We start from the raw sequence: 121,896 nt of genomic DNA on the forward strand, positions 1-121,896 counted from the left end.
AAAGCAGGTTCCTAAGCAAAGTGAGATTCTATAACTGGCTTTCCATCAAAGCAGTGAAGGCAAAAGCTAATTATTCTTAGTATAGAGTTTGGCCAATTAAAGAAAGGACTTTTATGATATGCTTCCAGCAATAGCCAGGAAGTGGACTCTGTAAGAAGCTACTTCCAGACATGTTTCTATTTAAGCTACTCAAAGCTGCTGAAATCTCACGAACTAGGAGCACAGACCAGGCTATAGTTTTCCACTCTTCCGTGGAACAGTGCCCTCCATACGTGTTATCACCAGAAGCAATATGACAGCTCACAGAGAAAGGCAGCGTTCAATGTAAGTCCACACTCGGGACCACAGAGCATACTTGACAGAACTGTCTTTGGAGCCTAAGTTTCCTTTTTCAAAAATTATTTTGAACTTCAGTTTATCCATTGACTTGCAAAAGCAAGTATTAAAGCTCTAAGTCACACTAGAACATCAATGCTACAGCAAAATATCACTGAAAATTAAAGCAAGGTAAGGTTTGAAGTTAAATTTTTTACACTAAATGTAGAGGTGAAAAAAATTAGAGCAGGTTTCAGTTACATAGACCTTTGTAAGCCTAACTTCAGGCACTTCGAAGTATTTTACCCCTATTAAGTTTCCTCATGTTATGTATTCCCATTTCTTTTGACTGGATACCAACTTCTGACCCAAATGAAAATGGACTTTTATTTAGAAAAATAAGCTTTCCTCAAGGAACATAATACTACTGTGCTCAATTTCCTAACAGCAACAAAACCCAATTAATGATTGAATCTATGCCAAAATAAAAAGCTGGGGTTTTTTTGTAGAAAAACCTGTGAAGTACTTCATGCAACTGCAGAGAGTTTTGCCTAAAACTAAAAACAAAAGTTAGCAGCTACATTTTACCCTCAACAAAATTTTCAGAGAGTCAGATTCTAAACTCCCTTCAGAATCTAACAGAAAAGACCAGAAGAAAAATAACCAGTATTACTCTTTAGCAACAAAGCAACTGTTCATTCTTCTGGCTACTGCAACACACAAGTAACTGGTCTACTCTTCATATGATATAATATACTTATACTGTCAGTGATGCTCCTCCCACCTCAGGGGGATTATTTTTATTTTATTTATTTATTTATTTATAAGGCCTTTTCAAACACAAATGTTTGCTCCCATTTTGCAAATCTGGAGTGCCACTTCCAAACTCTTTTGCTAGGAAAGCATGTTCTAGTTCATGTTCTTTTGTACGAATAATTTCTACATTAATCTACTTTCCCCACATGACTGGATTAAAGTTTTATGGGGCCCAGGGTTAAACCAAACAATACGAATAATCTCACTGTCATCGTCACCGAGTTCCACAGAGATTCTACTCTGATGTTTTCCTCATTCCATCCTTTTCCCCCCCCCTCCCTTTCTTTAGACAATTAATTTCTCTACTTGCTGTCCCTCAGCCTGAGGTCTTCCCTGCTGCTCACATGAAAGAGTGTAAGTTACTGACTGTTGAAAACTTCAGCTGAAATGCAGCCAGGTCAACATGAGGTTATATAAAAGTCTAAAGGCAACTTTTTTAGGTCACTTTCTCAGCCGCACAGATACCAAGTCTTTCAGTGAGCAGACTGCACTTAACACTCTAGGTGACAGTATTTATTAAATTAATACTGTGTTGGTAGATAGTTTTTACATTCATTTCTACCATGTGCACCTAGAAGCACATACGGTACATATATTATTCTTAAACTACCTACACAGCCACGCACTTACTTGTACTGGCATACGGACAGGAAGAAATTTCAAAGCAGCTTTTTTTTTCCCCTAAAAATAATTTTATAACAAAACTATAAATCTTCTCTTATTATTGCTTTATGGAGACGAGCTAATCTTTGAAGTGACAGACAAAATGAAAGGCCTAGTCATTCTAAACATCATATATTCACATTGTACATGCTTGTTTTCCTCTCCTAAGACCATTTCATGCACCAACTCTCATCATTGTAAAGAATCTCCAGTATACAAGAAGTGTTAACTTTGGTTTTTTGCCCATTAGTAAAATGACCTTTACAATATTTTTGCTTAAGCTTTCTTACAACTGGAGATTTATCTGAACATTTTAGACTTGAAACCCTTTGAGAACTCTAGGGAATGCATTCAGCTTTGTTGCAAATGCTGAGAAAACATGTGTCTTTGCTCATAGCTGCAATAAATTAAGCAGAGCCTATGACTACAGGCATGAATGAACCAGAGGAGAACCTCTAACAGTCACTGCAAAGTTGATTCTTCTGAGCACATTACTACATTGCCCTGGAGCATTCCTTTACATAGTAAACATACATAATCCCATACTATACAGCTACAGATAGACATGTTTTTCGAATGATCAATTTGTTCATGAGATTATTACAGCAATTTATCACTTTCAGGGTGTACAGCGTCCCAATACAAATTCTGTTGTACATCACTCCCTGGTTTGTGCTAGGCTTTTCAGGTAACTCTCATCTCATCAACAATGCAATACAAAATTACTAAAGTTTTGCATCATGTATCTAGCCATAGTCTCTACTAAAGTTTTAGTAATGAGTTCTATCACAAGATAGAAACTAAGCTCTGAGAAACAAATGCTTTGATCACTTAGAACTTGAAAAGAGAGCATAACCCAAAGCAGAATATAAGCTACATGAAAAAGAGCATTCTGCCACTTGACCATCAAGCCAAAAAAAGAAAACAAGTAAACAAAAATATCCACACCCATGAGCTTTCTGGTCCTATTAGATTAACACTGCAGTATCATTTCCTGTGGTTTTCTTAGCACCATATCCTACATGGACACTCAGAAAGGAAGGGACAATAACAAACAGTCCCAGCAACAGTGACTCAGATTGTCATTAGGGATCAGAGTCAGGGGTGTTGATAACAACTTGCTATTCCTGTCCTCTTTGGTAGCTCTATAAATACCTAAGGCTCTTCCCACAGCAGGGGCACAGTCACTAACCTAGCAGGTAGAGCTAGGCTGTCCTGTTTAAATGGACCCAGGTAAGATGCCAATCACAGAATGCAGAATCAGATACCCACAGAAGACTCAGTTCCATTCTAGACCTAGAATGGCCATTAATTTCTGCTTTAAAGAAAAAAATAAAGTGTGCAAAAAGCAACTAGCTTAGCATTATTTTGAAAACCTTAACTAAAAGTATGCCCTTATTCAAGACTTTAGGTGTACGGTTTAAGGGATTTCAAAGCATTAAAAAAACTTATATGCAAGTGCAAAATAAAGAAAAAGTCCCAGCCCTCTTCTGCCTGGTACTGCCCTCTGCAAATCAATCGGACTACTCCCATCTTCCAACAACCTCACGGAGCCTTTAGTTCTGGTCCGTGTTTCCTTGCCTCACTCCAGACACCTGGGTAAGTTTTGAGGTTTGCCTAATACAGTTCAGCTGACACTTCTTCATGTCTTCCAATGCCAAAAGCAGGAGTTTAAACTGTTTTAAAGCAGTTTCTTAAGGAAATGCAACAATTAAGTATATTCTTTTCTCTGCTGACTTTTGACTGAAATTAGTAAATATAATCTCTCTAGTGGAATCTGTAAAAGTGATATATTTACTGCCAGTGACTTTTTCAAACACTTTGAATTCACAATAGTATCTTATATTTGATAATATATAGAGGAGGAGTGGCTGGGAGGAGTGGCTGATACACCTGAGGGCTGTGCTGTCATTCAGAGAGACCTGGACAGGCTGGAGAGCTGGGCAGAGAAGAACTTCATGAGGTTCAGCAAGCGCAAGTGCAGAGTCCTGCACCTAGGGAGAATAACCCCAGGCACCAGTACAAGCTGGGAGCTGACCTGCTGGAGAGCAGCTCTGCAGAGAAGGACCTGGGAGTGCTGGTGGGTGACAAGTTGACCATGAGCCAGCAATGGTCCTCATTGAAGAGATGGGCAAATTAAGGTATGGATAACTCACTTGGCTTGCCTCGTATCAAGCAGTAAGTGAACAGCAAGGTCCAGAAATGTAGACTTTCCATCCTCTGTACCATCACCAAACGATCCCATCAATGTTCTTTTCTCTGCCTTTTTCCTATTCAGTTTCAAATTTTTCTCTTCCTACTTGACTCTGCAGCTATTCATCTCTACGTAGCAATGCCTGTAGTCTTTTTACTGCTAGACAAGCTTACATTTTAATAATTGCCTATAAAGAATTACACAAGCTGGGAAGGCAAAGAATTAAGTACAAAACCAACATTCCAAAACAGGGTAAGCTTCCCACTGTAGAAATAACAATGGTAATTAAAGAGGAGTTTTCAATTTAAAAAGTGTTTTAACTCCAGGAAGAAAATAAATTAAAATACTCTTGGTGTTGCTAACGTTCTTGCATCATGAAACAAATACAAGCTGAAGGTCTTAAAGCATCATTTATAGGGAGAAAACAGCAAGCCAATAGGTTTTAAAAGCAGAGGAATTACCATAAATGACTTAGCATTCCCCCTATAAATATATCAATGCCTGCATTATAAATACTGTCAAAATTTCCCTTCTGTGGTTACCAGTGGTATGCAAATTAAAAACCCCATAACCTTCATGCACATACTTTCTGCCTTTCAGTTGTATGCATGTAGTTATACGCTCCCTTTTAACCTATTAATATACTCAATATCTTGTTTATGTATGAAGAAGTTCAGGACACAACATGTTTTTTTTTTTAATAAAGAAAACTTCTAATGTTGCCTTTCCGTCAAAATAAGACGTGGCTGGCAGTCTGTGCCCCTTCCAGTGAGGATGTTATTAAGAAGGAAAAGACTGTTTTGATTGACAATGCACTTGACATAAAACTGTGTATGAGAAACATGCAGATAGTGATACAGTCAATACCAGCTAGCCTGCTCAGAATCAGGACCTAAAATCAGTCATATCTGACACAGCAATATCTGATTAATGACACATTCTAATTTGTTAAAATTAATCTTCTTTCACAACCTTATGGTCATATATGTTTGGATGCAAAAAGATATGCAGAATTCTCTGCATTTAGGTTCAGGATGAACAGTGTTCATACAGCTTCATATATTTGAAGCTTCTAAAATACAGAGACACAAGCTGCTCAGAAAACTTCTCCACAAATATGCCTTTCCTTAACATATCATAGGCAGCAGGGTTTGGATTTATGGTTTTTTTCCCTCCAGCGTACATGGGTTACCTGACCTCAAATAACATCTTCCAACAGAGAAAAATGAAGAAGCAAAGGAAAATGCCTACTTTTTCATGCCAATCACACATTCCATTGCCTTTTTGGGTTCTGTCTTCTGAAAGCTCTGACTAAACATGATTTCCTATTTGTTCATAGATGGGTTATTTTGTATGGAGTATTGCTGGCTTAGAAATAAACATCTTGTCAAACACAAAGCAACACAGACTGATTTATTCAGCAATATAGGGGTTGTTTCTAGCATGTGATGAACTGAAAAGCTACACGTTGATTTATTAACCTCAGAAACTAAATGTCTTCCTGGTTTTCATCTTTCGTGTCTATTTTTAACTAAAAGCAGAAATACTCTGTTTATCTCTCTCTGAGGATATATACTTTATTAAATGCAATATATACATGCTTGATCTGCTTGATCTGGTGAATTGCAGTCTGTATGTTAGCTCTAGTTTGCAGTTACTGTTCATATTCAGGAATACATTTTAGCAGCTCTGGTTTTGTGGCAGCTGTACGTTAAATGATGCTCCCTTCTCAGCATGGCAAAAAAAAGTTGTTCATATCACCAAGACAGTATTTTTTTTGTTAGGACTCTTAGCACATGGAATATTTTTGTGGGAAGAGGAAAATATATGTACTGCAATCCAAACAGTGCCTGAGTTGTTTCTCAGTAAGTAATTCAGTGATGAGAGACAAAAGCAGGAAGATACAATTAAGATTGTCCAAAAAGGATAAGCACTTTGCATCAAGAGCAACATTTTTTAAATCTGTACAGGCTTAAGAACGTGAGCAAATATACTGTATGCAACAGTTGTTGCATGCACACATGCATGCAACAGTTAGCAATCTACAGGAGTATCTATCTAGTATAAACAGTGATGAATAAGCTCTTTAATAAGCGCATTTAGCACCACTCTGCACAGGGAATTATAGGTAGGTAAAAGCTCCTAAGAGAAAATTGCAGTTGATATCCTCAATTATTGACATTTATCGCTTGTGAAAAATAGTAAGCTGCTATCATGGACTGGTACAATGCTTTACCTAGCCACTGATGGTAAGACTGGGAAAAAAAGACTGGCTTGTGTTTGGCTAAGCCAAAAGTCACGAGATTCAGCATTTGCTTAAATGGACAATGCAAATAGTCTTGCACTAATGCCACTGAGCCAGCTAGACAGGCACCAGCTGTGGTCTAGAGACAGTGCTGGTTAGTGCTATGCCTGAGTTAAGAAGCATGGCTGCAATGCTGTGTATTTTACCTCAGACACTGTGCCAAGACATAGGATAGCATGTCTTTGTAGATATAGATGTTCAAATTATATCATGATGTTTCCAGATAGATTTCTTTGGTCAAAGTTTTCCAAAGAGCCTTAAAGTTTGGATGTCTTCACCACTGCAGAAAATCAGGTTCATTCTTAGGAGGCAATTCACTTAGATTTGGCTGCTACATCTAAGGTTGCTTTGTGGGAGCACAAAACTTAAAGTGGCTGCTTTTGAGAATGCTGCTGTCAAAACCTTCTCTAATTTCAACCCCATAACTAAATAATAGAACTCATTACATGCATTTAAAGAATATTACTGGATATTTCTGTAATAAATGCTGCTAATCATTTCCAAAAAGAAGACAAGCTTTCCTGGTTTGCCCTGCCCAGTGTAACAGACCTGACATAGGTTGCATTTTCAGCCTTCACTTACCTTGGTAACATTGGCTAAAATCATGTTCAGATACAAAGAGATACAAAACCTTACAAACAGTCTCCTATGGAAAATAACTAAGGTGAAATTCATTACAGTGAAGGCTTGTACATGACATGAAATCAAACATTAAGTGATTATAACTGGCCAGACAACAAAAACTATTGACAGGACCTGAGGGCATTGAACCACAGATGATATGACACTATTGCAAAACTAAAGGTAAAAGAAAAAAATAAGACCATTGTCATCCCAGAATATGCTAACAAAATATCCTATATAAAAGACAGCAATCATTTCTCTTCACTATGCCTTATTAAGGCTTCAGTTGGAACACTGCCCCAGTTTGGGCTACCACACTTTTTTAAAAAGCTAAAGGCAAGCTGGATAAAGTCCAAAGAGAAGAAGTAGTTTAGAAAATATGATTTATGAAGAGAAGTTGAAGAAATTGGGTTTGTTTAGTCTAGAAAACTGAAGGGAGAAAAGATAATAGGCTTTCATTATGTACAAGATTTCCAGTAAAAGGACAGTAACCAATATCTCTGTAGTCACTGAAGGAAGAACAAGAAATCAGACCAACTTGCAATAAAGAAAACAGCATTATGAATAGTACTTCTTCAGGTAGAGAGGGATGAGCAAACTGCTTGGAGAGTTTGTGGACTCTTATTGATTAAAAATTTTACAAGAAAAGGTTGGGCAATTGTCCTTTTGGGATGTTCTGCTATACTTGACCCTGGTTTATTGCAGAAGACCGGATTAGACAATTATCTGAGATCTCAGTCTGACTTTTCTACTCTTTTCTCACACATTCATGGTTTCATTCAAGAATACAATATAGAATTTTTACAATTTTGTACAAAACCAGCTAGTAGCTTGGGTTCCTTTGGACTTGTATGCCATGTTCCATATCTCCCCATCCACTCCTGCCCAGCTCTCTGTGACTCTGCAATGATGTCAGTCAAAAATCTCAATTCCTCCAGATCAGTAACCTCATCTACCCCCTCTACCTCCCTCCCTACTTTATTAACATGTTGTCTGGGTAAAAGAAATCAAATATTGAGACTGATTAAGAGTGTATATTTGAAAATAATAAGCATGGATGGAGCATTTTACTGGCTCTATGGCAGCTGACTGGTTCACAAATAAGCTGACTGACACCTTTACCTGTGTAATTTGGGTTTTCTTTCTTTATCCAGCTGCCATTTTTCATGTCACTTGTAAGAATTTTTTCTTCTCTAAGATTTCTGCTCCTTTGTCAAATTTGATTGTGACTGAACAATAGATTCAAAGCAGGGAAGGAGACAGCAATCTGTTACACAGATACAGACAGACATAGCATGATCATGTATGCCTCATTTCCTTAAGAAATTAGGCAAAAAATTATACCCCTAATAAGTCCCCTGCATTCAAATGCAGGATAAAATCATTTGGATGTCCACCTTCCCAAGTGTTAGCAACTATTTCCACAGATGCATTCATGAGATTCAGGTGCTTGTTAAAAAAAGGGAAACTACAAAACAATGCGGTAGGATGTGACTTTAAAGCTCAAATGTTCCATAGCAATTTCCTAGTGGATTTTCTTTACATAGAATGAAAGTGTCCCAAAGCAGAATTGTTGCAGAGCAGTGCTTGTGCTTTATTTCTTCTTTGCAGACCAAACCTCTAGCCTTTAAAAGGACCACAAGAATTTTCCCTCACTAAAGATCAAATGATTTGGCTTCTCTGATGTCACTGAGAGTTGTCAGATGGTTGTATTTCAGATATTCTAAGCAGCTTTGCATAAGTGAATGTAGAGGTGACTGGACAGTGAGAGAGACGAATTTGATTTTTCAAGGGGACAGAGGAAAGTATGTTATACAACCTACTTGTTTATTATTTGGATGACTCTTTCGACTCTCTCTCCAGAACCACTTGCTTATTCTACTTGCTGTGTAACTAGACAACACTACAGCATCAAAAACACTGCAGTCTTCTCAAAATTTCCTTCCATTCCCAATAGTAATTATGAGCATAGTTTGGGATTTCCCCTTTCATTAATGTATATGTGATTTGAATTCACAAGGCATGAATCACAGCAGGCTGCATTCTAGATAGAGCAGTATAAGAATCTGATCCTAAAGAATTTTATTCATGACAGTAGTCCTTACTTATATGAGCAAATTGACAGTGCTAACGATGTATACAAAAAAATACCGGAGTAAGTAAGGGTTTGCACTTACTTCTTGTTGAAGCACTACCTCAACACTGCTTCTAAGACCTCCGGGATAAAGAAAAAGTTAAACGTAATCTGAAACTGGAAGAAACGTCCAAATATTTTATAGGTACTTTCTATCTTGTATATGTTCATTAGACAGGAGCATGCATGTGATTTTCAGCTGAAGTGTCTCAAGGAGTCTGATACATAAACTTCATGGATTACTTTATGCTCAAAATAATCTCTTGGCAACACTTAGAATCATAGAATCATAGAATCAGGAAGGTTGGAAGGGACCTCTGGAGATCATCTAGTCCAACCTCCCCGCTCAGCAGGGTCACCTACAGCATGTTAGACAGGGTTGCATCCAGGTGGGCCTTGAAGATCTCCAGAGGAGATTCCACAACCTCTCTGGGCAGCCTGTTCCAGTGCTCTTCTTACTTCCCTGACTCCAAGGCACTGTTTGTAATAAAAGCCTGCAAATAACTACATCAGGTAATTTTGTTATTCAGTCTCCTCTCTCAACACAAAACTATCTCGTCCAGTCTGTGTTCCTCCTGAAGCAGTCCACAGCTACTCTAAATGTGCACACTAACAGTGGCTGCCTCAAAACACTGTAGCTACTTGCACAAAATATGGGGATGACTTAAAGCCTATACCTTTTATTTCACAGCTCCAAGAGGTTCAGTGTCTGCCTCAGCTTGTTAATCATCTGCACCAAATTCATAAGACAGTTGAATTGTGACAGAAGATGCTCTATCAGTTCTTGTGAAAGCAGAAAAAGCAGACAGATTAAGTGACAACATGGAGGGGACTTAGGAAATTACAACATAAGAATTTTATTTCTATATTCCAATCCCTTCTAGACACTGCATTTTAAGTAACTGGCATTTAAGTAACTCCCAGACACATCACTTCCTAACACACAGTTAATCTTCCTTCTCAGGAGCACATTAACATTACTGTTTATTCATTGCTTCTGTTAGTTATTTCAAATACATATCTTTCAAGCTGCGCAATGACAGCAGTCATTTTTTAATATACATTATTCCCTTTCTCTATCTCATGACTACCAGCAACAGCCAAACTATGTATTGTACAGATCTTTCAATGCCCTTTTCCCTGGTGTTTAAAAGAAATTATGCAATGTAAGAAACAACATTATTAAGAATGCTGTATCGGATCCATGATTAATTGATTGCTTCTGCCTAACTAAAAGAATAATAGAACAGGGTAAAGGTTTGCATATGATTATAGCATTTTGTAAGAATGTGGTGTTATTTTGTGGTAAAATGTATATGTCCTGTCTTGTGTATAATCCAATCTTGCCTGACTGCATAATATAAAGTTAATGTTGCAGACAAGAGATGCTGTCCGACAGGTGAACATAAACTTAGTAAGACTCTTCATCTGTGATTATCCAGAAAGCAATATAAGCTCTGCAGTTGCTTGTTTATAACACACAAAAACACACTGGGACTGCTCACAGATGCAAATTAGCAGCTTCCATTCACTTCATGGGATCAAAGGTCCCTATATGTAAATGTACAAACACACATACTTACGCTCTCCTCTGCTGAGCAAAACATTTGAAAATGCCTGTCTGCAAGAATGTTCTGAATTCTAATGAAAACTGAGGAAATTCTGCTACGCACTTGAGTTTGAATGCATGCTCTAACAATTCACTGACTAGAAATACTGTGCTGAGGCAGAGACTCAGGTGCCTATATCTAAGGTTACCTTTGATCCATTGCTGACAAAGGAAGTACATGAAAAAGTCTTTTGACAGGGAATACTGTTTTTTTTCTCTCTTTATTCCTTCATAGACAAAGCAAACTGATCTGAACTTTGAAGTTCAGCAACTGTTTTCAGTTTCAAGAATAGAGTGCGGGGGGGCATTTTTTGCTTTATGATAAATTCTATTTCTTGAAAAGAAGGGATTTTTCCTACTAGGGAAAAAGGCTCAAAAATGATTGACTGGCTTTACTTTTTCTCTGGATAACAATAGTACAATCTCATATGCAACTCTTCTAAGAAAATCTTGTCACCACAGTTAATTCCTTTAGATTACATTCTTCTCATCAAACTGGACTACCTTTTGCCAACACTAAAATCTGACTAGTGGTGAACAAATTTGTTGTGCCAACAAGATAAATAAGAAGAAATTCAACTGCAAATATCTCTGCTTATTAAGTAGTTAGGACTTCAATAAGCTAGCCATTAATGTAACATTTGCAATTTTCCACACATTTTTTGGACAGGCAAATGGGCCTGCATTTCATGCAGGAATTTCAAAGACAAAAATATCCAACTTGATTATTGTATGCAGGCAGCCTGCAGATATAGTTTGCATAGTGAGCCTGCAAACAGATAAGCAGGATATCCTTGTCAAGGATACCAACATATTTTGAAAAAAGAAACATTTTTTTGCACTGTAATTTACATGAAGTGCCCCTTTCACAGAGATGACAGATGTGCTGAACAATCGTCTGCTGGATTCCATGCCATAGGGGAAGGGTTATGCCCTGCATACGAATCTCCATCCCTCCCACTGGTGTACCTATTTTCTTTGGGAGCTAATGATTATTGATAGCACTGTAAACACTAACAGAAAATATACCACAAGAAGTGATAAATGTGTGATCCTTCTCATCCAACTTCAGTTACTGAAACCAAACTAGTCATCTGCTTCTTCCTAGAGGTAGAGAGCACCTCTACGAGTGGATTCACCTATCCCAAAATAAATGGGATCAGTTAACATCTGAAAAGGCCTCTTTCTCTTTATTTTGTAGAGGCAGGACCTAACCAACAAACTTAAAAGGCAGGGAAAATGAATCCCATCCAAAATAAACCAAAAGAATTCTGTGCATCATAAAAACTTTTCAGGGTTAAGTTGTAAAATTATTACTATTATTATTATTAATAAAAACTGCATCTTCAATACTGGTCCCTGAAGTTCATGTTTTATATATTTATATCTGTATATTCATATTCTTTCTACTTTTAGCAAAAGAAACACTGTATCTTTTTAAAGATTTCCTTCAACGCGACTAAAATGTATCAGATAATCTGGTGTAAACTGCTTTAGTGCATCTCAGTAGCACTATTCTGATGTACATTGTCTGTTCTACTATCTCTAAATTACAGCTTCAGCACAGATTATTGAGATTCTGCTTTCTATGTATGTAACTTTAAATGCAAAATAATTCTTATTCTGTGTGCTAGGGGATAATATTATGAAGATATTCTAGGCAGAAGGTTTTATCAAGAGAGAAATTCACTGCTTTTTTAATGTCAATTTTACATTTTTTGTGGTTTGCCTTAGACTTACTTTCTGTATTGATTACTACTTTAAAAAAAAATTTCAGACTCAAATACAGCTATACTAACAAGCTTCAGAGTTGTAAACATATTCTGTAGTAAATATTCAATTGAAGTGAAAATGATCCCAAAATCAAGTGGAGGAAGGATGTGGTTCCAAGATTCACAGTAAGAGAGACCAACAGATTCGTCATATAAAACATCCAAGCATTCCTGGGATCTGGATACTAGCTTTAGCACAGCTCACATTCTTGAACATGCCCAAATGATAACAGGTAAAATCCACTAAAACTATTTCAACAAGTCAGTCTTCTGTTACACACTAGCATAAAGCTAATTAATTGTCTAATGCTGACATTAGCTATATGGGTGTAAATCAGTATTAGCTCCACAGAGATCAACAGAGATAGGTGTATACTCTGTGATGAGAAGCTGGATCTAGAAGTAAAGAGTATGCTAAAGTTACAAGCCAAATTTGGCCCCCATCATTTGTGGTGTATTTCTGAGGTAATAAGATGCTTGCTAGAGATTTTTTAAGATTTAGAGGTGGGTCCTTCTTTTTTTTTTTTTTTTTTTTTTTTTTTTTTTTTTTTAATCCTGAGGAAGTTTGAGGTTTTCTATTTGGGCTCCAATGCCTTTTATGGTAACACTAAATATTTTCAGAATGACCCTTCACTGAGGTTACAGGGCTTTCTCAATTAGAAGGTCCTCCTTTCACAACAATCAAGAGGGAATATTTTGACGTAAGATTACAGATTCATCCACACACCTTCGGATGAAATAAGAGATAAAGGTTGGACATTATTTTTCATTTTGGAGTGGACAGTTCCTAGCTGCCTGCCCCAAACTTCTTCATTTAATGTAAGAACGCTTCTGAAATTCTCTTATGGCTTTTCTAATCTAACCTCAGCTTGACCTATTTCCACACGAAGAAAAACTTGATAGTAACATTCTGGGCTTAAAGATAGGAGCTCACATATAAACAGCTGCCCCTTTGACGTCTGTCAAATTTGTCTGTCTGACAATTTTTTAGGGACAGTAATGAGTATATAAAGGGTTTAGTGGACTGAACACGACAAATGTACAACTACCTGTCAATTAACTCTGTCCAGGTAGGATCAATCAGTCTCTCTTTCTTGCTGTCTCTATTTTTTTTCCTGGCAGGGCTCTCCTCATCTCTCTCTCTGTTTTTAAAGGGATTGGACGTTCTTCCTGCATGAATATAACAAAAAGGCCGCCTTCAGATGGTATATTCCCGCTCCTAAATTAAAAAGGCTGACAATCGTTTTGGTTTTACCTAATATATACAATTCTGAGGCTATCTCATTCACCGAGCCAGGAATTTCCTAAGGCATTTCCTGGGATAGTCGGCAGCGCGCTAACGCCCCGTGCATCAGCCAGGCCGGCTGCGCCGTTCGGCCCAGCTGAACCCGCTGCCAAACTCGCTCCGATCCCCCTGCCGCACACGCAATCCGCTGACGAGATCCTCGCCGCTCACTGACACTCGGCTTTCCGCGGGAGCAAATGCCAAACATAAAAAGCCTGGGGAATGCAGAGGAATTAACCATTTTTGGAATTCAACGAATTCCAAGCAATTTCGAGCGCTCGAGTCACTTTTGGTCCCACAGAGCGTGACAGGACGCAGCGAACGTGCCCGTTTAGCCACTGGCAGCCCTCGCCTCACCTCAGGTTTAGATTACGGGCGAGACGCTCAGCCGCAGCACGGCGCTGGCCGCGTTACTCGAGGTCACCGCCCGACGGCCCCCAGCCCCTCTCCGTGACGGGAGGAGGCCGCGCGCACGGGGCGCCCCGCGCCGCCGCCGCCCGCGGAGCGACGCGACGCGACGGGACGGGCACAGCGCGGCGGCCTCGCCGTGACTCCCGCCCGCGGCGGCCGTCGGGGCCGGGCTGGCCGCGGCCGCCTGCAAAGGCAGAGCTGTCCCCGGCGGCGGGGCGGCCGCCGCCACAGCAGCTCGCGGGGCGCCCCCCAGCGGCGGCCGGGGGGAGCCCGCCGGGGGAGCCCGCCCTCCCCCCCCCCGGCCCCCGCGCCGTGCCGGCCGCCCCTCGCGGCCAGCGCCTCTGCCGCCCCGCGCCGCGCCGCGCCGCCCCGCGCCGCGCCGCCGAGGGGCTCGGCCGCCGCCTCCCGCTTCCTGCCCGGGCGCCGCTGATTGGCCCGCCGCGCTCTGAGGAATGCGAGCGACCCTTTAAAGGCGCGCGCGGCGCCCGGCGCCCGCAGAGCAGCGGGCAGGGCCGGCGGGACAGCGCGGACAGCCGCCGCCGCAACCGCCACCCCAACCGCCGCAACCGCCGCAACCGCCACCCCGACCCGCCTCGGGGCTGCGCGCCGCTCTCCCCCGCCGGGACGGCTCGGGCTGCCGCAGGATACTAGCCGCTGGGTGCCCTGCGGATCGCGCCTGCCCGCTCTCCCCGGAGGTAAGTGCTGAAGCAGCCGCTGCCCCGCAGGGTGGCGGCGGGCACCTGTCCCGTCCGTGCTGCTTCGCACCTCGCAGCCTCCCTGCCCCCGGGGTGCTCGGGCAGCGCCGGGCGCCTGGATGCAGCTGGGTGACCTTCTTCCTTCGTGGTTGTCTCTAGGTTGGTTCGGAGGCAGATCGTAGCCATGGGGCCAGCAGCTATTCTCGTCGTCCTCCTCGTGCTCGGTGCCTCTGAGGCCAAGCGGGCGGCAGGTAAGAGCAGCCTCCGAGCGCCGCATCTGCGGTTTTGTTACTCTGAGCGGTCACAGAGGTGCAGAAGGAAAAGGTCTTGGTATCTGGGAAGGCAGATGAAATTGTGCTGAAGAGCTCCAAAACTTTCAGAGAACAAAAATGTTTTAAATGTGTCAATGTTTTAAATGCTTTAGTACTATCTAATTATGGGTTATGAACAGCAAAATTTCTTCTGGCATGGAATTCATGGAACCTCTGAAAAAAAGCATGGGGACACCAGGACTTCAGGGAATAGCTTATCCACCTCTCTGTGGTAGGCAGAGGAGTCTAATGTGGGAACTGACTGGGAAAGGAATAGGGCAATAGGTTGCTGTATTGGGGGCTACAGAGAAATTTCCCTCCTTGCTTTTACTCTGTCTGACTAAGCAAGTGCTCTTTGCAATAACCTCACACTAGGATACAGCACCCTGGGCTGCTGAGGTGCCAAAACTGCTGCTACCAGTGTGCAGCAGGCACTCCTGTGCCCACTGGCTCCTTTACAAGAATGCACATGTAGCAACTCCTGGTGGGACTGCAGTACTATCACAGCTTCTGTCTGTGCTCTAACATGAGACTCTGTTCCTTGCATTAGATGAAGCTTGAGCCAATGTGTACTTAACTTGGTCTCTTCTTGTCCATTGCTCATGGTCTGATCTCTCTGATTGCTTGCTCTGATCTCTCTGCAGAATCAAGGGCAGATGATAACAGCGTGTTTGATCTCTTTGAGCTCATCGGCTTTATTCGCAAGGGAGCTGGGCGTCGGGCACCCGGGGTGCACCTGGTGAAGGGACCAGAGTCCTCCAGCCCTGCTTACCGTATTGAAGATGCCAGTCGCATCCCTCCTGTCCCTGATGACAAGTTCCAAGACTTACTAGATGCCATCCATGCTGAGAAGGGGTTCATCCTTCTGGCCACTCTCCGACAAGCCAAGAAGAGTAGAGGCACACTGCTGGCTGTGGAACGGAAAGATGGCTCTGGTCATGTCTTCAGTCTAGTATCCAATGGCAAGGCAGGCACCTTGGACCTAAGCCTTTCTGGTGATGGAAAGCAACAATTAGTGTCAGTAGAGGATGCCTTACTAGCTACAGGACACTGGAAGAATATCACCCTGTTTGTGCAGGAGGACCGGGCTCAGCTCTATGTGGGATGTGAAAAGATGGAGAATGCTGAACTTGACATCCCCATCCAGAATATCTTCACTAGGGATCTGGCCAACAGTGCCAGGCTCCGTATTGCCAAAGGGGGAGTCAACGACAACTTTCAGGTAAGACTTTCACTTCCATTTTGGCTACTGCTTTCAGTCATCTGCCTTGAAGATGTATCGGCTACTCAACCAGCCCAAACATCTACAGAGATATAGCCAATATGGTGAAAGGGGTGCTACCACAAATGGGCTTTTGTACATCTGATATGAACCATCTCTAAAGTCACTACATTTTAATAATGCTGTTTGAAGTGAAGCACAAACTTGCAGTTAGAACTTCTTACAGCAATAACTAGGCCATAAAGCTTCTGATTAGGCAGTTGTAGCTTCATTACTCAGCTTATTACACAAGTTTCTGAAATACATGTGTGTTTTTTTTCCTTCCTGTCTGGACAGTTGCCAGGTCCCTGTGGTCAAGGATGAGAATGTTAGGAAGCAGGGTTTGTCTTCTTTGAGGAAAATGTTTCACCTTGCTGTCTACCTAATGTGAAATTACTCTTAATGATCTTGTGACGTTATGTGTCTACAAACACTTTCCATTCAAGTTACACTTCTTCCCCTTGCTGTTGCTGCAAGTAGCTGTAATTCTTTCTCCCTCCACAGGGACTGCTGCAGAATGTGCGGTTTGTGTTTGGAACAACTCTGGAAACCATCCTGAGGAACAAGGGCTGCTCCAGCTGTAAGTCTGCAGTCTCTTTCTGACTCCAGTGACCTATTAAAAATTCCTCAGTATGTTAGCAAGACAAGTCGAAACAGAACTCAGAAGTATGCTGACATACAAATCCACATTGCATGAGAAATAAGATTATTTTTCTTCAGGCTCCCTAATGAATCTGGTAACAGCTGTTTAGCAGGTGTTACCTGGAATGATAAGGCACATGGTGAAAATTTACTTTGGACTTTTTACCTTGGCATTTACCTTATGTGTATTGTTGTCTCTTAGCCACTAGTGCGATCATTACATTGGACAACCCCATCAATGGTTCCAGCCCAGCTATCCGCACTAATTACATCGGCCACAAAACAAAGGACATTCAAGCAGTCTGTGGCTTTTCCTGTGATGAACTAACGAACATGTTTGTGGAACTGCAAGGGCTACGATCCATGGTTACAACACTTCAAGATAGAGTGCGCAAAGTGGTGAGTGCTGATTAAATTCACATTACCTTTCATCAACTGGCACTTAGTGAATTCAAACTTGCCTTTGTGTGCCTGGATGAACAGTTATAACTTTACTGTTGTCTGGTCTATTAATTTTGTGGAAAAGGTTGTTTTCTGTATTGAGTTCTAAATATCTTCTCTCTGCTCCCCTCCCTGCCTTAAGACTGAGGAAAATGAACTGATTGCTAAAGTAGTCCAGATCACTCCTGGAGTATGCATTCATAATGGAATCTTCCACAAAAATAAAGAAGAGTGGACTATTGACAGCTGTACTGAATGTACTTGCCAGGTAAGATTTCTCACATTCATAAATGCTCTGTATATAAATTCATGAGCTGAGATTAAGAGATTTCCTTAATTACATTCTTTGTCTGAAAGAGTGACTCCTACACAGGAATAAGCATACTGTTTGTATCTTATCCTTCAGGACTCTCTGGTATGAATGCAGCTTTCATGGTGTTACGACAGCAGTGTTTTAGAAAGATTATACAAAATATCACTCTGATACAACAGTTAACACATGTCTAATTCCATGATTTGGGGAATTCCTGTGCTCTTTACATAAATCCAAAGTAAACTAAGAGGTAGCAGCAGAACAAAGTTATAGAAGCTATCAGCTTTCCTCCCTGAGATAGCTGGGCTCCACCTTCTGTCCCAACTGAACCTCTTCCTGGCTTAAAAGGAAAAGACTTTCTAGTACTCTGTAAAGGCTCTTAAACTTGCAACTTTTTTCTTTATATAACAAATCCTTCTAGCTGTGTCCCATTAGCTGTTACAGATTATATACAACAGTAATCCCTTCCAAATTTCAGTTTAACTATTTGAATCTCAGCATCACCTTGTAAGATATTTATGCTTTACTCTGCTTCTGTGGAACGTTGTAAATTACACTAAAATACAGTTTCTGTTTCTTTAAACTCATTGCCTGCTCCATTTAATTTTGAGTATAACTTAGAAAAAAAGTGTTTTGGATGAGCAGGCTAACTTACCCGCCTCTGTTCAGCGACTAAAAGCTGAATGCTTGTAAACGTGCCATCAAAAGTATCTCACTAAGCTCTGAGTCTGCTTGTATAGGTCTTGACATCTTTTGTCTTGTATTCAACAAGTGATACTGTGATTTCAGCCTCTGCTTTCCCAACCCTCTTATTCAATGTTCGCTGTAATCACCTTAATATAGTCACTTCCTTGGAGAAGAGAGGAGATTAACATGGTAATCATGAGAGCATTTTCCTGACCAAGCTGCTACCTTCAAGAAACAAAACTACAGGCTGCACTTAGCTCTTAGTTGGTTTGGAGGTGGTGTTCTTACCCTGCTTGCTTGGCTTAAAGATCAAAGACCTCTAAGTATAAGTCATAGATTTTATGGCTTTTGAGCCAAGTCTACTGAAATCTCTTTATTTTTAACGATATAACCAGCATAAATCCATATTAACAGACAAGAAAACTGGCTTCAGATTCTTGGTTTGTTCCCTTGATGTCTGAGGGAATTATACTTAGTATATTTTATAAAAGTTTTTGACTCTAGCATCTGGTAGCTACCTTTGTTCAGCTTGTACTAAACCAAAATACTTCAGCTCTTAACAGAAGAATAATTGAGGAATATGGGAGAGATGGCAAAAATAGAGAGGGGACAAAGTTTGACTAAGAACACCTGGAACTATCTACTCTTGCATTGTGTCAGCTCTAAATACAAGAGTTGTTTGTATTTTAGACACTATTCAGTCTTTTCTAAGTGCTAGAGAAACTTTTTTATTGTTTGATCTTTTTAACTTCCAAGTTCAGGCTCCACAGATTGTATTTGTGTTCCACTTGTTCATCGTGATTCTCACAATTCTTTGTAGAACTCCGCCACTATATGCCAGAAAGTGTCGTGCCCTCTAATGCCTTGTTCCAATGCCACTGTTCCCGATGGAGAGTGCTGCCCTCGATGCTGGCGTAAGTGCTTAAAAATACCTTGTGCTTCTGCAGCAACTGGGTCTAGCTCCACACACTGCTCTGAAGTGCACCACGATTAGTATAGCCTTACACCACTGGTAGAGTTAGGTTAGCCTGATGCCTCTTTGAGGTTAACTGCATGCAATTTGAAACTTAAAATGACTAACCTTCACTAAATAGCCTATGGCATACAAACCTGCTATATTTACTTCTAACTGTCACTTCTCTAAAGAATGACCACTGAAAACTAGAACACTTCAGACAGGTTTTAGATCATACTGCATTTCTGTAGAGAAAGTAATGGTTTGGGGATTCCTTGGATCAGAGTAATTCAGATAGAATTCAAAAGGTGTTCCAAAACGCAAAGAATATAGCGCACAAAGTATGTAGGCAGGTCATATCTTTTAAGTATATGAGACAGCTCTAATCTTCACTAATATGCTACTCCAAATTTCAGCAAGTTAAAATATTTCAGAGAATAATACTGTCTAGCTCTCCTTATCTGCAAAGTAGCTATGAATCAAGCATATTTATATACAAGTTCAAATGGCTTTCTGGAGGATTTCTAGATAGAAGCTTTATAATAAGGAACTGTAATTCACAGATTTTTTTAAAATCAATACTGTGAGTCTTTCAGATTCTAATTCCTTCTATGGGTAGATTTGTTTTTTCCCCAGCAAACATAACTACTGCAAATTGTGCATGCTAATTAATCTTGATCATGCTGAGAAAAGAGAAACCTTGCAAAAAAGACCTCAGTATTGGTGACTGATGAACCTGATGTAATAATGATGAATTCAGAAAGGCTAGAAAGAGTGAAGTGGAATAGGAAGTTACAAGAACACTTCTTGTTTTGAAATAACTTAAAACAATTCCTTTTAAAACAGAATGCAGGAAAAGTTCTTGTATACTAATTAGGTATATTTGTGTCTTAAAGTAAGCTGGAAGTTGACAGAGGAAACTACTCAATTCCTATCTGAGCTTTTAGATGCATGAAACAGGTGATGCATGTGGGCACTGAAACATTCTAGTTCACGGCATTTATCTTGTAAGAAAAAGGAAGATGCGTGTAGTTTTTCAGAAGTGTTGTCTCCACTTTGTGAAGCAAGTGTGAGAAAAGACTATGAAAAACACATGCCCACAATCTTTCCCGGGCTATAACAGAACTGTGCCCCTTTGCAGCTAGCGACTACGCTGATGATGGATGGTCTCCTTGGTCTGAATGGACGTCATGTTCCGTCACCTGCGGGAACGGGATTCAACAGAGAGGGCGCTCCTGTGATAGTCTCAATAATCGCTGTGAAGGGTCTTCTGTACAAACTCGAACTTGCCACCTTCAGGAGTGTGATAAGAGGTGTAAGTACTTATTCTGCTCACACTGGTAATAAAACACAGGGCACTTTTATTGGCTTGATACATAAAAGCAAAGATCATCTGCTCCGTCACAGGAACGGAGCATTGGCTTCTAGCTCTACAGACTAATATTAATCAGGTAAAAGAGACCACATAGTTCACGCAGTGCATAAGCATGTTTAGACACTACTCCAAAATCAAAGCTTCGGGCAAATTTAGGTGTAGGGTTTCTTTAGTGAAAAACAACTTGGTTTGTGATGATTCTCTAGCTATCCAACCTACAGAGTCTTTGGTACAATTCTAGTACTGACCACTACTGTGCAACTGAAGTCTGTTCAAAATATCTCTTTCTCTCTCTCTCTCTCTCTCTCTCTCTCCTTCAGTTAAACAGGATGGTGGCTGGAGCCACTGGTCACCATGGTCATCATGTTCTGTCACCTGTGGCACGGGCATGATCACAAGAATTCGTCTCTGCAACTCTCCGGTACCACAGCTGAATGGCAAACCTTGTGAGGGTGAAGCAAGAGAAACCAAATCCTGCCAGAAAGATCCGTGCCCAAGTAAGTATATTCAGGTGATAACTTCTTTTTATCAGCTTAAATAGTGAAATTCTTGAACAGGAGGTTACTATCTGATCTGTTTCTAGCAATCTTCTCCCTTTAAACTAAGAGGCTGACTAGGTAAAACCTCAAATTAGCTTCAAACTTTTCTACTGCTGTTGTGGTCTAGCCCTTGCATGGAGTCGTTAACAAGGCTCCCATCCTGTCATTCATGTCTGAACAATTTCTGAACTGTTCTCACTACAAAAGCAATAGTCCTTGGTCAGTGAGCTTACAAACCAGTAGTACAACTGAATTTAAAAATGAATTTGTCTCTTAATTTCTACTTCTCTTCAGTTAATGGCAACTGGGGACCATGGTCTCCATGGGATGCTTGCACAGTCACATGTGGTGGAGGACTTCAAAAACGTAGTCGTCTCTGCAATAATCCTGAGCCTCAGTATGGTGGGAAGACATGCGTAGGTGAAGCTAAAGGGACACAGGTCTGCAACAAACAGGATTGTCCGGTTGGTGAGTATCCCTTCTTAGGATGTTGTTAATCTTGAAAGCACTAATTAAAAACCATGGCAAAAGTCCCTAAAACACAAGTTATAAAATTTTCAATTGACATATTGCAAAACACAGTACTGTAGCAGCCTGCCAAGTGTCTCACCTTAACAGTGTCTGATTTGTCTTTCAGATGGTTGTCTGTCTAATCCTTGCTTTGCGGGAACAACATGTACCAGCTCCCCTGATGGCTCCTGGAAGTGTGGTGCCTGTCCTGCTGGCTACCATGGTGATGGTGTCCATTGCCAAGATATTGATGAGGTAAGAAGGATAGTCTGATGCTTGAAGGAGAGCAGAAGAAAATAGGAAGGAAAAATAAAATCCTAGTGCTTTAAAGCACTAATGTTCTTTCTCATACTTTTGCATTTCAGTGCAAAGAGGTTCCTGATGCCTGCTTTGTCTTCAATGGAGTGCACAGGTGTGAGAATACTGAACCTGGGTACAACTGTCTGCCTTGTCCACCACGTTTCACTGGGACGCAGCCATTTGGCCGCAGTGTTGAGGATGCCATGACTAACAAACAGGTATTGTCAACTTGAGCTTTTCTGGGTTACAAATCCTCATGAAGTTTCTAGATAGCAGAAAGCAGCTAAGCATTTTGAGGAACAGGGGAACAGGACCAATTAGATTTGATAAAACACTATCCTCCATGATGATTCAGAACAGGAGCATTAAATAATTTCAGCTGGAGTTCAAAATGAGTTTTAACTTCTGTTCTCAGCTACAGGAAATTTCAGGTGTTATATTTAACTTTAGACTAATTTCCTAAGTATTCACTTATGAACCAACAATATGTGACTTGAAGGTCTTTAAATGCTTGGTCCCATTTGAAAATAAGAGGTTTGAGTAAGAGAAATAACAATTGGTTATTACTAAATTGGGGTTAAGACTGCTGCTGGAGTTGGAGTGGGGAGAGAGGAATGTATGAGTTTTTTTTTTTTTTCCTGATTGAAGGATCACTGATCAGAATAGCACATATTTTTCATGCCTTATTGGTATCTCTGGGGAAGAATGAGGGACTATGGATGCTTCCAGTGGATTTACTCTCTGTGTGGCTTCTAGGTTTGCAAGCCACGTAATCCATGCACAGATGGAACACATGATTGCAACAAGAATGCCAAATGCAATTACCTTGGCCACTTCAGTGACCCTATGTATCGCTGTGAATGTAAACCAGGCTATGCTGGCAATGGCATAATCTGTGGAGAAGATACTGACTTGGATGGATGGCCAAATGAGAACCTTGTCTGTGTTGCCAATGCCACCTACCACTGTAAAAAAGTAAGTTTATGCTGTTTTCCTGTCTACTGTTTTAACAGCTTGCCTGTATGTGGAACATAAAGTGTTTTCTGCTTGAACTGTAAAGCAATCTACTCGCTACTTAGAGCTATTAAATTACCCTCTGTGCAGATAAAACAAGTAAAATATTCCTCTGTGTAGGAGTTCCACTGTCAAGGTATGGGTAGGAGTATTTTGGTGTTGCCTTAGACATTCCTGCAATCTCGAAAAAGCCTAAAATTATAAATACTTAGAATAAATGTAGTTTCTATATCAACTCTTCTCTGACAGATATCCATCTCCAAGGGAAGAAAAAGAGGGTACAATCATGGTTTTAAGTGATTTAGACTATGGCTTCTAGACCTACCCTCACAATAGTATGACTAGTTAAAACCAGTAGAGTTACAGTAAAATAATACTTGTATGATTGGCATATGATTATACCTTATTTGCTAAAAACCCTATTGTAGTTCATGGCAGCAGTAAACACATCTGTGCATTTTCTTCTTTCTAGGACAACTGCCCCAATCTGCCGAACTCTGGGCAGGAAGACTACGATAAGGATGGGATTGGTGATGCCTGTGACAACGATGATGATAACGATAGTATTCCTGATGACCGGGTAAGCCAACACAGAAAACAGCCCTTGTGAATGGAGCTCTCCCATTCCCCTTCCCAGAGCCAGTCTAGCTTCTGACCTATAATCTTAACAGAAGACCGTAGGAAATTGCTGGCACTGACAGCTATCCTTGAAACCTTTATATATGCATAGGTATGCAGACAAAAAACCTTTGGCAGCTGGCTGAACTTTGGAAATGAATCTTCATTTTTATTCAGCCATTCTTGCCCTTGTGCAAGCAATAGGGTGTTTTAAGATAAATGCATTTCAGTTTTAAAAGGCAGGAAAACAGTTGTTTTTGTATAGCAGCCTAAGCAGAATAGGGTCTCCGTAAAGGTTTAACTTGAATCTTTTTAAAACTTTACTACTTTCTCCCTCTTTCAGGACAACTGTCCATTCATCTACAACCCACAGCAGTATGACTATGACAAGGATGATGTTGGTGACCGCTGTGATAACTGCCCCTACAATCACAACCCTGATCAGATTGACACAGACAACAATGGAGAAGGAGATGCCTGTGCAGTGGATATTGATGGAGATGGTATGTGTCCTCTATTCACACCTTTAAACTGTTTTCTAATCAGATTGATGAAATGCTGCCTTATATGGTACCATTAACCTTTCACCAAAATCTTATACCCAAACGCACAAAAACTTGCCTCTGGTGCTTTCCAGACGTAATGGCTATCAAAGTAACACAGCTAATGGAAAGTCACCTTGTACTATACACATTTGGGAACAGTTATATTTTAGCTCTATTTTCACAGGCAGTGAGAACAGAAATGGTGTGTGTGGGGGCAGCTAGTGATATGTTAGGGCTGTAAGAGGGTCCTCATGCTTTCAAGTATCTATCGCTAAGTGTGTAGTGGCTTTCAACAGCCCTTGTTTGTGGCATCTAGATCTTCGGGCTTGCATTCATGTTTCCTTAATTTTGCAGGTGTCCTTAATGAAATGGATAACTGCCAGTATGTCTACAATGTAGACCAGAGGGATACAGACTTGGATGGTGTTGGAGATCAGTGCGACAACTGTCCACTAGAACACAATCCTGACCAGGTAGGGGATTTGCATTATACAGATGGAGGATTTGAATTATAGAAATACTGTATCTTGTGTTGCAGATCATATTTAAACGACAAGCTACAGCTTAAACTTGACTTGTACATCCTTTTCCTTGACTTGCCAAGTGGTGCCTTTATCAGATGATATCATATGCTCATAGTTTAAACTGCTGCTAGGTATTTTCAGAAAAGAATTCTAGTGAAGGTCTCTGAGACTATTGCATGCAATCTCCTAAACATTTCTTAGGTTTGTCAGCTACAGTGATTCTCATATTAAGGATCTGAAATTCCTGGAGCATTGTATGAAATTCAGATGAGTAGGGACTATCCTCTTCAGTATCCCATAGTGTAGCCAGGACATATTTTTATCAGGCTGCAGATATACAGAAATACAAATCTATGAATTAGAGATGGATTGCAGAGGCTGGCCACCTTAAAGTCCAGTTCAAATCTTTCTAGAAAAGAAGCAATAGCCAAATACCTCTTAAACATACTTCCTGGACTTGCAGGATGTACTATGTATTATAAAATATGCTAGGAGAAGAATTACTACTTAAACATGATTAGGTCAAAGTATTAAATATGGCTTTGCATTTTGTTTCTTTAAAGAAAAGTTATAAACCTTGTGTTTATACCTTTGGCCTTATGTCCAAAACAGCTGCATATCAAAAAATCAGTTGTCTACCAGTATAGTGAAGCACAGCTTGCTTTACTTAAGGGCAAAGGCACATTCTCAAGGGCAAAGGCACATTCTGAGAATTGCAAAACCTTTTTTCCAAGTCTAAGGGGAATCCAGCCTCTCACACATCTTCAAAAATATTTGAAGATGGAAGTGCATAAAGCCTGTGGTGTCCTGTCAAGTACAAAGCTGTAAGGTTAACAGCTTCAGGGGCATAACTGGAATGTTTAAAGGGTTAGAAAGCTGCTGCAAATCAGTGGAATCTAGTATAGTACTGTCTTCTAGCCTATAACCAGAGATACTTGAGGATTTAAACTTACTATAAAATTACTTAATCTTTGTCACTCACCTGACTACTTCCCCTGCCCTGAGAGTAGCAAGTGGCTGAAGATCCTTTCTACTTCTCTATTATTTACAAGCAGTGCTTCTCTTAACACTTTGGAATCTTAAAAGTCTTTAGTGGCTTTCAAACACTTTCCTCATCAAGCTGTGGAGGCAGGGAGATAAGATTCCAAACTGCAGAACCAGTAGCTATTGGAATTATGTGGTATGCCTTCTATCAGTGCCAGCTCCTGGTCATCAGCACTGGCAAGGTTACTTGCCTTAAGGTAGCCTCAGAGGTAACTGGATTGTTTTCCTTATTTCAGAAACAGAGTAAGCAAATGACTGACTAAAATGTGATCAGCACCTGCAGAAGTTCATTCAGCCTTTGCAGACTGCTAAGGCAATAATAGTCCTAACTTACTGAGAAGTCAGAGGGCATGAAGAACATTATAGGCTTCTTATCATTAAGAAAATAATTCTATAGGGTAGAAGCTGTTAAATGAACACCTTTGCTTCAATGCAAATCTCAATGACTACGTACAGAATAGTTCTGTCCTTATCTGGTCCTTGGAACCAGGAAGCCCCAAGAGCAGGTGGGAAGTGAAGTATCCTGTGTTAAACATGTTAGAGAGTCACATGGCAGAAGGAAAAGAGGAAGAGAAGCTGACACCACACTGTATTCTGCTGCTGTGGAATCAAATTAAGATCAGGGCACTACTAAAGCAGCCTCAAGACAGTGAGTACAGGCAGCTTAAGGAAGCATGCATTCTTATATCCATCTTAGCTCTTAGTCAAGCAAGCAGAACTTCCAATTAATTCTAACTATTAAGGTACCTATTTCTGTTATTTCTTTAAAGTGTCTTTAAAATGTTCTTTATTTTTTCCCTTTCATAGGAAGATGCTGATTCTGACCGCATAGGTGATGAATGTGACAACAACCAGGACATAGATGAAGATGGTCATCAAAATAACCTTGATAACTGCCCCTATGTGCCCAATGCTAATCAAGCTGACCATGACAAGGATGGAAAAGGTGATGCCTGTGACCATGATGACGACAATGATGGTATCCCTGATGACAAAGATAACTGCAGACTGGTTGCCAACCCAGATCAAGCTGATTCTGATGGTAAGATGGCTGGTAACATAGTGACTTAATTTTAAAAGTCTATTCCAACAGTTAGATACTGTGCTCTGTGCTGGACAAAACCTTCAAGTAACAAAAAGCTAGATTGTCTCTACTGATGTTACAGTATTCAATAAAAGCAAGGAATAATTTAAAAATGACCACATACCCAGCTTATTAGTAGTGTATGAAACACCAGGATGGAGGGAAAGGACACTTGTACAGTAGCTGAACTGGCAGCTGTAATGTGTCTGCCAGAACTACCTGGGTAGTCAAGAGCTTTGTAGTAAATACTTCAACTCCATGACGTAAGATTTGGAAGCAGCTATGGTAACAAACAACTGTTAATGTCTGACTTCTTGGAATTTGTCATGGTAAAATTTCTTACACTCTGCAGGTGATGGACGTGGAGATGCTTGCAAAGATGACTTTGACCAAGACAGTGTGCCAGACATTGATGACATCTGCCCTGAAAATGTGGACATTAGTGAGACTGACTTCCGACGATTTCAGATGATTCCCCTGGATCCCAAGGGAACATCCCAAAACGATCCCAACTGGGTTGTTCGTCACCAGGGTAAAGAACTGGTTCAGACAGTCAACTGTGATCCTGGACTTGCAGTGGGTAAGAACAACATCTTAACTCTTACAGGCATTGCACCATTGACCAGGGCAGGGTGGAAGTAACTTAGTAGTTTGTCAGTCCTTCAGCGTCACAAAAAAATCAAGGTCTCAAACTTCCTTCTTTAATGCCCATGCAGGTTTTGATGAATTCAATGCTGTGGACTTCAGTGGCACATTCTTCATCAACACAGAAAGGGATGATGATTATGCTGGCTTCGTATTTGGCTACCAATCTAGCAGTCGTTTCTATGTTGTCATGTGGAAGCAGATCACCCAGTCTTACTGGGACTCCACACCAACCAAAGCTCAAGGCTACTCGGGTCTCTCCATCAAAGTTGTGAATTCAACCACAGGTCCAGGAGAACATCTTCGTAATGCTCTGTGGCACACAGGGAACACTCCCGGCCAGGTAAGAATGGCGCTTTGATAAACCACTTTTCTGCGCTGTACGGCAGGCTATGCTATCAACAAGTTAGACACTCAGGTCTGCATATCCTGGTCAGGATAGGATAGGCTTCTTGGCAAAGACAAGAATTAGCTTTTATATAACTTGGTAATTATCCTCAATTATGCAAAATATTAACAGAAGTACATGCTGCAGAGAGTCTCTAGCATAAACAAATGCCTTCTTTCTGGAATACTGAAATATGTTCCACTTACATATTTAAAAATAAATGTAAATATAGCTAGTTTCAAATGACCCCATTTCAGAGCCTACTGACTAACTCTTTACATTTACTCCTCAAACAAAGAATCATCAAGACCTTTTCATGCCAAAATAATGCCTACATTATCTCAGGACTGTGATTAATTATTTTCTTGTAGGTGAGAACTTTGTGGCATGACCCTCGTCACATAGGCTGGAAAGACTTCACAGCATACAGATGGCGTCTGAGCCATAGACCAAAGACTGGCTACATCAGGTGAGCATGTCACTTTTATCTGAAGTAATTTTCAAAAAAGAAAAACGATTTGTCTTAAACTAGAAATCTGTAAAGCCCAACAGAGGCTTGTCAAAGATGACTTAACTTGATGTCTTTTTGTAGAGTTGTAATGTATGAAGGGAAGAAAATCATGGCAGACTCGGGACCAATCTATGATAAAACCTATGCTGGTGGTCGGCTAGGATTATTTGTCTTCTCTCAAGAAATGGTGTTCTTCTCAGATCTTAAATATGAATGCAGAGGTAAGGAGGACATTTTATTGATGTGACTTAGCTTAGCTGATTCTTTAGCCTACATTTAAAAAAAAAAAAAAAAAAAAAAAAAAAAAAAAAAGCTTTGAGAAAGCCGCTGTAAAGACAGAATGAGACAGATCAAAAGTAAAGAGCTAAATGTTACTAAATGTTATTTTGTGGAATAGTTTTGTTCATAATCTTTCATGGCTTGATTTTAAGCAAGTTCTGCCAGCATAAACAGGACACCTTTTTGATAAATTCTGCACTGTTAGCTTGTATAAAATATTAAGTTTATTTCTATCGTGCTATTTCAAAGGAATAAGAATCTGTGTTAAGATATTTCTCTTCTGGAACTTAATTACTCTTTTTTTTTAAAAAAAAATGAATCAACACAGATGACAGTCTAAGATGAAAATGCAGAATTTTGACTTTAGCAAGACAGTCCTATCTGCTATGCAAATAAACTAACTTGTTTACAACAAAGCAAATCAGAAGGCTGTACATGCATTGCAATCTTGCAGTTCAGAGGTGATAAGTGCATACCAGTAGATCCAGGTGCCCTAGTTTTCCTTAAATTGTGACTTCATTATGAAATGGTTACAGAAAGTTTACATAAGCACTTTCAGTATCCTTTACCAAAATGTTATTTCTAAATGCCTTTGAGATTAATTTCTAGACATAATCATGGTTAATAATACAGAAATACTTAGATATCTAACTTCCTCTTTCTTTCCACAGACCCATAATCACAAGGTTATTGGATCCAGAGACTATTTAAAAATGCTGGTATTGCACCTTCTGAAACGTTTAGCCTTTACAAATCCTGGGACCATTATATTACTCCTTCCTTTCTTCTTTCTGCATAAATGTGGACTCAAAACACATGACCTGCCTCAAGAGAATGCTTTTGAGAGAATGAAAGCGAGAACATACTTGGTATCTGACCTCTGCTGGAATGGAAGGAAACAAATGTCTCTTGCAAACGAGAATTGTCTTCACTGAACAAGCACTTCTTTCAGTAGGAAAGACATTTGTTTTGCTGTTTATCACAGTGCGGTGTCATTGCCTCTCTAACTGGAGGTCCCATGGAGTAGCATTTTTGTAAAAAGAACATCTTTGGATGTGCTGTGGACTACTTAAACTAAAGACCTTTCATTGTGTGGGGAGAAGAGTTTTTTTTGGGTGGGAGGGTGAGTTGTAACCCTTTTTTCTTTAAGGAAGAGGGGGAACAATTTTTTTAATGGGGTTTGTGCTATCTTGGTTTACATCTATTTAACTTGGAGAAGTGATTATCCTCTTATTTTTCACATCTTTCAGATGAAAATGCAGGCCTTGACTTTTAGGGGGCAGGGGTGATGAGCTAGATCAGCTGCTCTATTATACAAGACAAAACAGACATCCTGAAGCTGATTTCCATGGTGGGAGGGGGGGAAGAGGATAAAAATTGGCACACTGGATCACACTAGCTTTGGGAGAACTGGGATTTACAATTAGATTCTTTCTTTGCCTGGTTGGATGCAGATCTATCTTACCATGTCTGAAAAAAACATTTAAAGGTGCCAGAGTGCACCACCATCTCAACTAGCACTGTGCTGTCCTTCAGGGAACCAGCATGTGCTTCATATTTTATGGTTAAAAAGGCACAAAAATAGCAATGAAAAACATTCCTTTTCTACATGCCATAGATGCTTTAAACCCCTCCCTTCTTAGGGAGGGGAAGGGGCCTGTAGATAAAATAATTAAATTGTAAAATATTTATTTTTACCTATCCTTGATGTTATAATGATTGAGGAATTATTGATTAAAACAAAGAAATGCGTCAAGACTATCCACCTAATCATTGTTACAAGTCTTCATGACTGTAAGATTGTAAATACAGATTATTTATTAACTCTGTTCTATACTGAAACTAGAGTGGTTTTTTGTTTGGTTGTTTTAGTTGAAAAATCTTGTTTGGACCAGATAGTGGCGACGTCTTTGTTACAGAGAGTAATTTTCCCATAAAGGATTTGAGGCACAGGGAAAAGTGGCAGGGTGGGGATCGGAATGTTTGTTTTTCTCAGTCTGAGCTCGGTGTTGGCTTTTCCTTCCTTTGTGCAAGGCAGTTGGTAGCCTGGCAGGCGACTGTTCTGCAGGGTTAAAACTCAAGTCCTCTCAGAGCGTAGCAGTTCCTGTCTCTCAACCCCAGTACTAGCGGTGAGGGAATAGCTTTTATGTTCTTAGCAGTTAGTGCTGTGAACTGTCTGCAGTGCTTTACTGCTCGTCACTGTGCCTGCTTGTTAGAGACAGAGCATCTGCCCGGAGGAGGCTGCAGAAAAAGGCATAATGACCACAGTCAATATCCATCCAGTCTTGCTGTTTGTGCCACTGCACGCTACACATTGTAACTAACAACGTGCAGCTACAAGAGAAGGAATTCTTCACAGCCTAGACAGGATTTCAGGAGCTCCTTGGGGAAGGAGGAGAGGGCTTGATGTACATTAACAGACGACTTTCCCCAATGGAAGGGGCAGCATCCTTAGACCTACAATATTTTCTCCAAAAAGGAAGAGAGATGAACACAGTGAAAGTTTTACGTACAAATATTACCTCATTGTTGTGTGACTGAGAAAAACTTTAGGATCAAGCAGAGTTCAAATGTCTAACAAACTTTAAAGCTACTGTAGTACTAAAGTTAATGCTGTACATAGTCAGAAATTCTTTGCAGAAAAGTGTATTCCCAGTAAGGAAAGGGCATTGAAAAAATGCCAAATACGATTTCTAATGTTGTGTTATATTTTTTTCTGTTATCTTGTATACCATTGCTTGTATTTTTATAAATTATTTTTCTTGTTGCCATTGTTAGTTAATCACGTAATGGTGTAGATACGCTATTTAAATAATTTATCATGAAATGCTACCTGTAGAGTTAGTATTTCTATTTTTATAAAATGTTTGCACACTGAACTGAAGATTTTTTTTTTGCTTCCCTCTTCCCCATGTTTTTGCTAGCATAATTTTCTAAGAATGCTTTTTTTGTAAACATTTTTAACCATTTTCCATTTTAAAGCTGTGTAAGTAAGTTGTACAATAAAGCTTCTTACATACAAGGAACAATAAACCACCACAGACATTTATATCTTTCTGATCTAGTTTTATTTATTCTTTGTAGTATTTCCATGGATCACTGATACACTAATACAGAGCTCTGTTATTCATATTAAATCAGCTTTCAGAAGACATCTCTAAAATAGCTACAAGGAAACGATGATTGTCCTGGAACTCTAACAAGGCTGGGTCTACCTGAGCTTTCACCCTGGGTGTAGCTGCGCATCCATTTGAAAGCACTTCTGCAGTTAGGTAGCACTGCCCCTCAGCCAATTTGATCCTGAAGTCATCACTGAGGACTCACGTAAGTGTAGACACAGCCATATGGCAAAGCAGCTCTTCAGGAATTTTAATCATTCCCAGCCAAGCCTGTCTCCTATTTCTTTTCCATTCATATGCAAGATACTCACCTATCACTATCTATTCTAGAATGAGAACACTAGCGTACCAATATTTGATGATATGGCACTAAATCAACTGCTGGAACACACTGCTTAAAATAAGAGCAGTTACACTAGTTTTAGTCTTTACTGATGGCATTTGTTTGTGGCCTCTTCAGCAAAGCCAGGTGCTGCCAGAGGAGTGCCATATATCTTCTGCCAAGAAGTGTACTTAAGGGGTTTTGCAGAGATACAAATTTAATCTTTGTATCTTTCTCCCATAGCAAATTCTGCACTGGCATAGATTTAACTTAGCTTTACACAGTCACAGCTTTTGTTTTCCTCTTTCATCCTTTCCCTCACACAGCTGCTGAGGAACTGAAATGACAAAATTTTATTTTTCCTTTTCTGCAGTGAATATTTGGTGCTCTACAGTATGTTACAACTGCATCTCCATGTTCAAAATCATGTAGATAGATGTATTATGCATATATATTTATATGTATACTCTCTCTATATATTAAAGCTTCTTATAGCTTCGCAGTGATGTAGCACAGGGAGGGTGTTGAAGGAACTCCAGCTCCTTAGATGAGCTAAGTGAGAAGACAAATCGTACATTATGCAGCCCTGATAATTTCTCTGGTAGCAGCCCAAGCTCCTGAACATCTGGCCCGCGAGCATGGTTAGGTCAACTCAGCTTCAGAGATCGCAGAAAATGGTGCTCCTGGCTAGAGACTTAGTGTAGAACCGTTCTCCCTTCCCCTGGCGTGGTCACGAGAAATGCACAACTCCACGCTCGCAGCAGTGCTAGCTGGATTATTTTGCTAGGACACACGTGAACAGAAAGCGGCAGTTCAGTCGGATCCCTACCTGCAGAGCCTTGCTGTTTCAGTTACGCAAACTACAACCAGGCTGCCTTGCTCCTCTCATTACAGAAAAGCGCTGTATTTAAATCAAGCTGGGGAGAACTGGCCCATACTAACGTAAAGGAAAGGGAACCCCTGCAAATACAAACAGCAATTCATCGGGTGCTGCCAGCCTTCTCTTTCCCAGGCGTTGTGGAGCAGACGGGGCAGGGGTAACAGGAAACAAAGGCTGTTAGGGCAATAGGGGGTAGCTGGCTCGGACAGGCTGGCAGCCCCGCGTAGCCTATTGACTCACTAAAGAAAAAGCAGATTGGAGCAACGGGGGAGGAGGAGGGGGAACAGCTAAATAGGATTTAGGGTTCCTGCAGCAGGATGGGGGAGAGGAGACTTTTGTTTTGCTCTGTTTTGTCGTTTTAATTACAGACTCACAGAATAGCTGAGGTTGGTAGGGACCTCTGGAGACTGTCTAGTCCAACCCCTGATTAAAGGCTCACTTCTCAGAACCCATGAGAATCAGAGCTGCTTTAAGAGCAGGGAAGGCTGAGAGGCAATGAGTACACAGGGTTTCAAGAGATCAACCACAACAAAGACTGGTTATGCCTGGCCTTTCAATCACAGGGGCAAAAATACCTTGTTTACTGTGATGGTGACTACAAAGAGAAGGCAGAGTCCTGTTCCGTGAGGGGCTTTTTTCCTATTTTTCTGTCACTAATCTTTTGAAGACAGTCTTCTACACCTTACTTTATCCCAGTGAGAACAAGGAGAAAAATTACAAAACACAACTCCTGACCTGTTCCTTCCAGAATATGAGCAGCTGCTGAATTTCTGTTCTCATCAGTCAGAGTTTTCAGTGCTTGACTTCACTGCTGCACCAGCTTGTTCTGCAGCTCTGGTCCCAAACACTCTGCCTGCGAGGGGCACTAAGCGACGCAACGCTAAAAGACAGAGAAAGTTCCTGCCTGGAGAAATATCTTTACCGTATTAGCAGCAAGTATGAAATAGTCTAGATTCAGAAAGCCAATCAGTTCTGTAATAGTTATGTGTACATCTATATATGTGTGCACCTCTCTCTCTCTGTCTATATATATATATATATATATATATATATATATGCGCACACACACACGTAAAATTGTAAGTTGAAAAAAGAAAAGCCTCAATACATGAAAAAGAGTAACACAGGTGCAATCCATCAAAGAGCAGCATCTGCCCAAGAGAAGGGATAATGTTACCCATGATTTGGCAGCAATATATGCAGTTCCTAATTGCCACTGATGTGAGGGAAGATACCCCTGGCAGCCCATTCCAATGATCCTGTTTGAGCCCAAGCCAAACTTTCACACTGATTTATTATATCCATTTACATAGCATATATCAGTGCAGCATCTGAACTGGAGATGATACGTGGCTCAGAATAATAAAGGCAAGCCATCTGTCTTGTGTTAACCCACAGGTTAACTCATGTGCCGTTCCTTGGAGACTGCAATTACAGTGGGACACAAGAAGGGGCTGCAGACGAGGAAACGAAGGCCCATACTTACCCAAGTGAAAAAACAACAAACAAAAACTGAGCAGGAAGAACACGCAAAGTGGCTGCACTCTACAACAGCAACTAACTCCACAAGTGAAGCGCGGGGGAAGTACCCCACTCCCAGCACCCTGGAGTCTCATCAGTGGGACACTTCAGTGCACCAACACACACGTGCTGCGTCCAGTGTCAGTGGGTTCCAGGCCAACTTTTTTGGATAATTAAGCTTTTGAGTTTAATGGTATTGCAGAGAGAGAATCAGAAGTGCAATGCTTGCTTACCACAGCTTTATTGCATTAAACCTACGTTCAGCATGTGTAGTTTGACCTATAGAGACAGGTAACCTACTGAGATAAAGACTGAAATAGCCTTAGCAAGATAAACATTTTAATGACAACAATGCACATGACTATTGATATCACTAGGATTTTATAACAAAGTCTTTAAACTGGTAATTAGCTGATTTTCAACATAAATTCAACTTAGAAAGGATTGCTCAGATTGTGCAAGAGAACACGCTTAACATAGCTGCAAGGTCATTTCTAGTCTTTATTTCAGATCTTCTCCAAGAGAGAGAAAACAGGTGCACAAAGTCAAATGAATGTTTAAGTAAAGTTATGGAGACAAGAAGAGAATTCAAGAGAGAAGTGTTTGGCAAGCAGAAGCTTTAAAGATGAAATATTCTATAGGAAATTCAGAAAATTAGACAAGTACCACAGAGAGACTTGCATTTTCAGATTTATACACATCCCAGGAGTTCTAGCCACAATTAGTCTTTAATTTTCAACTGGACTGAAGAATTGTTAGTCTAGGCAACATACACAAGAGCTAAACTGAGTGCTACCCAGATACTGCGTCAAAATCTCCCTTGATGGCTTCACTCACAAAACGCATTTGGAGAGGGCATTTTAGTGCTATCACAGAATTAGCGTAAAATGCCTCTGGCAATACCTTTCTCACCGAAACTATGCATACCAAATACACAAAGCTCACAACAGAGAAAAGAATGGTACAGAATGCCATAGAAGAGTATTTCAATAACAAGATGAAATTAAAAAAAAAAAAAAGTGAGGGGAAACAAGTTCTAAATCCAGAGTACCTGCCAGTAAATCAAAATTACGTTCAAGTACTTTGTCACTTTAGATATTAGTAGATATTCCTGAGAACATTCCAGTGTGCTTAAAAAATAAATTCAGCATAATAGATAAGGCTCTGCAGATTCAACTGCAAGCAGTAAACTATTTCACATAGACTTAAATAATGACAGGGAGCCTTTTATTCCAACTAGTGCACCTGGATTCCAGCCAATCTCTCAATGAAACATATAATTGGATAACTGTAGGTTATGGCTTTTGTCGTATTCAAGTGCTCCCATCCTATTTAAAAAGGAAGCACTTTTTCTGACCTTTAAATCTAGCTTCAAATAAAAGAGCAATTACTTCTCAACAAATAAATCTGCTGAGGATATAAAAATTCACAGTTACTATTTTTCCTAGATTTTAAAAACCTTCTTAATTTAACAACTTCCTGAGTATCTGCCAAACTATACTGTTTTCTGCATCTACTCTTTAAACTGTAAGATTCTCCGAGGTGGCGCTCTTCTTGGTAATCGCAGCAGGAAATGTAAACAATTTAACAGATTTTGCACCTAAAAAGCAAAAGACAGATTTTATTTAAAGTTGTGGTTAGAAAGCCATTCAAAGAAGGGAAAGAATGAGAATAAGCACATTCTCATATTATTTCCTGAAATTTTATCTGGGAAAGATTTTTTTTTTAATAAAACATAAAAATTCTGATCATTACTGAGATGACAGAAATTCAGCTGCAAACAACAGCCTCTCCCCTACTCCTCCCTGATTAGAAGGCAATTGTGCCCTTCCTAGCTCACGAATTACTGACATTCTCTGTCATACTTCTCGATCAGTCCTTGCTCCTCTGACGACCTGTTTCAGTGATGCTTGTAAGAAAGAAACTACTTCCTCTCTGATCTCTGCAATAGATAATTTTGGCATAGCCTGTTTTTAATCTGTGCTCAGAGAGTGCGGCGACTCCACAGGAGCCCTGCTCAGGCAATGAGAGGGAACGCATGCTTTAGAGCCCCACAAATCAGGTAACAACCATAGTCTGGCCTTGAAAATAGAATTCTGACTGTGGATTTGTGTGCGTCTTTTTCCTCTTTCTTTAATCATAAAGCCTTTTTTCATCCCTTGTTACAACAACTTCTAGAAGAAAATATTGTATTAACCATAACTTCACTTCTTTTATCATTGCTATCTACAGTCAACATTTTTTTTTAAAAGGAAAATCTTTGAAAATGGCAAAGAGTCTCAATTGCTATAAATCTGCATCATTACTGTAAATCTGCACGGAACTTTTTGTGCCATTATAGTATACTTAACTCAATACTATATAGATCTTTAAATCATCATACTCAAATACACATGTAGACATATGAGATATACATATGTATATATTATGTGTGGGTGTATGTATATATACATAGCTCTCTGTTAAGTCTATTTACCATAAAATACTAAGCAATTTAGCAGCAGACCATGAAAATGATTCAGGTAATCATCCTTATTTCAGAGGAAAACACTACGAGCTTTGTTAGTTAAAAAGGCCAATCGCGCAGAATTGAAACATGCCCACTACAGTAAATCACCATGAACAGCTGAGCACTGGCCCCAACACACACTAGCAGGACATTTATGTTACTAAAGAGCCTCAGTGATGATGGCAGAATGGTTTGGTCCTATCCCGTTCAGAAAACAGATACACCAAAGCCTTACGTTCATGAATATCTTGCTTTCACATATACTACATTTTTAGTACAAAATTATTCACTCTGTGCTGCAAAATCATACTGGGAAATAAGACAAGGAGCCCAAGACAGTATAAAACTATACACACACAAAATCTTTGTCTTCCTGTGATATAAAACAGATCTCAAAGCCCAGGAGGCTGGGGGACAACTTTAAAAACAGTCTCATTTGCTCTGCTATATTTTGGGATGACTAGAGCTAGAAAAGCTTGTAAAGAAACCAGTTGTCAGAAACTATTACAAAATAGCACTTATGCTGAACAAAGAAAGATCTTTATTCTGGAAAACCTGTTTCCAAATTCTGAGTTTAGGCTGCACATGAAAATTCCTTTAACATCCTACTCATCACTGGGGCACCACTACCCAAGGAGAACAGCCGGGACTCCAGCCCGACCCAGACCGAGCCGTAAGAAGGGGTTATTGTAGGTCACAACAGGAAGACACTGGAAAAACAAACAAACAAAACACCCATGAATTCCCTTGGCTCCACTTTCTTTTTCCCTGGGTACTGGAAATGTTTCAGCAGATAGCCTTGTCACTATCTTTTGTCTCCATTACTATGTACCTTATATCAAAAAACATGTTTTTCTAAATAATTTTATTTCCTCTAGTTTTACTTAAAACTTTTAAAAAGTACTTGAATTGGTAGGTCATCTGAACTGATATGTCAGGCAAGAAATAAGATCCTTCTGAAGAATGGCTGATTCAATATAGTGCAATTGAAACCAAGCACCAAAGATAAATGTTAAGTCAGTAACGTCCAACACAATCCCTGACTTCAGATATCCATCTTAAGAGTCTTTGGACCAGCGTTTTGTAAGTGTTAAGCAGCAGCAATTTGCAGCGCCGACAACTCAGCGATTCCCAAGCTTTGAAGGGTAATAACAGACTTCTTAAGACTAGACTCCAGATCAACAGTCACACAAAGCTACATGCTTATGCTAGAAATGCCAGTGATAATAAAAAGATGTATTTATGATTTCAGGATTGTTTTGAGGCCTAGCCAGTGTCAAGGCTCTTCCTCGAGGATGCTAGGAAAAGCTTTTTTGTAACAGTGATAGTTTTAGGACAACAAAATAAAAAAGGAAAAATTAATTATTATTTCTCTTTATACTGTAAATATTCTAACTGTAAATTTGAAACAGAAGAGGTTTCCTTCAACAACCATCCTAGCTCTTTAACACTATTTTTAAGAAGGAGTCCCTAAAACTACATCCTGGACTGTGGAAACACTGCAGTCAATGAACAGCCCTGCATGATTATCACGCAGAGGCAGCAAATACTACAGAAAAAATTTGTCAGTAGTGCTTTGATTATATTTATGGTGTAGGAAAGAAATTATGACACAGGCTTATAATTTTGAGGGAACGTAAGAATTACATTTAGTTGAGTTGATTTACAAAGCTCTGTGAGATCTGCTTACAATAGTCCTTTCACACAGGGCAGTGGGACGACGCAGAACGCCCCGTATTCGCTCCCTTTTCTTGTTGCTGCTGCAAAAGAACAATGTCTAAAAACAAAGCAATGGTTTCAAAAAAAACAACCAACAATAAAAATTTCTAAAATACTAGAAAAAATAAATAAAAATAATAACTATCACGTGAATGTGACAAAATTAATGTCCCATCTATATTTTTTAAATGAAAACAAGTATCGGTTAGACTTGATCTCTATTATAGCCACATGATTACCACTTCCTCCGGAGTGTAAATCCACTCGGATGGCAACTCTGTAAATGAGATTAAAACCTGGCCCATTAGTTTTAAAATTCAGAGTAGCTCAAGTACATGCAAAGCCACGATCCAGCCATTGTACAGTTCACGTTGTATCCATACATCTCTTCTTTTTGATTGTTAAATAGCTGCCATAGCATCTGAGAAAGAATTTGTCTTGTAGCTTGTGTCAGCTGAGAGCTTGTCAATGGGAAAATCTGTCAAGTTGTCTTTGCTGGAATATCTTTCTCCCCAAAATTTTCAGAGCATCTTGTTTCTTACTAATGTCTTCTTATTCTCACATTATGGTGAGTAAATGAAAAACTAAACACTAATTCAGTAAATACGCAGAATAGCCAAGGGAAGTGATACAGTCAAAGGGTAGACAGACAAAAACCTGCTGGGAATTTTTACGGTCACCTCAAGCGCAAGCAGCCGTCCCCCTGCGACTCTCCGTCACTGTAAGGTTTCACATTCCCACATTACCGCTCCAACGGCGTTGCGACGAACTTCCGATCTCTCGCTTCAGCCACGCGAAGCCTCCACAAGGGCCTGCGGATCCGACCGGCCTCCTGTTAGCGACGTTTCCTCGCGAGGGGAAGCAGCAGGGGGACGAGCGGCCCGGCGGCGCCGTCCGACGGCGGCGGCACGCGCCTCGCCGGCCTTCCCAGACGCGCGACGCTCCTCGGCTAGAGGACCGGAGCGTGCGGTGCGCGGTGCGGTTTTACACTCCTCGTGGGATCACAGAGCAGACTGCGTTTTATTTTGTAATCCAACTGCACCAATATAGGATAATAATAAATTATTCTGAAGGATAAATTATTTCATGGAATATTTGCCACAATGACGATTCACTGCCTTCAGAGCGTGTGAAACGATAATGTATCAGTATAATACCATTGACGCAGACGTAACTGCAGTTTTAGCAAAACAGCTGCATAAAGCAGCATATAATCACTCTCACCTCAAACTTCCATTTTCAGATCAACTGTAAAAAAAGAAAGGAATCATACTGCACTGCTGGAAGGATATTATTATTTGCAAGTAATAGGGGGAAAAGCAACAACAGTTTGTGATAATCATCTGCTTAAAACTTAATAGAGCAAAAAAAAGCTGGAAACAATTACCAACTGGCTCATAAAACTGAGAAATTAAAACTTTTTGACATATGTATTTGGATAAGTCTGGCCTCTGTAAACATCACCCATTTAATATCATGTATTACAGATGTACAGCCCTAGTGCAAATTACCATTTCTTTCAGAGAAACAGAAGTTACTTATTTCTGCTTAGTTCTTTTCTTCAAAAATATTGGGTAGCTAAATGACTGCTAAATCAAGATGTACAATTAACTGTATGGATTTGAGGTCTACACAGTTGAACACTCCTCAACTGCTACTGAAATAAATAATCAGACCACCACAGAATCACAGAATCGGTAAGGTTGGACACATTGTATTGCTCTGACACATCGCATGATTACAACTCAAAAATCTTTAAATTATTTGACAAACAGCACTAGATGCATGGAAATGGATGGATGGATGGAAAACTGCTTAACAGCAGTGTGGTTTGTTGCAATTTCCTTTTCTCTCTTGTGCAATGAAGTCACCACATCCTGACTATGTCTACAGGTCCAAAGTTACCTGCCCAGGTCACGCCACAGTGGCTACAGTGCATATTTTGCTTGAACTAATAAACTCCACCTTAAAATACACTAATGAATCTGGCAGAAGGTCACACTTGGCTCTCACAGTATTACCTCTATTCAAACTACATGAAACAGGACTTGAATTCACACTAAAGCCACATGTTGAATTTGAGTTTTCCTCACCGTAGTGCTCAAGAAGCAAGACTGAGAGTTTAATACACGGGCGTTTTAACCCTGCATTAGCTGACATTGTCCCCGGCAGACATGGCTCTCCACGGTGTTCCCCAGCAGCACCACCACCACCACCTGCCGCTCATCTGGTGCAGACCACTTGGGGCACAAGCACTTATGCGAAGACAGGACCCTCATGTGAACCTAGCTGAAAACTAGAAAAATCCCAAACTGCCTTTCTACAGATTTGCACTGTAACTATGGCCTAAGTCTCATTTTGGACAAATAATATGCATAGCAGGTAAGTCTGGGAACCAAGTTTGTCTGTCAGTGTAGACGCATCAACAACATGCCTTCTTGCTTTTCGAGAAGGGGAATCACTTTTAAAAAAAGGCATTATTATTCCCTTCTCTGCTGAAGAGTTAAGTATGATCAGTCCAAGAAACAGTAGTGATCATAACTCTGAAATTCTAATGTAGTAAAGAGGCACTAGGATACTCTTCTAAAATATCAATGACCCTGCAGAAATGTTTCTCCAAATTTGGAAGAGGCTTCCTGTACAACAGAAGATTTGTCTTGACAAACCTAAAAAAAATTACAAATTCCTAATACAGTTAAACTACAGCATTCTAATCATAAATATTTTCATACTGTCAACATTTTTATGAAAGAAATTAAAGATGCAGATGCACTTGTTAAAATCTGGATTATTTGAAGAGTTTGTTTTCCAGAAAGAGGTGTCTTAGACTAAAAATGTAATGGAGATTTACATAACAAAATCACTATATAATTACATTTAAGTAAAAGATATCCAAAAATATCCAAAATATTACTACAGTACTAGATAAGTTGAATTTAATTTTTCACTGGTTCAAGTCTATTCTTCCTTTACTGAATGAAAAGTAATTTACAGAAATCATGCAATACTTACTCATTTTGGTATCTTCTATGTGCAAGTTTGAATTCCCTGAAATCAATTCACTATTTTGTAATACAGCTACATTCTGTTTATTTCTCTACTACCTCTGAGTCCACCTCTGAAAACATTCAAGAAACACTGCTGCATTTCTGTATGAATTGTCATACCAACTATTGGGAGACTATTTGTTCTCCACAAAAGAGCAAACATGATTTTCAATTAGCAAAAAGATAATCTATATGTGTAGTCAACAGTGTTTTCCAGCTCACAGAATTAATCACCATCAATATTTTATTTCATAATGGTTCCAGTCTCACAGTCAACTATGTCAGGGCAAGGACTGTGACAAACATTCTGTTATTTTGTGTGCATTGTTTTTGGCATTATGTTTTATAAAAGTACCTCCTTGCCCTGCAATAATAATCAGCATGTATCAGTGCATACCTTAGCTGAGAACCTGTTTGGCTTTTCCATCATAATCAAAAGCTTATTCCGATGCGTTGTTAAGAGTCTCACCTCCTTTCGTTTGCAGTGGTATGCTGAGAATGTCAGCCTCCCTGGATGCCTCCTCGTTCACGCTGATGCAATATAATGGGTCACCCAGAAAAGAAGGTTTTTTCAACTTTTTTGTGCTGAGTGCTCTTGACATAAAGTAACCTTCAGTAATACTCTTATCTCCCATCTTCTGTAAACCTTCTAGGTCATCAGGTTCCTCTGTTTGGGCCAGTGAATCCTTTGATAAATGACTATCAACCAATGCTTTGCTGAGGTAGTAGCCAGGGATTTCACTCTCTGCATTAGCACATAAGCTTTTGTTTTCAAGTCCAGTCTTTTCCTGAGCTGTTAACATCCCTACAATATGGTCTTCAACTAACATTTTGGAAAGAGTAGATGGAGAGTGAAAAGTGGAGTCTTGACTTGTGTAACAAGGCGGACTTAATCCACAAGAAAGAGATTCCTGAGATTTTGGCATGGTAACGTTGCTCTTTGTTCTCGGAGACAGCATACATTCTTCCAGAAGGGTCTTCAGTTGCTCTTCAGAGAGGCTGATTTGTTCTTCTGTCTGAAAAAGATAGGGCTAAGAATTTATTTCTGTCAAAATATAATTAATGGAAAGTAGCACCACAGAACAGTTTGAGAGATAGAAAAGCAATGGCAGAGCTCTTAAACTATTATCAGTGTTTTTGAATTCAAACTAAATTTAAAAATGCATGTACATAATTCTACCACTTACATAACATCTCCACTGGGTTCTAGATAGGTTACACACTGACAGTTCAGAAAAAAGCCTGATGTCCACGAGGCACTGAGAAGCCTTTCATTTCACTTAAAATTTTCTGCAAGGTATCACAGTGTTTTAATTATCAAAGCACATATTTTCTCATATATGTGGACGAGTTGTGTATACACACACATATGCACTTTAAGATTTTAGTTACTGAAACCAAAATTGTAAATGGCTAAAAGACTTTAAGCCATGAGGGCGATACCGTTGGGGTCAGGAATGGTTTTGGACCGCACTAGCCCACAAAGGCTGTCACATCTTGATTCCTAGCTGCTCATGGCAAAAAATGCAACATAGCTTCTCTCAGTGACATGACGAAAAGCACATCAGTTACTCACCTACCGGACCAAACACATAAAGTATGTCCCACGGCACCAGACAGAAGCAAGCCCCTTCCTCTGTATTACAGTCTTACCCATTTTGAGAGGGTTCATTGCTTGGACAGCTCACAGATACATCTACTCAGTCAGCTTCTTATTCAGACAATAGCAAATGCTGATCATTTTTATCATGGAGGTTTACTTTATTTTTCTTAAAAGTTGATGTTGAAGATAATGACTGACATTAGCTGGTAATAGTGAAGAGCAGGCAAGGACATTTTCTTTGGATAGAGTTTGCAATGGAAAATTAGCCTCACAATTCTTAATGTTTCTTGGTACCCCCCTAACAATTTAAATTTAAACCATTTAAACTGTTAATGACAAAAATACCAGACATATTTTAGATATTCATAATATATTTGCCACAAAATAGACTAGTATCATTCCCAAAGACACTCTGAGTTCACTTTCAGTGAGTACAGCAGAAGATAATTGCATTAAAAACATTGAGATGTTTATTGCTTTTAAATAAACATAAGTCCTTAACAGACTGTTATTGTGTGCAGACAGCTTCATTTAGATTAACAAAAAAAAATCAGGTAACTATACTGAAAGTCAGAGAGGGAAAAATGACTAGCAGCAAAACACGTGAGAAAAATGAAACTTGGATCTTTCCAAACTTTTACTCTAAATCTAATCTACTAGCCCATGCTGAATCTCTTACATTTCTTGCGGTAGCAGTGTTTTAACTTGCAGGACAACATCCATTTGCAAGTACTGGCTATTAGAACGCTCTCACTATAAGAAGCAAGATACATTCACCCAGGCAGAGCACCACAGCAGTACAGTAACACTGCTTCTGAGAGCCTGGTCACATCTGGGGTAACTATATCCACCCAGCAGAATATTATCCTATGTGACCATAGCTATATTTATACCAAAGAAGGTTCACATCTGGAAAACCACATGGAGTCCCACATGTTTTTGAGTCTGGTTCCATGCTTACATATCTTAAAGCTCTTAGCCAAGACCATATGGAGTTAATTTTATGTTAATGACAGGACAATTCACTGATTACAGAAAGGAATTCAGCATCTGGTGTGAATGAATTAGTAAAAAAAAAAAAAAAAAAAAAAAAATGCAGTGAGGAAGATCTCCTCATCCTGCCTTTCTCTTTTTCCTTTGTTTCCCACTCTCACCCCCTAAACTGCAGTCTTTTCCTCCTCCAAGCTTCATTTTTCCCTTTTTCCTTTTACGAGGAAAGGCATAGGGCCTGTATGGACAATCAACTCACAGATGCAGAAGCTACTTATTCTGATTATTACCAGAAGGCCGAGTGGGGAGATTCAGGGCCTAAGGCCAACAGAGAAAGGAATGGCTATAACAGCTATGGAGTTTGAAAGAGTTTGGCAACTTGTGGACTTGTATTCTTCCAGAGTGGCAGGCCTGCAGGCAAAGCAGATCAAGTAAAATATTATAAAATATTATTTATTTTTGTACCGTCTTTGTCTCTTCCTTCCTTTGGATCATTTTGCAAGATGTGCTTGCAACGAAATACAGAGAAAGTATTTAACATACCTCTAAAACAAAATTATGTTTTAAAATAATAAAGGCTTATTGTTTGCAATTATCCTGTGCCAAAGTCATTTTAGAGTTAAGGAAAAACATACAGAAGAAAAGATATCTCTTAAATGGCCATGAGTCATCAATTGGTAACCAGCAGCAATAAATTTATATACAAATTTATGCATGAAAAGAAAGCAGAAAGGCTGTTGCTGAAATAAGGAAACTGAGTTCAGGGAAACACCTAAGCAAAATAAAGGAGAAACAGCTTACACCAAAATTAGTTGTGAATTTGCAACCAAGTGTTATAATACCTGGGGCCCCATAATGCAGAAATTGTATTAGGAGTTTCCAAAGTACACATTTGTACACAATTACCAGAAAAAAGTCTTTTAAAAGTTAATTTTAATAGTTGAATATGAAAACTTGGAATCGATAGTAAAGGTTTAAGATGACACTAGATTCTATTCTCCCAAGCTTTCATTGTCCTCACTGTAAATAATTTACAACTTCTATCAAGCAAAAAACCTTAAAGATACATCTTTAAAAGCCACAGGACATTACATTAATGTAATAGAAAATGCAGAAACAGCCCTCTAGACAAGGGAAAATGAGCTATTAGGCCTGGTTCCCATTAGAAATTGGAAAACCTTTTAATTGTTTTGGCTAATTTTTAATAGGACATTGAGTCCCATTCCTTTCCAAGGCTTTTTACTGTTAATGATCCAAAAACTAATTCCTAGCCAGGAGTTTAGGAGCCTGCTAATGACCTTTTCTGTTTATGTATGGCTAGTTTTTCATACACTTGTGGCCCTTCTCCACCTTAAGATTTCTTGTTCTCTGCTGAATTCCCCGGTGACATGCGTCTATAGAAAAAAATCTTACTGCATGTGGTAAGAATGCAAACTTGTAGTTAGCTATGGACAGACCTGCCGTGACTCTGGGCTTGCAAGTTCAAAGCTTTAGGATTGTTTTCCTTGTCTACACAACAGCTGAGACCAGATATAAGCATGGAGAGAAAGCCAATAATTAAGGATTATTATTTCTAATTATAGTGAATAATCATAAAATGGCACATAGTAAATGAAGAAACGCTAGAAAGCCTGGACTACTCATATAACAGAGATAAATTTATATTTTGATTATATTTATATACACTTTTTCATATTTATGTTTTGTAGTTATATTTTGCTGCTGAAAGTATTACAATGAACAGTTCTTATGATGCTTTATTTGCTTGAAATAATCCATTTTTGTGCTTTAAAGTTAATTCAGTTATATTTTTACTGAAATGTAGAGCTGTAACAATCAATTCTAAAGTAACTGCTCTCTTCCTGGTAAAATGCTCCATTTCAAAAATATTTTATATTATAATCTACTGAAATAACATTCTAACTTGGACATACCAGCACTGGAAGATTTTTGCAAATTTTCATTATTCCTGACTGGTTAATAGTTTCCCGAACACACCGCTCTACTTGTTTGGAGAAGGCGATCTTTGCCTTGCACCTCCACACTAGGGACTCAGCTCAACATGCACCACCAATTGCAAGGGCTCACCTTCACGGAGCAAAGTACCACGCACTCGTCTGGGAACAGTGCTAGTGAGTACTGCTGTGTTAACACCCTGCGTGCAAAACCAGAGGCATCATGCCAATGATAAAAACCCTACAGTTTTCAGAAACGCTAGAAAGACAAAGTTCTTTTGCATCATTAAAGTCATTATTGGTATGCAGAACTTGTACACTAATTCACATTATGGGGATATATCGTTATGAGAGCCAGGCAACCATTTCTACAAAGAAATTCCTAAGTGCTCAGCATGCCCCGTTAGGATCTCAGTGCTTGCTTGTTTGCTTTTAAAAACATTGTGAGAAGAGAATATTTCCTCTGCAAGGCTTATTTCAGAAGGCAACAGGAGAAACTATAACTAGAATAGATCAAAAAATGCTTTCAACTCAGTGAAGCTGTTCCTGGGAGGATGGTAACTTGTATGGATTGGGTAGCATTAAAAATTAAGACAGAAAGCTGAATAACGGATACAGAAATTAAGAGCTCCTTGTGCTACAATCATGATTGACCATCTGGTAGTATTGTGCTTAAGTCCATTTTGGGTGGGTTTGGGGAATTCTGTATTGCCACACAAAAAATCTTCTGCTTACACTCTTTTCCTCCATCTGCCAGCCTTCCTCCTGTTACATTTTCCTTCTCTATTTTATTTCACTACTTGTGAGTGGGAAAAAGGTCTGGTAGTCAGTTTTCTGTAGCTGCTGCTAATAGATAGAAAGCAGAAGGGACAAAAGTATCTAGGCAAGAAACAGATGAGAACAAGATAAAAAGGAGAGAGGATATTAGTGAGCATCTGGTAACATCACTGACTGAAGAGAAAATTAAAATTTGTAATATCAGGAGCCATCAGAACCACTAAGGCTCATGGAATCATTTTTCAAAATTTCATGAATTCTCTGGGGAAAAGTATGTTTAAAAATACTAGGAAAATTCAGAAATGAAAATAAACTTAATTTTATTAATAAATTGGAAGAAAAAAGAACCTACAGGATTTTTCTCTTTTTTTCCTACCACACAGAAGTCTTAGCAAAGGGAAATCAAAAGGGAACATAATTTTATATAAATTTTGCTCTTATTTAGAGTAGCAAGAAACACCAAGAAAAGAAAGTGAAAACTGTGAAGGAGAGACACTTTAATTGCAGCAGTTTATTTCTTTTTGTTTCTTAACAGATAGCCTGCAGGTTGTACATGTGAAAATAATTACAAGACCTTGCAGACAAAACTAATTTAAACATGCATATTTTAGTCATTACAAAGAAGTATAATACTTGGTTTTACTTTTTCTTTCTCAAAAGTATCCAATCAAGTGCTTGTAGTTTAAACATGCAAATAATGAACGACTGCACTCCATCATCTATGCCACATGCTCTAGACTCCAGAAAGGGAAAGCAACTAATTGCCACTGATGACAGAAGTAGAAAAAAATAGAAAGCTAAAATATCTTTAATAATAATTTTCTTCTTATCTGATAACATAGACACTAAACTACATTACTCACAACTTTAGAGTTATTGCATGGTGTTGCCCTGGGATATAATGAATGTTTTGGTTCACTAGGGTGCAATGAATGGGTTTTGGTGGCTGCAAGTATGAATTTCTTCTTAAAAGTATCTGGATTCAATTTTATAATTTTTAAAGGTCCAAAAAGCTTAATTTTTGAATTGTTACAACATCCCAGTCATACTTTTTAATCTTTCATTTTCTGAAGCTTATTTTCAGTTTTAACTTCATTTCACTAACTTTTGATCTACAAGTTGTATAGCATTTCGTAAGTGCCTGCATATTATAGCTGAAATTTTCACACACAGACACCAAAATCTATAATTGTATATCCTCACCAGAATTTCAAGGAGCTAGCTTTAGGAAACATAATTTGAAAATGTCACACAGATCTGAAGTTCCCAAGATTCATAGCAGACAATTATCTATTAATAAAAGAAAAATCTGTAATTAAAGATTTTTCTCACAATTGCCTACACAATGCATCTAAGGAAAATCATTACTTTTAATGATCCATCTTCGTTAGCTAAAACAAGTATGGTATTTACAACCTTTAGTTATAAAGATAAATCCTAAACAGTATATATAGAGAAATCCTGAACCGTACTGAGAAGACTACATTCAAATGTAAACAGTTAAAATAGCAAATATAAATTCCTTAAAATCTGTATTTGCATTAGCATGGTGGCTTTTTTTTTTAATTTTAGGTGCTAATACAACTTAAGATTTATGTTGGATTTAGTCCAATGTTTTCTACAGGAAAGCTAAGTGTTTTGATTTACAGTTACAGTGTAAAACCAAATATATTAGTTACTGATTTATTTACAAATAACAGGTTTTACACAGCAAACTAAATGGTTGACAAACTAATAGCAAAGGAAATCATGACTATATTACATATGATATCTAAAGAAAAAAAGAAATTAAAGGGTAATAGAAATTACTTTTAAATTCTGTTTTAAATTATAAAATTATATTCAATTAAAAAATTATATTCAAATGATACATTTTTTTGCTGTCAAATTTGTGAAGAGGTTTAAATTAGTGGCTGGGAAGTATTCCTATGCAAGCCACTGACTCTGGAGTTAAATGAATTGATAAACCAAATTTTGACAGCTACAGTGTCTTTTGCAAGTGCTGACAGATATTTTATGCATTTGAATTTACTTTCTTACAAAAGAAAGAGACCCAGTATTCTAAAATCTTGGAAATTCTTGAAGCCACCAGGTATACTAACCACAATCAGGAATCAGGGAATCAGTCAGTTTGAAACAGGGTTAATTTTTTGCTGAAAACATTTTAAAAAATCATAATGAAACTCTAAAATATTACTCCATTCTCCTTTCTCTAACTACAACCAGTGTTCGTAGTGTTCTGGCATCTCTTGCCCTAAAATTTGTATCTTGGTTTTGATACTATGGTGTATTTGACTTGTGTATATCCTACATAATAATAATAATAAAAAAAAAGTTAGTTAAGTTTCAATGCTTTTAAAATGCTACTGTCTTGCTACTGAATTAAATTTTGGTTTCCATCTAAAAGCACAAAGGGCACAAATTTCTAGTAAGAATCTACAAAGTAAGAAATTTTGCTTGTTATCTTCAATAGTACAAAAGGTAGGAACTAAGAGTCTAAATAGACATACATTAAACTATGTAATTAAATCTGCATAGAGTGTATTTTCTTGGCTAGGGAAAAGAGGCATTGAATTAATGTAGTGGGCATCTTTATCTGAAAATCAACATAACCTAGTACTCACTAAACAGTAAGAATCCACTGTTCTTTAGGAAAATAAGAAAAAAGTTTAAGAATCAAAAAAAAAGTCATAATGTGAAAAAAATTGATTTAAAAACTAAACTATGGTAAAGTCTCTGATTTATATCAGTTTGAATTTAAAACCGATCTACTCGAAGATTATCAACAGATATTTTAGAATAATTCAACTCAGAAGAATTTCAGACCAGTTCAATGCTGAGCTCATCTAAGCTGCTGCAACTGTATATAAAAACTAAGTGTTGTACTATAGATGAATCGCTGTGTAATTCTTTCTCTCATTTCTAAAATATTCCTCAATTAATTGTTAGCCTTGGTTTTTAGAACACTTGATTCCAGGTACTTTCACTTCTCCTTAGGTTATAAAAATAAACAGTTCTTGTTTGCACACACTGTACATATCTGCAAAAACATAAAGACACAAATTCATGAAATGGTATTTATGATCTATTACAATGAATAAGATTTTCATTTTCTGGCCTCTGCAGAAGGTGCAGGGTTTCTGCAAGTAATTAGGTTATTTAACATTCAGAAAGAGTTTTCTAAGCATCCCATTTTGTTTTTTTAATTGTTTATTATTAAGCATCTAACAGATTTCATTTCATAGAATTATCTTCCTTGAATATTATTAAGTTATGGCTTTAATTTTCAACAAAGCCAATAGAGTCGACAAAAATGCCTTGATGTGGTTGCAGCTGTTTTCTGTTAAAAAATGAAAAATCTTTTTCCTTTTTGCTCATGTTGGCTTTTATTTTCCAAGAAGTAGATAAAGCGCACTGTGATGGGGCCAAAGTACCCTATATATCAAATTTAAAACCCTGTAACTAAGTACCATGAGATTTTATGGACTGTATTTGACCTTTGAGTGTTCTTAACTTATTGGAGGAACAAAAAATATAAATAGGAATATACTGAGGGAATGGAGATTTGTTTATTCATCATATAAAACACTTCACTGCAAGTGTTGAAACATCAATAGAAGTAATAAAAGCTCCAAAATGAAGAAAAACTAAGAAACCACAAGCACATGATCAATACGACCTATGTACTTCAATGGCTAAAAATCCCTAAAAACAGCAATGTGCCCAATGAGCAGGAAGCCATGAAGATTCAGAGAAAGCAGCTATTGTCAGAAGCCTAAAAAAGTTTAGGTATTAAAGAGTTCAGACTACATTGCCTGACATTCTCCAGGGATACCTTTTAAAGTGATTCTTATTTATCGGCCCTGTTTATCAATAGCAGCAGGTACCCCTGAATACCGAATTCTTCCACATAATATGTATGTCTATATACTGTAAACTTGACCAGTGATATATTACTGGGAATGGAAATATTCTTTCCTAATATTGGAAGTTCCGTATGAAGAAATTCTGCTATATATTGAATACAAGATAAAGAAAAAAGATGTGTTCTGTAGTGAAGTAAGACAGGTAGTGTACATTCAATTATCTGAGTTAAGGAAAAAATGGGTTTTTTTTGTAAATGTAGCCTTCTTTCTAAGTACTTACTAAGTACTATTCTTAGTAACAGAATTGTAACAACATCTACTTTAAAATAACACAACCTATAAGGTACCACACTGGCTTAGCTTTCATGACCCTGTAGTTGAAAGTTGAAGTTCATCCTATCAGATTAATTTTAAAAGCTTATGCTGTACTGGCAAATGCAGTCATACAAAAACTGTAAGTCTGGACATCTCTCCAAAAATATTAGGTCTAATACATTTGAAACTATGTATTTTTCTTGCTTGAGCTTTTAAGTGTTATAGTTTGAAGAAAAGGATTGCTTTGTTTCTCTTTCTAAACAGAAAAAAAAAACATTCTTGTGAAATTATGGCACTGCAAAAATCTAGAACTTTAACAGTACCAAAAATTACAAAACTTGTGGGAAAAACGAAGGAAAGTTGGTAACGTCTGCAGTTATGTGAACTGAAAATACGGAATCCTATTTCACAGAGGCAGGACTCTTAAATCCTTTAAAAGGGGAAAGAAAGCAAATTCCCATTTACCGCTCATGAAATATTTCTGACCCTTCAGTTCTCAACGTGAGCATTCACACTTACTGAGGAATCCTGTTTTAAAAGCTGTGAAACTATCTTTGCTTTTTAGAGAAAATCTCTGTACAGGAGTACAGACAAATGAGCAAGGGTGTGGGTGGTTTCGCCACATCTGAGTCTCTGTTCCTGAGGGCAGAGAAAAAAATTGGTACCAATTTGGGGGTTTTTTGTGCCTGACAGAGCTGGCTGCCACATGGCAAGTGCAAAGTCTCTGCAGGAAATGTCAGATTGCAGCTGTGCTTCTCAATGTGGGCACATATTCTGTGGAGTGCTGAAAATACATTTTTTAAAAAAGAAAGAGAATAATGAAGAATCCTTTTCTTTTCTAAATAACGGCAGGATATTTGGAAATGAGATACCTGCACCTGGCTCTTCTATCTGCATTCAGAACAAAAAAAAAAAAAAAAGAAAAAAGAAAAGAAAGCCTTTAGGAAGAATGTGATGAACAGCATAGCCCCAGGGAAAAAAAAATGTTTGGTGTTTCAACCCTGTTTGTAAGCATTATAGTTTTGGTGCGGAAGAAAATCCTTTCTGTAAGTGCAAGAACATGAATTTATCCTTGAAATACTAAAATATACATTACTGTAAAATTAACATTTACCATTTAACAACAAAAAAGCCAAGACTGTGATAAAACAAGTGCTTATGTATTAATATCACTTAGTGTTTGACAGCTGTTCTCAAAAAAAAATAGAAATGCAAAATGGTAGTATTATTCATTTTCTGTCTAACCACAAAGGTCACCCTCCTGAGGACTGAGCTATCAAGACACACCTGAGTTTTGACCTATTAAAACTCTTACAGTTTTCCTTCAGGTTTGTCTATCACATACAGCAAACGTGCAACAGTACCAGTGATAATATTCCTGCCAGACTGATAAAACTCCTATATTATTATGAGTGAAACTCATGTATTTTATGACCTTGCTGAACTAGAAACAGCACAAGTTTTATACACAGGGTAGGAAAACTAACTTCCTTTATATTCTTTGGGGCAATGCTGCAATTCCTTACTACTATTATTTGTATTATCCTAGTTCCTGTACTCAGAAGCATAGGTCTTTCATATGATTCAGGGGTATATATTGTTTATACGTAATAAGCGAGATGGACTTTACTTACTTTACAGCTGCAGATATTCTCATTTCAGTATGAAAAGCTATTGTCCAACAGATAGATAATGCAATGATGCAGTACACATGGCTCCCTTCCCTCGGCACACTCCTTTACTGGTAAACCCATGCCTGGTAAATCTAAGCAACTTATAATAGAAAAAAACCTCTCATATTTTAAAAATTATCTTGGTGAGTTAGAAATTTTTTACTGTTTCAATTTTTCACCCATTTGCTGCTAAACATGTTCATACATAAAATGTAATTTGAAACAGCTGTGTAAACACTTATTTTAAGAAGTTTTACATTTAGGGAAATTTAAACAATGCTAAAAACAACAAACATTATCAAAAAGGAACATGATACAGCTGCATATAGCTCATAGAGAAGTTAATTCTTTGAGATTTGAAACATGTAATTGCTACAAGAATAGCTAAAATAGATATTTTTAAATTCAGGTTGTGACAATTCAACTAATACTCATTTTAAGGCAGAATAATGCCACTGACTTCATTAGGGACATCACTGCAAAAAAGGGGGAAAAAGTCTAATATTTTTTCTAGCAAAAAATATGAAAGCACTGAAAGATTCATGTTTTTCAAAAGAAAGTTATGTGAATTCATTATGCATTTGGGAGACAGGTGACTACCAGAACTGAGTCTGTCTTTTGCCCATGAAGTCAAAGTTCACACGTCACTCATAAGATCTGAAATATTCATTTACAAAATGTCTGTGTGATCAAATTACAGGGTCAGTGGCTTAAACACAAAGCCCTGTGCACCTCAGTTGCTTGGAACTCACTTTCCTGCACACTGGAACTTTTTTGCCCAGTTGCTTTTGTAAAAATAACAACCAAAGTTTGCAGCTGTGTTTCTGATGAGAATTAACGATGACATTGTTGGTTTTACAGAATACTACACTACTCTCATTTACATGGAAACACAGCTACTGAATCAGTAGGCAGTGACACAGACAAGTATTTTGTGCGTATCTTCCAGGCACTCAGCAGACAGCTGCTTATTCATTTTACCAGTTTAGATAGAGTTCCTATTGAAATACATTGAGAAAGCAACAGATTACACTTTGTGAAACAAAACAGTAGAAGCTTATGACCGATGATAAATATTTAAAAGTCATAACTTCTTTAACTAAGAACATTCACTGCTAAACTTGATACATTTTTTTTCTTTATGCAAAAAGCGTAAAGTGTAGCAATGTTGCCTTTACCACATGTGATTAGATCTGTGTATACCAGCTCGGTTTGTGCAACATGAGCTATAGGTAATTGCTAAAATGATTGAGCTGGATGCCCTAAGAACGAGGTCATGATGTTTTGCACCTTTGAGGCTTGCTCTGTTCAGCCCCAAAGAGCTTCCCTTTCCACACATTCCAGAGCCCAGGTTCAAGAGCAGTCAAGGACAGCACTGCACTGAATCTACTCTTGAGCCTTTTGAGGATGGATGGCTTTCTCTTAGAAGACAACAGATGTAGTTTGAAGCAGCAAGATGACTAATTTTAGTTCTCCCACTGCTAAGCAAATATTTGAGCTATAAGTTGTTTAGAGTAAGTAAAAGAGATCTCACTTGTTTGAAATAAGAACACTTTAAATGCACCTATCTTCAGAGTTTCTAGGTTTCAGAACTGAAGACGACAAAGGCACCAGTCAGGAATCCACATAAAATACCTAAACTCCAGGGACAGTGACAATCCAGGCAGATTTTTGTGCTCTTATCAGTTAGCCCTAAACTATTCCCAGCTCAGTAAACTGGCTGCTCTGAGTATTATTCTAAGCCTCCTAATCCTCCCCTTGAACCATAGAAAAGGTTCAGAAGTTAAAATACATTCACTGGATTCAGCTTTAACTGACTTGCCTACAGCTGGAGAATAGAGTTGCGCTAGCCACTATACATACCTCTTTCTCATGATGTCCCTAGCTATATTTGGTAGATATTCTTAATACGAGGATCTTTCAAAAAATCACTGATTCCTTGTCATTAATGTTTTTAAGTCTCCACATATGGAGGGGGAAGAGGCAAGTGAATTTGTGAGGACGCATGTATACACACACACACACACCACATGCCTGATCAATTAATTCTAATTGTTTATTCGCTTAGTCACAAAACTAGAAATATCAGTATGAAAACAAAACAACAAAATATTAAGAATAAATTAGTAAGTAAAGTGGATTTGTACAACACAAATGTCTATTTTGCAGCACTAGGTAGTCAATTACATAATAAAAACACCCCCAACCTTTGACTTTCAGATATGCAGAGAAAATCTGGATGACAGTATCTCCCAAAACCACAAAATAGACCCATGTGTTCATGAAAATGAACCATATGGAAAAATTCATCTTTTAAAAATATCCAGGAATAATAACCAGACTGATCAAAGAGTTTTAATCATTTACATAATGAGGAACTTAAGATATATTTTTCTCATTACTTCGAAAAAAAATCATGCTGAAAACTTTGAGTATTCTTTGAAAGAAAAAAAAATCAGCGGTGGACACTGGCTAGGACACTGATATAACTCGTATAATGCCATGACAGCTTTCTCTTCTCCCACACTTGGCGTGAGCAGTTGCTGGCTGAGCGTTCTACCAGCAGGTGAACCTTTCGGCTTCTGGACAGCCGTTAGGGTTGAGTACTTTACTTTATAGGGGTATACTTGTAATGAAGAAGAGAAAGAAAATCATGTTCTGCTCCAAGAGTTTACATCTGGTTATAGCTAAAGTATTAAACCATGCCTGTCTGAGGTTAGAGAACCACGTAAAAGTCACCAACAGATCTTGGGACAAAGTCTTATGAACTAATCTAATCAGGGAACTAATGATCTATCTTACTCAATTTCTTGTCTTTGCCCAAACTGAAGCTGATCCTAAATTTAAAAACATCTGTAACTATTCTGATGCTGCTGCAAATTAAAGAAGTTTAATCTGCTAAATTTTATTTACTACTAAAGCTTCTATATACAATTTCTATTATATATGAAATAAAGACAAAGATAATGTACTGATAAGGGGTAAAGCATGTCAATCCTCTAGTTTCTACATTTGGCTTGTTTACTGAAGTTTTTCTGTTCAGCAGTCTACTGTACTTCAGTTTATCTATCTCAAAAATGTAGTTGCTACTATTTACGGAACAAAATGAGGGAGTCAAAAAGTTTGGCTATACAGCTCTGAATTTCTTGAATAAAAAATATTATATTCTAGGAAGAAAGAATACTAATATGGGCGATCTATGCTGAATTGTAATATCCTCAAAATGAGAAAAAAAATCACTTCTACAGATCACTTTGCAGTGCTTTGTTTTTCTTCATAAAGTGCTTGCAAAATCAAGATTACAGCAGAAATTTTTAGTTTGAGAAAGGCAAGTAGTAAAAACAGTCAAAACTGAAGTCAATATTGCATTAAATACTTCTTCTGAAAGGAGACATTAGAAAGAGCAGGACATTGCAATTGATTAAATGTTACATTATTTGAACATTAAAACAAAATGTTTTTTTAGAGAACAATATAATGGTGAGACCACTATAAAATACTGGAAAGATGAATAAATATTGATGAATTGAGCTTATTGATGATAAACACAGAAGAGATGACATGTTTCATAAAAATGAAGGGATCTTTAATTCCACGTGCTTGATTATTACTGCCTTAATACAATATTACCTACAAATTAGGAACATACATTTATATACTCATTTTCTCATCACTTACTTCACACAAAGAAAGACAGTTAACATAAGCAAATGGGGTACTGCCTATTCATCAGCACACATCTTCTAATCTCTGCATATGCACTGATGAGATATCTGATTTGTTAATGCAGTTCACTGAACCCCTTATTGTTATTTAATCCTGACTGCTATATATTGTACAAGTGCCAAATTATCCACACAGGCCCTACTGCACAGTACACGCCTCAGACTATAAAAGTACAGAACTATAATGAAAATGTCAGCATTATTAAACATACCAAAAACCATTCCAAAGATGCATGCCAAAGCTAGCTTTCTGAATGTAATTAGTTCGCACATTTTACACTACTATCTAAACACAACATTGTAATTCAAATGTATGAACAATTCAGATGACAGAAAATACTATGAGTGTATTAATGTGCCTCTTGCACTTACATATTTTGGTTGTCTTGTAATATAGCTACAAAGAGCTCCAGTAAAGCCACAGACAATATCCAGATGTGAGATTCTACACTGAGCTTCTTAAGAGCATCAAGGAACTCGCAGCTTAATGAGGGTAAAGGGCAAAAGAGCTTAAAACACTACTTCGCCTTTAAAATTTTGGCTTATTCAAAGGGTTGTTCAGCCGTAAGATCTTTCAGAACCACTACAGTGTGGCCCACTTCAATCTGACCCTCATCTATCATCCTTTCTGCTCTTTCACTCTTTTGACAGCCCCCTACATACAAGTAGGTAGATCTAATGCTGCTTTATTAGAATTCCTTTTATACTTATATTTCCCAACTTGAGGGAAATTTTTTCTGTAAAATGCAGGACCTTTAGGCTTCCTATATATCCCATGATATTTTACCTAGGATATTTTCACAGCATTCACTATTGCTTTAAGATAGTAAAATCTTTCTCTTGCAATCCTTCACTTGCATCTTACCCTCAGCTGAAAGTAGATCCTGTAAACCATATCATACAAGTGCATGAGTTTTGCCAAGACTTTAATTTTTAAGCCATCTAGACACATTTGAAAACTTCACATCCAATCTGTAGATCAGATCCAACGTGACAAAGGAACTCAACTGACTCTCATAATCTGCTTCTTGCGACCTCCTTTCCCAAAGAGTCTATCCATCCTCCTGGGTTACAAAACTAAAATGCTGATTTTATACATATCTCCCCAGTCATGTCACTGCCAGTCTATTTGTGCATGAATGAACCATAATCAGTGCCAATCACCTAACTGCTGTGATGTCGATCACATCATGGGATACATCAGCATTCTGATTATGCAAAAAACACATACTGATTACATGGCAGAGAAGGGGCTACGGAGCTGTTCAGATGGCGATGAATAATCAGACATGCATTCTTCCACTGTTTAGATAACAAGCTCATGGCCATCTGAGTCAATCAATACCTTTATCTGATACTAAAACATAAGTACAAGAAATTGAAAGGGAGCTTACATGGACAAGCTTAATTCCACTACTTCTTAAAGAATCACAGAAAACACTAGGTTAGAAAGGACCTCTGGAGATCATCTGGTCTAGTCTTCTGCTGAAAGCAAGGCCTTAGACTAGGTTATCCAGGGCCCTGCTAAACCAAGCCTTGGCTGTTTTCAGCAGCGAAGATTCTACCAGCTCTCTGGACAACATATTCCAGTGTTTAATTGTTCTCTGCTTGAAGAATTTGTTCCTTATATCCAGACAGAATTTTCCCTGAAGCACCTTGAGCCTATTGCCTCTGGCATCTATGTGAGGAGAGTACCTCCATCTTCTCTATAGCTGCCTTTTAGATATTGGAAGATAGTGATTAGATCCCTTTGAATCTTCTCTTTTCTACACTTTCCCACACTATCGAATTCCTTCAATCTTTCTTTGTATGCTGCATTTTTTCAACTGTCTGTGCCAGAAGCACAAGAAAGACTCTCCATTTCATATTTAATCTAACACCTCATTAATTAATTTTCCTTTAACAGCACATACTGTCTTGGTATATTATTACACTAGTTTAACAAAATGTGGTTCACAAACATTTACATCCTTCTCTGGGCTCAACAAACTTACTATGTCCTTTACTACTACAAAAAAAGAGAAAACCCCCAAAACAGTTAATTACTGAGTTATGTAAGATGGAGAGCAAAACAAAAAAACAAAGCTTCAAAAAAAAAAAAAACTTAATGTAAATTATAAGTACATGAAAAAAATAAAGGAAGCTTATCTGAGTAATTTTACACTACAAGTAATATTTGAATCAGATATCTATCAAGAATTTTTTTAGTACAAAACTCCTTTCTCTGAAATACAAACACACATGCAAGTCTTCCTAAAATTGTGTCTGGATTACCATCCAAAGGGATGGCAGCAGCAACAGAGAACTCAACCTGGGCTAGCCAGCACTGCATCTATTCAGGATGCCAGACAGCACTTGCAGTCCGTGCTAAATCCATTCTAACTACAGTTCCATTATGAGTAGCAGTCTCACTGCTGCAGTCTAAGTACTAGTATTAAATTAGTCATACTTCTGGACTGCAGCATAGACAGTCCAAATGAGAGATGGCAGAGAGTGGTTCAAAAAACATTCTTTATTGCATCAGTCCATAGAGAAATTTTGTATTTCTGCCTTATCTTCCAACCCTCTAAGGACAATGATAGAGATTTTCTGTCAGCCTTGCTGGTCATTGCTCTCAAATAAATTTTTTTCTCCCCACCTCTGCCAACAGTGTTAAGGAGAACTGAATTGCCAAGCATATACTGGATTTTTGCTAGTTATCATGCCAATTCCTGTAGTGTAGTATATCCTGTAGTTTATAATGACTCAAAAAAAGCAGCTACTTCCTCCAGTTCACAATATTTCTTCTTCAGTAACCAAGAGTGAGCCCCAGATAGCAAGCTAGGAAAAACTCCAGAGGTTCTGTAAAACATCTAAGCATATGACACCTGCACAGTAAAACCAAACTGATGCTTGCTCTATTCCATCATGAGATGCAAATGAAGTGCATAGCTCAAAGACTATTTTAATCCTCTCAACCTTATGTTAAACCTCTCATTTTATTCCTGAAATTTAGCAGTATTCCTACTACTAAATGGACTTTTTCAAAGACATTGCCCTTACTGCTTTTCCTCCAAATCCTTTTTTTTTTTAATATTGATGTAAGAATGAAAAGATCGTCTTATTGACTACAAATCCTGTAAGTTTATTTTGGCAATACGAAGGTTACTGAATGGACCTTAGTAGACCAATCCTTCTGTTTAATGAACCAGGAAATACTGTCCTGTAATAAGTTTTTTTTTTTTTTTCCATAAGTGATTCATTATACAACATTAAGGTATTCACACTGTGAAATCAATTCCACATCTCAAGTTAAGTTAACACTGCATATCCCGGGTTGCAACGCATTTTAAACTTTTGTTGAGGTTTCATGACTGCTCAAAGAATCAAATCCATACTCAATGCTTTCAAGTTCAACAGAATGAGAAAAGGAATAAAAGATACAATACATCAAAGAAATAATTTACTTGGCAATGTTATATAACTGTTAACACACCATGAAAAAAATCTCTGATAAATTACACTACACAGTACATGCTGATCCATCTTCATTTAGTCATAGAACGTTTATCTTAACTCCGTTTTTACTGCCTGAGGTTGTTTTACATGCACTTCCAGGTGGCTGTTACTAGATTGCCTCCAGATGTACAATTATTTGTATTCAACATTTTACAGGTACACATGTACTGGCAACCCAAGTAAACTGTAGCTTCCCTCTAATAAGTCTTGTCTGGCATATGCACTCCTGGTCTTTTAACAAGTAACTGCTATGAGGATAGCGGTGTCCTTATTAATGCTGTTCCCCACATTGTGAGGGCATCTAGCTCCGACCAGTGCGACATCTCCTTCTGTCCATTTAGCAAATTAAGCATTTGGGGAATGAACATGAAAGGTCTCCTGGAAGACACTGCAAGAGATCACCTACTCCAGTTCCTCGCCTTCCAGACCAGATTAACCATCCTCATGTCATTTCTGATGGAAAATTTGTCTTACCTCTTTTAAAGGCCTCTAGTGGATGAAGGTTCCACAAAAACACCAGCTATTTATTTTTTCTTGATATCTAACCTGATTTTTCTTTCTTCAAATCAAGTACTATTGCTCTTCTTTTCACTATGGAAAACTATTTGTTCCCTTCCACTCTGCAGAAGTGTGTACCTGAAGACTGGTATCGCAGCCCTCTAGGGTTCTCTCTTTCATACTGACTCAGCCCAATTCTTTACATTTTTATTTAGGCATTTTCTAAATCTCTGATCCAGAGGTCTAGAAATTGTTTGGTGCTATCCAATTCACTCTCTCCAAATGGTCCGCACCTCTTTTAAATAAAGTTCTTGTGAGGCCTGAGCTAGAATCCTGTAGTTACAAAACTGCACAGGGCAGAAGGATTACTACTTTTTTTTTTTTTTTTTTTTAATACATCACAGCATGATGTCCCACATTTTTGCATCATGATGACTCATGCAGTTCACAATCTGCTATAAACCCCAGAAACTTTCCACCTACACAGTTGTTCCCTTTGTATTTGTGCAGTTATTTTTAAACACAGTATCTTACATTTGTCCTTGCTGAATTACATCCTAATTTTTTAAGCTATTTCTATATGATCCCCTTTTTTAAAGGTATTGACAATTTCTTTCAACTTCATGCTACCAAAATTATTAATAAGCTGACTGCCCATTTCAATTTCCAGGGGAAAATAAATATTATAAAAAGATTATTAATGAAACATAATAATAATTCCGAATAAAACTGAGCCAAGGACAAACCTCTCAGGAGCTACATTTCACTGACATTTTGTCAGTGAATCATTAGTATTTCCAGTCAGGTTACATAACCAGATTTGAACCCAACCCGAACCTATTCTTTCTAACTAAATAGCCTGTCTGCTACTCTTCCATAGGAAAAAGTCCTTTGGCTTCACATTTTTCTTGAAAAGTCCATGTTTGCTGTTGGGTCCTTGTTATTCTTCAGGATAAAAATAGCTTGATTACTTATTCTAAACAATTTCTAGTAAATTAAGTTGAATTGACTAATTTTCTTTTTTCTTTATTTTCAAAAAAAAGCATTATCCTTTCCAGTTTCTCAGTAACCAAACCTTCTTTAATTTCAACCATTAATATTTCGGAGATTTCTTCTGGTAGTATTTTAAGTTTGATGCTGTGCATCAAACCCAAATTAATTTGAAAATATCAAGCTTATTAACATAATCTACCTTTTGGTTATTACAGACAGAGCATGATGTCTTACTCCACTGATACTGGAAACAGTAAGGTTAGTACCACCTGTAGACAACGTGATAGTGGCCATTTCACTGATGTCTCCTTTTACTACAAGGAATCTCTAAAACACATCCTGCTATCCCAGACAAACCTTTCTCTTCATATGAGCCTCAGCCTTCCTGGAATTAGCTCTTGAACTCATGGGTTTCTTTTATGTTCACTCTTATTAATCCAACTTCATTAGCCCTTTGTATATGCCTTCTGCATGTGTTTCAATTCAACAACAACAACAGAGTCCCAATCCCTCCCTTGCATTTGGATTATCTTCACTTCTGGCCTTATATTTTTTTCTTTTTTTTCTCTCAGTCCCCCCCCCCCCCAAAAAAAAAAAAAAAAAAAAAAAGAAAAAGAAAAGAAAAAAGAAAGAGCTCTCATTCTACTCCTTTTTCCCCTGAGCTCTTACCTACTGGTTCCTGGAGCTTACTGAAACTTTCCTCTTGATAACCACTGTTTCCATTTCGCTTTCCCTTTCATTTCACTGTCACCTCAATCGAGCAGCCTTTCACTTTCATCCTCAGCTGTTTTTTTTTCCTTATTATGTAAAATTACATCTACAGAAACTTTCCAATAAGTTGCTTTCTCCTTCTACATTAATTAATAGCACTATGACATTACCAAAAAAAAAAGTCACCAGTATATTCTAAAGCTTGATGAACTTTTCTTTCTCAATAGACATCTGGATAAATAAAATTCTTCGTATCACCACATTCTAGATTATTCTACCAATCACTCAAAAACTGCTGCACTCATTTATTTGCCTGCTCTGGTGGCCTGCAGTCCCATCCTATTTTCCCTTTGAACTTTAGAAGGGCATTCCATAACTCTAACTTCCTCTAAATTTTAAATACATATACTTTTTCCTTCCAATTCTTTGGCCTGTCCTTCTTGAAGAGGCTATAGCTCTTGATATTAATATTCCATTTATACAAATTCTCACTGATTCACCATGCCAATTGTACCACAGTCTTAACCATATATTAAGACTTTAGGATTATGCGATTTATTCAGTGTAATTCCTGCAATAGTACACTGTTACCTAACATCCACCTACCTATCTATTCCTCCTGCAAATCCATCCCACAATTTTGAATAAACTTATCCACTCTACTTTCTAAACCAGTTCCCAGGTTGCTACTTCTGTTTTCCTTTGGCCTTCTGGTATCCATTATGGTCCTCACTACTTTATGAACAGTTTGTGAAACACCATCCCATGGCAAAAATTCAGGGTACTCTTGACAACAGCAAACTTGGATGGATTAGTACAGAGTAGGGGTCATTAGTGCTGATGACTCTCATCAAGCACTGTTCTCACCATGTTAGTACCTCACATTAAGAATCCTAGAAAAAAGAGCAGTTCACCTGCAAGACAAGTATGTTAGGCTTGCAAGTCTCCTAATTGCTCTCAGGCAGAAATCATCAACCACTACTACCTTTTGCTCCCTCTGGAATGCAGATCTGAGATCCCCACAGTGTTTGGTGGGGTATGACTTCTTCTCAAATACTGGCTTTTCATCTTTACATCCTGCCTGGACAGCATACCTGCTCTTGATCTCAACAGGTGGTTAATCAGAAATGAAATACAATCTGCCTTCTGAAGACATCAGAATTGCAGTGGCTAGTTTCTCCTGTTATTGCTGATACTACAGAGCTTTCTAACCAGCTGGAATCTTTGCTCTGTGAATATATACTCATGGATATATTGTAACCTGGTTAATTCCTCTGATTACTCTCTCACTAATTAATAAGATTTCAGGAATGTGGGACTAATACTATACAGAAGAATATATTAGCATTAATATTTTAAGTAATATTCCATTTTGGCATGTTCAAGAAGGCTTAAAATTTGTTTATTTTAAACATCAGCCATACCTTGACTTTGTCTGCCCTGACACTACCATCACCTACTAGTAGAGATGCTTAAATGGCTGGAAACACTGAATGTTCGAAATGATAGTAAACTACACTGGAAAGTTTGCTTCTAACGTAAGTTAAGTAAAAATATCATAGACCTGAGGATATCATCACAGGCAACATGTAAATTTATATGTGTAATATCACTTGACATAAACATAGCAGAAAAGAAATACAATTTTTACAGAATATAAATACACCTTTGAGAAACTGTTTAGACACTTAATAATTTTAAAGAGATAAAATCTTGAACATTTTTAACAGGCTAAAAAGAATGTATCTTGAATTGTATACCTTATTACATGTCCTGTTATACAGCGCTCTCACTATCTGTGTGATCTTGCATGCTATAACTAGGATTACATTCAGCTCAGAATTTGGACAAGAGAGATCTAATTAACTCTTACTTCACAATTCGTCTGGCTTTTTGAATAAGTAATAGATCTACGTCCTAAAGAGATATATGGAGCCTCTGCACTATGACCAGCTTTCTTTGGAATGAGATACAAAATCAACGTCTTAATTGTGCTAGGTAATTCCTTTGGCACTTAACCATACAGGTTTTAGTTTTACCACTTTAACCAAATTCCAGTTTGGGTAATATTCTACTTAAATTCCTTCCATAGTTTCCACTGAAAAAGATATTTGCCCTCATTTCCTGTACCAAAGCTGTTGCTATGCTCTGTTAAAACAACTGTGCTTTAACTGTGCTAACATCTGTGAAGGGTTAAGAATTTTGTTTTTTTTTCCAGTGTGGTAAGAGACAGTAAAAATGATTTAAGAGTGCCAAGCATTCATCTTAAGCAAAATGGAGGGCCACAGGGCTTAGAAGTATTATTTTAAACTGGAAGGGGGGGGCTAAAACTTTGTATATCAACAAGTATTGATGAACACATGAATACAGTAAAGGAAGAAAAGCCATTCCTATCTAACTTGGCTTTCATTTCTAGAAATGTTTTCACCTCTGCTATGTCCTAAGCTGACAGCAACTTTTCATTTCTTTCAACTACCAAGTTTGATTCAAGATCAGATGAGGTAGGAGCAGATTACAATCAGAGCATACCCAATACTTTCAAATACATGTACAGTCTCTTACCATTACAAAAAACATCTGCACAGCCTTGCAGCATTCCTCAGCAGCTCCTTATTGAGAGATAAGTGGGCAAGCATTCAAACATGAAGCTTTTTCTTTGCAAAACATAAAATGAAGTACCATGTCAGACTGACATCTTGTAAAAACATCTTCTCTTAATTTAAGCTGTAGCAATTTAAAATAGGAAGAATTATTTCTGAGAGAAAGGTAACATTTACATGTGAAGTATTCCGAACTACGAACAAACATACTGAAATGCAGCAATAGATTTCATCATATACAAACCTGCCCCCCAAAAAGAAGGAATTCTGCCCAAAGTTGAATTAGCAAAGTAGACTATCATAAGTGGCAGTACACAATTCTATCAGTTTATTTTATAAATACTAAAATTGTAAAAAAATACTAATTATATGCAGAGAATAAGTATCATAAGTGAACCTTCTAATAAAATTTTCACATCAAATCAAACCTCAAAACGGATGAAGAGAGATAAAGAAATGAACTCTAATTTCAGAAGTACGAACATCAAATATTTAGTTATTCAAGGGATATCTCGGTCTGAATATCTGATTTCAACTTACGCTGGTGGTCTTTTGTCCTCCCACCACGTAGTTCCTCAAAGGTATTGCAAGACTGCTATTAGAAGCCTTCTCCTCTCGAGGCTGAACAAGCTATCCTCTCCTCTCCTCACTAGGCACATGCTTCAGACTCCAACCACTGCTGTCTCTCTGCTGAGCTTGCTCCAGTTTAGCAGTCTTTCCAGAATCAGGAGTGGGCAGAACTGGACACAGGATCTAGATGCAGTTTAATAAGTGCTGAATAAATGGGGATAATCACTTTCCTCAAACTACTGGCTCTGCTCCTGTGAATACAGCCCCAGATGTTGTCAGCCTTCTTTGCTGTCAGAGTATGCTGCTGGCTCATATGCAGCTTGCCCCTCAGGTCCCTTTCAGCAGATGTCACTTGTCATAAATCACTAAAATAGAAGAAGGCTGAGAGGTGACTGGCAAGGGCCATATTCCCATTAAGGTGTGATTGACCACAGCTGTTGCAGATATGTTCAGCTAGCTATGTTCAGATAGCTGAATTTATCTTCACACAACAGGGACCATAAGGTGGCCTTCATTTTACAGAAATGGCTGTATCAGTTGAGTGGATCCACTGGCTGTGTAAACGTTTTCCTCGGAATTGATCAAAAGAGCTTGTCTCCCTGAGCTGATGAGACTGAGACAGGGGTGGATGGATGGGTGTGTGCAGGTGGCTCAGCCCAAGACAGAGTATAAAAACTGAACAAGAAGAGAGCAATGAGCTTGAGCTGTTTTCAACCCACATATTTCTTCCCAATGACTGGGGTCCCCCAGCATCGCAATAGTGAGCATATTACAGAAACCAGTAATAACAATCATGTTTATATTGTGATTCAACTGTACGTTGCTATATTCTGCTAAGTGTAACTTACACCTGTACTGTGTTTTTGATATATTGCTGTTTCACTCTGCTAAATCAAAATTCCTTGTAGCATCAAATATCTTCAAATAAGTAAATCTGGCATCAAATATTAAATCTTCCAGGTGGGGAATATCTCAAACCTTGTCTGTGAGTATCTGACTGACAGCAGAGCTGCTCCCCAGCCTGTACCATTGCCAGTGGTTCTTTTTTCCAATACGCAGGACTCTGCATTTGTCCTTGTTGAGTTTCACACAGTTCCTGACAGCCCATTTCTCCAGCCTGCCAAGGCCTCTCTGGATGACAGCCCTACCCTTAAGGGCATTGACTCTGCCCCTCATTTGCTATCATCTGCAAATCTGACAAGAGCACCTTTTAGTACTAGACTTTAAAATTAGTATGCACAAAAATTAGTTCACCTACATAAATAATACCACTTCCTGCTTCATAGTTTCACTTTGACTAAATAAAATCAATATAATAGTTTCCTATTCTCTCTGAAGACTTTATGCACAGATTAAACCAATTCTGAATATTACAACAAAAGAACCTGAAGCTACATTCCTCCTCAGACTAGCTGGATTTCTGCCATTCATGCTTGCTATACAACACAATACCATTAATTGACGTCACACTAGAGGAATTTTCCTCCCCTGGAGTCACATATTCTAGAGATGCTAGTGTTTGGGACAATACCAGATTCAATACCCAATTTCAAATTCTTGTTGAGAAAGACTGAAGAGAGGCAAAAAAAAAAAAAAAAAAAAAAAGGCTAAATTAATAATCACAGTAATACTCCAAATAAAAAAACCCTCTCTGTAGTTCACATTCACAATACTTCCCTACAATATGATGTTAGAAGCAACAATGGACCAAGCCATTATCATTGAAGGGAACTTGGGCAGAAATAACAATGTGTGGTGCACTGAAAGCAATAATGTAAGAAACAACAGGGGTTGAAGGATTAAAGAGAGGTTGAACTTAGATAGTAAAGAAACAGACAAAGATACCACAAGAATAACTTCAGAAATTTTTTTAAATGTTTAAGGCATTAGTCAGTGATCCACTGTGCTCTGTTTAATTCTTACGGCAGCGTGAAGAAAAGAATCCCCTCGGGGCAGGCATTGTGGTGTGGAATTCAGCAACGCATTGTCCCCAGGCGCTGTCCATTCATCGCCGCCCCCTGCCTCTGCCTCCAGTCTCGCCAGTGGCAACGAAAAGCTCCTCGAATTTAAAAGCTTTACAGACTGCAAGGGGAATAAATATACACAGCCTCAGAGGAGCTTTAACCAAACAGGGGTTTGTGCTCTGCTTTAAAGGAACATGGGAAGAGGCGTGCTTGGACTGACATGAAATGAGGGTTTTAAATTTCAGGAATTGATGAAAGTATTCTGCTATTCTCAGAAATCTAGTACAAAAACCAGTTATCCGAATTGGAGCCATTATGCACCACAACCATGCTTTACTAGATAAGATCTCTATTATACTTTATTATACTTTATTAAATGATTCCATAATCATAACATTAATAGCTCACTGATTTCAAGCCTTCAGTTAATTCTCCTCGCATTTTAACCACACCCACAAAAATGTTGTCACTTAGAAATTCAAAGATCTCCAGTGTCAATGACAATTAAGAAAACCATCCAGCTGAGCGCCACTAAGGAATTTCAAGAGAGCAATATTTATAAAAAATCATTGCACATAGGATCTGTTTGCATAACATAGATTCCAGCCTTTTGCTCCTGAATCTGAATCTTTGAAATAGAATTCTGACACACTTCTCGATTTTGCGGCAGGCGGTGCTGTCTTGGAAGATATTCTGGCCTGCTCGTTTGGTCCAAGTACAGATGGTCAAGTGTCATCTACACCAAAATGAACACTTCAAAAGAGCCTCTTTTACTAGCATGGTCTACTCAGGACAAGAAATAATATGATAGCCCCTTTAATTCTGTCTAGTACTGCAAAGCTTTTAACATGATAATGTTTTATTTAATAATCAGTCAATAGTATATGGCACAGCTTTTGTGTTTGGAAGTCATCCAAGAAACATCTGAGAGATTTCATATCTAAAAGGACTTCTAAAATATTTAATAAGAGTATGCCTTCAGCCACAGAGAACTATTCAAGAGAAAAAATGTGTATATTTTTTGTATAAATATGACAGCACACTCTCAGAAAGTCTCATTCTTTAAGTCCAGAGGAGGAGTACTATGTGGGTGCTCTTAACCACATGAGTTTATTCAGCATGATCTACTAACATGGTGATGTTCTCATGGTTTAAATAAAGAAATAAAATAAAATAAAATAAAATTCTTTCCCCAAAATGGTCTAAAAGAAATCAAAATCTATGTAAGCAATTAAAAGAGTGTAAATCAAAATATGAAAAGGAGACAAAAACTGGAAATCAGTTAAGTGCCCATGTTCTGACCTGAATGTGGAAATCTGGATGACTCAGTAAGTCAGTCGTATTAAAATCAATGGTATCAATGACAAAAGAAACAGGATTGGAAAACAAATATTATAACTCTATACAATGAGACTTATAAAAGAGAAAAAAATTAATTAGGCACCCAAATTCCACTGACTTCAGCAGGAGCTATATGCTTTAAATCCTCTAAAAAAAAAATCTTTAACCTGCAAAATCTTACTTTGAAACAGTATACACATCTCTTTTTTCCATCTTGAGTACTGGACATCAAACATATTTCATGCAAAATTAAGTATTGCCCTCTGCAATTCTACTATTTCCACATTAGAAAGGATTATGATTAATATAAACAAATAACCAAAGACAATCTGAGGTTTTAAGTGTTCAAATATTAGAAATACTAGGCAATGTGCACTGGCATGCATTATAATCCTGGACTAGCACTTTACCCACACACAATTTGACAGTTCTTCCAACTTGCAAAAAGTGTTTGCTAACTGCATTTCCTTGAGACAGAGGATTTTTTCAGCTGCTTGATGTCCTCAACAGATTAACACTGTGATTTTTAAAACCTAGATGGGAAATATATAAAATTCCAAGTAGAAGAAAAGATATTCCCATGCTTGCCCAAAAACTAAACTACTTAAGATTTCCTCCAAAAATCTAGAAAATGTTTTTATGGACTGCGTATTTATATGGTATGCCTCAGAACTGTACTCAAAATCTCAAATCGTCTGTCTGGCCTTTAGTACTAGTGACAAATTGAGACAAAAAAAAAAAAAAAACTGCCAAGCACTCAAAAGTTATATATTGGATTTTGAATTCAGACTCTGATATCCACTAATATAATGGTGTTCAGTTAAATACTGTTAATGTTAGTAAGAAAAACCTGTCATATCACTTCACATGCAAAATCAAGTATTTTATAAAGGAAGAAATTTAAAAGTTAAATATTTAAGAATCATAATGAGCATATTTAAAAAAAAAAAAAAAAAAAGAATAACATATGCACACCTACACACACTTGCTCAGGTTTTCAAAATAAGGGACTGCAGTCACCGAATTCAAATTCCACATGACTTTGAAAATATGAGCAGGTATTAACTACAAACTGTTTTCACCACAGCATATCTGCTTCAGTGAATAATGTGTTGAAGCTCTCCTAATGTATTATCTTTATCTAACCATCATATTTATCCTCTGAAAGATGACTGAAAACTAGGAAATAATACCAATAATATTCTATCAGTGAAAAAGATGTTGGGAGTTTTTTTGGCCTAAAATTGCCTATAAACAGTCCTCTCCTTAAGATAATACGTCTAGCTTATAAGAAGAGGTTATAAATACTGCTTATTTATATTACAATTATGTGATACAAAAGGACCAGCATTTGTGGTTCATCACTGTTTTCAGAAGTGCCTGCTAGTTAGGTCATAAGAATAATTTACTTAAATTTCTTAAGGATGTAATAAATCTACATCTTTCAATAAGATCCTGAGCATCTCCAGTTTCCATTGATGTCAACAGAAACAAAAGGCATTCAGCAATGTGTTACGATTTTATTTGCTCTAAGTACCTAATCTTGGTAAGCATATAATGAATCTTTGTAAACAGCAACACTAAAATACACAAAAATCAAGCAGATTGATAATATGATCAATTAAAAGATTTAAATTTATGACTTGTACTTCTTCCTTTTAGAAATGTACTTTCCTATATATTTTATCTCTTGATTGTATCTGTAGCCAGACATAATCCTTACAGCTTTGTAATTTCAGAAACAATATTAAATCTTTGCAGTAAATCACTTTCAATATTTTGCATGCCTTTACTATTGAATTTTAGGTCTGCAGTTTGGAAAGAAGACAGACCACTGTCTTTCTATTACTCAGCAGGATACAGATTCCTTTTCCTAAGTGGAATTCCAGACATTCCATCTGTTTCCTATAAAAGTACAAGATAGCTGCTCTCAAAGTAGAACAGCAATGGTACATCTAAATAGTGTAGAAAGAAACCACATCCAGCCATATAACACACCTACAGAAAAAGTTTCTTGTCCTTTATATAAATTCATGCACATGAATCATGGAGCTTTTTATGAGAAAAATCAGTTACAAGTTATCAAAAAGACCAGTATTTCTTCACTAGTAATTAGATAAAACCAACTTTAAAAAGTCAGATTTACAAAGTGAATGAATTCAACAGACAGATGATTATGAAAATGAAAGCAAAAGAGGGAACACCTATCTGCTTTCACTGTCTCAGAAATGGCCATCTCAAGGAGCTAAAGTTCTCTTGTAACACAGCATCTGGTTGTCCAAAAAACTTTTTTCACATGGTTAGAATTATGCATCTAATTTATTTTGTATACAGAATGTGCATTTCCTATTGTGAAAGTAAATCTCCATGTTACTATGCTTAAATGTGGTAACTGCATATGCAAGCAGTCATATGCGTGCAAAATCACTATTTGTGCACACAGCATTCGTGTGCTATGCAGCTTACTGATATGATAGTGTTTTTAAAATTTAGCTGTTGTCTGACTAGTCAGGACATTTTAAATGTGCATGCATATGCAAATACACACCTATGTGCTCAAAGCTATATAATCTAACAATAATTTTAAAAATTCCACAAAACTAAAACTTCACAGATAGGGCTGTAACAATATTTCTATCAAGTATTTATTGTAACAATTGCAAGCTCAGAATTCAGTCATGAAAAATGTGCAAGATAAATATTTCACTAACTATACGCAAACTAGAAAAACTGCATTTACATTTTTCTCTTTAAAGAAATAAATGTTTTTGCTATCTTCAGAAAATCACAGAATGACCTACTTCTGTTAAATTCCTTTTTAAATATTCCTCCTAGGCATAGGCCAAATTAATTCATTATGTTCTTTCTCATTTATTCTCACAATTTATAGTCATGCAAATTACAGCCCCAACCCTCAAAACTCACAGGATAGACTTTAATCAGAAGTATCTGCTTGAAATCTTATTACAGGCACAGACCTGCAACATCAGGCTCTGCAAGTTCAATGTCAATAGTGAAAAGAGAATGACAGTCTTAAAATATGAAATAAGCAAAGGTTTCTTTGTGCACTTAATCTTAAACATGTGCACATATTTATGATATAACCAATCCCACTGGTTTTATTAAGTCTGCACTTCCACACTTTATGGTGAGTATATCACAGAAGCACCTACAAAACAACCTACACCACAGAAACACCACAAGGTATACACACTGACCTTTTAAACAGAGCTATTACACGTGTTTGGGAAAAGGAAAACAACTGAAAATGAAAGTGGGACTAAAGGTCTTTCTAGAAATACTCTTATATATCTTGTGAAAGACTGAGAACTCAAAAACATTTCTCTGAAGTACAACATTTTGAAATCTTTATGAATTTTTAATGCAGTCGCCTAAAGTTCACTCCATAGTCTACCTGTCATACTAAAGAAACCCCACGCGCAGCAAAGGTTTCCTGTTCCTACTAAAGACTGGGTCATACAGACGTATGTCAATACTGCAGACTTAATGAAAGAATGCTGAAAGATAGAGGTGGACGATTGACATTTCAGACATTCTTAGTCAACTTAATATCCCGCTTCTGCTTCACAAACAGGAACGTAAGACAAACTTTTCGGCATATGCGTCACTATCACTTCCACAGTTAAATCAGTCTTCATGATTTCCTATTACTTTATTTATATAGGAATGGTCCTGATGAACCTGTCAGAATGAAAGGATAATGACAATTGGTGAGGAATACTTTTAACTCTTCAGTATAATAATCCTTTTAATAGTTTTTTTGACTGATGCTCCCCTTTTCAAGCATCTCTGATAAAGGACAGTGAAAAGATACAAGATAGACTCCATACAGAGCTGATATATGTTACACACTGTGTTCTGTCTTATAGCACCATCTCAGTCTAAGCATAGTATTTTGATTGCTGGTTCTTCTTCCCTACTGGTCTTGAAACTATTGCGATATTACTAATGTTCAAACACTACATAGGCTTTTTGACATAATGTTAGTACGCTTTTTAATAAAACCATACTATTAAAGAACAGTCATTCAGAATCACAGAGAATTTTTTGGTCAAATTTTAAAAACTGAGAATATATTTTGGGCCTTATCACATCAGGTAATGGCCAATCCTCAACAACCTCACTGCCACGCATTTATTTAGGTTTTGAAGCTACTGATTTTTTTGCAGAGCAAAACCACTCCACATCGAAGCAAAAACAAATCCTCCTTTTTGTCGGATGTATAGATTTACAGTTGAAAATCAAATGAATTGGGGCAATTTACTTCACAACTATGTATCTGATACTTTCTGTGTTGTAATATAGTATTTGTGACTTTTAAAGTATTTTAAACAACTTATATGTTAGCTTGTCAGAGGCTCACGAGAGAAGTCCAAGTTACACTTGTTACTATCCCCCTCCCCCCAAAAAAAAGAAAAAGAAAGAGAGATATTCAAGATGATCAAGAGGACAGCGCTCTAGAAGGTAAACTGGTAAAGTCAGTCAAATATTTTTTAAATAGTCTTAATGAGTACAAGCTATGACTAGCTACCGCTTAGAACTTTAGACTATAGCAGGTCCTTTAAACATTTCAAGAAGAAACTATAACACTAAGTTTCTGTATACCTTTCAGGTATCCTGATGCCAAAGCACAAATATTAGCATTCATGGACAGCAGCTGAACATACATGCAGGGCTAGGGTTACATTAAGATAAATGAACTCCATTTATTGACACTAGGCATCTACCTATGTAACATCAAGATTTTCTATAATGACCTGTTCTTGCAGTGATTATAGCACTTACACATATCTTACATGAAACAGGTGTAGTCTTTTAAAAGAATACTAACTGCCAGGTTATTTAGGGAAAACACTTCAATATCAATGGAAAAAAAAAGAATATATGGATTTTACACAATCTTATACAGGGAATTCCTTTCTCTGATCTTTACAGAATCACAGAACAGTTGAGTTTGGAAGGGATCTCTGGAGATCATCTAGTCCAACCCCCTGCTCCAACACAGAGCAGGTTGCACAGGACCATGTGCAAACTGCTTCTGAGTATCTCCAAGTGTGGAGACTCCACAGCCTCTCCAGGCAACCTGCTCCAGTGCTCAGTAACCCTCAGAGTAAAGAAGTTTCACCTTAAATAGGGCCAAATTTACCACATTTCAGTTTGTGCCCACTGCCTCTTGTCCTGTCACTGGGCACAAACTCTCTCCCTCTCCCTCTTCCCCTTTCTCCCCCTCTCCCTCCCTCTCTCCAGGGCCCAGAAACAGATACAATACTCCAGGTATGGCCTCACCAGTGCAGAGTAGAGGGGAAGGATCACTTAACAGCAGTGCCTAACCCTTTGCATCTACAGAGAAAATCTTCAGACTACAGTAATTGTATAAGCTACTTTGCTTTCTGCACATAGGGATTCTGTGAAGGAAGTGGTAGTATAAAAGTTTGGGCAGTTTAAAGCTCCCTTTCATGACAAAAGGAAATATTAAAACACAGAACTTCAACTTTCAGAATTATGATCTAGATATTAAAAGAAATCTAGTTTATTCTTTTAATTATTGTTTAATTATTTGCAGGCTACATTTTTTTTGTGCCTTGGTAATACTAATTCACTAAGTTGAAATACGCATACTAATTAAAGTATTTTACACTAGATGGCTTTGCAGGAATGAGTCAAAGAACATTCCTAAAATTTCAGTCTATATTAATTTTTAAGTGTGATTTTGAGTCTTTTTGTTTTTGTAAAAAATAATCAAGAATTGAATGTTTTGATTCAAAGGACAAACTACTTACAATTTTCAGCTGTGGCTGACAATAGGTTGCTCTGTAGATGGAAAAACTTTTTGAAAGGGGCATTCATTTCACAAAGCTATGTTAATGATTAATTATATTGCACTTGAAATGCTGTGATGGCCTCTACAGACAATATTTAGCTAGTCTGACTGGACCCACTTGTTAAAAATCACTGCATTCCAAATTTAGTTTACTGTACCATAAAAACAACAGGTACGGACAGACGGTTTCAATTTTGCATATATTATTTTTCTGTACTGGATGAAATTTGCTCAAATCACTGGCCTGGAATTCATGAACTCTAGAATGAAGCATGAATACCAATTAAAAAAAGAGTGTCATGTCAAAGAGTGAGTATCAATTAAACTTGCAAAGTGATCTAAAGTCAAAACAAAAGGGACACATAACACTAAAATCTAAATATGAAAATCTTGATTCCAATGTTTTTTAATAAAAATCATTAGAAATATAGTATCTCCTCTCTACAACTTTCAAACTCTAATAAAAATGTCCAACTACAACAGCCTTGAGATCATCCATACCACACCACACTTAACCTGCTGATTACAATCCAACACAGATATGCTGTATTAAGAGAATATACAGAAGGCAAACAATGAAAATGAGAGACAGTTCATTTTGTGTTTGGGCAAAGTATTTAAGCATTCAGCTAGTGCTTGGATAGTTCTTAAAACAGAAATTTAAAGCACAGTGTTTGATGGCATTGCTAGGGTTAATTTCAAGGAACAGACTACTAATTCATCCCATACTTGGAGAGTAAGTGTCACAGAAAACTGAAATCATGAAAATTTTCTAAAACAGTCTGAAAAAACAATGGATCATTTACATACTTTAAAACAAGTATTGTATAAGCTTATAAAGCTAATAATTATTCACTTTTTTAAATTAATCCTGGAGCATGAGATAGTTGATTTCCAAAGCAGATAAAGAAATGCATGTCTTTTGACTCAGCAGTCAATGAATCCTCTAACATACATACGTGAAAAATCTGTTCTAGAAAGGAAAAGAATAATTATACAAGACATTGTTTTATAGTTCCCATTGTATAACATTCAAGCACTCTTTGCACTGTTATTACACTGTTTCAGCATACTATTACAAAACAGAATATCTTTATTTTTGCTTTTCCACCCTCTATAAAGAATATATAGAGATAAACTCAATGTAATAAATACATATTATATAATTATATACTATGTATATTAAGAATTTAAGAAAAAAATCTGACAACGAATATATGAAACAAAATGTCCTGACATGAAATCCTGTTTCCCATAAAGAAGAATATTTCAGACATACAGAAATCTTTATGAAATAATGTTATCTATTTTGATACCTGCTTTAAATGAAATGAAGGTAGCAAAAAAAATTATTAATGCTTAACATATTATCTCATCAAGCTAGGACATTTAATACTGCCACTACATGCAATATGTACAAATTGATAATCCCATTAAATTTTAAAATAAAGATGTTTTATCTGCTTCTTCCTTCTTAAAAATTTCACTAGGATTTTTGTCATATTAAATAGTTCAAAATCATTCCTATCTCTACTTGGTACAGATTGTTTTCTTTTGTCTACATCACAGATTTTGGTCACATTTAGGTATGGAACATTGCTTTTCTGAAAGCAATAATTTTTTGTTTAGTGAAGAATAAGACTTCAAGACATATAGATATGAATTAGCACACAACTTCACAGCTCTCTTAAGCTTTCAACAAAAAGTGTTGCTAACAAGTAAGTTCACTTTATTTCTGCATGAAATTCTGGTATCCTGTATCAAGATTGTATATCATCACTATTTAATTTAACTTAACCTTACTGTTTATACAGTTAGTCAAACTGCACATCACCTGGCAGCTCATAGCTTCAAGGAAGTTACTGTTAGGTAAAGTGTAGTGTGGGAGACATGGTGAAATGGAGCAGATTAAAAACAAACTGAAATAGAAAGTGTTTAGTGCTTGCCGTGTTCTAGAAACAAGATTAGGAAAAATTATAAATCAAGGTTAAAATTGCACATTAAAATTTGCTGTCCTTACAGCAAAGTTTGTTTCCTGTTATTTGCATGCTCAATAAAATTTATAAAAGTAACCAATATTACTCCATGTCCAAAACTGCCTGAATATAGGAGGAATAATACAGAACCCTGTAGTAGCCTCCTGTTTCTAAAAGTAGGCACTGAGAGCTAGTACTTGTCTTGCTCAGTTTGCTTAGTGCAATTGTCCACTGGTAGATATGAAGAGAAACAATATAAATGATGACTTCAGATATTCTGAAAGAGTAGAGAAAGATAAACGAAATAAGAGTGTTTTCCACATAATCCAGGCATGAGAATTATTGTAAAAAGTTGTACCAGAGTCCCAGCCACCTGTACTAAATATTAATGTAAAATATGTATGTCATCATGGCATTAAGTAAAGAGACAGCATGAGATAGCTAAAGACATCCTAGTGTTAGTGAACCTGGGGCAGCTGGAGTTCATATCAGAGAATTGCTACTTGGCATAGAACATCCATGCAAACCACTAAAATTAAGATTTTCTAAAAGTTTAACTGGTAAAAACTAACATCCTGCTCTTAATTCCATCTCCACCTGCACTGAAGCTTCAGCTTTCCTCTTGCAGCACTTTCATTGTTAGGACCAAAAGCAAAAAAGCTTATTAATTATTAATTCAACAGAAAACCAAATGAACATTGCTCTTAACTTTCTATCACTAGTATCAGCAGAAATGAGAGTGGGGAAAAACAGAGAGGTATTAAGAAAATAATGACTAGTTTTTTTTTCTTTCTGTAGCAGTGTTTCTGTCCAGCATTTAAGTCAGTTATCAGTTATTCCCCATCACTCTGCAGGCAAGCCATCTGAGAATTTCCTCAAAGAAAATTCTGTAGAAATTTCCTGAGTTCTCCTCAAGAGACCAGAACTTAATCATTTATCACTTGACTACTGCCTTAGAAAAATTTGATAATCTCATCATTTGATGCATGTTGGTGAAGGAACAACAAGACTAGTAAATCAATAACCTTTAAAAGTGAAACACCATGGCAGAGTGCTGTTCTTCATTCAGCATAATGTTTGCCAATACTCAAACACTTTTTTTTTTTTTTTTTTTGTAAACTCCATGGGATTACAGGGAGGTCAACTGTGAAGATGCAAGTTAGATTTTTGCCTAACCACTTTCTACTTGGCAAAAATCCAATTAACAAGCAGTATAATATAATTAGTAGCTCTGAGTTGTTTTATTCTATGCATTTGCATGTTTAAGCAGGTTCAACAATGCATCAAACTGTGACACATCTCTAATGGTTAACCAAGGTCTTCCGTTCCCATATTCTCAGTATCAATTCATTGTTTCTATCTATTCTGTGTTCTCAAAGCACTTCTGTCAAGCACTAAGAAAACTTTTATGAAGTTCTTAGCAAACCAGGCATCCCAAGGATGGCTGCTAAATTAAGCATGTATTGATAGGTTTGAGTATCAAAACTGAGTAACGATTTCAGCATTAAATTCTTAAATGACTCGGTCCAGGCAGAGCTCTGTGACCATTCATACTTCTGTGCAACTTCTCTAATGATTTTGCGGGATTATGGGTGTCCTAATCGGTTTAATCTTTCAGAAAAGGCAAATTCAGAACAACCCTAATGAAAGCAATAATATATATGGAAGGTACGCATGCAGAAAATAATTATTTAAAAGGTTTACCTAATTTTTTTCCTTTCCTCACAGAAGACTTACAGAAATGAAGGAAAAGATGGGATAAAATTCTCCAAAATTGAAGAAATCAATGTCATCTACCATCTGTCTAGTATATTGAAGATGCCTGTTTTCCTTGATTACCTATGTCAAAGTATATTCAATATGCTCACATAAAGATTACCCTCATATTCAGCAGTTAACATAAATACTAGCTAACTACTACGTAGTGTCTTTGTCTCTAAAGGATACTGAGGTGCTGCATGAATCTACATATAAATTGTTGGTTAGAAAAATGAGCAAGTCAAATATTTAACAGTGCACATCATAACAAACAAAAAAAGCCAGCATACAACTAGCAAAAAAATACCTGAAACCAAAGAGGTAGGCACAACAAAATTAGAGTTGGAATCAGCTTCTGACATTGGTGTATGTTTCTGTATAGTCAAACACAGTCCTGATGAAAAGAGCCCTATGATTTCAATTCTGTTTCACTTTTTACATTGCTGTTCCATGCAAAGAATGTTAAAGGAAATCAATGCCTCTTGGGGGGAGGGGGAGGAAATCACCAAAATAGAGAAAAGGTTTTATTCCAAAAGCACCTTGAAAATTGGGAAGACAGAAATTCTAATTTTATTGAAGTCTGAATGTATTAAAAAGTTTTTATAAATCTAGTAGTTTCAAATAAATTTTAATAACTTATTCCCCAAGAGGAAAATACGCACAAATATTAAAATTTCTTCCTCTACGTTCTTCGTCGTCAGAAGATCAGAACAGTTATCTCCTAAGCAGCATTAGAAATTCTAAAAGTTTTGCAGGTTCCTATCTTATCTAGAAAGGAAACAGTCTTAGAGAAGTAAAATGTAATTTACTGTAGTTTAATAATGATGACATTCATGCCTACTCTAGTTCTTTTCATGACACCAAATAGAAAAGTAGAGGAATCTGAATCAAAAGTTTGTAGTTACATTATCAGCTTTGTCACCAACTCATTGAGTGACACTGGCCATGTCATTTATTGTGCTGTGTCCACTATAATATTCAGAACATAACCATTTCTCAAAATGCTTTGACTTCTGCTATACAATGCCAGTTCTAATTATGATTATGGCTTGAAATGTCACATAAGTTATTTTGTACACTTTTATTTTCCAAAACATTTTTCAGATTTTAAAAGTATCACTTGTCCATTCTTTACAGATATAATTATTTATCATCTGGAAGAAAATGTCTAGGTTATCAGTCATCTGAGGACTTCACATTTGGACTCGTTTAAAAATTTATCCAAGCATTCAGAATTAACTAAATTAAGAAAAAACATCCAGCAAAAGAAAATAAATCCATCACCCATTTCAGCTCACTATCCTAGACTTTCTATGGTACTTTAATCCCATAAAATCTCAGAGTAAAGCCTGTTACGATATAAAAGGAAAGAGCAAAGCTCCCAATTTAAGGACTAGTTACAACTCATTAAAGGACACATACAATCTGAAGCATTAGAATGTATGCTAAAATATAATTAGCGGCTATGAATCAAACCTGGATGGATTAAACTAATTCCTGGAATGCTATTATGGAGAGTACCTTGTGGAGAAAGAATGATCCTTCTGTTTGCACAGCAACTAAATAGCTTCAATTTACTTTTAAATTGACTTGAATAGAGATAAAGGCCCAGCATTTCAAAATGTGGCCTGCTAAATATAATCAGCCTGAATTATGCCTGTTTCACACTGCAGTACTTGCAACCTGGTTACAGGCAGAAGGGATAAGGCTGCACTCAGCTTATTTCACTGCTTAATTTATATGGTAATTACCATACCACAGCCAGAATGCAGAGCATCTGCCAGAACTGAAGACCTCACAATAATAAAACTGACATGTGCTGTGATATTGTTGAAGTGCTGACTAAGAAACTTCTTTTATCTCCTCTTGAAGCTATAAAACGGTATTTGTGTTATTACTAACAGAGAATTTTAACAGCCTTGCATTGACAGCAATTATGTAACACATGCACAAAACAACAGAGTTTCACATCACTTAATAAATCCTTGAGCTCTCTTAGGTCCAGATCTCTCACTGGCTGGATTTTATGGTCTGCTAGCTCTAGCTGACCTTCAGAACACTGGAATATACTAACCACAAAAGCACTAGAAAATTGTTAGGCACAACTGGCTTTTATCCCTGTTATATCTATTTAATGAAGAGGGCATGATGCTTAAGCATGGGTTAATTAAAAGACTGGCTCACTCACTCTTCTCTGCAGCTAAATGCTGCTGTGAACCACTGGCAGTAAAACAAGTAATACACACACATGACTTTTCTTTCTATGATGAACATCCTTTAACCAAACAGCTGCATAAAAAGATAATTTCATTCCTATGCTCTGCAACTTTTCTCAGCCTAACTTACCTTTTGTTAATTTTTGAGTAAGAATGTCATTAACATAAGCAATCTAAATTTGCATATTAGCTCATTTTCTAATTGATACTGTCAATTCAGCTTCCAATACTAAGCTTTAACAGTTTTGCTTAATCACACCCAAAATTACTGACTTTAGCACCAGAACTTTCATGAACAAATTACAAGAATTCTATTATATAGATTTAAAAAACAAATCAGAGAAGCATGAGTAATGGAAAAACAAAGAACGCCAAGAAAAATTAAAAGGTCACTTCCGTATCAGAATTTATATAAAAGATAAATTAGTGCAGGACAAATCTCCCTTCCTTCTCCTTCAATCAAGGATTAGGATTATTTGATAGCACCATTCAAAAACAACCAGTAATTTCAAGCAGCCAATTCAATTTCAGAAACTAAACGCTCAAGAGTTGCTTAGTAATGAAACAGAGAATAAATTAGTTATCATAGAGTAATTTCAAACACACTGAAAATTCATTTTCCTTACTTTTTACAAACAAGGATGCTTTTTATTACACATTAACATTTGCAAGAACTCATTGTGTCACTTATTATGCACTGCCTTTACAAGTTAAAAATGATCCTCAGCTACTAGACCTCAGTATATTATCCTGAATTTAAAATTATGCCCAAATATTTCAAAATTATTATTCCATTCCCTAAACTACAGCTGAAAAAAATAGTAAATGAAAACTAGTAAAAAGAGCTTTTGCTAGTCACAAATTATTTCATATCATAGTACACCCCATGGTCACAAGTTCTCCTGACACTCGGTCCCATTCCATTGTTCCTGGTCACACGATACCATTCTGTATTATTTCCCTCCACTCTTCATACCTATCCTCTGAATCTATTATTCTCTATGCATACCATTCATAAAGATTTGATGAATGTATGCATAATCACTACTTTTCATCTTTCTCCATCCATATCCATCCATATCCTCTTCATTCTATACAGGAATTGCTTTTGCCATTCCTTGAATTCACTTTATTCTACGCATATCTTTATAAGAAAGTATCCAAAATTCATCATGGCACCTGTACCTGAAATCACATAATTCTTACAAAAAATATCCCAGGCTGCCTCCCTCTGACCACTATAATGAAAAGGTCACAGTTCTTTTGCTGCTTTATTGCACTAAAAATCCTCAGTTGCTTGTTGCTTCACTTAGAAAGCAGTAATGAGGAAAACAACTTCAAACTTTGCTCCTATAAATACTAGTAATAACAACTCCAGTCAATATTATATTTATACTATATACTATACTATATAGTATACAACACTGTATTTGATTTCCCCAATAAGTTACCTTAAATGACAAATGGGTCACTTATGTACAATTCTCTGTACAATTCCATCAATAAAGAAACATTGCCATAATTACTTTCCCAACGACATAAGTAGGTTTGTTAACTACATGATAAAGTCAAAAGCTTTTAAATTATGCTATATTTATATACAGATCATTTTATCATAAGGTAAGAATTTTTGCAGTTGTTTTAATAGAAAGAATATTACTGCAAAGGCACACATTGGAAAGTGTTTCTTCAATAAAGGTTCTGCGAAATTAAGAAAATAATACAGGTGGCTTTAACAATGTGATGTTCTGTAGATGGATCCTTGCCAACAAGAAGCTTCCCGCACTTTCAATGAGCTTCTCTTACACTTAAACCTCCAGGAGAGGTCAGGTACCAGACGCTCCCTTTAGAATGAGGATGTCCTGCTGAGAGATACCACTGCTCTTTGAGGAAAAGCTTTGACTTATGGAAAAAAAAAAAGTAGGTAGAAAGGAAAAAAAGATTTACATTTTTCATATTTGCATAAACAGTTAAACAGTTTTAATCTTTTTTCCCCATGAACATCACAAAGTGAAATTTTTCATAACATTTAGAGTTAAGCATTCTTTGTATCAACAGACTGTTCAATGTTCAGTACATAATCTCTCTCCACCACAGTATACTCTCTGCATTACTTTACAACAGGACATTAGAGAAGATGAGCTCTCCCAAAGAAGAGTATGCAGCCATTCAACTGCATGTATGCATGCATGTATGCAGCCATTCAACCAATCTGCCGCGGACACTTGTACTAACTAGGCAAATTATTAATTATTATTTTAATAACATCACAGCTGGAAACCATTGCCATAGTCTTGGGAACTGTGGTCCTGGATGTTGAAACAGAAAGAAGATAAGATCCCAAACAAATCTGTAAGCGTATGCATGTAACAGCTGCATACATACGGGTAGGCCAGTATCAGGAAAACTCTGAAACAATACTGATCGATACACTTGACTGTCTCAAATCAGGAATACGATCCTCACCATTTCACTGAAAAGTGTTTTGAAGGGCCTTTGGCATGAGGGCTGTGCAACAACGCATGATGGTTTTAAAATACAACTGGATGAGTAAAGCTACTATCTTGTTTTGAGGACATTAATTTATCTTAACCATAAATTAGAGATGACAGGCTGGGAGGAAGAGGACTTAGGAAGAGGCTGGAGGGCCTTACAAGTGGATATACATAACTTGGTTTAGATATGAAGGAGGGAGGGCAAATAAAAGGATGACATGATTAAAAGCAATAAGCAAATACAGGATCATTGATGTATCATATTTGTCAAGGAAGGCATAATATAAGAAGATGTATGAAGATTAGTTTCATGAATTCTGTCATTGCCTAAGAAAGAAGAAGTTGCAAAGAAGGAACAAGACTCCAATAAGAATCTATTTCATAGTGTCAAATACCATTCACAAGACAATTAAGGAAAGTAATGTAGTTACAATTAAACTTAAATCAGGTTAGAGACATTAAACTGAAGGAGACTTTGGACAATGACTACAAATAAGACTATAATGAGTTTATAGATGGATGAGACAGCAAAGGCAGATTGTTTGCAATTTTAAGATGGCCAACACCATAACATATGGGACAAAAATCTGAGAAAAAGTTTAAGTCTGCAGAAGAAAATGAGATCATAGCACAAGAGATCTGAGAATAAATATAGTAGTGAGAGGATTAAAATAGACAAAAGACTACTTCTGCTCACTAGTAGCTGGGAAAAATACCAAAGACAGCTGCTCCTCAGTTTTCTACGGTCTTCCTTAGTAGAATTGGTAACTTTCTGTATTTTGGGAGAAGACTAATCAGGACATTATTTTCATGGAGAATATGATCATTTTCATCTAGAAACTCATTATTTTGAAATAGGTCACACTGTAAGTATCAAATTCCAAAATGACTTTTCATTGGATCAATGCACAACCAATATTTATGAAATATGAGAAACTTTGATGCAGGTTGACATTACTTACCATAGTATGGATGTAATTCCATTTAACTTGCTCTAGCATTGAGACAAAAATTTTAATAATAATTTTCCATATTAAACAGAAACAGCATCAAGACTTTAACTTAAATTTTAATATAAATATTTAATATTTAATTTTTTTAAATTAAAGTCTTAGTGCAATGTCTTACATTGTTTGTTGTTTTCAAATGATCTGTTATAAATAATTCTAGTAGTTTGTCAAATAGCACTCTGAAAAAGCTACCAATACATACAAAAATTATTTCAATCATAGGAGCAAAATATTTACTTTTTAATCAATGTTTTGTACTGTGTATTATTTGTGAAAGTTTTCTCTTACTGCTGTCTTCACATGTGTAGTTATCAGGTACCCAAAGAATATTTGGTTTTCCACTCAGATGGAAAAACTACCACCTCATTCTGTAGCTGATTTGTGCAAATATCATTGTGAATAGATTCTGTAAAACTTTAATAAACATGACCTGTTTGACGCCTGGTTAAGCAGCTTTAGTATTTCATAAATAATTTCTGAAGAAAAAGCTAAACACAGGAAGTGGTATGTCTCTAAACTTCATTTAGAAATATGTTGTGCTTTCCACCTTAAGTTGGTGCAATGAAATCTCTAATATGAAATCATTTTAGCAAAAAAAAATTACTTCTAGAGATAAACACATATACATAAACATGTATTACATGATATTATTGTGTGAACTGAAATAAAGATGTTTGCCACTTATGATGTTACTCCACAACTTACAGGAAGAACCCAGAAGGACTACTAAAAAGGAGTCCAAAGGAAAGTTATGGTTATGTTCTTGTGTTCAAAGGTTTTAGCAACGAATAACTGCAAGAATATTTCAATAGAAAAATCATACTACAAGATCGTCTTATTTCAGGCAAATTACTTTGCAAATATATGAAAGGACTTCACTCTGTCCTCTTTTTCCCTTTACGAGGGAAGAAAGGAATTATAGTACAAATCAGGAACAAATTGTTCACTTCATCTAGAATTTGTCTATGAAGACCTACTTCTCGATTCTGAAGAATTTGCCTAGTACAGGCAGGATCAGATGCATTGCATTCGATCCACTCGAGCCAGGAAAAAACTGACAAAAAGTCATGTATACCACCAAATCACCCCTGGCCCCATCATCCTGATCCAGGGTAAGCCAGAAAATGGTGTGCAAGACTTTCTCCAGCACTAAATCATAAAAATTAATTTAATCCTGTGATTTTCTCCCTCACAGAGGCATGCACTCTGCATCAGGGAAGAAAAAGAACTCTATCATTTGGAGTGAGCTTCTCCAGGTAACACTTCCCGACAGCACTGGTGTATTTACTAGCTTTTATATGTACATTCTGCACCACCTACACCAAATAGCTCACTTTCCTGCAAAGCTCAGAATTCAGTTAACAGAAAATATAACTTTCATACCACATGATATCTAAAAGACTTGAATAATTAACAATTATATATTGTGTTTGGCCACTGAATCAGATATACTTGTGAAAGTATATATCCTTATCTCAGTCATGATAAGAGGTTGCTATATACATATACATACACACAGAATAGATTTGAAACTGATTTGAGTTTACATATTTAACAAAAACACCCACACAAGCATCTGTGTCTAGATTTTGGCAGCACGGAATCAGTCTCCAAACGTTCATATAGTCAGTAAAGGTGAAACTATCTTACCTAATAGCTTGCTTGGGTATGCTTTTAAATCCACTATCATTCATGAAGAAACCTGCACATCACCCAACATTCTACTGGATTAATGCCAACTAGTTAAAAATTACAAAATAACTTCATTTTTTATTCTTTCCATATAGAATTCTTTTCCTTAATGCTCAGCAACACGCACTTGGCAGCTGAACATTTGTTTCTCTCTCTGAAGCAGTGGTTAACAATGCAATTCACCAAACAAAGATAAGCTCAATGGTTTCCAGGAAACTGAAAGATGAAAGAATGTGGAGAGAGTCAGCCATGGTTTCAAATGAGAACAAGTGAACTAAGGTCAGACTAAAACCTAAAAGAAATTCAACAAGGCCTAGAAACCACAGCCCAGATACATTTCAGTTGGATTGAAATTTGACAATGCATTTCAACAATGCATACAATACATTCTTTGGTATATGAATTCACTGAGGACCTTTTTTTTTTTTTTTAATATAACTAAAGGAAGAACAAGTTGCAAAGCTCTCAGTTTCATTACTTCAAGCATAATACTTGAGCAGATATTCTGATTTTTATAGTAAGATTGCAAAAGTACATCAAAGTCTGCCTTCCAGCCTTGTTCCGTGTGGTCAGTCACAGGCCCAGCTGAAACCAAGCCCCACCGCACACACGAGGTAAGGTGTAGCGGCGCGACCCACAGATGTTGTTACCATTTCAGAAACCAGCACCTAACAGGCAACATACTTCAGAAATCTTAGGAATGCATTCCTCCTCCATGGAGGAAGAGGCAGAGAAAGGTGAATGAAACTACTGCTGCATGAATCCATTTGGATTATTCCTTCATTTTATAGTAGTGGAAGAAATACAACATTCTCTCCACACAAAAACAAAATTTAGTAAAGTTACCCTTATACTTACTTCCAGTTATTTAACATGCAGAGCTAAACTCTTCCTAGTTAAGCTATCCTTCATTTCTACTTAGGAAATAAAATATTTTCTCTCGGGGTTTTCTTTATATATTTTTTTAAAAAAATCATCTCAGCCATTAGATGTGAAAAACGCAATATTTTAAAAATTATAAAGAACAGTATAACTATGCATTCAGACAGAAATAACTTTCTTAATTGCTGAAAAATCACCTCCTCTACTCAGAGCAGAGAATTTATTCCCAATGTATACACAACAAATTACAGTGGCTCAGGAAACAGTAAAGGAGAAATTTAAACGCAACATGAATTTAAACAATTTAACTAGCTGAGTTAGAAAAATAACTGGACATTACAAGTTATAGACCTGGAGTCTGTCAGAAGTGAGGGGAAATCTGTCACAACTGATATTTTATACCACAAAAATGGCAATATTTTCACCAGTTGAATATCCCTAGAACCATTCCTAGGCATTCTTTTACTGACATACAGTGAAGAGTGCCACCTATTGAATCACAAACAGTATTTCCTGAAATAATGAAATTGTTTTGGAAACATGCCACCTACATACTCCACCTCTCTGCCAAGCTTTTCAAGTTTAGCTTTTCATCTCAGTTTCTGGCAAAGAGCAGTTTTGCTGCTAACACAGTTGATGGCCAAACTTTTACTTTGGTATAGAAATGAGGCATCAATCCATGCCACGTAGAAGCGTCTGTATTTTTAGAGATTCTGATCCTGAGAATAAAAATTTCTAACTAACTTACATAGATCGGATGCATACACTTCAGTACGAAGTAACAAAAAAAAAAAATAGCCAACGATAATTTGTTGCATGTATCAGAGGATACCATGCTATTTTGTCCAATCTTCTCTAGCAGATTTCTCAACTTCTCTAGTAATAATTATATTTTCCAGAGATCTGTAATTAGAAGGTATCAATTATACGGAACTAAAAAAAGTGGTATTTTCTAGAGGTTGTTCTTTCACCCCTCCAAAAGTGTGCATCTTCTACATATTTTATTATTAGATGGAAAATCCTACTTTTATTCATAGCGGGACTCTTATTTTCTCAGGCAACACAAGTTTCTTGCAGAAGCCTAAATACAAGATGCCTCATACACATATGCTAAAATCTCATGGTTATGTTACAGAGCAGCAACCAATGAGAAGGAACAGTACGTACCTGTGGAAGCAGTCTTACCAGGTAAATGTCCTTATGCACTTTGCATAGGATGCTGTGAAGCTAGCCTGGCCACAAGCTATGCAGTGGAACCTTGGCATCATCTATACAAACTGTAAATAAATACTGCAGGCTATCCATGTAGAGCTCTAAACACACACAAATCAGCCACAAAAAAATGTCTGGTATGTTGCAAGAGTCTGCACACAGCGTGATACCAAACAATACTGTTACGACCTGATCAAGCCCTGGAACTGACTCATTTACATTCAAAATATTTGAATGAATCAGCAGCCCACTGCATTTCCCAGGACTGTTGTAGACTAGCAGGCAACTCCCAAACGCACTTCCTCAGATTGTGTTTGCCTCATTAACAAGGCCAGTAGTGACAAAAAGTGATACAAAGTCAATGACTGGGAAAAGATAACAATACACAGATTTATTTTATCTGTTTACCCATTAACCTATTCCATATACTGAAGTCCCACAGAATCGCTGTTTTGTCTTCCATCTTCTGACTCTAGTAATAATATAGTAAAACAATGTATTGAAATGAAGTTCTACTATTGTTTTGATACTGTAAACAGATGAAGAGCTAAATATGCTGTCTTACATGCACACATGAGTGAGCAGTCATCACTGCCTCCCTGTCCATACTCTTGTTCCCATACTCCATAAGCATGCAAAATTAACTGATACCAGGAAGAACATGTGTCAGTTAGCCACATTTTTTTTCAATCCAAAAGACTGGACTGCACGTAGCTGCACCCAGGCTAGCCTTAATCCTGCTAGAAGTCTAATCATAGCGGCTGTTCAGTTGCAGCACTGTCAGCATAAACTCTGCCAAGACCCTTGCGTAAGTAGACAGTAGCTGTAGCTTTTGCAACTCCAGCTACACTGTCAGTAACAGACTATACCCCTGTGGCTGTGCTGCTATCTGAAACACAAAGCTTTTGATTTGCACTGGAAATCCCTATTTAAGGGCTATAAAAAGTTAACCGGAACAGTATGTATCCCAATTCTGATTACTGCTGAAGGTAAGCCTTCTACTGAGCCCTGCCCTCAATCATGTCTACTAAATCTAGTCATCTCACTGTAGAAAGCAGTAAGACTGATCAAGGGCACAACTTGATAAATTCATGCTCACTATTCCCAATCACCTTCTTTGCTTTCATAGTTCTTAGTCAATTAATTACATTGAAGCTTCTCACTAATGTGGAAAAATATTTAGAATTTCTATTAAAACATTCAGCTCCCTCTCATCAAAATGCCCAAGCCAGTTTTCATCTCACTTCAGTTTCTTATGTACTGTTTTTCTTGTTTGCCCTCCCCCTCCCCACATAGCACACTCTTGGGGGAAAAAAAGCCTTCTCATCTCAAAAGTAAAAATGTAATTCTGAACAGTATGTCCAAACTTTAAAAAAATATACATTTAGTTTTTGACCACTAGCAGCAGCTCAGTAAGGCCTTCTTCTTTCAAGCCTTCAGCAGTTTCATTCCACCTGAGCAAGGCAAATCTTCAAACTTTTGTACAAGCAGTCATTTAAAGAAAGAGTAGGACAGAGAAAAAGGTTTTCTTCCTGTTCTCTTAAGATGATCTACATAGGAACCAATATAATAACAAATACCAACATTTGCTTCTAATCCATATCAGAACTATAGCATCTTAAGAATCCTCTTTTTAATTCACCTGTTTTGAATGTTTTATGTATTTTGTTCCTAATTGCCTTCCATATTGGCTGCTTTTCTAGCTCTTTCTGCACAGATGAAATATTACATTTTTTAATGTATATATTAAAAAAGTATTTAAAAAAAATCAAGTCCTTGAGGTTTCTCTGCAACTACTTCTTTTAGTTCTGTTTATTAATTGTAACATCAGAACAATGCATTACATTACATCCACTGAAGAAGAGATCAGTAATTGAAAGACACAACTCTGCAACTTTAGGCTTGTCATGATTTGGGAGTAAATACAGTCACTGTCTACTGGATTAACAACAAGACCCCCTTCAACTTTAAATTGCTTTCCCTAAACACTTTAACTCAAGCCAATAATGAGGATGAGACGCGATGTAGTTTATTCTATAAAAGATAATGAAAGATAACTTACAGAAAAATATTGAATTCATTTAGCAAAATTAAATCACACAACAAGTCTCAGTGCACATCATATTACCACCAGATCTGGTCCTTTAGTGATCACTGAATCACACAATCCATAATAAATGGCTTAGGGCCAAAATAAAGATATATTTACACGATTATTTCTATATGTTACCCGTCCTCGGAGGAGGGGATGTAAAGAGAGGAGAGTAGTTTCTTTAACTTTGAAAGACACTATGTTAATGGGTAACATGCAGTAGAACTGAAAAATACATGTTTCCCAGAATATGGGAATTTTTTTCTTTGAAACATCCTCCTTTATATTTCATAAATTCCTTCAGGATATATGAAAGTTTGCAAAATTTGATCTTACTGTAAAAAAAAAAATACAGAATGATACATTCTGAAGTTCATAAACTGAGAAGAGAGAAAAATTAAAGAAAGAAAAAAGAGAGAGACTTACGAGATCTTCTTCCAGAGATTTCAGCTGATGGTCTATTTCTTTCAGGCGGTTTTGCTGATCACGGTGCTCCTTATTGTATCGCAGAACTCTCTCACCTGGAACTGCTTCTATTTTTCTATTTGCATAAGCCAGGGATTCCTGACAGAAGGAGAAATGGGCAGAAATTAAATATATGACTTTATATTGTTTCAACCCCCCCCCCGAAATGAACATGTATTCTGTAAGAAAAACATAGAAATAATTAGAATAATAGGTCAATTTCATATTTAGCAAATGAATAATTTTCATTATGTACTTTTAATACAATAGATAAACTTAAGGAAGGAGTCACTTCAATAAAAAAATTCTCTCTCTTCACACGGTAACAGAAGTTATAAGAACTCCATAGCTAAATCTTTGATGCTTAAGTTCTGTTACAACAAAATTGCAGAGAGCTGGGGAAGCAGAATGAAGGGCTCCAAACCTTACTCCTATTCACCATACTGCAATCAGAACTAGGCCATTGCTGACAACTCTCAGGAGGGAAAGGAAGAATCAGACTCAGATTTAAAAATAAATAAACAAACTAACGCACACTTTGTTTACTGGACTCCATGGTGAATGAGGAAAAACCCCTTCTCTAAGTTGAAGAGTTAGTATGAGTCAGTAGAATGAGTCAGTAAACAATCATTATTAAATATTTGGGTTACAAATTCTCATTCTCCAGTAGTTTTGGATCAGAGTTTGAAATTTGTATCAGTGCTGAGTATACTGAAGGTTCAATGTAGTACTGCTACATGCATTAACAGAATGTAATTTAGATCATTCAGAATGACAAATATTGGGAAAACTGTAGTTATGGATAGTTGGGAAAAAAACAGAGTTTGCTCTTGCAAATCAAGGATCCTGTAAGAATCCAAGTAATCCAAATAATGGTATAGAAAAAAAATGTCAGTCAATGTAACCTAAAGGAGCAGGAACAGCCATTTAATCAAACATAACCTATTCATTCTTATTTTCGGAAGCAGATCAAGCAATCTTAAACCACTTAGAAAAGAAGTTCTTATAGTTTGTCTGACTGGGAAGAGAAACAATCTTTGCAATTTAATATTCAACTGAAAATTGTACCCGTTCTCTAATATTTTTCTCAAAATATCTGCATTAAATAAATGTAGGAAATACTACTGCATGAAAAACATTTTATTGTCAGTTTTAAACGCTTCAAAACATTTTGTTTCAATTATATAACTGAAGCAGGTGCAGGAATTGAAGCAGGAATTATAGCAGGTGCAGGTAATAGGACTTTAACTAGAGTCTAAAAATCTTAGAGATGAAGCAAAAAATAAAAATATTAGCTACGTTACCCAAGGGAAGATGAGGTACTTAGAACAGCCATAGTTGCAATGACAATTAGATAAATGTAAATCATGCTAGTTATTTCAGATACTGGCTATGTGCTGCACTCCTTTTTCTTCAAAGGTCTAAAAATAAACAAAACCAAAGCACACCTAATGAAGCATAGCGGTGCCTTCTAATCTTCTTAAGCTAGAAAACAGGCTGATCCGCTTGTTAGCATGCTTTTAACCATGCCTTGAGGTAGAAATACCTGTCAGAGTCATCTGTTGTGGAAAAATGGAGGCACGGAGTATATGACAAATCATTAATGAAAACATTAGGGTTTCTTCATAATCCTTTAGAGTAACTCTTTAGTTTTAAACTTAACTGTAATCTACTCCTATAGTAGAAAGATGGAAAATTTTTCCAATAAAAGGAATCCAGTTAGGTACAAAAGAACAAATCAAAGTAATATGCTGCATTAAGAAAGTATTTTTATAAGATAATCAAGTACATAAATGTTATTGTTTATTTAATCATTTTCTCTGTTTTATTTTCTAGTCTTTCAAATTGGTACATGTACTCACCACACTCAGTCTTACACTTCATACTCTTTACCATTCTCCCCTATCTCTTCCAGGATTACATTCAGTCTAAATTGTTTTTCCCCCAAAATATTGAGTAACACAAAAGCATTTTTAAAATATTTAATTAACTTGGCATCAGAAGAAAGAAATGCTTCAGAGAGGGATAAAGTTGTAATGAGAAACATTTCCATGCTAAAGAGAACATTAGTCATGGAAAAGCATTCTGAATCCAGCTGGACTCATTGCACAAAAGATGAACACGTATGTTTCTCTGTAACAGAGAAACTATGGTATTGTAGCATAATTAAAGCCAGTTGCTAAAAATTTCAGAGTCAGAGCATAGTTCCTATATCCTGCCAATGTAGCCAGAAGTGGCAAGAAGCAGCTCTGTCATTAAGCCAATGGTGATTAAGTGTCTGCATTTTGAATGTCATATCCGATGCAATTTTGGGAAAAAAAGAATGTGCACCTTTATGACATGTAACTCTAAGCTAATTGTATTTTAATTAGTTCTAAAATTCAAAACGAAAATCCAAGCAGAAGACTTAGACACCAATAATTTTCTCCCTATCACTGATGCATTATACTCTATTCAGCCTCAATAGATGAAATCTCCAGCAAATTAGAAAAAATTTCAGCATTGATATTTTTGAAGAAAAACTGATGCCACTGAAATCAGACTGTTCTCCAAAGGAAATAATATTCACATCTCAGCTTAGACTTGTGTTCAACAGCAATTCTTGAAACACTGAAAATAAGTTTTCAGCACTGCATCTGTAGTTCATACACTAATTTTCTTTACTCAGTATTTCTAAACAAAAGATTCTCACCATCAGTTTTGAACACTATGGACATCCAGTCTCACCAACAAATACGTTGTTTCTCGAAGTTTAGAATATATGTGTGAGGATTTATAAAGTAAAATAATTTTTGCATATTTCATTCACTGTGTTAGTACCCTGAACTTCTCCCACTTTTAACTAGTTTTACAGTTCTTCTACCAGCCTTCTTTGCTGATAGTTAATTTACTTCCTCATTTAGTTGCTGTAATCCACTGAAGAAACAATTACAGAACTTGTCCTTAAACACCTGCAGTTAGCCCCAACAAGCGCAGACAACCAGAACTATTATATCCTTTGTTTTGCATGTGGCATTCACGTTAACAAAACAGATCTTTTCACAAAAGCATCACTTGGTTGATTAATTTCTTCAGATCCTTTTTCTGAGTAGGATTGCTTAGTCAGTTATCTCCATTTCATGTTGTTCATTTGTTTTGTTTTCTTTTTTGCATGCAGTAATTAGCATTTAAACGTTCTGAACCCATTCTTTATTTCAAAACATTCATATAATCTGTCAGAATCATTACGAATCCTCACCTTATTTTCCAGAATATTTGCAACCTTTGCTGATTTGACACCATCCACAAATTTTACTTAAAACCCTGTTTCATCAAACAACTAATTTCAGAAGAAACTAATGTTATACCCAGGACATACCTAGAACCCATTGCTATGGAACTACAGGGAAGGAGTAGAACAACAGTGGAGAACAGATACGATGTACGAGGAAAAAATATCAGGAAAGCTATGCAAGAGATTGGACAAAGTACATGGAACCAAAAACGGGAGAAAGGTGGGAATGAAATATGTTTGGATACTGGGAAGAGGTGAAGAAAAATGAGCCAACTGGATGAGAAGCTCACACCGGATGAGAAAGGAGATATAGTGAAAGGGGAAACGGACAGCAGTTCTGAGGGAGAAACCTACTGGTTGGACAACGAAGCTAGCTGGATCAAAAGCATAAGCATACAAGGATACAAGAACCAACGAGAAACAGCACTGAGAAAATAAAGGAAAGGCTGAGTAGAGCCAGAGTTTGAAAAGGTAGAAAAAAAAAAAACAGTGGAAGAAACTGCAGTCACTACAGAACATTTTCTTTTTCCCCAGGGACTGCACAGAGCCAGTGTCTCAGTCTTGCCCTTCCTTTTGTCAGCACATTTCTGTATTATTTTCTGGTAATGCACCTCATTTTTCCCAGGATTAGATCAAGCTCTGTGTCATCAGTTACATTAGCTCAACCATCACATTGACTATAGAGGTTTCAAAGCTGCCACTGGCACTTAAGTGATCTGTCAGGTGGGCAGTAGAACTAAATAGAACATTTCTCACCTCGTTTATTCTGTTCCCCCCATAGAAATACACACACAAGTGATTAAGGATGAAAATCTATCCCTTACGCATTGGAAAGTGCCAGTACTAGGAATGCATCTCCAATCTTTAATCTTCATTGTACATCAATTCCTCTCGCTGTGAACTCTCCCAGTACTTCCTAACTCTCTCAAGATTTCAGGCTTCTCACACAATACAGCTATCATTGCAGAAGCAATAAAAATAGAGCATGAAACAGGAAAACTAGAATGCTCTCTTTTTTCTAATATCTCATTACTTTACCTCTTCAGAAGTTAAGAAGTATATCAAGTATGCCAGAAGCATGTTAAGTATATCATAAAACCACTACAAATACATGTACCTAGAAGGTCCCATTGGAGAGCAGTGAGGGCCAGCTGCTCCCTAAGGGATGGGAGCTGAGGGAGACAACACAGCTGGCAGGACAGGGGCCTCAGCAGCCAGGGCCCAGTCCCATAGTACCCAAGGGAAAGGAGCAGGACAGTAGCAAGATCCAAGCAAGGATCCAGAGAATAAGGCAGTATCATGACAATGAGGCAGGTCCAAGGTCAAGCTGGGAAGTCAATCCACAGCCCAAAGTTAAAATGCATCCAGTGATCACCAGGCAGGTCCACGGGGATGGGGCCAGGCCAAGGCCAAGCTGGGGAGTCATCCCACAGGTCAAGGGACAAATCAGGCCTGGTGAGGGCAACCAGGATCAGACACAGCCCCTTGATGGCTCGACAGGGCTGTGAGGACAGAATGAGGCTGGGCTGAGGCAGGACGAGGATCTTGGCAAGACTGGAGGCTGCACCGCTATAGTGTTGCTGGGTCACGGACTGACAGTGCTGGGCTAGGCTGAAATGGGGGTCTGGCGCTGGGCAGGGTGGGGAGGCCCCAAGGAGGCAGGCAGGGATAAAAAGCGTTAAGGAGGGCCCTATTGGCTCTGACAGGTAAAATACAAAATGTAATATTGCAACAAATAACAATCATAGTCTAAAAAAAGGAGCTAAAAATTAGGACAAGATATTTCAGATGTGCAGTCGGATACCTGCAAGAGAATGTTTCAAACCAAAGCACAACTACAAAGAGTTGCAACAAAATTAAATGGAGGAAAAGGCTTAGCTAGAACTATTGATAAAGCAGTGGAAGTACAGAAGATCAACAAGAGATGAAAAATGCACTCTGTGAGTCAGACTCTCCAAGGAAGGCAAAAGAGGCAGTAGGGAGACTAAATGGACGTGCTACATCTTTGAAGTAACAGACACATACTGCATAACAGACCATTATCCAGAAGGCGCAGAGATCAGCAGTGTACAGCTACAAAGGAAGATAAAATGCTGGGCTCTAGGGAAGACTTAACAAGATCATGGACATGGGAACATACTAAATTTGGAATTAGCTGAAGCTGACACAGAAGAACAAACAGGACTGCCACATCCTGCGTGTGGAGAACAAAATTCTCTCTCTGTGCTTTTTGTAGACTATGATAGTAGTTTCACCTGCTCAGCTTTTCTATTAAGTTTGTGTCAAGTACAGTGCACTCTAAGGTTATTTTTCTGTTTCATTTTGTGTAGGATTTTAGAAGACTTCCTTTTTCTGATGTGCTGTGAACTTATTCTAGTACCGAAGACAAACCTAATCCAATCTGGGATTTTCTCTCACTTCTCATGAAAGCGGTGTCATTCCCTAAACACTGATCCGAATTTTGTTGTTAGCAAAGTTCTTCTCCCTTCTAACAAGTTCTATGACAGAATTCACTATCGAGGATCAGACTGCCTTCGATCAGGTTCCAAAAGCCATTCTGTATAAAGAATTCTGACATTTCTCTGACTCAAATATTTTCTGTTATCTGAACTGCTGCTCTAAAAACAGCAACAAGTTTAAAAAGGCAAATTTATACAAATTTCAGATTATAAAAATATTGGCAGATACTGCTTGTGATAGACAAGGTTGTTTTAAAAAATGAGTGGCAATGAACATAGATCAACTTCATGCAAAAAATTACTTTTCATATCTTTTGACATGAAGTTTATAAATTCAATAGCCAATAATTTTTCAGCTACTGTCACATGTTACTTCCTTTTGTTTGAGAAAGCAACTGTAAAATGGGTTGAACACAAAAGGGGTTGAGAATTCAGAACTTAACTGTTATTGCTGTACGCATATACACTGAATGGCAATTATTTAGGTACCAACACAAAAATAATTACAACCAAGAATGCAGAACTAAAGGCTAGATCCAGTGAAAGGCTTCCACAGTAAGCAGTCAAGCTCCCCATAGCTGATGCAACTATTTTCTCCTCCAGTTGCATAAGGAAAAAAAAACAGCTGCAATTATATGTCAACATAAACATGCCCAATTATTTCATTGCACTAGACACACTTAGATTGCACCTACCAAAATAGCCTTCGCAAGGAACTTGCTTGCCTACTGTCTGAAACCCAATGAAACTGAGGCAGCCAGCAGACATCCAACCCTCTCCAGAGGGCTGAGGCTCAGAGCACGAAGAGAACCAGGAATGCAGACAGCAAAGGAATTTGGAGGCAAATAACAAAGGGCAATTTGTAGAATTAACTATCTCTTTTTGGTTGTTAAGTTTAGTATTACTCAAAAAGGTAACGCATTATTCTTCTAGAAGCATATGTATAAATGCAAGTTTCTGTTCAAATACTTCAGAGCTTTTATCTGAGCAGGAAGCAACAATCACTTGGACAAACGTTCCCAGAGTATCGCCATCACAGCAATTGCATTAACCTCAAGTAGATGTCTTAAACAGTGAACACAACGTCCAGCAATCACTTGCAAGCTCAGATCCATGAACCACTGGAGGGAGCTGCGGTTCACACATTAAATCCCAGTTGGCAAATGATCAACATCAAAATGTGAATCCTCTAGAACTCTTACAGCAATAGTAAATATTATTTCAGGAGAAATAAAACTTGAATTCCATAAAGAAGTCAATACAAAAACGACATTAAAATGCAGTTAACAATGTAAGGTTGCCATTAAAAAGCAAGAAGAAAAAATCAGTTATTTCAGCTCTTGAAAGAGATGTTTCACCTAAATGGATAACTGAAGACAATTTTGCCAATGTACATTCTTACAGAGCCTTTGATACGCCTTTCCTAGCTACAAACTGGAATTTTTACAAAATAAAAATTTTTGTAAAATTTTGTGCAATATGTACGAAAATACAGACTATGGTATTTTATGTTTTATTTTACTCAGAATATTGTGGACAACAACATTACTGGGCCATGGTATATGATAAATTGGCGTTTTCTTTTCACAAAATCCAAATAGTCATTTCTCAAAGCTGAGATTCCAACAATTCCTGTTATTGCTGGCAAGGGAAAAAGACAAAGACCCTGAAAAAACAGACACATACTGTTTCAATATTTTCTACAGTCTTTAACATTGCTCATTGATAATTTCTTTAGCATTAAGATCATAATTGATCATGCACATTTGCAATGCGAAAATAAAAAGAAACCTAATTTCAATTCCCAAAGATGAATTATCATGGATAATGTGCAACTATGTTGACCAAATCCATGCAGCACTTGTGCAGTTGAAGTCTGAGTTAACAACTTCTGTATATGAAATTTATTATTGATTCCACACTTTCATCAAATACTAAGACAACAGTTCTTGAAACATAAATCACTCAGAAATAGCAACACATTATTTTCCATATGATTTTTATAGCCAAAGAGTGCACTGAAACTACTTCACTCTTTAATACATACACTTTGCAATGAAATAGAAGATACTAAAGAAAAAAAAATGCAAAAATAGTAAGTAGAAAAGCCTAGTGTATTTATTTGCATCAGATCTTAACACACACTTCAAACAAGAAACTGCAACACACAAGCTCTGTTCTTTAACATACCTGATAAATTTGGCTTGGAGGTTTTGAGCAAGAGCTGTGAATTGTAGAAAAATCTCCATCAGATAGTACCTGAAGCTTAATATCTATTTCATTTAGGTGATGAAATTCCATTGGTTCAGGTGTATACCCTTCTCCTGGTACTAGCCAGCCAGATGCATCTTCCTATTGAAAGACAATGAAAATACTTAATTCCCAAAAGGAAACTGATTTTAAAATCAATTACACAAAGTGTTTTTTTAAATAAACTATATTTTAAAATGAAACGTACTTCTCATTTATCTCAATACATAGATAAACACTGCCAATACTCACATACCAAGCATATCCTAAAGCAATATTTATTGACCAGATACATGGACATTTTTCACTTTAAATATAACCAAGCAGCAATTTAATCGGACTTAAGAACAGATATGCTTTGTTTTACCTGCATGTGGATTCATACACTTTCTTAAAAAAAAGAAAAAAAAAAAAAAAAAAACTTTAACAAAGAAAAGGTTTAGGTTAACATACTAAATAGACCACCTCAGTTATTGTACTTATTTCCATACAAATCCAAAGCGTTTATCCTCACCGAGTAGCCATGTCAAAACCCTGAAATAAGATTGCTTAAAACCACATGCCTTCACCCTAAGTTAACGTACTAACATCTTCCTAACACATATGCCTTGCATATCAGCGCTCTTTGTACAAACACACACTACCTCTTATTCCAGAGACTAGAGTCTCACAGCACTCTGACATTAGAAGACAAGTCAACAAGTATAAATGATAAATTTGAAACTACACTGAAAAACAGCACATCTTGCAAAATTCCACCCAGTTGCCGTACATCTCAATGTCAGGCAGCAATGGATGCAGTTGGGCATCCATTCTGCTACGCACCCAGTAACACCTGCACAGCAGCACAGCGCTAAAATTCATTTAGAATTTCAGAAAAAAAATGGAAGATAATACACTGGCCTCTACTATCCTCTGATGGAAGTGGAAGAAATAACCTCAGGTGCAAGCCAAAGAAGGAAATACAATCAGCAGCTTTGTGTACAAGTCCAGCAATTTTCTATCTGATCATGGTCAGAAAGTGTTAAAACCTGGCCAAAACCAGCTTTGGAATGAAACTGAAGAGGCTCATACTGTGGCAGAAATCACCTGGAGACCTCTGTCAAAAAGAGGGTGTGAGATGAGGCATGAGAGTTGTAGTCTATCACCGAAGAACACAACAAGATGTCCACAGGAAAACCTGAATTCTTAGAAGAACTGCTCTGGAATCAGTAGCCACCATCTTTCTAGAGACCAGCAAGCTGGCACCCCACACCCTCCAACAACAACAAAACAAAAAACTTGGACAGGCACAGACTATGGAGTTCTTTCCTGACCATGATTTAGACAACTTGTTCTTCATGATACCAGTAACATATGCTTGAACAACATAAATATGTGCTCTCAGCATGGACAGTTGTAGATTATGAGTGAGCTCTTTTCCGTAACAGGACCGTTTTACTCAAACAAATGAGCTCATATTCACAAACAGATGGTTATCCACAGCAATCTGGCACTCCTGTCTTACAGCCAGGGAACTAGTTTGTGCAGTTGCTGTTCTTTGGGAATGATGCTAAGAGATTGGGATTAAGACATAAGATTATACCTAAAGTACCACCAGGTAGGACCTCACAAGGGGAGGGCAGGGAGGTGGAGAAAGAGGTTTTCTTTCCTTCTTCTAACAGAAGAGGGCCATCACCTTGCCCCAAAGACCACAACATCTGTCTTGCAGGGGATTCGTGCCCACTATTTCTTCAGAGCTTCCAGATTAATCCTCTAGCTACTCAAGTAGCCATACCCACACAACAAGAGGAGGAAATATCAGCTTCCAATTACAATACCACTGCTGCAAAGTCATCCCCACGCAACCCTATTACTCTAAAGGCACAGCAGGAAAGCAAAAGAACCTATCACTGACCAAGGCTCACCCAACTGCATCAGCTTCACTTACTGGAACTGTTCATTCTTTCTACACCATACCACTGCAATCCTGAGTAAAATCAATTCATTGTAAGGAAGACCACTGATAAGAAACCTGAGGGGAGAAGAAAACACTATATGTACATATCAAGCCTAAATAAGTGCAATTCACACCACAAATACTACTCCCACATTAGAAATCCCTTCTGTAAAAGAGATCTTGCCAAAGAGCAGTATTCTATACCTACAAAAGTTTAAATACAGATTAGTATATTTTAGCGTTAATAACAGTCTTTGTAAATCAGAGCTGTCTTCATACTAAACAGCAAATACCTGAAAAGCTATTAGAATTCATTTTCATTTTCAATGGAAGTCGAGTAACTGGTCGCATACACACACGCACACACACACGCACAAAAAAACCCTGACATTTGTCGTAATTTATTTGCATACTAAAAAACAAGCAAGCTCCTTTGTGAAAAAAAACAGTTTTTCTAGCACTCTCTCATGCAAGTATGTGTTACGAAGAGGAAAAGTAACGGAAGGTAGTCTCAAAATACTTCTTCTATTTTTTTTTTTAGAAGTTTTTTTTTCCTACCACAAATTAGAGCAGCTAGTCGCTCAGCTTACACAGAGGCAATAGGCCATCTCCTTGTCTGAGTATTCATTACAGCTCCTTACACCTGTGCCTAATTTTTCAGGAAAGTTCTGCTGCTCTTCAGAGCCCTGAGGCACTTCCTAGTGTTAGTAAAGTGAAAAAGGACGCCAATAAAAGATAATTTAATTTGTGCAGACAAATTCAGTGAGGTTTGTTCAGCTATACTCTCTTACCACAGCCGGTCACAGTGTGATGAGACTAAAACAAAAATCAAACTTAGAGTTACACTAAAAGCAAGTGAAATAAAACATGATAGTACAAATTAAAGTTTCCATACCTCAGCACCCTGCAATTCACTTCCATCTTCTGTATCTTTTAATAGTTCCATCAACCTTTTTTTTTCTTCTTCAAGCAAAGCAACCTGGTTTCCTGAATCCTTTGCCAGCTAAAGTATTTACAAATAAACCAAAAAAAAAAAAAAAAAAGCCTTTAGAACCCTATTAGCTCAAACAGCAAAGTGCTTAATTTCTCTGATATTAACATCCAATCTTGCTTATTATCATAACACAGATCATCACTCTGACAGTAAAATCTAGCAGCCTACATATAATAAGTTGATAATTTTAAATCTGTCTTTGACATAGACATGCACAGGGGTTTTTTGGAAGAAAATTCATTATAGCTACTACAGCCTTAGAGAAACAAGAGCACGGAAGTCCAGGCATCTGTTTTCCAATAGAAGTTTTCTGCACACAAGGGTCCTGTGCGAGCTGCACAAGTAACTTACGTATCTAGCCCTTATCTACAGACAAGGATGGTTTCTTGTAACTTAACAGTAAATACATTTAAAGAAAGATTTTTTTAAAAAAGTATTTGTCCTCAAAACAAGCTGCATCCAGGCACAAGCAGAACAATTCAGTCTCTATTAACCTTCTGCGAATATGTAATAGTGTATTACCCCAACCCTACAAACATGAGCATCAACATGAGGACTATCTTATACAGCAGTATGCAATAAATAATAGCACTGAAAATAAAATCTTGCTATTAAATGTTTCTGAGAAAGAAATCCAATTGTCCCTAGAAGTGCTTAAATACTACTGTTTCAGTTAGCATTGAACAAAAAGTCTAATGATTTTAGGTCTTAATGCTTACCTCAATGTTCTTTTTAATGAAATCCTGATTGCTTTTGCTTTTATCATGTGTTTTTTCTGTTTGATTTAGAAATTCATTTGTTTTTATTTCATTTGGATGATCTGAAGTTTGAAAAAGAAGTTGCAAAGTTAGACCACTCCTTTCCTGATTCAGAGCTGTAACAGTAGTAATTCATTTTAAATCTTTAATAAACATGTAAAGCAGATGCACAAACTTATGTGTCATTTTCAAAATTTCTATTAACCATATTGCTATATTGAAAACAGACAACTATCAAAGACTAATTTTTTGAGCTTATGTTATATGAGATCATCCAACTTTGAGAAGGCTAAAATACTTTCGGATTTCTGACCTCAAAAAATGTTAAAGATGGTGGCAGTTTTATCATCAGTACAAAACCAGACAATAGTTTTGGGAGAAAAAATAGAACTATTTGGAGACCTATCAAGTACATTTTTTAAAATTAAAACAGCTGAAAAAACAGATGATATATTTGATGATATTATAACATGGTTCATAAAACATTTTTTTTTAACTAAAAAAAGCTCACCGCTGAGCTGTAAAGCTATTAAACTATGCACTTTTTTTGTAACAACTATATCATAATGTTTTAACAGTACACACTTCTTCTCAACAATGATTTTCTATTTATTATATAAAAGTGAGCACCTGTTCTGTTATTCAGAGACCTGTACTAGATTTAAAAACGGCAGTTCTTCTACATTAGCTAGAACACTAAAGATTTTTAAAAAGTTAAGTAACAAGCCTAAGCAAATACAAGCAGCTTCCTTTAAGTCTCAAACTACTTTAAAAGCATTGATCACAATACTTTCTACTCTTCTGAAAAGTAGAAATTAGAAAAACAAGGTTATTTTGACCACAGAAAAATCCCTCAGTTTAACACATTAGATTAGAGAACACAGGCTATAGCAGCTCATTCTTTTATAGTTTACATGTGAAGAAACTCTTCTGCATGTTAAATAGACTAAAAGCAAACTCTCAAAAATATAAAACAAATGCAGGGCATCCTTTTACAAACTATGGACAAAAACTGCAATATTCTCACCAATCAGACTTACTGTGAAATTGCAAGCAAACCCTGATGGAATGAAATGTGGGAACCTGACAACCAAGAAAACCCTATCACTGTACAAATTAACAGTTATTTACAGAAAACATCCCAAACTATCTCTGATGTTACCAGGAAACAGATGACAAGAAGATCTTAATTCTATCTAGTAAATGGAATCATGTAAGCATTTACAGATAAATATGCACATGATGTGTTGTTGTATTCTGAAATGAGCAAAACAAAACATGAATATAACATGCAGCATGTATGAAATGTTACTTAACTACATTTTTGCTATCTATAGCATGAGTACTTTTGAGAGGAAGCCATCACACACAGTATCTCAGAACATTCAAGTAAAGATGAGACACAGACATGGATTACTGTGACAAGAAATACATTAGAGATCACCCTAGGATAAAAGATAAAAAAAAAAAGTTTGATCTCAGTGCAATTGCTTAAGTAATAGCGCACAAAATAGCGTGTGTGTGTGTATATGAATAAAAACCTTCTTAAACAAGTTAAGCTCCTCTTGCTCAGGCCCTACCTTTTATGATAACTATTACACAGAAATCCAAGAGCAACCAAAACAAAAGGTTTTAGAAATCAGAAATCATATCAAGAGTCTTCAGCAGAACCAGTTAAAGTAATTTAAGTACCTTATGGCTCATGAGTAGCAAGTATTCTCTACTTCATGAGTTCCCAAAGTAAGAGCATGTACATCATCTCAAAATTTTTTGTGCAACAGTAGCTCCCTACCATGCCCATGTTGGGAGCTTTAGAAGTCACTGCTGCCCTGAATTCAGGTAATCAAAAGCTATCATTGCTAATCAAGGATGCTGCAGCGAAACTGTAAAATGGTGAAGTTGGAAACATGAGGGTCAAGTTTCAGTTTAAGGGAAGAATGCAGATAGATGGCAGGAAGATGGAGAAGATCAAAAGTACAGGACTGCTCCAATTCAGTGTGAAGAAGCATTTAGTAACCCAGAGTTAAGATCACAAACCAGTGGACTGAGAATGACAAAATAAGGGGACTGAAGTCTCAGTTTGAAAGACTAAAACATTTAGTCACATTCTGTAAGTTAAGAGATTCTGCTGCCATCAATGGTTTAAACTTTAAGACCACCTGTTTATTACATCTTGTGATCTTGGCCAGTCACCAGGATTAGATTGCTTCTGTTTACAAAGAATTGTAGACGAAAGAAATGAGCAATTGTAGCTGACAGCAATGGCAGCCAAAGCCATTTCCTCATATGTGACACGAGGTAAAAAAAGTTGCTCAACCACAAAAAACTGAATTTCAGATAGGGAAAGAATAAGGCACAAAAGCACAATTCTATTTATTTAGAAAACATTTTTATATCACGTTAAATAAAATGTACATTGAATAAAATATCACATTTGATAAAATATCACTCTTAGCCCGCTGATACATGATCTTAACTCTGGGTTACTAAATGCTTCTTCACACTGAATTGGAGCAGTCCTGTGCTTTTAATCTTCTCCATCCTCCTACTATCTATCTTCATTCTTCTCAAACTGAAACTTGACCCTCATGCTTTAGGTTAGCTACAAAGTTTTTCCATTTTATCACTTGTCAAAAATTTAAGAACTGTTGCCTTTCCAATAGACAAACTTACTTTTTCTGACTTTTTGGCTCATCCATGGTCTTTATTACTCACCCATTTCATATGTTGTTTTGCCATATCAGGAAATGTGAATTATACAGTTACTAAAGCTTACCCTGATTATGCTGACTTTTATGGCAATCATAATCTTCTGGATTAATTTGTGTGTGAAAAACTGAAATACATATTTCATCTTCTTTAATGTGGAAGGGATCTGTTAAGAAATTTTTCAGTATAATTTAAGTAAAATGCATTTAAAGACAATCTAGTTTCACGCATATCACTGTAAACTCTCTCACGTGAAAGTTACAGCAATTTACTTTCTCTTTTACATAAATTACATCACCACCATATTTTTCAAGAAATAAAGGTGAAAGAGTAAGGTTTATTTCATTAATAACACGTATGAAAAGAAAACTCTTTATACCATTTCATACATCTCTGTTTTTAACAGCTGCTGCATGTATGTATGTACAAGACAAATAATTACATTGTAAAAAATATAGTCCTAAGCTATAATCCTCAGAAGTCTCAGCAGACACCTTGTGGCAAGTCATCCAGAGGTTTAAGTGAGAATAAAGTATCCAGATTTTCATAGCTGATGTCTGCCTCTGCAAGTTTTAGGCTTCCAGCAGCTTATGTCAAGGGTATAATCTAAAGAAAAGAACATTCAAATATCCTAGCATACAAAAGTTGCTTCAAGCACTCAGAGAAAAAGAACTAAGTCATCCTGGCACGTATCAGTTGGATGTATAAATTGCAATCTATGTATTTGGCACTTCAAGAAAAGGACTCACACTGGAAAGATCCAAACACATGAAAAAAAACACCAATGTCTTGCAAAAGATAAAGCTTAACACACAATTGAAAGCACGATTTTGCTGCACAGAGCACAAAGAATGAATTTAAACCCATTTAATTCTCAGCTTACATATCTCCCACAAGTGTGTCAGAATTTTGTGAGGCTGGGATACATATTAGTAATAATCATTTTGTACTCAGAACTTTTGTTTGATTTCACAGCCACAGGAAAAGTTATAATTATCTATCTACATAAAAATGTAATTATCAAATAATATATACTTTATGTCATTCTATAACAATTGCATTTATTATGTTACATATTGTTGATTAGAATTGTATATAAATATATATAATTCATCAAATAAAGCTCTGTATCAAATTCAAGCTCAGAAAAGCAAAATATATGAATTACATTCCATTTCATAGTCAATCTGGACAACTATCTACTCTCTTAGTCCTAAAAAAGCAGGACTGAGAAGTTAGGCACCAGCACATTACAGAAAGAATATGACAAAGATCAAGGTACAGGAGAAAAATAAATCTAAACTATGTAGAATTTTGTCAGGATGGCACACCAGAACTCGTATGACACACGTTCACTACAGCACAGAGTAACCTTTGAGAATAACGAAATGAAGCATGTAATTCATTAGTAACTGCATATAGTCTTGCTTGCCTATTTTTCTTTTAAATTAGATGCTGACACCTACTGGGCACTTTTTACATACCACCCTTACCAACCTAAATTTTGTGTTCTTAGCTTAATAACCAAAACTTAAGTATAAAAATAAAAGTAGATTACCTTGTAATAAAAATTTGGGGGGGGATTTTTAACTACACATTGCTACATTAGTTTGCACATATGTCCAAGTAGCCAAGCTCTGATTTTTGCCCAGCAAATCCATTCAGACAAATCCTCATTCCCTCTCCACCCCTCCTATACCAAGTATTTCAGCCAGGTGACCTCTTTCGCTAATACCTGCCGGTACATCAGTAACTTCATGATTTTTTTGTTTACTAAAACAATTTTGATTTCCTTGCTTATTGCCTATACATGCCCAAAATACAGGATAATCATATCAGGGGATTCACTTCTCTTTCCTGCTTACCAGCTGTATCTTGCCATGATGAGATCAAAGCTAAAAAATGTTTTGTATTTTCCACCTCTTCATGACTTCCAGAAGTACTGATAGGCTAATCAAAAGAAATAAATCATAAATACATACAGCATGTATTTAACATTGTAACAAAATACTATCTGCTTATAAGAATTTCAAATCTAGCAAAATTTAAACCATATCAGAATAATCTGTTTTCTTCTTGAGGCTATCAGAAGATGTCCTAAAGTTTTGATGAAGACATGGTGGAACTTGGAGGTCTGTTACATACTGTCTGTTATGTGGAGACACATTTCACAGGGTGAAAGACTTTTGTAATGGATATATGGCTCTCAATCCAAATCCACTGAAATTATGAGAGACATTTAAACTGAATACCATCATTTTCAGTAACTGACATTGGTATTCACAGAAAATATCCAAGACTGTAATTAACTTCGAAGGAAATACTAAATTTAATGTTTTCAAGGCTTAAATTGACATGCAACTGCTGGAGACCAGAATCAGAATAACGTGAAGGAATTTGTACTATAACATTCTCATGCTTTTCTTCAGGGTGCATCTCTAATTGCTTCAGTAAGAGACAGTACTGGAAAAGATAATCCTAAGAACAGTCACACAAAAGCAGCATAAATGCTCCTAGCACTGAGTTCACAGATACTACCTCTTGCCATTCTTTATCATATCTGCAAATGGTGAGCTCAAACATAAGATTGTCTGTGCTTGTAAATCACATCTAGACAGATGTATCTTTGACTACCAGTCACATTAATTTTTAAGGGCCACATCCCTGTTCAGAGGCCTCACAGCCAATACACATTAAAAACTACTCAAAGCTACTTTTTAAGATCCATTCCCTCGCTTTAAATCATCCAATAACTGAGAGTTATTTAATGAAAAAAATGTGTCTGGGAAATTAGATAAAATAGCATATGTAGGAGTACATCTATTATCTTTGCAATTGTCTTACAGTATTATTTACATAAGCTGTATATTTCTAACCTGAAGTTCTTCCCAGAGCTTTGCTCTCATTTCTTTGCCTTGTTTTTTAATTGTTCTCTCTTTAAAGTGTTTTTTTGCCAGTATTGTATCAAGTTTATTCATCTTCCTTACAGCTGCTTGAACCACAGGATCTACACCTGTCTGATCAGAATCTTTTAAGCTGCATGATTTTGCTGTCAATTAGATTTAAAATTAACATTAGCTTGACATATTTCAATTAAAAAAAACAGTATAAGTAACTTGATAGCAACTGCAGACAAGAGTATCATCATTCACTAGCATATATATATTGTGTTCACTTCTAGATCTGTGTGTGGCAGGGGAAAATACGAACTTTTTTAAAAGATGGATGAATAAAGCTCTTAGATGTTGCAGTTGGACTGGAGAGGAGGGAAGTTCACCATCTGGCAAGTGAATGAATTTAAAAAGAAAGAGTAAGAAAATCTGCATAGTATCAACTACAACCACAGACAAAATAAGCTTAAAACTCAAAAAAAAAAAAATTCTCATGCATTCAGGTCAACTACTAGAACATATTTTGAAGTGTAAATCATTAACTTGAGTAGTCCTAAAATTGAGAGACTCTCTAACATTTCTAGTTTTAAACATTAGAGAAGTTTCAGTCTCATCTTACGCCTCAACCAAAGCAGAGTCTGATATTGGTTCTGGAAAAATGCAGTTTTGTAAAACAGAAGCAGTATAGAAACTAACACTACTTAAAATTTCTGCTTTGCCTTTTTTTCCCCCTCTAGACAGGCAGATTACAATTTCTGATCACTTCTAGCTTTTCCCCTTCCTATAGCACCAAACTCTACCCTCATTTCTGCTCAAGCCTAGCTTCCAGAGAAAGAGCAGAGAACAACTGCAACACTGCCCCTATCCCACAAGTTTCCAAGTTCTTCTGGTCAAATCCAGCTTCTGCTAATATATTTACAACAAATAAATACCACTGAATACTGAAATAACCATAAGATCAATTATTCAGAATTTTGTATTTTTTCTTTAAAGGTTGTTAAAGTTACCAGTTTGAGTCTCAATATACAGGTACGAGCTAAACTCAGGAGAAAAAAGGGGGAGAGAAAGGAGACAGAGCGAGAGAAAAGAGTGAGTGAGCATACACATATACAGGGAAAAAATAATCACCATTGAGGACTACAGATACTACTGACTGCAACAAAATTTAAAACACTTAAAACATAAAAACAGTTCTAATATCAAAGACAAAAGGCAGTAATTCCAATTCTATTCCTTCAATTAACTAGAAGCAAATTTGGATACACAGGTAAAATGTAGAAGAGTTAATACTCCTGCAGTATCTTTCCATCTTCTAACCTTTGAAAATCAAAAGCTTTACACATCCATTGTCCCCACAATTTACTGTGCTGTATTACTCTACTTTGTGCCAGAAGAGACAAGTGATTCAACAAGGGAAATGCCGTAAAAATCCAAGTGAACTCTGGGAAAGCCCTAAGCACAAAAGATGAAAAAAAAAAAAAAACCCACTTATTTCAACTGGTATGAAACTAGTAGATGGATCTACAGCTAAACTTACTGAGTGAAGCTTTGAGGTTGAACTCTATCCAATTTTTGTCCCAATGAAATGAATGTTATTTTAGATGACTGGCACTGCCGCCCTAGACAGAGTCACCACTGGCTTCTATTTTATTAAATTGACGAAACATACATAAGAGTCAAATGCTAACATAGCATTTAATAAAGTGAATATCCTTTAATATAATAATCCTTAAAGAATTAATCATCCATCTTTTGAACATCACACTGCATATACATTTTCTATTTACATTTTTTTTTGTATTTTTGTATATTTTGTATATTTATATAAAAATATATATAGGTACAGATATACATGCATGCATACACATACACTAAGGTCCCAAATTACCCTAGAAGGGCTAAGAACAAGGAAAGAAAAAAATATTTTATTGCACTGTTCACTTTATAAATCTGGAAAGGAATACTCTCTTTTGCATTACTTGTTTTTTTTCCTTGGGAAGGTTCACTGAATTTAGAAGTCTGTATTTCAGCACTGTCATCCCCAGAATCTGAATTAGAGACAGATCCTGAAAAAGAAACACAGGAAAAAACCTTTCACAATAACATGAGATGAACTTTAAAAGATACCATTTGAACTGTTAACAAGTAAGAGACTAAAATATATTTTTCTGTCAGCTAGGGAACAACACAGAATCTCTACAGTGGCTTACTGTTTAAAACTATTACACCAAGTTAAATACAGGTGCAGGAATTAAGGAATTTCTTTTGACCACAATTTGACTATGAAATCTATCTAAACTTGAAGAAAGTATCCAAACCCTCTACTTCACACACTGGCCTTCACTTCTGTGTTTCAAATAGGTCAGGAGCTCTGGAGAATTAGTTTATTAATATTTACAGAATGTCTAAAAAATTTTTAACTGAAGTATTTCTACATGTGCTGTTTCATTAAAATGAGATATTACATTTTAATATTTAAAGTGTGTTATTAGTATTTGCATTGTTCGGTTCTTGAATTCTATAACTTTTATCTACAATTTTCAATTTGTTTGGATTAGTGGACTATTATTGGGATACAAAATTTCTCACAAATGAATCATAGAACCGTAAGGTTGGAAGCGACCTCTGCAGATCATCTAGTCCAACCCTCAGCATAGCCCATACAAGGATTGAACCCCCGACCTTGGCATTAACAGCATCACACTCTAACCAACTGAGTTAAACCTGCCCATGACCTTTGTGAAAAGTTTGACAGGAAACACAGTACTGCAAGTACTTTTGAAGATGGTTCTATGGATCAGATGCAGAGAATCTATACTGATCTTTTAGGCCATCACTAATGAGCAGATCCCAGCTTAGACGTCACAGGATGCATACTATATTATCACTGCCATTACTATTACACTAACAAGTGAAAAGAAATAAAGGCATTGATTTTGGCACCATTGTTGTCCTCCTATTTCTCTTCTAGAATTTATCTACATGCATCCCTTTTAAGTCTGTCAATAGAATTTTACCCAAATTATACAAACATAGTATTTGGTCTAGCCACAACTCAGGAAAGTGTCAGTCATTCCCCCACCTGACAGCTCATTAGGATTCTGTATATGCTCCTGAAAAGTGAAGGTAGTATTTTCCACTGAGGTTTGCTTAGCTGTTCTTATTCTCTTGATGTCAGATTTTTCTCTGTCATCATCTTTGTTCTCTGGATAACAGTATTCTAAATTGTATCTTTGATGATTACTGGTCATACTGCCAGGTGAATCAACCTATGAAAAGTAAACAAATTACTACCATAAAAATTAGAAGTGAGAAGGGGGGAAGGGAAAAGAGGGGGAGAGAAGAAACAATAATAATAATCACACACTATTCCAAAGGCTAACAGTGCTTCTACACAAGATTGCAGAGTATGTCTCAAGTAAGAGAGTCTTCTGGTCTGCTGCAGAGAGTTCTGCTTCATAGATAACACCCTGATGTGCCTTTTTCATATGCTTATCATTCCCTGGATTGCCAGATTTGAGATTGCCAGACTTGGAAGGGGTTCCAAAGATCTATGCCATCTGCAGAAGCAGCAGAGGGTACAGCCAACTGGTTAAGAGTCCAGGTACAGCAGCCTCACCCTATAGGTGCTCCGCACAAAGTAACATCCTAATCTCTTGCTTATAGCATAGAGTTTAGTCTTCCAAGGGCTGAAATGCTTATGTCTAAATCATCATCATCATCATTGTTAATACAAAGTCATCTGATGGCAACCTTAAAAGCTGACTATGAACCTATAAAAAACAATTTTTTTCACTAGATCTGTGAAGCATCCAGCTACACTCCTATTTTACAGGCACATGAATTCAGGTACAACCCAACTGGATATTCATAGAAACTCATCTACATAAATCAATCAATCTAAATCGCATTCTCAGGTTCCAATGCCTACATCTTAACAGCCATACCACACATCTACTTTCCCAAAACTAAGTCCTGATATTCCTGACACTAATATCTTCAGAGGATGTAAAAAACACTTTACTTCCAAAGGAGTCTGTCAAATTCCTGGAGCTGACTCTGCTATCTTGGAATAGTATGCAATGAAATTTTTAATTTCATTCAAACATTTCCTAACTACATGGAGTGCCTTGCAGTCAAAAATTCAACTTGCGAAGATTTTTCAAATACTTGCTTTCTATAAATAATCTTTATTGCAACTTAAGTTTAAAAGCACAAATAAGATGGAAGTTAAATTATATATAGTCTGGCTCATGCCTCAATAATCTATAGCTGTGTATCTAATTAACATAATATCAATGTTTTTGATTAAAGTAGAATTTATTTAATAATTTCATTAAGCAAAAAAGGAAATGCAATCACATTTTCTGGGTTGTAACACTGAATAGACGTTTCTGCAGAAAACCAGAAAGTAACACAGATTCAGAAAAATGAAATTAAACATCACTCCAAGCATGCATAAGAAGCAGCCACATACATAAGTTTCATGTAATCCCATAGCACATCTATTGACTCCAGAAAAGAAAAAAGTTACTTCTTTGCCATTCTGCTAAGAAAAATGAGGCATAGAGATTTTAACTTACTGCAGGTGAAAAGTATTACCTTTGACAAACATGGCTCTGGTGTTAATACCTCCATAGATGCACTTAAAGATCTACAGCTAGGATAAGCTCTTGAGCTAGATGCAGGCCTTGATATTTTATCCAAGCTCCCCCTTGTAATATCCATTGTGCCTTAAAATAAATAATAAATAATAATAAAGAAAAAAAAGCTTCCACACTATCAGGTTATTAAAAAAATAAGAACACAAATCCAGTAACATTTCAGATGTAGTTTAAGCAAGTTTCAAATCCTTTCTGACAATTCAATATTGAAGTCTTCTCAGTATGCACTAGCTTGTCACTCAAGTACACAGTTTTTATATCATCAACCCAGTCAAAGTATCCAAAAAGTACTTACCGTTCACAGACTTGCCTAACTCTTAAAACTAATCTCAACAACAAAGGAAAGGCAATGGCAGCTTTAAAAACAAACAAATTAACTAATGAAGAAAAACACGGGATTGCTAAGGTTAGCATCAACAAAAGGGCAAGAGTATTTTATGTACCAAAGCAGTGGGAAAACTTTTTATATGTCAGTAAATCCAAGCTATGGGAGTTCCCAAACCAAAAGCTGATATTCCCATTCCTTTTTCAAGGGAAAGTTTAACGAATAGAAATGCATAGTTCTCTGCAAAAACTTTGTGACTTCACAACGTTTTGTTATGTACGTACTGAGTATGCAGTAATTTTCAAATGGTCTGAAATAAAACCATTTTTCGTATCAGTGCAAGAAAAAACGATGAACGGAGTCACACGTGCCATGCCTCGCAGAATAAAGGGGCAGGCAGAACTATAAAGTTAAATTTAACTTCAATTATTGCAGCTCACGAACTTCAGGCTCCCTGGCTCAAGCGACCCCGCTCACACCGCCTCAGGCTTGCCACCACCACCACTCCCGCGCCCCTCGGAGCGGCGGCGGCGGAGCTGCCTCGAAACCGCCCACGTCCTCCCTCACCCGCCACAGCAGCGCCTCGGAAAAGCGAACTTCAGAAGTGCACTTGCTCTACCTAAGGCAACCGAGTTCTTCGACAAATTCCGGCTATTTCCGGGCCTCTCGCGACAACTATCCACTGGCGGCAAAGGACAAGGTCTGAGGACTCCCTAAAGGCTTCTTTCATTTTGCTGGGGATGGAGGAAACTAGGTAAGCGCACAGGAGCAAAATGATTGAAACGGAAGAGACAGAAGATAAGCAGCCGCAGAGGCCCAAAACACTCCCGAAGCAAACAAACAAACAAGCGAAAAAGCAATAAAGCAGTAAATAACCTTGCAAGAGGCTTCGACGGAGGAGAAAGCAAGCCCTTCTCCACACTCCAAGAGAGACCCCTAGGCGCGGCGGGGCCGGCGCTGGGGCTGGGCCCAGGCCCGCAGCGGTGGAGCGGCCCGGCAGCGCCGCGGCTCTGGCAGCCCCGCCCGGGCGCACCGAGCCCTGCCGCCGCCCGCCGCCGCCGCCGCCGGGGCTCCCGCACGCCGCGGCTCCCGCACGCAGCCGGCGCCGCGGCCGCCGTCTCCAGGACAACCAAACCCCGCAGGCGGCTCTTCAACAGGCCTCTCGCGAGAGCGGCAGCGTGCCGCTTTAGGGCGCGGCGGTACCATCCTCGGGAAGGGGGGGGAGTTGGACGAGTCTTTCCTAACTACCTCCCGGGAGATGAGAGCAGAATGGAGCTCTTACTTTTCTCACAGTGCCTAAAAAATAGGATGAACTCCATTAAATCCTGTATTCTCCGTCCTGATGGAGAGAAAATCTGTTCGCAGCGAGTGCTTCTCTCCTCGCTCCCCCCCCCCGCAGCCAATGGGCCGCGCCGGCCGTTAGTTTGTCCGTTAGAAGGGCTGTGTGGGGCGGCGGGTTGGCGTGTTGTTGGCAGGGCTTGTGACGGTGTATTGGAGAGCGTAGTTGTTAGAGCTGTTCTCATCCCCTTTTCACTTAAAAAAAAAAAATAATAAAACTTTTGAAGTGTTCAATCTGACAGGAGCACTATAAAGAACTCTCAGTACAGCCATGCAGTAAACGGATTGTGACTCTTTGGATGATAATCTGTTTTGTCTGGTCTCCTGCGTAGTAAATGGTGTTGTGTTTACTTCTAAGCATGCATAGTTGAATGTTTTTAATAGACTCATTAAAACTTTTAATACTGTGCTTCACCATTATTTATCTGATTAACATTAAATGAGGGATTATAACAGAGTAATTATCCACTCCTCTAATCCCAGCCCATTTTTTCCCTCCACGTATAAATAGGATGCAAGGAATAACTCAGGTGTTCAGTTTGTGCAAATTGCAGAGAGGGTTTCTGGCCCCATACAACTTTCTTTGATATCTATATAAATTCAATTCATTGACAGGAACAATTTGCAAGGAATAATTTGAGGGGAAAAACCTACATTTTGTTCCATGTAAATTGTGTATTGGCAAATCTTTCTGCCAAAATATGTCTTCACTTCCTGAGGCATATGTTTGCCATGGACAGTAGAGTTCTCTATGAGAGTGTGGGAATTTACTGTCACATTCTTGGAATTGTTCTTCCTTTACTGGTACTTTTTTTCTAGTAATGGTATGATAGAATTTGCAGCTGAAGTGTTAAAGACCAATGCAGAAAATGTTCTAGTGAACCAAATGTATTTCAGCCTCCTGCTTGAGCACATCAAGCTCCAAGAGTGTTAAAATTCCCAACATCGATCGTGACATTGCTAATGCTTTACCTTAGTGGAATTTGTAGAGGTTTTATGGAGTACTTCCGATGCTGGGAGAATTGTATTACAAAGACTAATGTGTGGTGCTTTTCAGATGCTTCATATCATACGAAGACTGAATGTTGACATCCACCAGCTGAACATACAAGGCCAGTAAGAACCATAGGAAAGCAGTACAGAGGAAAATTCAGTGCAGAACTAGCTGAACTAAAATCTGTTTTTAGCTATGCTAGGAATTACATTGCACTATTAGTTACAACATGTGTATAGTAGCTAGATACAACCACCCCAATATTCCTTTCTTTCTGCAATTAGAGTATATATGCTTAATGGCTGGTAAAATGACTTGATCTCAGCAGTTTGCATATTATGAGCTGCCTACCACTGCTGAAGAGCAGATACAAATAGAGTCTCCAACTCTCTGTGTTTGGTAACAAGCTAACATAAATCTTCTTTGTAAGTGGCCCAATATATAGCAGTGTATTTCTTAATGCTGCTTGTCTAGACAGGATCAATTAAGATTTTCTATGAGGCTGTCACATTTGAGAGTTAATGGTAGTCATTTAGCAAGAGTATGTCAAATCAGAGTTGATCTAGTGATCTCTGTGTTAAATATCCTAAAAAAAAAGAGAGAAAGGAAAAGTTCATCGAGTTTATCTCAAATCCTATAGTAAGTAAGAGGACTGATACGTTCGTTTATTTTCAGGGCACCATCGTACAGTAAATAATTTATTGAAAGGTGATATGAAGGGCACAGATGTAAATGATATCTAGATAATCTGCTACTGTCTTTGAAAAGAGAGTGGTGCTCACCGTCCCCATCCTTACATTTCCCATGCATGATGAAATGTTTCGTTAATACGGCTTCTAAGACTTCTGCCATAGCACACCTTTTCTAAGACTAAGACGAGTCAGATGATAGTTTCAGTAAACTGTGCAATGATTAAAATGTATAGCTGTTCCACAAAAGTAGTATTGTATAGTAAAATAATGAACATGGCTTTAACTGAACTTTACAGAATCCTTTTTTCCATAACCATAAAATAGAAAAAAAAATGTTTTGCAGTTTTATGTGAGTTTTGAGACACTGGTTTAATGTATGGTTTTCAAGTGTTCTAAGATTTGTGGAAGGTGAATTTTACAGAAGTACTAAATCTTTTTACATCAATCTGAAATGTTTCAAGTGAACTTGGTATAAAGATAAGGCTAGCACTGATAGCTTTCAAAAACAGAAGTGGTAGATACCCCGCATCCCAACTTCCATCACGTAGTGCTGTGAACGTGCCCTTTTTTCAGTGTGATGCAGGATTTCTCACTTTGTTGCATACACCTTTGTTAACTCCAACTCTCGTCATACTGGTATGAATGAACAGACCATGGCACGATATATTTAAAAAAAAAAACAAAACAAAACAAAAAAAAACACCAGCACCCTCGCAGGCATTCAGATATTAGGTTTTTCCAGTTCTATAACAAATATGTATAAGTACAATAATATCAAGGCATGTTCAACATGGTACTTCAACAACAGTGCTGCGTGACCTCAGAAGTGTCAGAGTTAACAATTTAATTTAAAGTAAATCTACTTCTCTGAAACCAGTGAGGATAATGTTACCTTCTCCTTACTGAAAGTGTATCTGGAAAATTTTTCAAAACTGGCTATAGTTTCTCTTAAGATTTGTTCATTGGCTTTCTCATTTGTTTGAAGTTTCTTTTTCTTACCTCCTAGACTTTTTGCACTGTTCCTCTAGCTGCCCTTCTCACCACCCATAATGTTCCATTTCTTTTTAATGTCCTTACCTGAATCTTTCACTCACTGTGTTCACAACTAGTTCTGTACCAGCCCTTCTTCTTGGAGCTCTTTTTGGATAGTTTCACAAGCCTATGGGAAAGAAAAGCTCTGAATGCCTGCCATTCTCACTGAAATCATCTATAAATTTTATCATCTGTAGATTGTAGCAATCCTTAGAGCATAAATCTTCAGTACTGTTGTGGCTAAAAGCCTGAGGCATTGGTGCACATGCAAGTCTTACTGTGTGCCTTGCAACTTTTCAGCACTGAACTTGGGATCGCAGCAGAGGAAGAGAAATACGCATTATTAAAACTTGTATCATCCACTTGCATACAGGAATATGTTTGTTCTGATTATCAACATATTGTGTGTGTACTAACTTCTTTTTAATACAGGACTTAAGGATAAAGTGGTGGCAGGGAACGTAGAGAAACTCCGTTTACCATATGAACTCTGGCTTCAGAGGCTCAAATATGGCCTTTAGCCAAAAGATCTCCAGTGTATCACATTTCTCTTTTTGCTGAAAGTGGTACATTGGTTTTTTTCATACATTTCTAGATTTCTTGAGGAGACATTCTCCCCTACATGTGGTTTCAATCTTTGTGGAGAACACTCAAAAAAAAAAAGGGGGGGGAATAACTAAGTAGTGAACACTTAAGGGGACAGTATGCCTCAACATTTAGAAATCTCAAAATATAATGAAATCTTTAAACATTTCTAAAAATTAAAAATTGTATCCCTCCATGTCTGGTTTCTGAGACCTTAAGGTTGAACTATCTCAACTTTATTCATACCTACAATGCTTAGAAACAGAAGGATTGTTTTTAATGACGGTGGAGATTCCCAGAATTGCACAGTTTTGGGGACAGAGCTTCAGAACAATCTAACATAAGACCCCTGTGAGAACTAGCAGTGCTGCTCACCTGACATGTACCCCGTGCAACTGAAATGAGCTCAGCAGGATTGCAAGGTTTCCAAAACAGCATGAGAGGCTTCATTTGTTAGAGGAGGACCGAACTTTCATAAACATCCTTAAATGTTACAAAATCTCAAGTGTTATTACAGGTGAAATTATTATAGCGAAGTTTGAAATAGAAAAGCAGAGGAAAGGATGTGATTTCCTTTTTTGCTTTTCTGGGAATAGGTCATAGGTTTTCTTCCATAATAAACTAGAGAGTTCTCTGAAATATGATGAGGATAAAAATGGGTGTAATTGGAGACAACTCTTGTGTCTAGAGAGGGCAGAGCAAGAAAAGCACTCCAAGGTGTGCTTTCCATTCTAAAAGACAAGTTAAAGCATGATGAAGACACACTTCAACAAGCTGTCTTGATACTCAGGCTATAGTCACCATAGTAACAAAATTCATTTATTCATCTTTCCCTAATTCAGTCAGGAAGAAACACAAATTGGGGGGGGAGGTTGTATACAGAGAACTTATTCCCATTAGTACTGAATTTTTTTATAGTGCCCTGCAGAACAGCATTTTAATACACATCTGCTGTTTTTATTTCACAAATAGGTAGGCAAGACACTACTTTCACTGTCTTTATACAGACTGGAGAGCACATTATCAAGGCTTTGTTTAATGCTCAGTTATTCATCTTCGGTATTTTGAACATCTTCTGTGTTGTCACCTGAAGTAGCTTTTCTTTACAACAGGCAGTATTTTTAAGCTAGACTCTTAACAGTTCCAGTACTCAGATCAAGAAAAACACAGCCAGTTTTCATTATGTTAATTCCTCTAAATGTTAGAGGAATAAACAGACTCCTTTCTTGAAAAGGAGTTTTGTTTATTTTAATTTTACATGTTTATTTTAATTTTTTTATTAAGGTTTTTTGAATGTAACAATATATTTGGAGAATATCTGGGAACAGTAAATTAACATTGTTTCCCTGCTACCTCCCCCAACTATTAACATAGTCTTGTTCTTCCTTTTAAAGGATTTCTTTCTTTTGTTTAATATGAGCTGTTTTCATTTTTCTCTCATAACAAGAATAATGAGTTCCTCTAAGCGTATTCTTCAGTGGTAAGATTTATCCTGTATATATCTTTGCACAGACCAAATTGCCCCAGGCTTTCCTTTCTTCTCTTCCCACAACTTTGCTTCGTACTTCACTTCCCCTCACCAAAAATCAGGAGTGAAGCAGCAATACCTGTGGTGGTTAAAAACAACCATCATAACAAAAAATAAGTTTTGCTTATTTTCAGTGTGATGATAAAGGAGAAAACAAGTTTTGATAATTGAGATTTTTTCATACTGGCCACTGGGGTGCATTTTGCCCAGTGCACTTTTCCAAAAATCATTTGAACACAAGGCAACAGATAGCACTAATGACTCAAAGTTAACACTGCCATAGATTAAGTTAAAATCAAACTTCATAAGTCATATTGCATTAAGAGTCTCCTGAATTACTTTTCTATGATAACAGTTTTACCAGAGAGGCTGTATTATGAATTTTGCACAGATTATTCTTTCTATGCGTAAAGATGTGCTTTTGTGCATTTTTTCCACTTCCCTTAAAAATTCTCATGGATAAACTGTTGAAAGAGGGGACTAAAATGAAATATTCACAGCTATTACCTTACAGAATAATTCTTAAGGCGTAGATAAAAAATTGCTTTCTAGATATGATAAGACTAAATTCTATGTAGATACATGGAATTTGGCTCTTTGAATTTATCATGGCATTTCATTCAACATGAGAGTTGAAAGGGAGAAAAGAGTAAGATCGTTGTCCTCAAAGGGAGTTCACATTTGTGTGTCCACTATCAACATCCATCAGTCCCAGAGACTTTGACTTCATCTACATTAAATGTGCAAGTAATATTAACTAGAACTCCTAAGGAAATTGTGATCTAGCTTATTTTTGAATTATTCTTTTTTTAAGAATCAGTTCTTTCATTAACTCAGAGAAACAAAATACTCCCTTAAAATAACTGGTCAATGCTTGTCAAAATACCTGCTATGGTAGATCTCCATCTCTGCCACAGAGGGAACACTTTTTCCCAGAATACTCCTGTTGAGGCCTCATCATCTCAAGTACTGCGTCCACTTCTGGGCTCCCCAGTACAAGAGAGACATGGAGCTACTGGAGAGAGTCCAGCGTAGGGCTACAAAGAGGATCAGAGGGCTGGAGCACCTGCCCTATGAGGAACGGCTGCGAGAGCTGGGCCTCTTCAGCCTGGGGAAGAGAAGACTGAGGGGGGATCTGATCAATGTGTACAAGTACCTGAAGGGAGGGTGTCAAGGGGACAGGGACAAACTCTTTTCAGTTGTCCCGTGTGACAGGACAAGAGGCAATGGGCAGAAATTGAAGCACAGGAAGTTCTGCCTGACCGTGAGGGGGAATTTCTTCCCTGTGAGAGTGACGGAGCACTGGACCAGGTTGCCCAGAGAGGTTGAGGAGTCTCCTTCTCTGGAGATCTTCAAGGCCCGCCTGGATGCAGCCCTGTCTACCATGCTGTAGGTGACCCTGCTGAGCGGGGAGATTGGACTAGATGATCTCGAGGTCCCTTCCAACCTTACTGATTCTGTGATTTTTTGATTCTTTCTAATTTCAGGCAATCTGTGTCTGCCTTCTCATCTCCATATGTAAGAAGCAGTACAACTGGGATTCCCACCACTCATCCGGATGGATTGAAGCCTGCTGCTCACTCCCAGGCTGAGAACCCCTTAGACTAGCATAAGATCACTGAAACTAAAGAGGAAAGGGAAAAATAAGTATCATTTACACAGTAATTTAGATTTTTTTTTTTACGTTTTTATTACAACATTTGTTTTGAAAGCCTTGTAGAAATCCATCACTCTTGGGGCCATCAGAAGCAGCTGACTTTCTTCAACCATGTCAAAGGAGGAGCAGGTACACCTCCAAATTCTTTCTCAGCAGTATTTTTTCCTCACTTTCAACAGTGACCAGTTGGATTTGGTAAGTAACTGTGAACTTGACAAGATTCTTCACCTAGCCTTTTTCAAAAGTACTGTAAAGAAAACTAATTTGTTAAGCAGGCAATAAATTACAGGTAAAGGTCTGGCATGCACCAAAGGGCTAAGTTACAGGAGGTGTTACTAGATTGTGCTCTTACTACCCAATGTGACAACAATGAATGCAGATGAGGAAGACTACTTGCAACTGAACAAGGATTAAAATGCCAGAGTTACAATAGTTTTAAGGTCATCTGACAGACTGATACAGTTTAAATTCACACTAAGTATACACAAGACAGTATGCCTGTGGTGATACAGGGAGATAAGCTGCAGGACATTGCCTGAACACCCATAGAAAGGCTGGTGTTCAGGCAACGTCCTGGTATTGTGCTGATACCAGGAATAGCATGATTGGGATTCACATAGGAATTAGGCAACAGATTTGGAAGTCTTACATTCAGCTCATATACTAGGTAACCAGCATGTGAGATGAGTAAGATGACTGGTATTTGTATCTGTGAAGGTAAAAGGAAAACCTTCTACCACACCTCCCTCCCTCTGACAATAGTGAGCAACAGCATTAGCAAACCTTACATTTTGGGGTCCATTATCAGCTTCCTCACTCAGCAGTCCAGTACAAGGCTATTAGTATGTCTGACCCATTGCTTTCATTTGCTAGCTTTCCCCTAAGAAAACAAGCAAAGTGCAACAATAGGCAAGAGTCTATTTCAAGGTTGACCCCTTGGTTATTTATAATACACTATTACGTACGTCATACTGTTATCACAGGATCGAAGTATTCCATTAATTCTCTTGGCACATACATGTTTTTTCATTGGCATCAGGATTTGTCTTGTATTGACTCCAGTCCAGCTTCTACTTAACTACAGGAATGTATGTTTTAAAAACACTTTTTTAAAACAGCAAGGCTGACCTGCTGGAAAGCGGCTCTGGGGAGAAGGACCTGG

At 37.3% G+C, this 121,896-nt stretch overlaps 2 protein-coding genes across 2 annotated transcripts; one reads left to right on the top strand and one right to left on the bottom strand.

Annotated features, from left to right (window-relative positions):
• The first annotated feature begins 14,639 nt into the window (after positions 1-14,639).
• On the top strand, positions 14,640-31,858 carry THBS1 (thrombospondin 1). The gene is made up of 22 exons (XM_062577617.1): positions 14,640-14,823; positions 14,983-15,074; positions 15,779-16,356; positions 16,900-16,975; positions 17,240-17,436; positions 17,621-17,746; positions 19,299-19,392; positions 20,575-20,748; positions 21,129-21,305; positions 21,642-21,815; positions 21,985-22,112; positions 22,223-22,375; positions 22,914-23,132; positions 23,644-23,751; positions 24,133-24,292; positions 24,689-24,807; positions 26,710-26,944; positions 27,339-27,566; positions 27,703-27,974; positions 28,391-28,488; positions 28,612-28,751; positions 29,481-31,858. The coding sequence occupies exons 2-22, from the start codon at positions 15,008-15,010 to the stop codon at positions 29,486-29,488; spliced, it is 3,531 nt and encodes a 1,176-aa protein (XP_062433601.1). The 5' UTR covers positions 14,640-14,823; positions 14,983-15,007; the 3' UTR covers positions 29,489-31,858.
• A 10,508-nt stretch (positions 31,859-42,366) lies between these two features.
• Positions 42,367-113,835, bottom strand: FSIP1 (fibrous sheath interacting protein 1). The gene is made up of 12 exons (XM_062577488.1): positions 113,785-113,835; positions 112,522-112,652; positions 111,002-111,188; positions 109,899-109,985; positions 107,905-108,077; positions 106,894-106,978; positions 105,096-105,194; positions 102,281-102,381; positions 101,463-101,570; positions 98,569-98,730; positions 90,607-90,744; positions 42,367-42,942 (listed from the first exon to the last, which is right to left on the bottom strand). The coding sequence occupies exons 2-12, from the start codon at positions 112,645-112,647 to the stop codon at positions 42,367-42,369; spliced, it is 1,842 nt and encodes a 613-aa protein (XP_062433472.1). The 5' UTR covers positions 112,648-112,652; positions 113,785-113,835.
• Between the last annotated feature and the right edge of the window lie 8,061 nt (positions 113,836-121,896).

Source organism: Rhea pennata, chromosome 5 (assembly GCF_028389875.1).
Source record: "Rhea pennata isolate bPtePen1 chromosome 5, bPtePen1.pri, whole genome shotgun sequence".
In the NCBI taxonomy this organism is placed as follows: Eukaryota; Metazoa; Chordata; class Aves; order Rheiformes; family Rheidae; genus Rhea; species Rhea pennata.

What these genes read in the sequence shown, in the direction of transcription:
- THBS1 (XM_062577617.1), top strand. Translation starts at nt 15,008, where the DNA reads ATGGGGCCAGCAGCTATTCTCGTCGTCCTCCTCGTGCTCGGTGCCTCT. An exon ending in CAAACAGGATTGTCCGGTTG is followed by an intron (nt 21,816 to 21,984) that starts GTGAGTATCCCT and finishes TTTGTCTTTCAG; the next exon opens with ATGGTTGTCTGTCTAATCCT. An exon ending in ATGCCATGACTAACAAACAG is followed by an intron (nt 22,376 to 22,913) that starts GTATTGTCAACT and finishes TGTGGCTTCTAG; the next exon opens with GTTTGCAAGCCACGTAATCC.
- FSIP1 (XM_062577488.1), bottom strand. Translation starts at nt 112,647, where the DNA reads ATGGATATTACAAGGGGGAGCTTGGATAAAATATCAAGGCCTGCATCT. An exon ending in TAAAAGTCAGCATAATCAGG is followed by an intron (nt 102,382 to 105,095) that starts GTAAGCTTTAGT and finishes TTCAAACTTCAG; the next exon opens with ATCATCCAAATGAAATAAAA. An exon ending in TCATTAAAAAGAACATTGAG is followed by an intron (nt 101,571 to 102,280) that starts GTAAGCATTAAG and finishes TAAATACTTTAG; the next exon opens with CTGGCAAAGGATTCAGGAAA.